The sequence below is a fragment of the Periplaneta americana genome, chromosome 10, assembly GCF_040183065.1.
Source record: "Periplaneta americana isolate PAMFEO1 chromosome 10, P.americana_PAMFEO1_priV1, whole genome shotgun sequence".
Classification (NCBI taxonomy): domain Eukaryota; kingdom Metazoa; phylum Arthropoda; class Insecta; order Blattodea; family Blattidae; genus Periplaneta; species Periplaneta americana.
The window spans coordinates 51,271,116-51,404,004 of record NC_091126.1 but is presented as its reverse complement, the minus strand read 5'-3'; the positions used below and the strand labels follow the sequence as shown (position 1 = coordinate 51,404,004).

Sequence of the window (132,889 nt, the reverse complement as noted above, 5' to 3'; positions counted from 1 at the left end):
TTGTGTCTTATTCCACTCTACGGACATTATGGGGAGATAAAAGTGGATTAACAGGTATAACTATAGTCACTGGCAGAGTTATCTTCGCATCAGCAGAATAACTTGTTGATCTTATTATTTTCATTTATTGTATTCTGTAGATCTTTATATCAACATTTAGGGCCGTATTCATAGACATTTTTAGCGCGGGCTTTCGGTGGATTATCAGCGTTTTTCGTATTCATAAACCAGTGTTAGCGATAGGATATGATTTGAATTCTCTACTAGTAACCAGTAGATAGCCGGGGCTAGCTTAGTACGCTCGTAGCGCTTGCTGCGAAATGTCTATGAATACGGCCCTAAAGCTTTAAGAAGTGTAACAAGTAAAGAGTTATACAATTGTTTGGCAAGATGAGGTGAGACCGAGGATTCGCCACAGATTACCTGACATTGCCTTACATTTGGGAAAAATTTCTAAAGAAACCCGACCAGATAATCAGCCCAAGCGCGAATCCAACCGAAGCCCTAATGCAGCTCCGGATCAGCAGCCAAGTGAGTCTGCCGACTGAGATACGCTGGTAACTCTACAAAAATATACGATGTAACATAATAGCAAGCAGATTAATTCGATTTACAAGTATGTACAATTCATCAGTTGAAAACATACAATACACAGCAAGCAGATTAATTCAATTTTAAAGCAGAAACAGTTAATCATTTGAGCTATACAAAAATATACAATACATAACAAGCATATTAATTTAATTTACAAGCATAAAAAATTCATCATTTTAGCTACACAAACATAAAGAGTACACAACACGCAGATTAATTATTCAATTTCCAAGCATAAGCAATTCGTCAGTTAATCTATACGAAAAAAAAGGGTACGGCTGATACTGCATGTATAGTGCGACCAAGCGTTCAGCCCGGGGAAATACTGAACTAAACGTCTTACGTCATTCTTACGTCATATAGCGTATGTAACATCAGAGCTGCCAACCTACGCCAGATGAAATGCGGAAGATGGGAATTTAGTAGGAGATAGCCTTTTTAATAATAATAACAATAACAACAATGACTTGAAAACGTGATATTAGGCACGAAAATTATGCTATCACTTTTAAATCCCACATCCCACAGATTATCATGTCAATGAGGGAGAACGAAAGTCGTGAGCTAATTGTGGGTGACTCGCGCATTATGCATGCAAATTGGCAGATTTGTAATTTAGCTACAAACCAGGGTGCGAATTAACGGGGGATGGGGGGATTTCCCCCTATTGAAAAGTGATCCCCCCTCTCATAAATTCATATTAACATCCCTGTCAGGAATAACTTCTATTCCCCCTCACAAAATATAATTGCTTTAATACGAGTATACTTTATAAAGTATAAAGTAAGCAAAGAAAATAATATTTATGTATTATCATCACCGGCAAGCTGACTACAATCCTAGATCTAGGCTACAATCAATAACTTAGGAATTACACATCGTATCTTAAGCCTGCTCATGGATATAATTATTATTATGATCAAAATGCGAGACAAGCAACTCAGTGCGACCAAGCGTTGAGCCGTATCGAATGAGGATAATTAGGATTCTATCCCTCCCTCATCAGAATTCTCAATTCGCACCGTACCGCAAACTAATAACAACAAACCTACAGCACCGATCTGCTTCCGATAGAGCTCTTCCTTTGGCAACACTAGCCCTCTTTATAATCCGAATAAGATGATTGTAGACGAATACATGGAAAAATCAAGATAAATATCTTATTAATGAAACTGCAGTTGCGCAAAACGTTCTAGCCATATTTTCATTATATTTATTACAGCACTGTAATGTATCATTTAGGAATATTTTACGGTGCGAGACATAACTTTTTAGAAGCATAGCATGGTTTTTTCTATACTCGCTGTAACACACAAAGTAAAAAAAAAATACAGGATCCTACAGAATGATCTTCCCGGTTTGAATTGACCACCATACAGGTTTCTTGATAGTTGCGCTTGAGTGGCATATATCTTTGAGCAGCACAAGCCATGTCACTTCCACTGAGATCATTGGGAGAGAGATTAGTCATGGGATTTGGTCACAGTCTAGTTATACAGTTGCGAAGGTCAATACGTAGTAAATATGCAAACATTAGATAGTTGCTCACCACTAGGATCGCTACTATCGCCTCATTACAGGCAATGCAAAATAGAACCACAGTCTTATACATACAGTCGCGCAACTTCAACACTTTTTTTGCCAACATTCGCGACACTAGCGCCCAAGCGGCAGGCAAGGCACTGGTCATAGGGTTGATACAGCCAGCACGTGCTTTAAAGGGATGCGAGATGTTATAATAACGTTTTAATCATGCGTCGGAATAAAGGCAATGTGTGCAATGACGAAAATCGCAGTAACAACAAGTTTAAATCTCCGAATTTGTCGTTCTTCAGATTCCCTAAAGACCAAGAGAAAATCATAACTCAGTCATAACCAATAATCCACGTTGTAGATAGCCTACGTATTGTGTTCTATAAAACATTTATTAGTTATCGGTTACCTATTTGTATGTCAGGAAGAACAGTTTAAATAAAAACAAAGTAAATACCTGTTACAGTATATTATTTTTTTGCAGAGATCATATGTGTAAATGTGTAACCAGTCCGATTTTGGATAATATATCTACAGTTTTTAATGCAAGTAATTCCATAATTTTTGTATTCGTGTTTTTTTCTTTATATTTTTAAAAAGTTGAATCTTGTATAGCATTCAAGTAGGTATCATGGTATTAATTTTACAAGAATTCATGGAGTATAGTAATCCTTTTGCAAAATATTCACTTCTTGAATAAATCCAGACTGTGTCGATAAATTTCTGATGTGTTAGTGCAGATTCATGTGGCAGACGTATTAAGTTCTCAAGAAATAAAAGAGCCTTTTTAAATTTAATATAAAAAGCAATCTTTTCTGTAATAATTTGCATGACTGTTATTGGTGTTGATTTTACATTCCCAGTGATTATTTGAGCCGTTCAGTGCAGAAGTGGTGTAAGTCAAAAGCAGGTAATGAGGTTTAAAGTAAGAATTCTGTAAAATACAGCGCAAAGTAGCAATTAATATATCCTTCGTTCTATTCACCGACTATTAATAGTTTAAATACATTCAATATTAACTGCCACTTTGCGCTGTATTTTACAGTATGTTTACTTTAACCCCTAATTACCCATTTTTGACTTACATCACTTCTGCTCTGAAAATAAAATTAGGCCTACATTTTCTGAGTTAATTGAAGTTACAATTTTTTTTAACAAAATTGTGTGTTCATTTATTTGTTCTCACCTACGTCATATTAACAGTAAGTGCATGTAAATTACGTATTATATAGGTAGGATAAGTTAAACTTAGGCATTATGTGTGAAAACTGGAAATGTAATGTAAAATGCGGTAAACTTGCCATAAAAATTTAAACCATAACATCAGCGCTATTTGTGACTCAAAATAATAAAGGAAATACAGGTTCTTAAGAAATGGAAAAATAATGAACTTCATATTAATGTTTAAATCCTCCCCTTTTCTTTATTTTCAAGTTTACCCCAATTTGCGGTATGCAAAATCGTTAATTTCTCAGGAAATAGGGAGAGGAGTTCACCACGCGATGTACCCTACGAGATATGCCCTACAATTCTGAAGCTACTAATTTTTACTCTTCTCACAGGAAATACAAAGTTCCAATGATTCATAAATATATTTAGGAATGAATGAATTAACCGACCACGCACGAACAATTATATTATTTCAAACCATGATACGTGATCAGAGCCATGATTCAGTTGTAAGGAGCAGAAAGAATTACTTTTATTCCCAGCTTCTGAAACTTGTAGATTAGCTGCGTGTGAAATTCTTTCAGGATTCTAAAGTAGAATTAATAAGAACCATATACACTTATTGTATAGCATAAAAATATAAAATAAACTACGCAAAACCTGTTTTCTGATGTGTTATCATAAGTCGTGTGCACACTTTTAACTTGCCTGCCGCTAGAGGGCTACTGTCGCGCCAGCTGTCAAATGTTGGCATATTTTATACGTATGAGTTGCGTGACTGTATCTATTAGACTGTGATAGAACCGTCAGAGTCTATTTTTTCTAGCACCCTCAAAACTCAAGCTTCGTGACTGTATATAGTAGACTGTGATTTGGTTCAGACGGTACGTGTTTCCGTGATGGATTCCAAGGTGGCTGCGCTGATGGCTAGCCTGCGTGCTCACTTGCTGAAACTAATGCGCTCCGGTGGCTCCTTTGATGGCTAGCTGGCTGGATTTCGAGGGTAAGTTCCTTGCAATTTTTCTTGATGGCTTGGAGGCTGGAACCAAAGATGATTATATATTATCACCACTGAAAACATGTCGTCCATGTTCGTTGTTTTCCAACTAAACCTGTTTTTTCTATATTCTCTAGTTTCTAAGAAACAGCAATTAAATATCGGACTTTGGCTGTTTTTTCCTTATGGCTTAATTACCTTATTACGACATTCACTATTGTTAATGTAGGACTTTAGTTGTTTTCTACTCACGGTTTAGTTTCTTTCTGATCATGAGTGTTGGCAACAGATGAAACAGCAGATAATTTTCCAATTTGAACTGTGAAAAGCGCCAGCTCCGTGAGAACAACATCCATCACAGTAGCCAACACGGAAGCCAGCATCGTAGCCACCACGGCACCCAGCTTGCTAGCCAGCAACGAAACACGCAAGAAAACAAGCACCATCTGAACCGGGCTTCATACAGGAGTTTGTAAGACTCGTGTTGGCGACACTGGAGCGACAAGGCACATTGTTGCCAATTCAGCGGTTTTCCCCCTAGATCTGGCGTTTCACTGCTTCCTACAGGGGTTTGTAAGACTCGTGTTGGCAACGCTGGAGTGACAAGACAACATTGTGTAAATTGTGTTTGTTAAATTATTTTTGTGGTTGTTAGCTGTCTAGCTATATGATCATTGTAATTGTGAAGTAAATATACATAAGAATATATAAATATGCCACTAGAGAATCTAGAAGAGGAAGGACTTGAGAAAAATCCAAATCTTGAACTTGCACTATGGAAATTTTTGTTGAGTTTACCTGATCATATTGGAGACAAAAAGTTTCAATCAAAATTAATGGAGGCAATTGTTACAGATAGTAAGTACTTGGAAAGAAAGGGTTATACACTTATATTAATAGTGTAGAATTGAAATGAACGTAGATCACATAAATATTTGTTAAAATATAGGCCTACACAATTATAACATCAATGTTTCCGTCTTTTTCTTGCTTTCCCTTCATTAAGCATGTAACATCTAAGCCACGTCTCAAAGCTACATTTGCAGCTGAAGTGAACTAGATTGTTGACTAAATAGCCGTATGTGGCGTCAAAAGTTAAGATCCAAAGCTACATAGTGCATAGCAATCAAGTCCGTAGTAGCTAGTAAACGAAAATGCTTGCTTGATTGCTGACTTGTTCACTAGACAAACATGGATACCTCATCAGAAATTGGGGTTATGAAATTCGAAAATGCTTTGGAAGTGAAATAATATAAGGCTGTGTCTCAAAGCTCAAGTCCATACTACACACTAGTGACTAGCAACTAAGTGACTTGTAAACTACACACTAGGGAGCTTTGGAAATGTATGCTTGAAACATGGCCTTCTTCATTGACTATTTTTCTAAAAACCATGACATCACAGTGCAGCACTAAATTAAGAAGGCAGTGTCCTAATGCAGTTTCATTACGAGTTATATGGAAAAGATAAGGGCTTAATATAATATTACAGTAATGTTTAAAACATTGTACAGAAGGTACTAACAATGCCAGTGTTCAAAGTTAACGTGTTATTCTATATTATATTTACATTATTTCACTTCCAACGCATTTTCAGATATCATAACCCCAATTGCTGATGAGGTATCCATGTTTATTTAGTGAACAAGTCATCAATCAAGCAAGCATTTTCGTTGACTAGCTACTACGGACTTGATTGCTATGCACTATGTAGCTTTGGATCATAACTTTCTGACGTCACATCCGGCTATTTAGTCAACAATCTAGTTCACTTCAGCTGAAAATGTAGCTTTGAGACACGGCCTAAATATCTAGAATAACACGTTAACTTTGAACACTGACAATGTTAGTACCGTCTGTACAATGTTTTAAACATTATTGTATTATAATAAGCCCTTATCTTTTCCACATAACTCGTAATGGAACTGCATTAGGACACTGCCTTCTTACACAAGTCACCTAGTTGCTGGTCACCAGTGTGTAGTATAGACTTGAAGTTTGAGACACGGCCTAAGTATAATGGTTATGCGCTTTGGTAAAGCAATAAGCAATATTTGGTCTTTTCTGTAGCACGCGACATTGATACTTCCAACATGCATTTTTGTAGGATAAACTCCAGAACATGGATTGCACCCTTTCCCTCTTACTTCAAAATTTCAACCTTGTGCACGGAAAAGTGCCTTTTCGTAAATATAATGATGCGCATTCAACAAACGCAGACAAATCTGCTCTTTTTAGTATTTTAAGACATAATTTGGTAGGTGCAATCCGTGTTCTAAAATTTTCCCGCCATAATCCTTGATTAATGATCCTAGCTTCAAAAATTTCCTGAATTAAATTTAACATCTCGTCAGCTGTATGTGCCATGGCAGAGTCTTGTTGGAAATACCCTGATTGACATTCAGTGTCAGTTAACTGTTCAAAGATTGGTGAATGTCATCCTTTATCTCTGTGCATTAACCCTTAGAAGCCAGAAGACTTATACCACTATTGCACCGAAATGTCTGAGTCTTAAACGGGGGTTTGTATACCTGCATAATCGGGTAAATTCGTGTTGGGTTTGTTAGCCGTACAAGTTATGTCCGGCCAGCATATTGTGCCTAAGATCACAGGTTCGCATCTGGCCATTGCAGTCAATTGAGCCTGTGGTAAAGGATGGGGGAGGGCCCATGTAAAACACTAGGTACGCATGGAAGCTGATGGGGTTTCAGTTGACTGCAGTTGAAATGATTTTGCTTCTTTTTTAAAAAAAAAAAAAGAAAACATTACAAAAGATTTTATTGTTTTAATCAAGTGCAATGTCCTTAATGTTATATAAAATTAAAGAATATCAACTTATTTTACATATAACATACAATTTATAACATATCACGTCATGACTATAATACTAGCTGGCCACTATAATGGATGCATGGCTCCTAAGGGTTAATGGTAGTTTAAAAACAAAAATAGGCACTGTAACCCTATATGCATTTACTGTGTACCAAGCCCAGATATTATCATCGTGTAAGAGAGTTTCGTTTATAAAATTGGATTTATCTGCGCTACAGTACCTGTCAATCTGAATGGACACATGCCCATGTAAATGGAACCGTATTTCGTCAGAAAAGAAAATTAAGCATGGGTCAATTATTCCATCATGAACGTTTTGCATAATTCAGTTACAAAAACCTGAACCTTTTTTCATGATCACGTGGCAACAATTCATGAACAACAGTGAGCTTGTATGGTTTCAATTTTAAGAGTTTGGTAGCTCGCCATGCTGAGGTCATCGAAATTTCAGTTTCTTGTGCAAGCCATCAGAGGGATTTCTGTGGAGTATGTTCTAATCTTTCTCCCACTTCGTCTAGTTTCTCCTCAGTAAGCACACGTTTATTTACCATTCGCTTCTTATCAAGAATAGATCTCGTTTTTCTAAATTTAGAGAAGAGTTTTCGCACAGTATCTCTATGTGGGGCAGGCACACCAGGATATTCAGTTAAAAATCGTCTCACAACTTCCCTGCAAGGATTTGTTAACACATACGAATCATACATAAAAATTCTTTGTTCTAATGTGTAAGTATGTCGAGGCGTTATGTAAACTATAGCACAGCACTAATACAGAAATCACATTTAATACCAAGCACAATAACACTTATAGCACTAATACAGAAATAACATTTCATACGAAGCACTTCAAAGCATGATCATGCTGAAACAAAACTGCTGTGAGACTGACTGAATGACTACCGCGCTCCTATGAAGGTGATTCAAGTTGGCCGCAGTGCCGGGAGCTCAGTTATCAACAGTTGCTATCATGGGCTGCTGTGCAACAGGCGACTTGACAGTGAAAGGCACTGTACATTGGAATTGGAAATGTAGTATATGCTAATAATGTTTAAGAAACTGTACTGAAAGAAAATTGAAGACAATCATAACGATATTTTCAAAATGAAGCTTCACTTGCTGGTTATATATAATAAACAAAGACGGAATTGATACGTAAGCAGCAGTTACTAGTTATTTTCATTTATATCTTGTTTAAATAATTGCATTCTTTTTTCAAGGCATGGCTCCATTTTATGAGGAAGTATGTAGGGATTTGAATTGGACTGTTGATCAGAACCTTCTTGCAAAAATGAAAGCTAGTAACGAAGAAAAATTGAAAGAACTGGAGGAAACTATCGAAGATGCTGAGAAGAATCTAGGAGAAATGGAAGTTAGGGAAGCTAACCTAAAGAAGTCTGAATATTTGTGCCGCATTGGAGACAAGGTACTTTTGTATGGTTAATATATTGAACACTATGAAAGTATGGTTTAGTTATTTTATTGCAATTGTTTATTATTATTATTATTATTATTATTATTATTATTATTATTATTAATGTGTGGTAAGTGTTGTGTCAGCATTCATAATTATTATAAAATTCCATAGGTTAATTTTCGAAACAAATTAGAAAACACATTTAGGCCTAGTGCTCTAATAAAATAATGTTTACTAAAACAAGATTTCAAGTCTAGCTTTGTCCTTTTATTAATTGGCTTCTATGAATGTTGATTCACTCTTGATGCATGAGCATATGGATTGAATAGTTGTAGGTTTAGACATTGCAACAATTTATCCTTTTTTGTTCACTGCTAGAAGATCTAACTCTGGTTTAGTTTCTTCAGGTATAATCTCTCACAAATGAAACCAAGGTAATATTAATGGCAGTTGAAAAATTAGTTTTAGGTCAGGATTTTATAGAATAACGTTGCCCTTCTATGTGAGTAGTTTTTCTGTACTGTCATTATTATCAATCAGTCTTTTAGCAAAAAATATACCATCAACAATAATAATACTACTGTCATTCTCATCTCTGCTGCCACTGACATTACTACTCCTGCTACTGCTGCTACTACTACTGCTACTACTACTACTACTGCTACTACTACTACTACTACTACTACTACTACTACTACAACTACTACTACTACTACTACTACTACTCCTGCTCCTACTACTACTACTACTACTACTACTACTACTACTACTACTACCACCACCACCACCACCACCACGACTACTACTACTACTACTACTACTACTACTACTACTACTACTACTACTACTAAATAAAGATTTGTACTACCTTCCATCATCAGTTACATAATATCAGAGGCGAGTGGGGAAATTGCGCACTTGATCGTGCAAACACAAGAGATTTTTTTCATCCAGCCCTGTTAGCTGAGGTGTAGAAGTGCATTGAAGTTGGCACGTGTTTTCGCCTATAAATCACCATTATGCCTGATTATTGTAAGCAGCACTATGAGATTAAATTCTGTGTTTACCTCAGAAACAATACTTTGACAACTTATGGAAAACAGAGGAGAGTTTTTGGTGAGTCTCTCATGTTGTGTTGAGCCTGTTTACGATGGCACAAGTCATTTCAAGATGGCCAGGAATGCTGTGGAATGCAGGAGGAGCACCTGCTACTGCCTTAATGGAGACATCAGTCAACATTGGGATTGTTGTTATTCGTATTGACTCATGTCTCGCTGCTTGTATTTGTAAAGAAGGGCGTACAACTGACCGACCAAGTATCGTGACCTGAAATCAATTGTGCTAAATCTTATAATGTCTCACTGTTAGATAGAATATACTTTCAGTGTACCATTTGCATGTATCTAGTTTAGGCATCCAATGAATACTGCTTTGCTTACCTCTGTGCAAAAACAGAATTGTGTTGACATGTGCTGCTATTGGAAACTGTATGTTGAGAACGAGGATGATGATTGGCAGCAAAACATCTCCGCAGTAGAAAAGTGGGTGTACTGTTATGAATGAGAGATGAAATGCTTAGCATAGAGTGAGTAAGAGAGTGGAAAGTGGCCAACCAGTCCCCAAGCATATGTGCAGAAGTCCGTAAATAAGGCCATGGTCTTCACCTTCTTTGACTACAACAGGATACATAATCATCATCACCATCATCATCCATTTTGGTCTCACATTGGAGGTTGAGAAGTCTGTTCAGTGATCTTCCAGGGTTTCTTGTACCCACTAGGGTGTAATTTTTTAGTAATCTAGGATATCTGTTGTGGGCCATCCTATTGACATGTAATTTAAAATTTGTTCAGAGGTTGATGTCATTTTCAATTCTTCCAGAATTTCTATATTTGTTTTGTAATCGTTTCATTTATAACCTGCTGTTCTGAAATATTTCATTTCCATGCAGTTATTCATGATTTATCTTTTGCCTTGATTGTCCAATTTTCACAACCGTATAGTAAAGTTGGAAGAGCCAATACTTTATACAAACTTATCCTGGTTTTAGTTCGTATTGATTTAAACACATTGTTAATGACAGCAGTAACCTTTATGAAATTGTTTAATTTACGTTTAATATCAAATTCTGTTTCATATGAAACAATATTAGCTAAACATTTAAACTGAATTACTTGTTCGATAATTTGGTTATTTATGACAATTTTGCTTGTTATCGGTGACTGACCTTTAAATGCCATTGACTTTGTTTTCTGTATAGATATTGTTAAATTGTATTCTTGTATTATTTTGGAAGTGTATATGTTGCTTTTTCTTATCTTCTGAATTGGATATTACAACCTGGTCATCTGCAATTAAAATTGTGAGTTGTTTATTGTGTGAATTGGAATTCCAGTTATATTTTCCTTCTGCCATTTTGCAGTTATATCATTTAGATATATATTGAATAACACCGGTGATAATGAACATCCTTGGGGTACCTACTCCTTTATCTATAGTGATTTTGTCAGATAATTCTGAATTATAATTTATGCATATTTGATTATAAGTAATGTATGATCGCATTTAGTAAAAAAAAATTGGAATATCTTTGGATTTCATAATATTAAATAGAAGTTCTCTGTTCACATAATATCAAAAGCTTTTTCGTAATCTGTAAATAAAAGGTGGGTTTCAAAAGTGAATCCTCTACATTTCTCCAATTAATAATTTTAAACAAAATGTTGGATCTGTGCATGAAATACATGTTTCTCAATTAAGAACTGCTCTGATTATGTTTGTAGTTTGAAATTAAATATTTTTGAATAGATTTTATAGCAGCTCTGAAAAATACTCATTCCTCGGTAATTTATTAGATTTCGTCTGTCACATTTTTTTGTAAAGGGGCATGACAGTTTCATTTCCCCAGTCATTAGGAATCTGGTGGTCTGTGTACATTTTGTTAAAAAATGTCAATAATTTAATTTTGAACTCTTCTGCACAAATTTTATCTTCACCTGCTCTTTTGCCATTTTTTTATGAGTTTGAAAGCTGTGTTTATTTCTTCCATTGTTATGGTATCTTCTGTGTTATTATCTGAATGCTCACAGTATTTGAGTGTGCTTTGATTATTTTAAGGGTATTACATTATTCTTTATAATAATTAATCTAAGAATATATTTTCATCAATGTCGCTATTTCATTTTGCAGCTTCCTTTCTAACTTGGATATAAATTTCAATATTTTGTATACATTAGGTTTTATCTATAAATGTCATGTCAGAATACCATAACCTCAAATAGTTCCAAAAGGTACTACAGTCACTGTAGTATACTACAAAAAGGTCCTGGGCCACTTAATGAACGATTACATTTCAATGAAAAGGAATAGCTGGACAGTGGAATCTCCATCACAATAATGCAAGGCCACACATCTCTCCTGCTGTAACTGAATTTTTGATCTAGAATAGTAAATGTGTGGTACCCCGTTCGCCTTATAGCCCCCAACCTCGTGCACTGCAAGTTTTTTTTTTAATTACCTGGCTACCGAAAAAGACCTTAAGGAATGTCGTTTTGAATATGAAATCCAGGCATTATAAGCTTCAGGAGCTATTTTTGAAGTGTTAATCAAAACATGTCTTCCAGGATGTCTTCCAAGAATAATGAAGGGCAAACAAGTGCATTGGGTGGCAAGTAAACTCAAGGGGAAAAAAGTGTGATTTTGTAATCTTTGTCAATGAATTATTCACATTAGTGCCAGTCTTTATTGAACACCCTTCATACTACTGCCAACATTATCACCATCAACACAACTACTCTTTCTTCACCACATTCTCTTCACAGTCAGTACCACGCTGAATAATCTATGCAGTTTAGAATGGTTATTAAATGTGATTGATCCTTCTCACTGTTTTCAGAAGGACTCTAGGAACTGTAAAAGACATGTTAGGTTAGGGAAGTAGAAGAAATTATATTAAGAGTTCAAGAGAGCAAAGGAGCATAAGTATATACACTTTGAGCATGCTACCTTTACTTTTAAGCCCTCAATTTAATTGCGAGTTTTTTTTATAGAGAGTCTTGATATGAATACTGCCTGTGTATCAAGATTTCATGATATAGATTTAATTATATATCGCTTTTAATTTTGTAGCAAGTTTATAATGTTTTGCCACATTCAAACTGAATAGTAATTTCTTCTGCTTTCCTTATTGTTACGGTTATTGATTTAGCTGCAGGGTTTTTCACCGTGAAAATGAGAAGATTATGAATTGGCGAGTATGTAAAGAAATGGTAACAGTCCTGATCTTTGTTTCTATATAGAAAAGTGTTTTAAGAATGAAAGAAAGACAGAAAACCTTAAAGTAGTAATCAGGATCTAATTTCACAGCTCCTGAAAATTTATTTCAGCATGTTTTTTTAGTTGGTTATTTAACGATACTGTATCAACTACTAGGTTATTTAGCATTGATGGGATTGGTGATATCGAGATGGTATTTGGCGTGATGAGGCTGAGGATTCGTCATAGATTAACCTGACATTCACTTTATGTTTGGGGAAAATCTCGGAAAAAACCGAACCAGGTAATCAGCCCAAGAGGGAATTGAACCCTTGTGTGAGCGCAACTCTGGATCGGCAGGCAAGTTACATTTAATTGGATTCAATTTCCAACATCTGTCCAGGATGCAAAAAGGAAGTGGAAGTACTCATTTCCTGACGCCATTGAAGCTGTGTACCAATATTTTTTATATAAAAAAATGAACTTGGTGATGAGTATATTAAAAAAAAAAGAAGTGTTGCCAGCCTTAATGTACGAGCTACCTGCAATGCCAAGGAAGAATTCACAAGCGTGAATAATTATTTCTTGGCCTGGATCTGTAGGCTACATGACTTCCATAGGCCTATATGGAGAAATTCAGATATTTGTAGAATCATGAATGGTGACAGTGTCAATGCACTTCTACGTGATATGGGCTATGAAATTCTGTGGTTCCAAAGCAAAAGGTGATATTTAAATTTTTGGTAAAAATTAGATTTTGCGATATGTTGTGCATTTTGCTGGGGTCTTTATTGTGGCAGAAGATGATATGCATATCTCTATTATTTTTTTCTCTAATCCATTATTATGAAACATGATTCCTACGATTTTATAAGTTTGTTCAAACTATATCTACATGCTCGCTCCTGAAAACTGCAAGAAATGACATACCACATTTTGCCTTGGAGCCACAGAATTTCTCTCTAGCTTATGTCTTCTTACCAGTATCCCATCACTCCACAACATAGTGCCTACAATAAATGTATACCGGTAACGAAAGAACGTGTGAGTATAGAGAGATGTTTCGGTCAAGTGAAGCAACGATTTCCAATTCTCTGAAGCAAAATAAGAGGTGCAATGGACAGTACCTTCAATCATATTATGCTGAGTTATACTGCACAATGTAGCTGTACACCTACTTACTTGAAGATACAAAGTTCCATTACTGCAGGACGATGAGGAGGAAGATGGATTAGAATTAGCGAACAGGTTGTATCACTCAGACAAGTCATCAGAAAAGAGATATTAATAAAATATAGCATGCACATATAAGGAAGTTTATCTACATATTATATTATTACACATTCATAAGATTAGATTTGTGCTTCGGTGAAGACCTTGTTGCAAATTCCTTTGGATTTGTCTTCAATAACAGAAAAAGACTTTCTCCTTCTCACTTCCTGCAACTGTTTTAGTGAATAATGTGTGTTATTGTTTCAAAATGTCCCGTGCCGTGGCGTCGCAGTCTAAGGCATCCCGGCTAGGACTCGCGTTACAGAATGCGCGCTGGTTCGAGTCCTCATGGGGGAAGAAATTTTCTCATGAAATTTCGGCCAGTGTATGGGACCGATGCCCACCCAGCATCGTGATGCACTTGGGGAGCTACAATAGGTAGCGAAATCCGGTTGCGAATACCAGCTATAACGGCTGGGGGGATCATCGTGCTAACTACACGATACCTCCATTATGGCTGGATGATCGTCCACCTCTGCTTCGGCATGTGAGCATGAGGCCAGCAGCCGACTGGTCAGTCTAGGCTCTTCACGGGCTGTAGCGCCACGGATTATTTTTATTATTATTGTTTCATAATACTAACAAATGAAGTTTGAAACTTCACACTTACAAACTGGAACAATGTTGCGAAGACTTCCCTTTGAAAGAAACACTAGACTGAACAATGATAACTTACACAGCTGATGTCTAGGCAATAAAATGTGATCAACACTTAGAGTCACGAGTGAGTTATGTCCAGAAGGGGAAATATTTATTAATATGGAATGCGGACTGATCACTCACTCGACACTTTACCACTCACTCTACTGACCAATGCAACTCATTCATTATCAAGTAGTTTTATTAATACCTCCCATGGTCATTCTTACTCCCAAACCAATGGTGACATAAAGCAGTGTGGTTATATTTTAATACATAAACAAGCCAAACAAGAAATAAAAGAACCTTCGTGCTGTACAAACGAAGACTGAAAAGAAATGCACTTAAGAAAAATGTTTACACTCTCACAAAATAATTGAAAATGTATTTAAAAATGATCATTCTCACAGTGGTTTATGAGAGGTTAATGCATAATTTCAGATTAAATTAATTTGTAAACACAGAATATGAAAAATACTGTGTATACCCATTAACACAGAGGAAAGAATTTTACTGAGAAGGATATAAAAATTGTACCAAAAATAAGGGTTTCTGGAACAGTGTAGTTGTATCTCCATCATTATCAGAAAATGAACCTTTAGCATTGCAATACTGCATTTTCTCTAATGAAAAAGAAGCATGTTATGTTCTCGTACATAATGCATGTACATCTGAAGATTTTCTTGGGTATAGTGAAGAGATGTCTTTCCTATATTTTTCACAAACAATAAGAAAACCCTCACATACAGTTTGAAGTTTGGAATATTGTAACTATATTATTTTATTTATAGAATCTTTAAAAAATTCTCTTTTCAGGAAGGTGCACTGTCGGCATTCAGAAAAACGTATGATAAGACTGTATCTTTGGGTCACAGATTAGACATAGTATTTCATCTAATTCGTATCGGACTTTTCTATTTGGACCATGATCTTATAACAAGGAATATTGAAAAGGCGAAGAGGTAAGATTTTTAGCAGCATGTTTTACCTGACAAGGTAACTGTTACTTGAGGTCATATTAAAAGCTCCCCTAAAGTTAAGCATATTTTTAAATCTCCACATCAGGTAGACAAATACAGAAAGTTGGCTGCTTATACTGACACCAGTTTTAAGCTTGAATTAAAAATTTTCGATAAATTTAGTAGTCACTGGCCACGAATATTGTTCACTCAACTGATTAAGTGTTTTGAGTTCACGAGCTTATTATGTCACGTGACCACATGTGTTTTCATGAAAATGGCAGCTACACTACTTTTTCTAGATATGTACCATTGATTCTGAATGTACCATTTAAAGTACATTGTCTTACAGTTGATATGGGGAAACAATTTTTGTATACCTGTACTTGTCTTCTACTTTGGAGATTGTGAGATCAGGGATTTCAGCATGAGCTTATTGATAATTCCATTGTGAGTTTATTTTCATAACAAAGAATCCTTTTATTCTCTCTGTAAAGTGCTTAATATAGATCAAATATACTATACTGTTCTTAATGCGTCTTTTGCTAATTAAATTGGGTAAGGGACAAGAGAGATTTACAGAAAAAAAAATGCTTCACATGATAATGAAGCATTGGATTTTAAGAAAAAAAAATATATATTTTCCTGAGTTCTCAAGCTGCACTAAATACAGTCAGCAAACTGAAAGGTAAAAGGTTTTTCCCAATTCTGCAACAGGCAATGATCTCAGAACTTGTGTTGTCTCTTTAGTGAGAAATATAAACAGACTGTTTCTTCTTTCCAATTCCTCATTCCAAACTGTAAGTAACTCATAAATCTTGGACTGTTCGTTCTCTGTTTTAGAATAGTAACTTTATGAGCAGTGACAAAAATGAAAATGTTTAAAGTATTGTTGATTGTTATGAGAATATTTTCTGCAGTAGGAAAATTGTATTCTGCCAAGCTTACAATAAAATGATGTGTAGAAGTAACTTATCTATAGGAATGCAAATAATAATAGTTTCCACTTCTATCATTAGTTCATTTGAGAAAGGCTACTGTTTTAATGTTAGGTTTTGTTCTATATACCTATTATTGTTTTATATTAATTTAATTTAATTTCAGAATGTATGAAAGAATAAAGTGTTTTATAATTTCAAAATTTTCCTAACACAGTTTCAGTTGTATGGAATGTCATTTACTCCAAATAATTATTTTATGCACCTAAAGTTTTATTTTGTATGATATAAAAGGCCGTTGTCCAATTATAACCAAATGTCATATATTATGTGAAAGTATTGGGTAAGATAAAATGAGAAATACTCCTTTGCTTATAGAAGTTAGAAACTTTTCATATGAATCATTTAGGGGTGACATCTATTAAACGAAACAGAACATGAATACTTATATTCAGAATTATTGTCTGTGCTTTTGTATATTGCGTGTTATGTTTTACGAAACACATTCGCCAATTGTAATGTTTCAGTCTAATAGAAGAAGGAGGTGACTGGGATCGAAGAAACAGATTGAAAGTGTATCAAGGAACATATTGCATTGTTGTCCGAGACTTCAAAGCAGCTGCAAATTTCTTCCTAGATACTATCTCTACATTCACATCATACGAACTAATGGACTATGAGACCTTTGTTCGATACACAGTATATATAAGTATGATCTCCCTGCCTCGAAATGAACTTAGGGACAAGGTAATTTGTTATATATTTCCCCTATAATTTTGTGTAAATTATTGGGTAGTTTACAATAATTGTGTTCATGATATGTTGTAAATTTGAAGTTGGTTTTTTTTTTTAATTTTCATCTTGTACATATTAGTTTCAAGCTTCCGCTTGTAGATTTTGTGCTTTTTAGATTGTGTTATTTGATTACACAGTGTTCAGTAGAACTTGATTTTCTACCAATCAGCTAAAATGAGTAGACTTTACGTCATTGTGATAATTATCCGAATTCCTGATCTCTGAGTATTTGGAGGAAGCATTTTCTACAAAATGAGCCTCTTCCCCATTGTGTATTATAATTAGTAGAGACAGACAAAATATGAAATTTCATATTCTAGACTCTAGAGCAGGCCTGCACAAGGTTTGCGCTCTCCGAGCTGGCTCACAGCTCCTGAGCGGAATGCAGATATTAGCTGCACTCTGTATAAGGGTGGACTGGAAGAAGGGGTGATCTTGTACAAAATATATACGAAAGGAAGTATTATTACGAGTGTTTATGAAGTGAATTCCCATTCAATGTTTACAAAACTATCTTGGACTATTATTAATTAATAAAGGAATATTTGTTTTACAGAAATAATAGAAATTCTATATCTACTTAAATGTACAATATCATTGTTATATTTTTATTTATCAGTATATCAAAACGAGGTTTTATGCTCTTGGCAGCTGAAAGGAACAGTAGCCTACTGATCGTAATGAAACATCAGTTACAGATGTTCGATGTCTGCCTTTATTAAAGTTGATTATAGAAAACAGTTGCTCACAAATATAAATGTTGAGCCAAACATAGCAATCATTTTCACAGCCAGCCTGTGTAGTCGTGGATATTATTGCTAATGTTTAGTCTTATAAAACTCAACCAGGCTAGTAGTATTATTCAAACGATCTTTAGCCCTTAGGTCACATTGAAGATCAATAAGTTCGAGCTGTAAATTGTTAAATGTTATGTTCCGTCTTTTAGATTCCTCCATACTGTACTGTAGCAGTAGGTAAGCAACGTGAAACAGTTACTGAGAATAGGCCTACACACTGCACTCCACTAGATAACTGAGTGGTCGTTTCCCTCTCCTCTACCTATAGCAAGTCTATGTCATTCTGACGTATCGTCCTCTCCATTTCGGCAAGCGGTAAACATGGCTCTCCCGCTCTGAAAGAGCGCGCGCGCTCGTTGAGCACTGTTTGTGCAAGTATCCTCTAGAGCATGGATGGGCATTTACTGGTTTGCGAAACACAAGTGCTTCAAAACTTATCTCCAATGCCGAGGGATGATGTGATTTACATTGACGGTCTCTTTGTATTGCTTTTTTTGTGCCATACAGATTCAGAAACAAAATTTGGGCGACCTGAATTTTGCAAGTTCCAGTTATAACATACTGTGCATGTTCAGTACTGAACTGGAACTTTGAAAATTCAGGTGGCCCAAATTTTGTTTCTAGGTCTATACAAATCAAAATAATTGAGGGAGTCAGGAGCAGAGGGGTTTAAGTGCACTTTAGTTACTTTTGAGAAAATGTGTTTGGAAATGTTTAAGCCTTCGTAAATTCCGTGAAGTTTTAATGTTAATTTAAAAGAAAAAAGTATTATTTTGCACTGATATTAAATTCAGTTGAAAACAAATCACTTTCCAAGTTTTTGAAATAGACTCGATCTGAAAGACTGAAGTGTCTTACAATACTATGCCTGGATTCGGATATCCTACTACTCTATATCAATGGCATTTCCAATTTGTAAAAGTGAAAATGAATTTAATCACTAGAAACAAAAGCAATATATCTGCCATTGTTCTAAGAGAATATTTTGCAATTATGAAGCTCATGAAACAAAACGATTATGCAAGAAAGGAAATATTTAAAACCCTGAAATTTTAGTATTATGAAGCCAGCTAAAATTACGAAAGTCTGGGATGACATTACAAAACAATTTGTCTTCTAGTCTTTCACAAGATAATCTTCTACTATGCTTTACATTTTGAAAATTGTTAAATAGGTGTGTACATCTGGATTTTCAGTGACACTAAGTGTGCTAAACTCTCTCTGTCTCTAGGTTTTCAAATATTCCATAAGTAGAGATGAATGACTACCATGTCCAATAGGGAACACTGCTTCAATCTTTTCAATATTAGGGTGCGCTTCAAGAAGAAAAAATTTAATTTTATACCTATCAGTCTGTAGTAACATAACGTTAGCCTGTACATTGATATCAATATGCTGATAGTAATGTTAAGAAAATTGGAACGTGAGTGAAGCAGTAATTGTAGGAAGAACTTCACAGTTGATTATCTAAACTGAGCTAAAAAATTGACCTGTTTACAATTAATTCTTCATAGATACAAATAAAATATTTATGTAACAAAGATAAGTCCGATATAGCATATTTTAAAGGAGATGATTTTGTAATTGTGACTCATAACTAATTGGGTACAGCAGGCTTTGAATTATGTGATATAAAGTTACATTATATATTTCGATAGTTTTTCTTACATATAACCTGCAATATGTGCATGAAAAGGGAAGAATAAATGTAATTAATTTATATCTATATTTCTTTATTTTCAGATAATCAGGGGATCTGAAATATTGGAAGTACTCCATACAAATCAAGATGTGAAAAACTATTTGTTTTCTCTGTATAACTGCCAGTATGCAGATTTTTTTAAGAATCTAGGTATGGCTGGTTATGTTTAGGTATAAGACTTATTTTTATTCTATTTTTTTTTTTAATTATTTGTCGCATTTATAACCACTAGCATGTTACGAAAATGAAAAAAATAATTTACACTATCAAAGCTGGGACTATTATCACAGATATAACATCAACAATTCTAGACAATACAGCAGAGTATATTGATTTTGATCTCGAAAATACTCTGGTAGAGTCAGCTTGATAAAAGAAAAGCAATTTATTTAGCTACAATTCAATTTCATTTATTGTATTTCATAGATCTTATATTAGCATTGAAGCTTTAAGATGTGGACCAAGTCAAGGGTTGTACAATTTTTTGGCGAGATGAAGTGATGCCAAGGATTCGCTATAGATTACGTAATGTTTGCTTTATAGTTGGGGAAAATCTCGGAAAAAAACCCCCAACCAGGTAATCAGCTCAAACAGGAATCTAATTCAAGCCAAAGCACAGCTCTGGATCAGCAAGCAAGTCTGTCAACTGAGCTACATTGGTGGTTCTGCAAAAAATATAGCTCCCTACTGTTATATCTCCTTAGTTATTGATCTAATGAAGTATTTTGCTATAGGAATTCGTAGAGAAGATCTTCTGTTCTCATGGAGACATATATCTATGTTCCACTGTTCATTGAAATTATATTACACTCTATTCTGCCAAATGGCAGGTCTTTCACTGCAAACCCAGCATTCTAAATCTTTCCTATAATCTGCATTCCTCTTAGTCTTCACATATGATCCATATATCTTAATGTCGTCTATCATCTGATATATTCTTCTGTCCCGAAATCTTCTCCCATTCACCATTCCTTCTAGTGAATCCTTCAGTATGCAGTGTCTTCTCAGCCAGTGACCCAACCAATTCCTTTTTCTCTTGTTCAATTTCAGCATCATTCTTTCTTCATCCACTCTTTCCAACACTGCTTCATTTCTTATTCTGTCTGTCCATTTCACACGCTCTATCCTTCTCCATATCCTCATTTCAAATGTTTCTAGTTGCTTCTGTTCACTTCGTCGTAATGTCTATGTTTCTGCTTCATACAGTGCCACACTTCACTAGTGTCTTAGTTCTTTTTCCAGAGGTCCACAGAAGATGCTCCTTTTTCTATTAAGAGCTTCCTTTTCCATTGCTATTCTCCTTTTGACTTCCTGGCGGCAGCACTCCAATTATTTGAAGCTGTTCACTTGCTCTACTGCCTCATTTAGTATTCGCACGTTTGCCTTCTTTATTTTTCTTCTGACAACCATGGTCTTCGTCTTGTTTGTATTTATCTTCATCCCATATTGCTCACAGCTGTCATTTAGCTCCACTAGCATATTTCTTAGTATCATCTCTTCTGCTAATAATGCCATATCATCAGAAAATCTTATGCACTTTATTCTTATTCCTCCTACTATCACCCCTACCATTTTCTGAAAACATTTCTTGACTAAATCCTTCAAGTAGATGTTGAAGAGGGTAGTTGATAAAGGGCAGCCCTGTTGTACTCCTCTCCCTATTTCACTTACTTCAGACATTCCTTCTCCTATTCTGACTTCATATAAAGATTATTGAACAGCTTTTTCTCTTTCCAATCCATACCTATTTTCTTCAAGGTATCCATCAGTTTATTCCAATCCACTCTGTCAAACGCCTTTTCTAGGTCCATAAATAGGCTACTATATACACTTCTGTATTCTTCTCGAAGTATCTTTCGTCAATTGTTCGTAGTAGTGCATTTTCATCCCTTGTACTTTTTTCCTTCCTGAAGCCAAACTGCTCTTCTTTCAACTGTCCTTGCATCTTAGAATATATGTAAACGTTGATTCAGTATTTACAGGAGAATCTTTGTCAATTGCGATATCAAGCTCATAGTCCTGATCTCGTTACAGTTCTTGACATTTGTCTTCGGTATTGGAAGCAACACTGTCTCCATAAAATCTTCAGGCTATTTGCCTTTCTCTTATATTTCGTTGCATAATGATAGAATTCCCTACTTGTCTTCACCCAAACATTTCACTAATTCAGTTCTCCTGTTGCTTTATTATTCTTCATTTCCTTAATGCTATTTCAACTTTTTCCCTTAAAATATAAGATCCTTTTTCGCCTTCTTATTCGACTGCTTCATCTTCTATAGCTAACTCATCTGGATGATTCCCTATCTCATATAACTTCTACATATTTCGTCCATGTGTTCACTATTTCTGGTTTGTCTGTTATTTCATTTCAAATTTCATCTTCTATCAACCACACGAATTTCCTATTCTTATTTCTGAAGTCCAAAGATTTTACTTTGCGTTACATAAAATCATATCTTCCTTTTATCTCTAGATTCTCTATTTATTTACATTTCTCTTTCATCCAGTTTTCCTTCACCTTGTCAGTTTTTCTCCTTAGTTCATTGTTTAGTTTCCTGTAGTTTCTTCTACCCTCTGATGTTTTTCCATTTTCTCCTTCCCTCCATCATCTGCACCAATTTTCCCTGTGATCCAAGGTTTGTTCGTTCTCACGCCTTCTTTGTATCCTATTGTTTCTTCTGCTGTTTTCTGTATACAGCTTTTTAGTTGAGTCCAGTACTCATTAATATTCTCAGGTGTGAAAATTTACTTAATTTTTTCTTCTTTCTTCTTCAGTTTTTCCATGTTCAATTTCTTCGTTATCTGTCTTCCTCTTATCTTCTTCAGACAAATATCTACAGCGTCTATCAGCAGGACATGATCTGAGTTAATATCTGCTCCTGGTAAAGTCTTTGCACTTTTTAAGTTTTAAGCAATTCTGGAATCTTTCTTGTACCAGATTTGATATCTGCTTTCGTCCCTTGGGCATGTCCATATGTATCTTCTTCGTTTTTGTTGTTGGAAGAATGTATTTCCAAAAGTCATTGCATTTATTTTACAGAAATTCACCAAGGACTCTCCTTTGTCATTTCTTTTTCCCAGTCCATGTTTTCCAACCGTTCTTCCATCTTGTCCTCCTACTACTGTGTTCTAGTCATCCATTAGGATTACACATGCTCCCTTCTTCTCCATTTCAACTATTTCTTCTATCTTGTCATAGCTTTCTTCCACTTCCTCGTCTGCTAATCCACCATGTAGCATGTGAATTTGCACAAGCACTAAGTCTCTTTTCTTCCCTAGTAGTCTCACCATTATCATCCTGTCTACATAACGCACTGATATCACTTTATCTTATATACACATGTATTTAAAAAAAATTTCGTAGCTATATGCTGGGTGCGAATTAAGATTTCTGATGGGGGGGGGGGTTGAATCCTAGATAGAGAATACAATGTGGTACATATTATTATTATTATTATTATTATTATTATTATTATCATCATCATCATCATCATCGCTGTTGTTGTTGACATTACGGTGATGTAGTGTAAACATTGAAAGTAAGAATAATAAAGTAATGAATAAACTCACCTCTGTATTTGATATGGCTCAACGCTTGGTCGCACTGAGTTGCTCGTCTTGCATCCTAATCATAATAATCCATGAACAGGCTTAAGATAAGATGTGTAATTCCTAAGTTATTGATTGTTGTCAGCTGCCAGTGATGATAATACATAAATATTATTTTCTTTGCTTATTTTATACTTTATAAAGTATACTCGTATTAAAACAATTATATTTTGTGAGGAAGATAAAAGTTATCCCTGGCAGGGATGTTAATATGAATTTATGAGAGGGAGATAACTTTCCAACAGGGGAAATCCCCACGTCCTCCCCCCCTCGTTAATTCGCACCCAGGCTATATGTGTAATTATGATAATTGTAAATATGTGAACACGCATCTGAGTTGTATACCTCATAAAGAATTAATTACTTATTTTAGCACATGTGGAAGGACTGTTGAGGCGTGATTACTTCATCTATCCACACTACCGGTATTATGTACGGGAAATGAGAATTATGGCTTACACACAACTTCTTGAATCATATCGAAGTCTTACTTTGGAGTATATGGCTGATGCATTTGGAGTTACTGTGGAGTACATCGACCAGTAAGTCTTATTCTTTGTAAATATTACATTTTTACATGTGGGATAGAATAGTAATAAACACTAAATTAAGTTCTAGATCCTTTTGAAAAAATATACTGAAATTCAGAGAAATGGAACACTTGAAAAAAATTAACAATTCTGTTGTTAAATGTGAAATTGTGAAGTCTGCCATTAAAATTGGTTATATGACTCTACTAAGGGTGTTTCATTTTAAATCCACGATGCACATGAACATGCTGCTCAGAAAAAGTCCAAAGACTATGTAAGAATGAACACCAGTCTGACAGGTGTGCCATTGCCACCCTTAATAGTAGTTCCGTATATGAATGTATACCTGGAATTGAAAGTAGGATTTTAAAATTGTTGCATATAACTACTTTTCACTGTATTATATTCAGCTTGGTGCTCCTGATTTACTGGTGACAAACCACCTGTTAGCTTTAATATCAGTTACCGAATTTCATCAGAGTTGACTGCAGTCATGAGTTACAAAACTTTCCTTCTGTGATAGTGTTAACAATTTAAATATTCAGATGTACTCTTTTGAGGGAGGAAAGGGTTACTTGAAATCTTTACACAGTTGATATTTGAAGGATTGAGCCTGAGATAGTCCAGAGCCACACTTTTAACAAAAATGATTTTTTGTGCGAGTTCATTTCTTGCACATGAGGAAGCTACTAGTAAAATGTTATAAAAATTACTCAACAAATGACATAAGTATACAAAGAAGAAATTACGATAGTCCACCTAACAGCATTGGACTCTAAACCTTTAATACACTCTCCTGTAAAATTTTGTCTGTGTGGCTTAGGACTATATCATTCTTACCCCTTCATTTTATAACATATTTGGTTCAGTTCTTCAACTTCCATACATCTAGTTGAAAATTTCGCACTGAAAAGTTGTTAGTCTTAACTAAACGTTTTTCATGAAATTATATTTTTTCATGAACTTTCGTGTAGTTTTCATTTTCGGCTTTTACTCTGGAGATCTAGGTTTCGATATTTGAGGCCAGTTATCGTGATTTGTCAAATCCTTCCAGGCAAATGCTGAGATAGTGTCATTTGAAAGGGCCACAACTCACCTACTTCCCAATCCTAATTGACCCATCACTTATAGATCATAATCATCTATTGAGATAGGCCTGCGACCTGTACATGGAACTATTGCTACCAGCAAAATGTACCTACCCTCTTTGAGCATGATGGAGAAGCACGAAATTGTAGAGAAATCTGGAAACAAAGAAATTGCCTATTCTTCTGTGTACAATAAGGGACATAATAGTTGAGCAATTCGAGTTTTTTCCTAAGTCAAAGAATGCCACACTGCACATGCTCTGAGCCGAAAGTTTTTGGTCATATGTTGACAAGATATTCGCTTCATTTTTCTGTGTAAATATTACATATCTATACTGAGAAGGAATTAAATCTATAGCCTCTTATGAACTGTGCTACAGATCTTGAAACATTTTCGCCCGCTCAACAATCATGTCTCTCACAGTATACTGGGTGTTCAGTTCAAAGTGTGTCATGGCTCACTGTATGCCATCATGTGGCTAGTCGTTGAGCCTAGAGAATTCAATCTTCCTACACTTCCACAGAGGCATATTACTTATGTGCCAGAGAAGTTGTCTAGCAAGTACGGCATTGATTCTGAAGAGTATTACCGATACGTACTGTAACACCTGTAGTGGCAGGAATGTGAACTGTTTGGAAACACGTACTGAGGTGAGTTTTTTCTTACTGTCGGGATATGTGGAGAGGGTTAAGACATTACTTACGTATTTGTTGACATTAACTTCGACGGTCAACATGGACATGGAGCATTTGATTTGTATTGTGGAATGTTGCCATACGCAACCAATGATAGCAAATACCCTGCATACGACTTGCCCGTGCAAAACGCAGTTCGAAAGAGGTTACGGTAGCACACAGACTTTACAGACCGCCATCTGTTGCTACGACGTTCAAGTTATACCGTACATGTTCTCAAGTTCAGATTGAACACCTTGATTAATAGGCAACTTCTCTGACATAAAAGCTGAAACTCGCTTCAAATCGCTGACTCTCAACAGTGATGTCATGACACACTTTGAAATGAACACCCAGTATAAGTGTATACTTATTTTCTGTTCATGACTGCAGAGTTTCACATTAGGCCTACATTTGTAAGAAAGTGAAGTTTATGTTGTAATATATTTTTTTTTCTCCTCTTTTTAGGGAGCTGTCTAGATATATAGCAGCAGGCCGATTGCACTGTAAGGTTGATAAAGTTGGGGGCATTGTTGAAACAAATCGTCCAGATTCAAAGAACTGGCAGTATCAAGCTACCATCAAGCAAGGAGACATTCTTCTAAATCGTGTACAAAAGCTCTCGAGAGTAATCAATATTTAAACAGAATTCACATGTCTTGAATATTGATATTAAATAAATGGATTATGCAGCCTAATTCTGTAATAGAATTTCAGAAGAGCACTTTTTAAATAATCTAAAACATTCTTTATTTTTTCTAATACATAAAATATCATGTTAATTTTTTGTAATAGACAATTCTTCCTGGTTATAATGCCAGTATGTGACGTAGAGATGTGACAACCAGAACATAACTGACAGGTACGATTTATTCTCTTAATTCTGACTTTTTTTTTAGTTGGTTATTCAGCGACACTTTATCAACTAGTAGGTTATTTAGCGTCGAGATTGGTGATAGCAAGATAGTATTTGGCGAGATGAAGCCGAGGATTCACCATAGATTACCTGGCATTCACCTTGTGGTTGGGGGAAATCTCGGAAATAACCCAACCAGGTAATCAGCTCAAGCGGGGATCAAACCCGCGTCCAAGCGCAACTTCAGACCGACAGGCAAGCGCCTTAACTGACTGAGCCACGCTGGTGTTGCACTGACATTTTGACCAACTAAAAACTTTCCTACTTTTAAGCAATTTGACATGATGAACTTTAGCTTTGAATTCAGTATTTCCTTAAAATTCGAAAGGTTAACCTATGTAAAATATTGTGAATAACTAATAAGAAGCTTTATGTAACATTAATTTATTGTTTAACGCAAATATTTACGTTCAAAGCAACCACAAACACTTTTGGTTTACAGGGAAAGTGATTGATGAAAGAAAACTTAACATATGTACAAACATAATTTCCATGAATTATATTTTCACGTAAAACAATAAATAATGCGTACCTACATTAGTTCATTTTTAATCTCGTCTGTAAAAGGTCAGGTTTTTTTTTATTATTTATTTGTTGAATGACCATGTATTTAATGAAACTGCATAATTGTTAGCCTTTAATGGAGGAGGGGCCTGAAGGCTTGCACCACAGCCCGAGACTTACTGTGCTTATCCTTCTTCAAAGGATGATTGTCAGCATTCCTATAAGTATAGTGATTCATTGTTCGGTATAATCTTTCGATTCATTTCTGTCCCCCTGAGAGTTCTGCATCCTTCACAGAATGATGCCATCTTTATGGAAGTCAATGGTACTACTTCCTGTGCATCCTGTATTGACCTGTAACTATTGAATGATGATGAATTTGAAATTAATGATGGCCTAGGTGCAATACCAAAAGTTACTAAGCAATTCTGCTTCAATTGGATGAGGGAAAACTTAGCCAAAAACTTCAAATATGATTTGAACCTGTGAACAATAACCATTACTCCACAGTGGTGGACTTCAATCTTTACTTGCTCAACATCCTGCTATGCCTCCAATCATCCAATTTACAGTCACTTAGCCTTACAGTGATTCCTGATCAGCCAGAACATTGGATGGTATTATTAAAAGTGAGTCGTGCCTGAAAAATTACTATTTCTGTGTTGCGTGTTGCTTTTGTATCAATAAAATCGCTTGTCTCAAGTTTGATGCAACCGGCATCTCAACCCCTCCCATGCTGAGACGTGACTCCTCTTTCAGAAATGATAAAATAGAGCAATGACAATACTTATGGAACATGGACTGTTTCTTAAGCCACCTCACTTAAATGTCACAGCACAAGAGAGTCAGGTTATGTATTAGTCACCAGCATCTATAACACTGATCAATGGTCATTTTGCGCCAGACATAAAAATAACAAATTCCTACTAATCTCGACCTCCTGAATTCAAAAATAACAATCAAAGTGTTCCATCAATTCGGGTTTTCGAGATGCACAATATTATTCGTTTTCTATGCATTTTATTTAAAAAATCACCGAATTTCGTGTATAACTGTTTTTTTTTTTACAAATGTGATGACCCATTATATGAAAACAACATTAGTATAAGTAGGCCAACATGCTAGAAACACTTGTAGAAACGGAAATTATTTTATTGCCCTTTTACAAGTCTACTTGGAGGGAATGAAACAGGTTCGCAGTATGAATTCGCTTGAGTTTACCTGACTTTACTTGAGATGTGTATTTCTTTCACTGCAAGCTTTAATGACATTACTGTAGTTTATATTTTGCAATAGACTGCACTGTCAAAACCACTTCTAGAAGCAGAAATTGTTTTATTGCCCTTTTCGGTTTCATTTGAAGTGGGAGAAACAGGTTCGCCATATGAAATCGCTTCAGTTTATCAGGAGATTTCCATGGTGTTAGTATTCTGTGTAAGACGTGTATTTCTTTGAAGTGTATTTTAATGATACTATTCAAAGTATGAATGGTTTACATGTGCAGATTTGAAGGTTGTATCATTCCTTCTTAATTGGCCTGATTTGGTCCAACATTCTGGAATATGGAGAAATTCTGGTATCTGTAGTTATGACTAACAACAATACATACGCATTATTTCTTAGGGATGTGGGATATAAGGGTGTACCCTGTAATGTTTTCCACTACTTCACTGCCTAATTCACTTCAGTGAATGATTGCTCTGGGCAGCGGCGGTTCCTCTATATGAGCACAGGAGCACGTGAACACCTTAAAAACCAACAATAATTATACGTATTACTGTATTAATATCATTACATCTATTACTTTTCAATATGCAATGACGTTCTTACATTTTTCGTCTCGAGAGAATGCCCCATTCGTGTGTCGTGTGTCGTGTGTCTTTAAATCTCCATTGGATAGGTTGACAGCTGCTCACACAATTTTTCTCTAGCAAGGTGAAATAGCCTGAGGCGAGAATATTTTCTGGTTTGTTACAATGGTTACAATAGCTCTGGCTCGCACAGGTCTTAACACTCTATGGACAGAGAAAGAGAGATGCTCCAGCAAAGTAAGGAAAATACAAGCTGCATTGGTGCATATTGAAAGCTGAAACAGTAACACTTGAAGTTTGGAGATGGACGTGTGTGAAATTGTGAGTTAAATTATTGTGGTTTCATACGAAACTGTTTATAGACTATAGTATAAGTGCGTTAAGCAGAATATAGATTTAATTTAATTTCGTAGAAGTTGTATAATAGTATATAATACTGTGTTAGGCTGTGATTAATTATTTTTAGTGATCACTGATTGGGAACTGTACATTCTGTACAGTTTTGCTTTAACAATGTCGCTATTAAGCAAAGACTCGCTCTTTTATGATGATAAATTAGCAGCTAAAAGATTATGTCCTGATCGGCCAGAATTAACAATAGTGAAAGTAATAAAATGTAAAAAGTGGCAATATCGTAGAAAATTCAATATATCTACATATAATAACTATAAGTGGTTGTGCGGATGCTCTAGACTACTAGAAACGCTTTGTTTTGTTTTGTTTTCCCTGCCTGATATTCAGCAAGGAATCAAATGCATGGACAATAACAGGTTTTAGGGACATTAGTCATATAAGTTCTATGACAAAAAAAAAAAAAACATGAAAGTACACACGCACATAAAATGCATGCATTGAATTATCATTGTTAGGACGTTCGAATATCCAAGATCAATTCGATAGTGCTTACAGGCTATCAGTTAGAAAGCACAATGAACAGGTAGAGAAAAACAGATTAATCGATTGTATTAAGTTTTGTGGAGTGTTTGAGCTGGCTCTGAGAGGTCACAATGAAAGAGAAAGTTCAGATAATCCGGGGGTGTTCAGGGGACTTGTCAATTTTGTTAGTTTGATTGATGCAGCAATAAAGGAACATCTTGACAGTGCAACACTGTTTAAAGGAACTTCCGAAACTGTTCAAAATGAGATTCTAGACTGCATGTTAGAAGTCTGTAGGGATTGTATTTCTGAGGAAATAAAAAAAGCCAATTATTTGGCAGTAATGTTCGAGAAACGACTGACGTCACAACACTTCAGCAAATTGTAATAATTTATGGTTATGAAGTTGGTGGGCATCCAGTAGAACGATTCTGGTTTTTTTAATCCCAATGGCCAAAATGCCGAGGCTTTGTCAGAAGTTTTCATCAGAGAGCTGACAAAACATATAGGTAACCAACCACACAAGCTGATAGCGCAGTGTTATGATGGTGCAGCGGTGATGAATGGTGTAGGTAACAGCGTACAAGCCAGGGTAAAACTTATCTATCCCCAGGCATATTATATCCATTGTTACGCACATTAGCTTAATCTAGTCTTGCAGTTAGCTTCATCCATTAACAGTTCTGTCAGGATTTTCTTTTCAAATCTTTCTGGCTTTCCAGCATTTTCTTCTAGTTCTCTCTGAAAATGAAAGTGCTTGATATTGTTTAGCAGCGACTTCCCAGGCTTGCTCAAATGCGCTGGATGTTCAATATTAGAACAGTAAATGCAGTATATGAAAACAAGGAGGCTCTAATAGAATGCTTGGATGAAATTTCACCATACAAAATACTGATCACACTACATGGCGAGAACCGACCGGTCATTTGACACTTTTAGAAGATGTAATTTTTTTATTCTGGCTAGAATTTTTTCACCGCATCATGCCTCATGCGAATATTTTGTTTAAAATGTTGCAACAACGAAACATCGATGCCATTAAGGCCAAACATTGTTTAACATCATTCCAAACGATGGTGGAAACTATTAGAAATGCTAGTGTTGATTCCATGGAAGAAAGAATTAAAGAAACATTCCATATTCCACTGCGAAAAAGAAGACTAGAGGAGCATCGAATTTCGGAGGCAAAGGAGGTTTGCATCTCTCACATAAATGACCACTTTGTCTTCACTAACCACTTGGTTTCATCTAGGTTAGTGGATGTAAACTTGTTTCCATCATTTTTTAAATCATTTCCTGATAAAGAACTGGAAGATGCCTTCGGAACTTACCCGCCTCTAGTAAAGTCTCAACTAAGGACTGAGCTGGAAGTCCTTTATAGGAGAAGTGACTTTCACAATGCTGATGGAGCAGTAGCCATGCTACAGATTTTAATAGAAATTAATTCACATGAATATACTTTCCATCAGCCGAGTGAATTGCTTAGGATAATTGTCACAACACCGATGACCTCATCTGAACCAGAGAGGTGTTTTTCGACCCTGAAGAGGATTAAAACATTTCTCTGTAACACCATGACAGAAGACCGATTAAGTGCATTGGTTATGTTGGCAGTGGGGGAAAAAAAAAAAAGAAAAAAAAACTTGTTAACAACATTAGAGACTTCAATAATAAAGTTATTGATAAGTTTGCATCTTTCAAAACTAGGTGCATGGAGTTTCTCTACAAATAAATCCAGATCTTCAACACTATCTACAACAGCAGTGAAGGTGTGTCCTATGAATTAATTTTACTCTTCTCTTGTTTAATGGTTTTAATTTTGGTTTTATATGCGTAGATTTGGTGCATGCACATTAGAACTCAGTTATCTCTGACGTGTGACTCAGCTATTCGGGAATATATCAGTGTGTTCATTACTCATATTTTTTTTTGTGAACACATCCATCCAAGAAAAGCACGAGCCGCCACTGGCTCTGGAAGAAGGTGCTGGTTGAACGAAGCTAGCAATCGCTTGCAAGGAGGGGATCATTTCTATCTGAATTCTACTCTACCTTCTACCACGAGCATCTTACCCCTTAGCGGTCTCGAGCTGATGCTACCCGCAATACACTCTGGCACAGACTGCGCCCTCATATACGTGAAGTTACTCTACAGATTCCTGGGATGGACCATTGTTGTAATTTGAGAAAAGGCTTGGTCTAAGTGCAGCCTATGAAGAAAGTAAATCTCAAGAAGGTAAGTGGTTGTGTTATTTATTTGGGTTGGCATTTCTAAAATGTGAAGACATTGGTGATTGCTTTGCTTTCGACTTATTTGAGTGTCAGCCATCTAATTCAAAATTAACAGAACTGTCCGATTACCTTCTTTAAGATTATATAGAGAACTATTCAAATTTCCCCCCAGAAGTATGGGCTCAAGCCAGAGCTTCACTTGGAAAACACCACGAATGCATGTGAATCATTCCACTCAGCTTTTAATGTTCAGTTTAATAAGTCTCCACAACTTATTCGATTTCATTGACATTTTAATAGTTTCAGACTCAAACATACGTGAAAATGCAAAGCATCGCCGAGATAAAAAAAAAAAAAACAAGTACTGCTGTCCGCAAACGTCAACAAACACTGGCACTAAGGCTGGAACAATCTGAACATGGAACACTAAATAGATTTCAGTTAGTTCTAGTCAAATATGCCAGTAATATGTATCGCCCCTAGAGAAGTGGACAATATTTTTTAAGTGACAGCCTAGGGACAAAGTTAAAAATTGTACTGCAAGAAACAGAAACAACATTTTTAACTACTATACATCAATATGCCAGTCCAAAGTCTGGAAAAGTGGGAAGGAATTTGTTTCGTGTAAAATGTTGCATGATCTTTAAATAATTATTGCATTTTTCCTCAAATTACAATGACACTTTGAAGTGTTTTTCCCCAAATTACAAACCGGATCAGCGGACTTTAATAAATATTCCTCAAATTACATGCGCCTCTACTGACACGAGCCTGTAGCATTTAAGCACACTTAAATGTCATCGACCTGAGTCAGGATCGAACCCGCAACCTCGAGCACAGAAGGCCAGCGCTATACTGACTACGCTACCCATGCCAACGCGACTTAATAATAATAATAATGTTTAAATATATTGTAGCCTATATACCGGATGTAAAAGATAATTGAAGACTTCTGGTGTAACCAACAAATCTATAATACACATTCAGGGGGAAGGAAAATACAGTAATTTCAAGGACATATTTTGTTAGGCCTATATTTACTAACAGAACCTTTTGACTAATGAAGGACAAAGTTTATTGAGCTATTGTCCACCACTGTGACGTAACGGTTAGTCTGCCTGAACGTGAAACGAGCGGGCCCAGGTTCAAATCCTGGTTGAGGCAGGTTACCTGATTGAAGTTTTCTCGGGGTTTTTCCCAAACCCATTAAGAGTAAATGCTGGGTAACTTTCGACGCTGGACGTCGGACTCATTTTATTCAGACGATAAATAATCATAGCAGTTGCTGAAGTGTCGTAAAATAACCAATTAAAAATTATTCAGCTATTGGATGCAATTATTTATTGCTATAAATTAAAGCTTCAAAATTACTTTTTCCATCTAAGTCACATGTTTAATTAATCTGATGTCGCATCTTTTTCCAGGGGGGGGTCTTCAATTAAGGAATTTATATTTCGAACATTTTAATTAATATTTATCATCACATTTTTATAATTTATAATACTGTCATATTATTTAATGTGACAATTTAGTATAAAATCGGAAAAAAAAAATTATAAAATAAATAACATTTAGATTAGCATGTGTAGGGTATCAAAATACAAACTTAAAGTAATAGGAGAGTATTCTCTTAAATTTGCATACCCCTGAAGTCTGAACACAGTGCTTGGAGGGTTTCGCGTCGTGCGCGAATTTCAAGGATTGAGTAATATCTTAAAATAGCGGAACATTCTGCATCCCGCCACGGGTATGAGCTGGACACGGGAAAATTTCCCGAAAATCGGCAATGTCCTGCTATATCGGGACATCTGGCAACCCTAGGTAAATCACGTGACATTTAAAGCGGCCCTTTTCTTTAAATTTTATTGAAAAGTTGTTTAATAGGTTTGTTCCAGCATGGTTCAGAATCGATTCATGTGCTCGATGCGCTTTCCAACACGACTTGAAGTGTTCCAGAACCGGTTCTGAACTCCCAGCTTCCTGTTCCAACATGCTTTGAAACTCATTCGGAACGAGTAAAATTGATTCTCGATTAAAGCAGTAAGTGGGAATTCTGAACTGCTGACGCACGCATAGATGGTTTAATCTGAAGTAAAGGTTAAAACGAGACTGAGAAGGTTAAGAAATAAAAATAGCAGATCATGAGTGATTTGGAAGGTGATAGTGCGATCACAGTCTACTAGACTGTGGTGATATATTTGTTGATGGATTGAGGCCGTGTCTCAAAGCTACATTTTCAGCTGAAGTGAACTAGATTGTTGACTAAATAGCCGGATGTGACATCAGAAGTTACGATCCAAAGCTACGTAGTGTATAGCAATCAAGTACGTAGAAGCCAGTAGTAAACGAAAATGGTTGCTTGATTGTTGACTTGTAGCCTACTCTAAGGCCTTGTCTCAAAGCTCAAGTCCTTACTACACACTAATGACTAGCAACTAGGTGACTTATAAACTACACACTAGGGAGCTTGGGAAATGTATGCTTGAAACATGGCCTTCTTCATAGACTATTTCTCTAAAAACCATGACATCACGGTGCAGCACTGAATTAAGAACGCAGTGTCCTAATGCAGTTTCATTACTAATTATGTGGAAAAGATGAGGCCTTAATATATTACAATAATGTTTAAAACATTGTACAGAAGGTACTAACAATGTCAGTGTTCAAAGTTAACGTGTTATTCTACATTATATTTACATTATTTTACTTCCAAAGCATTTTCAGATTTCATAACCCCAATTGCTGATGAGGTATCCATGTTTGTTTAGTGAACAAGTCAACAATCGAGCAAGCATTTTCGTTTACTAGCTACTACGGACTTGATTGCTATGCACTATGTAGCTTTGGATCATAACTTCTGACGTCACATTCGGCTATTTAGTCAACAATCTAGTTCACTTCAGCTGAAATTGTAGCTTTGAGACACGGTCTAAATAAACATGGATATCATATTACTAGACCGAGGGGAGTGGAGCCGCGGGCATAATGTGAACTATCGCGATGACGCAATACGAACGTAGGAGCAGTACAAGTGGCGCTCCGAAGTGCAGGACTCCACTGGCCTCGGTTGAATAACATTATACCTCATTAGCAATTGGCGGTTACGAAATCTGAAGATGCTTAGGAAATAAAATATGAGTTCAATGCAGAATAACACGTTAACTTGGAACATTAACACTGTTAGTTGGTATCTGCGTTACATAAAAAAATACGGTATTGTAATATTTCAGGCCCATATCTTTTCCAAATATATTTCGATTGTTGAAATCAAAACGTAATTTTCATAGATATCTTTTGAACATCTTTTATATTTCTACATCTTTCTACGTTTCTTTTCTAGAGTCTGAAGAAACTACCATTCAATTCCTAAACCTAAAAAGTTTCATGAACTGTTTACTGGGAAACTGTTTATAAGCACAGAATTAAAATTTCCAAAAAAATAACAGCTGTTAACTCGTAATTAAACTGTATCAAGACACTGCATTCTTAATTTAGTGGTAGGCCTATACCGTAATTTCATGGCTTTCAGAAAAATAGTTATGAAGAAGGCCATGAGTCCAGCAAACATGTTCAAAGCTCTCTAGTGTGTGTGTAGTCAGCTAGTTGCTAATGATTAGCATGTATAAACTTGAGCTTTGAGACCACGGCTATAATACATATCTACGAGATTGGGATGAAATTCGCCTATCATGGAAGTTGAAGTTATTAAACAGAAAAATAATCACTACGGTAAACATTGCGGGATAACCACGAAACTTCGGTAATTTCGATCAATAAATACTGTATTATTGATTATCTTAGTAACAGAATAGAAAATAAAATAAAATAGTTTTTGGCAAAACAAGAAAAGACTAATTTCGAACATTCTGAAATCACGAAGAAAGATCTGTGACACTATCTGAGCGCTCCGATGATATTAAAGCGGTGGACATATGTATCACTAAACTCTCAATAAAAACATTCCTTAAAGCGCGCACGCTTAGAGTTTCTTTCGGATGAGGAGTTGGATTATTTCCAAGAGAAATGCAGATATTGTAAGTTATTCTTAGAGTTTCTTGCTTTATTCTTATTTTATTTTAAGTATGTGAGTGATAGTTATAAATGTATAATTGTGTCCTCTTTAAAATTCTAACAACTGATGTTTCTGAAAATGTAATAGATTGGAAGAAGTGCTATGGTATGCCTGTGCAGATTATTTCATCCCTCTGTTTCGTATCCCTTTTCTCTCGTACAAAAACTGTTTGGGAAAGCACAGATAAAGTATTAAAGCTCTAACTTGTTACCTCACTCTAAGCCTTTTCGGAAATAGACTATTGCAATGTCTTAGAATGTTCTGCTTAAGTAACTCAGCATGCCGGAGCGAATGTATTCACAGGATTTCGTACTGTACGTCAGGACCAATAAATACGGTACTTGAAGTGCATCCATTCCGTAAAAAATAATGTGAAACTTCCTTTAAAGTATATCAATCCGATGTTATCCTTAGACCATTTTTGAGTTAAAGAATGGGATTTTTCCTGAACCAAAAATAATACAGTACGGTACAATAAATCTATGGATAAAAGGCAAGAATTTTCCTAAAAGTCGTGTATTTTCCTTGAACCAAAAAAAAATACAATGAAAGTGAAGCGAAATTAATAAAAAAATGCAATTTTTTCCTCGATACAATTAAAGGCATGGACACTTCCGAAGACTACTTCAGAGTAAAAATGGCATATACGTTAATTGGCTTCTTTTGCGACTATGAAGACGAAAGTGTACCGGTAACGTAACAACGTAGAAATGCTTCTTTACTTTGTGGACATTATTAGTGACTTAAAAAGGCGACAGGATTGCAGTAATATTGCAGGAAACATCAAGACATGTGAGTAAAAAATAGTACTTTTATTAAAACCGAGGCTAGAACTGTACATATTTCATGTGAAGTTTTAGTATATTTTATTGTGTTTCAACAATAATTGGGTAGTAACATTTTGATGCTACGGAAAGAGTAACACGAATGACTTTTTAGTTGTATTTTAAATTCTTGTTAAGTAGCCTATTAGTGTAGTAAAGTTTATAGCCCGGATAACATGTCTTTCGTTGTATTCACTTGCAATTGCGCGTACGCGCTCCCTCTGCATAGGATTCAATAGGTAAGAAGAAGGGGGAGTGTTTAATGTCCTTAAATGTAACCTGCGAGTTGGCAAAATAGATAATTATGTAGTAAGAATTGGCTAGACAGTTTTTCCGTAAAAGAGGTCCAGGGCACATAGCTCACATTACCAAAATATATTAATTAAATTTTGGCTAAATTAGCGCAGAGTTAGTTCCCTTCGTACTCCGCTTATACACCAGTGTTTAAAGCTATCTTCTGAGTCATACCAGCGCTGGCCTTCTATGCCCGAGGTTGCGGTTTCGATCCCGGGCCAGGTCGATGGCATTTAAGTGTGCTTAAATGCGACAGGCTCATGTCAGTAGACTTATTGGCATGTAAAAGAACTCCTTTCGGGACAAAATTCCGGCACACTGGCGACGCTGATATAACCTCGGCAGTTGCGAGCGTCGTTAAATAAAACATAACTTTTTTTTCTGAGTCATACCAATATAACTTTGGTGACATTACGAAAGTTTTACGCTAGTAGACCTATATACACACTATGCCTTGCATATACGAATCTGTAACAGGTTACGTTAGTTTAATCTTTTGTTATGTCTTGCATGTACTAATTTGTGTCAGGTTAGGTTAATTTAGGCTTTGGTTATGCCTTGCATGCACCAATCTGTGCAGGGTTTTCAAGTACTTGGCAAAGGTTGGTGATTTTTTTGTGATGATGTCCGTACTGGTCTGTAATAAGGTAGTGTAATGACAGATTTTCATTTTCGAAATCACCAGAACTGTGCGCTAGTTTCACGATAAGATAGAACGAAAAAAACGGCCGGTTTTAGACCTCTGCTTTTTCAGGCTAAGCTCAGTTTTGTTCCGTTGCGAATATCCTTGTTGTATTTAGGAGCGTATCATATACTTACTTATGGCTTTTAAGGAACCCGGAGGTTCATTGCCGCCCTCACATAAGCTCGCCATTAGTCCCTATCCTGAGCAAGATTAATCCAACCTCTACAATCATATCCCACCTTCCTCAAATCCATTTTAATATTATCCTCCCATCTACCTCTCGGCCTACCCAAAGGTCTTTTTCCCTCTGGCCTCCCAACTAACACTCTATATGTATTTCTGGATTCGTCCACATGTGCTACATGCCCTATCCATCTCAAACGTCTGGATTTAATGTTTATAATTATGTCAGGTGAAGAATACAATGCTTGCAGTTCTGCATTGTATAACTTTCCCCATTCTCCTGTAACTTCATCCCTCTTAGCTCCAAATGTGTTAAGGAGCGTATAAGAGTATTTAATCTTGATGAAGAATTTGAGTGATGCATAATGATGCTTATTATAAAAATGGCGATAGTTTTGTACACAGCACCTCTTTTGGCAGCATTACAATAACTGTTGTAATGACTCAGTGCCAACTGTGCATTCCTTGTTGTAATGTCTGAACCATTTGGATTTTGTATGGATGGAATTTCAAGTCTTTATGCAACATTGGGAAGACACTAGAACGCGATATCCCAGAAACGGAATGTCACCGAGCAGAATGCTTAGGGATTTGCTCGAATGCAGTTCTTACAGGAGTGATGTTCTCTGGTGTTTGCACACATCTCATTCTCCCAGTAGCCTTCTTCGTTAGTACAGAACCCGTCTCTTCGAAATTTTTGTCCTATGTTTTGATAGCATGCACAGATGGCATTGCATCATTATGACGGGTATTATAATGCTGCCAAAACAAGCGTTGTGGAGTCACGAATCTGTCACCATTTTGTAATAAGAATTGATGGCGTATGGATGTTGTGCACCTCTCCAATTTTCCATCCTGACTCATAAACACAACGAGAATGTTCATAGCCAAACCCAGGAAAAGCCAGATCTTAACCAGAAAAAGCCAATGTTTAAAATCGCCCATTTTTCTGGTCCACATTGTATTATATTAAATTTAGTTTTCTCAAGCTAGTTTTAGTTACCAGTACCAACTTTTCATTACCGGCTCATTTTATCTCTGTTCCAAACACACCACAGTCTGAAGGTTTATTGTGGTTGGTGAAAGAAGTTCGTGTTCAGCGAGTTAGTTCCAATGTTTCGTCATGGAATTATTTGACATTTATCTTAGAGTCGAGGAAATCTGAGAAAAACCAATCAATTCGAACCCAGCGCATGCTTCATCTCGAGTCCAACTCGCTACTGTCTGAGCCAAACCAGTGGCTTAGTTTGCTCTTAGTTCAAGTTATTTTTGATTTGCTTAATTTAGGCTTGTTTTTTTAAGCTAGGTTCAATTTATTTACATGAATTTTGGTTTCTTCTGGTCAAGTTTGGTGTCTAAGGCTAGTTTAGTTTCCTTTGTTTTGTTTTTATTTCCTTAGGTTAAATTCAGTTTAATAAATTAGATTCTATTTACATAAGTTAGCTGTAGCTGCTAGATGTGAGTTTCAGGTTTATTTTGCAGATGTACCAGTACCAACGTCTTGTTTCATTTGTTCTCGACTTTTCGCCTTTTGTTAATAACCAATTACAGCTCCATATTTTGTATGGTACCGGTACCTCTTTCCACATTAATACTTTATTATAATTTGAGGGCGAAACTTTATTCACATTCCTTCAACTGACTAGCTTTGCCAGTTTCAGTAGATTTACAACCGCATATGTTTGATTTGGGTTGTGCTTTAGTGCCTAGTGAGATTCTAGTAGTTTTAAAATATTCTGGTATAAATTTGGTGGTAACATCTATTATCAGGCAATACCAGTACATCTCACTTGACATGTATCCGAGGAAGAACAATTATTGTTGCATACATCTTTTAGTGAAATATGTTAATAGTCAGTAATGATTACAATGGAGGGAAAAATAAACTGGCCATTCTATCACACTATCTCCTGGCTTAGTTGCCTCATAAGTGATGCCTTATTGGCGTCACTTATGAGAGTCAAATCTGTATTCGGACAGTCGACTAAACAACACCAACAACAAATTTGGTGGTGTCAAGAGGTTATTCATTCTTTATTTTTTACTAGCCTTTTTGAATATCAAGTATTGCTTGAACAGATCTTCAATTTTGAACCTGATAATGAGAAATATATATAAACAAAGAAGCTTCCCTCCCCTTATCGACAATTAAGAACTTGTATATAATAAACAAGCCATTTTATCTCGAATCTCTATCATATTTTTATGTAAACAGAAGTCAGAAGCAAGAGGGGGAGTGAGAGAGAAAGAGCCTGAGAGAATGTGAATTTCTGAAGTATATTTAGTGATCATGAACATGTGTGTGATCAAGAAACTTCCAAATTAAAACAAAGTTAATATGTGTAGCCTACATTTGAAAACTGAAGAGGTGATTATTTTAAGAAGAAGTATGGTTTAAGGAAAGTAGCTTGTCACTTATCAGCTGTCATTAGTCTTACTATTATAATTATTTTGCAGTATACAGATATGTTGTTCAGTCATATGTACAGTGTCTTTCATTCTTTAGCGTTATTTCTTGTTGTATTATTTTAATAATTTGTTGTGTACTTGTAGTAATCTTGACTAGTGTTAACTTAATGTTATTAAATACAGTAAATAAAATGATAATGAATTTTGCGACGTGTGTTTTATGGATGCACTATAGCAACTCTGCTTGGCCAGGTGATTCTACTTGATCTAATAATAACCAAATTGCTCGCAATCTTTAGTTTGCAATTATATCAGGATGCTTCCAAACTTAATGGGTATTCATCTTGTTACATAAACGTTGCACTTGCACTGATCTATGGGAATGAAGTCATCATTCTCACCCAGACTTTGTTGTTGAATGTCATATTTACTGGTTTGGTAGTCACTTTATTTATTATTAACATGCCATCAGTTACGCGGTTCCATAGGAAACCAAAAAACCATCGGTCGGACACCGTCATTTCGATAAGGTGTGCAATGAAATCATTATACTCTGATCTTATTAACTTTGTGAATATATTTTGATATTTATGTTTCATTAGCTCTTCTACATCCTTTTTCTGATAGATACATATAAACATACAATGACAGTATAATTTGATAATAATAGAGGTTTGCAATATTGTGATATTTTAAAATTATTCTTATTCTTCTTCCCTATTATACCACTATCGTGGCGTTAGGGGACTGCCTCGAACCCAGTTTTTGAATTCCATTCTGTCTCCTGTTAATCTGTAAAATTGGCTTATTGTCTTTCCTCTGTTCGCTGTAACTAATTTAATTCCTTCTTCCTATGTAGTCCTCGGTCTTCCAACTGGTCTCTTCTGCCCTAATGGTTTCGCTTCCATAAACTGACGTAATTTACTATCTACATCCAGCCGCATAATAGTCCAAACCAGGAAAGTTGTCTATCTTCAATCCTTTTACTCACAGATGGCAATAATAGTTCCCCTCGAATTCTCTCATTCCTAACCCTATCTCTACTTGTCTTTCTTACTATTCTTCTTAAACATTTCATTTATACTGCATTAACCATATTTGTCTCATTCTTGGTAAATGTACAATTTTCACTTCCATATATGAAAATTGGTTCTAAAACTCCCTGATATATTATAGTCTTGGTCCTCTTATCCACGTCTTTTTTGGAGATACGTCTACTTAAAGCATAATATGCATTCGTGGTTTTCTGTATTCGTTTTCGTACTTCTCCTTGTAATATAGGTACCTATTTGATGTATAGTTGTTCCCAAATACTTATAGCTTTCCACCTGTGTTAATTTGTGTCCATCAAATTCTATCTTAATCTCTTTCATCTGATCATATGTCCTAGCCACCATCATGATTTGACACTTTTTGTAATTCATTGTTATCTCTCTTTCCTTTAGTGTTCTTATCCATTCTGTCACCATCTGTTGTAGTTTCTGTTCTGAATCTGCAATTAATATTACACCATCAGCATAAACTAGAGCTTGGCAATATACTGGTCTTAGGTTTCGCATTCCAACCACAGATCTCTTTGATTTAGCTTTACAGGTCTTCATTACTTCATCCATAAATATTGTAAATAACAAAGGGCTTAAACTATCTCCTTGTTTAACTCCTTTTCCCATGATATTTTATACACTTTAGTAAATTACGAGAAAAAAAGAAAGAAAAAATACAGCAACACTTTTATTGAAACTAGACATGTTATTTGGAAGTAGTGTAGATTATTTAAGTTTGTAAAAAAATTATACATAAGCTACATTAGTTGACAGAACACAGATTTTCAAAACTCACTTAGTTTTCAACACTTTGAGCCTGGGATGGTCTCCTTCCACAGGTGATGCTGTGACTTTTTGAGGCACCTTCTCCCCTCTATCTGCTAAAATACTCTTGATTTTCATTTTCCGATCTCAATCATAGTTTTGTCTGACGAAGTTATTGCAACGACTCCAGGCCAGATCCTTGAGGAATGTTCTCCACTTCATCTCATTATGCTTACTTGATTTTAAAACACTATAAAGCTGCTGCTTTCCACTATGTTTAGTATCTAGTGAAAAGAAAATTGTCAAAAGCCAGCACTTGTTTATCCTGGACACCGAGTATGTATTTTTCAAATCATCTACTTTGTCCATGTCTCCTTTTGTGAGATTTTAAAAGGTTTAATTTGTTCTCCTGAGCTTGGATCAATCACATAACTTTTGTGTGAAGAAAGCCTTGTCTTTTCTAGGTATGTAGGACTCGATGGCGTAGTTTGGCTGGTATTCAAACATGTTGCTTGTTACAGATCGATTCCTAGATTCCACGAAAATTTGCGGTAATTCCTTTATATTTTTCCTCATTGTACTGACAACTGTCAAATGGTGATTATCTCGTAGACGATCAGCTAATGGAATTGGCACCATCCCTTTGTCCATTGTTATATTTCTGTTTATTTGAGACAGATTAGATTAGGCTTGAGCGTTAATAACTCAATTGAAGTACGGGTACTGCAAACTACCCCATAACTCCCCACTCCACATTTCCCAGCAGAGACAGATATGTATCGGACCGATACAAGTAGACCTGAAGGCAAAGCATTGCTGAGTGACGGATTGTATAAGGCATGCATCATAGCTTTTGGCTCTCGCTGGTTGCCTAATTATCCACCACTAATGCACAATGCTTTACTGTGTGTTTGTTTTTAAAGTGGTGAAGCAGAAAGGACATGGGCCGGGGTATCTCCTTTTCTTTTACCCTTTATGCCCAGGGTTGGGTTAGATCATCCCCTCCATGTCTGACAATGAATTACTTTGTATGGCCCTGGAGGTAGTAGCCCAGCATATACTTCCAATTTTTACCATGTAATATATTCTTGGCATTCTTGTACAACTTAATGCAAATATTTTTATGCCATATTTCGCCGGTTTGCTGGGCAAGTATTGATGAAACGGATACCATCCACGATAACCACCTAACAGTTTGTCTATTCATACAAATTCACTTGTTGAAAAAATGCACTTTCACAAGTGTAACAAAAGAGTCTAGAACTTGACTAATTTTTGCAAGTTTGTCTTGAAGCCAAAATGCTCTTCACGATCGTCTATATCAGCGGTCGTTAGAGCAAGAGCACTCTGGGGCTAGCGTCTCTTAACCGCGGAAAAGACAGTGCACCATCTAGCGGGTATGCTCTCTATCTTTTCCTGCTGCACGATGGGGCACACGGGACAGCACTGCTTACCCTTTGCACATTTCAGCGAGTGCTGACGACCACTGGTCTATATTATCGAACCGTAAGGCTCCCACAAAAAAAAAAAAAAAAAAAAAACTGAATCCCTGTTGATTCATAATGATATGCCAGTTTCGTCTTCAGACCGTAAATCTGGAATATCTTGATGTGAAAATTTCAACATGCTAGCATATAAAGTAGCTCAAGTAAAACTTTCAACCCAGCTACGTTAGTAGACATTGCATCACGTTTTCTGTTGAATATTTTCCTTTTTCAGTCCATTTGTTTATGAATTCAACAATATTTTGTTTATCATTATTTGAAAAAAAAAAACGCTCCATGCTTTTAAAGAAGAAGTAACATAATGGCTTCTCCCTTAGGTTCTGAAAGATGTCACAACATTATGCGCCTGTGTATGGCCTCAATATGGATCGTTATTGTGAATAAACCATTGCCTTGCACTATCCCTACCTTAATAAAAACCAGTAATTGCTGAAGAAGCATTGTGTTTGTCAGCAGACTTACCAGCTTTTTCAGTGTCATTATTGTGATTATTTACCTCAGGGTGGTCATCTTCATACTCTTAATCACTTACCTGATTTTCTTCTGCACAATTGAATAAATTCCAGCGCACACACTTTCGTTCTCGTCGCAGTGCTTCACTTCCTTCCTTTTTCTCTTTCTAAACTCTGTCAAAAATCTCAATAAACTCTGTCAAAAATCTCAAGTGAGTCCATCGTGAAACTCACTGTTGTAAAATGTTGTATGGCGTTCGTGAAACTCACTGAAACAAGTCTTTTGGTGGATAATTTCTTACTGTGTGACTTAAATTTGTGGTGTAATAAATAAGACTCAGTGATGAACATGGATCATCTTTACAAATGCCCAAATCTGAGGTGATCCCATCTGGACTCAACACCAAAATATTATACTGGGAAGCAAGAATGCAAATGGAGGCCATCCAAGAGCCTCCGCAATAGTGACTACTACTACTGCTACTATCTCCGAAGTGAAATAATCATGGAGGTGTTAGTGCAATGAAAAGGTCAATCCAAAAACTAACAATCATGTAACTTTATTGCTTAAATTAAATGTCAATTTGTTAATAATGAGTTTTCATTTTACAGAACATGCTATATTTAGCACTAAATAAAGTGATATCACACTTGTTATAAAACTCTCTGAGTTCAGCTCACATCATGAATTAACGTCCCACCAGTCCAGTTTGTATGTAGCCATAATTCCAGTTAAAACTTAAATATATATAAAGTAATGGATTGTAATGTAATTTTTATAATAGGCATTGGACTAATAGAACAAAGGATCTCAAAGAGTTATAACTTGTATGTATTTTATAAATAATACATCATGTATAAAAATTTGCTTCACTTATTCTTGAAACTTGCCTTTTAACTAAATTACATCACTGGATAATGGAATGAATCATGTTACACTAGAAAGCCATTCTGTTTCTCTATCACAACATGCATCATTTTGTTCTTGTACTAAAGAATTCAGACTTCTTCATAGTAGCGTTGATAACTTGTTTATTGTTTGAAATTGACTTTTGTTCTATGCAAATTAATTACAACCATTCTTTTTGATATGGGAACAGCACCATTTCAATTACACGAAATCATTCTCCTTTATTTGAAAGACTTGTCATGGGCCAACTCGTTTTTTCTGTTTATCTATTTTTTCAATGTATGCATTTATTTATTTATATATATATTTTTTTGCACATTGACTCTTTATAATAGCGTATATTTGCTTTATGCAAGCTAGTTCTCTTTTTAGCATAAAATGAGTTTATACTTAACATGTTACTGAGTAGATTATGAACATAATTATACACAGCCATAAACTGTACAGCAATGAAATGATAAGATGAAAACGATTCAAGTTGAGAAATTATTACAGGTTTACGGAACAGTTTTACAAAGAATTTAAAAATCAGTCAAAATACCGTTCTAAATCTTTAATAACTTCCTTTTCTCGACGAAGTAGAGTACTTTGGAATCCATTTATGAGATTTTGGAACACTACATATATGCCAACTATGATTTCATGCATTTGCATGAACTAACAATGCGTGAAATGCATGATAACAGAAATGCCATGTAGAAGAACAGAACGAAATACTACAAGAAATTATGAGAAAATACGCTTTCTCATGCATTCTGGCAACCACTGCTATTAATTACACATGTACAATACATAGCTTCAACAGTTATCTCGCTTATTAGCCCATGTGCAGGTACAGCCACTATCTTTCTCCCACTACAATATTCTACATTATTCAGTTGATTACATTGAGTACACTAATAAGGCTTGTTTCCGGAATCTTCCATCACAACTAAGTTCATGATGGTCAACACTGAAGAAAAAATAGTTTAACATTCCAAGAATATGACTTAAAAATCTGTCTTAACAAACATAACATTCCTGTCTTTTGTACACACCTTCAAAAAATTGAATTAACATTAAATATGTCCAATATATTTTAAAATTTGAAATTGAGTTGGTCATTGTAAAGATATTTTGATTAAAATTTTAATGTAAACACACGAGATGATCTTGTTTTTGAAATATCCGAAGCTTCTTCCAACTCGATATACCAGGACTCAAACCTTGCATATATTAAATGAGCCAAATATCAAATTTACACATCTGTCTAGAATTGAGCTTCGTGTTGCATGTGGATGGATTGGCAGAAGGCATTATGTGTTGTGATAACAATTAGAGACAGTGGGTATGAGATTCATGTTGTTTAGGGCTGTCTGCCATTTCTTTCCCTCTAAAGTGATGAGTGTTGAATTCCTATTAAGAGGCATGAATGTTGAATTGGAAGCTTTGGAAACAAACATCTCATTTGATTAAGATTCAACACACATTTTCTAATAGTTACACTGACAGCATAATTACATAAATACTTTAATCAAAATAGTACTTAACTGTTCTTCATTGAGTAATTGTATCTACATGTGTACATTAACCTGCAATGCCTCCTTCACTGACACTGTCTGAATACTGAAAAATTAAATTGGAGGACGAAAATGTTTTAATTTATTGAATGGAATCTGAGGATTGCTCTTCCCTGGATTTCAGACTGACAAAGTTTCTTGACAACTTCACAGGCCTCTTCTGCTGGGAATTCAGAATGTGGAGGTGGCTCAATCTGGAAAAAAATTCAGCATTGTCTTGTTAGTGAAATAGTTTTTGAGTTATTCAGTGGAAGAAAGGGATTTGGAATACTAAATAGGGTCTGGTACAGGTAGTTAGTGTACAGAAGCCATAGTATGCAGGAATGTCTTATGATGATTAGAAACAGAACACTATTTAAATAATTATTAAATGAGTAATTCAGCACATGAGAGCTAGAGTTACTAAGTGCTTTTTCTTCTTCTTCCGAAAATCAGATTGTCAGATTCGATATGTTCTTAATGTGATTGAATAAGGTCCATAATGCAGCAAGTCCAAAATAGTTGTTCATTTTGAAATAAACAAGTTTGTAATTACAGTATGCAAGTCCACTCTCACTTCAACTCATATTTAACAAGTCTATTTATTACTGTTTGGCTGTGATAGTAGAAGGGAGAAAATGCACGTTCAGTAGTTTCTCTACTTTGGCTCTTGGCTCGTCTATTTGGTTGGTTGAAACACAAGAAATGAAATAAAAAGGACAATTTTTCAACTTGTAAAATTGTGATTATCTTAGGTACAAAATCGTTAAAATTTCATAAATACTGTAAATGGTCTTGTGCTTAGTATTATACAGAAAAATATTCAGGAAATTTCCGCGCAATTTGTTATAATGCATTTCAGTGGGAAATGCCTACTATGAAGAACTGCTATGGTATCACATTGAAACAGAGGCAGTTTAAATATTTTCACTGATTTTGTAAGAAAGAAAAGAAATTTAATTTAGCCTACCCAATTCACTACGTATCTAAATGAATTTACTCAGCCTTCAGTGACGCATTGTTGCGTGTAATATACAGTAAAATACTGGGTAAATAAATACTATGTGTAGCGGTATGTGTGTAAGAAAATATCACGAATATCACGAAGCCAACAGTTAAAAAAAAGAAAAGTATCATATGAAAAGAGCTAATTTAGTAGCATATTGTGACATTTTTTCTAGGAAAATTGATTCAGTTGAACTTCTTTAAGTTAGTCTTTAATAAGAAATATAGTGTCTTAACAATCTGAGCGTATATAACACATTACAGTTCCTTGCAGTTGTAATATTTTCGTAATACGGTACCTCTCCTTTCGCCACAAGGTCAACCAATTCCCGAAGTTGCTCAATGGAACCCATGTCAACTGGTTTGATGCACTGTTGACGTTCCTCTGCTCTTCGACTGAATTTTGGTAGTAACTTCTCAGCAACTTCAGAGCTGATGAATACAACGCCACCCTGAAGTAGTAATAAGATAGTTGTTATTATGATCATGATATTGAACTGATTTACGACTTAGGTGCGAAGTCGTTCTACATACCTTACTCAAACATTGAAGAGACCGATGTAGGCTTCTTGATGTGGTTCCAAAATCAATGACTATGTCAACTGTTCCCTGACATGCATCTTTTGTGCGTTCAATTAGTTGTTTTTCATAGAGGTCTTCATTCCATTGCACAACATTAACCCTTAAACAAATATAAATACATAAGTAGAGCATTTAATATTAATACAACAATAATAGTAGGCTCTAATAATAAACAAAACCAAAATTAGGGAAAGGCTATTTCACTGAATTTAGGTAAAACTCTTCTACTGAATGATGTGATTGAAGCCAGAAATATGTGAACCACTTATGTTGATTCTGCGTTATGTTCGCCATTAGATTGTTAAATTTGTGTTAAAATTATGGAACCTCGCAGCTTGTGAATAGGGACATAAATGAGCTAGTTATTTCATTACTTACGGTACTGATATTTGATCTGCATCTAGTGAGATAAGGGATCTTACAAGCAAATGTTCTGATGGGGGCAGATAAAAAAGTTAATTTTTTTTCTTCCACCATGTTAATAATGTCAAAAGAAGTGCTTACACAAATTTTGGCCACTCGACCGCAATTACGAGGGCCGTAAAAAAATTAATTCGCCAGGGGCCGTTAACAGAAAGAAAAAACACAATTTCATTGGACAAATTTATTAGAATGGACACAGCTTATTGAGCTATTTTTCAACATATTTTCCATCGGAATTGACACATTTCTCATATCATAGGATCGACAGAGAGAGGTGCAGATGCAGTCAAACGCTGGTTCCGGACTGAGGCTGCTGACTTCTACGACACAAAAATTGATCCCATGGTATGAAAAAGTCTCAATTCCAGTGGAGGATATGTTGAAAAATAGCGCAACAATTGCTGTATATGTTTCAATAAATATTTCCATGAAATTGTGTTTTTTTCTACAAACGAACCCAAGGAAAATCACGTTCTGGACGGCCTCGTAATTGCGGTCGAGTGGCAAAAATTTGTATGAGCACTTCTTTTGACATTATTAACGTGGTGGAAGAAAAAAATTTAACTCTTTTATCTGCCCCCATCAGAACGTTTGCTTGTTAGATGAAAATTGGAAATATGAGTTAGAATACAGAAGTAAGTTATAATGATAAATTAATTCAAAGTAGTTCGTGAAATAACAGTAATTATTAAAAACACAGTTAAATTGTATGTCCTAGAAAAAAAAAGTAATTTGTAGAAATTAAAAAAAAAAGTTCTAATATTTATTGAAAAACTGGTGCTAAAATAAAAATGATACCAGTCACAAGCTTCTGTTTCTCTCATAATTTGAGATGCTTTGAAAATTAAAACTGGTGCTAAAAGATGTATACCAGTTTACTACATTTTTACGAACCTTCACAATTTTATAATAGACCCTACATACTTCACAGAATTTATTTTCAGAAATTTATAAAATTCATATTAAGTGGGGCAACATGTTGTATGGATTACCAGTAGAGGATGGAATAAGCCCATGCACACTTTTGGTGTTCTGGTTCTCGTGAATTTTAGGAACCTTTCCATAGATATAGTCGTTAGACATTATGCAAAATAACTATATGACAATATTTGTTACTTGCATAGCTTAAATTTATTTTGAAAAAAAAAATTATCGAAGTTCATTTTATTCAATTGATTTTTTCGATGGAAAGAAGTGTCTGCCATTCGTGGTTTCTGCCTGTGTGAATTTGATAAAATCATTACAATTTCCGTAGATGTATCCGACATTTTGATGTTATGTGATGTGTATTTAAATATTTCGATCTTAATTATTATAAATATAACATGACAATACTCGGCATCATCTCACTAGTCATTAATTCCATCGTTGTCATCAACACCACAATGTCCACGAAAATAAGAGCTTTCTGGTTCACGAAAATGTACATTTCGAGTCCTGCGTTTACCTCGTTTATTATTAGTATTACCACAGTTGGAATGTTGGAAATTATGCCTTTTTGACGTTAACTTGAAGCTGTGAGGTTTAGGCCTTGTCCCAAAGCTATATTTACAGCTGAAGTGAACTAGACAGTTGACTAAATAACTGGATGTGACGTCAGAAGTCATGATCCAAGGTTACATACAGCGTATTCCGAATCTCACTGGACCGGTGGACAACAATTTCGTCACACTGCAGCGAAATAGGAACAAAACTGCTGGAAGGATCGATGGCTGTCATGGCGACTGTATAAGTTGTTGTCTGTGCTATGCTAGCAAAATTTTGCGAAATTTCCGTACTGCCATCTCGTTCAAAGAAAAGAGAGCATAAACAATTTATTTCTCGAACCGGTAGTAATAACTGGTCCGTTGACATGTTCGCTCATAAGCCATTAACATATTGTTTTTACGTTGTGCTCATTACAAACAATACAGCAGAACTAAAGCGGAACACACCGCCATGACACAACAGTGCACGATGTCATTCGTCTGCTAATTCCCGCCCTATACAAGAACCGATCAGATTCACTGATGGCGGCTGATGGAGACTGCCACCACCTCTGCAAGCTAATGGCACCGGTGCGACACCGGTGAAGCATCAATGACGTCATCGGTGGAATTCGGAACACCGTGATGCCATAAGATTGCTCTGCGCTGAGATTCAGAATACGCTCATAGTGCATAGCAGTCAAGTCCGTAGTAGCTAGTAAATGAAAATTCTTGGTTCATTGATGACTTGTTCACTAAATAAACATGGATGCCTCATCATCAGCAGTTGGAACTATGAAATCTGGAGATGCTTTCGAAGTATAATGAAAGTATAATGTAGAATAACACATTAACTTTCAACTTTGTCATTGTTAGCATCCATTTTTAAGTATTGTAATATTTTAGGCCCTTATCTTTTACACATAAACATACTCTTCATCATTCACCATTTCAATTTCTCGTCATTGGAACTCTCTACTTCATACCTTAAGGAGACACTTACTAATTTCAAAACCCAGTTGTCAATAGACTGCTTAGACTGTAAGCTTTTCTAATATATGATTTTTAGTTTTAATATATAAATTTTCTCTATTATCTTAACAATTACTTTGATTCACATTGCTGTTATTGTTTGATTTTTGAATTACATGTAACTAAACTCGTCTTCATTTTGCTCTGCTTCTTCTTCTTATTTTTATTATTAATTGTATATTGTTCCTGTATTTCTCTTATATTTATATTTACTATTGTTCTTATACTGATTTAGTGAAAGAGAGGGCTTTATGGCATTAACTCTGCGAGTAGAAATAAATCTATTAAATTAATAAATAATGAAACTGCATTAGGACATTGTCTTCTTAATTCAGTGTTACAACTTGATGTTGCGGTTTTTTTAGAAAATAGCCTATGAAGAAGGCCATGATTCAAGCATACATGTCTAAAGCTCCCTAGTGTGTAATTTACAAGTCACCTAGTTGCTAGTCAGTAGTGTGTAGTATGGACTTGAGCTTTGAGACATGGCCTTAATGTATAGGCTATTACATAGACCTGTTACCAGTTCAGCGTATGTGAGCAGAGGGCGAGTTGGTGGAGGGGAGAATAACATATAATTGTTTCCTTGCCCAACTTATTGTGCAGCGGGACATCCCACACCATATAGAGATCTGACTGCACCGAATACCATTTCACAACTAACCCAGTACCCTTCAAAGCGAACATATTCTGGCAATGCACTTGTCAAGACCACTGCACATCAACCTGAGCCAGATTACGTTTAAATACAAGCACTGTAACTTGGAGGATTATTTGACTTAATGGTTGTAATCTGTGCTAACTTACTTTTTGTACTCCTTTGCGAGAAGGAACCCTTCATCTTTGAGTGAGGCAACTGTGATGGAAACCTGATCCTTCATACTTTGGTAATGATGGCCTGCAATGCGCATAGCCCAAAGTGCCAGGCCACCAGTGCCAACTATTAAGATCTTACACATACCTGAAAGAGACGAATAAGTGGTTACTTGTGTTGGGAATAGAACTATTTGACACATTTATTCAGTAACATATAATGATATACAGAGCATTCCTATGCAGACTGGTCCCAAGGTAGTTGTGTTCTGTCAGGTAATATGATGGTAGTGTAAGGCGTCCATCCCACGGAAATTTAAGCAGTAGAAGGTGGAGTGCGATCAGTCTGCATGGGGAAGTGTGGACAGCCATGTCCATATTCTGGCATGTGACTACTTGCCACCTGCCAATAGATTTTGTTAGGTAGAGGTCAGAGTGAGACTGATCTGCATAAATGCTCTGTGTTTTTATAGCCAGAATATCTAGCTTTCTTTGATAGCAATTTCTTTAAATGCTTACAAGCAAACATTCTGATGGGGGCAGATAAAAAAGTTAAATTTTTTTCTTCCACCATGTTAATAATGTCAAAACAAGTGCTTATACAAATTTTGGCCACTCGACCGCAATTACGAGTTCGTCCAGAAAGTGATTTTCCCTGGGACCGTTTACAGGAAAAAAGCACAACTGCATGGAAAGATTTATTGAAACAGATACAGCAGCAATTGTTGTGCTATTTGTCAACATATTCCCCACTGGAATTGAGACATTTGTCATACCATAGGATCAATTTTTGTATCCTTGTGTCGTAGAAGTCAGCATTTGATCGGAACCAGCATTTGACATCTGTCTGCACCTCTTTGTCGATTCCATGATATGACAAATGTCTGAGTTCCGGTGGGGAATACGTTGAAAAATAGCTGAACAATTGTTGTGCCTATTTCAATAAATTTTTCCAGTGAAATTGTGTTTTCTTTCTGTTAACAGCCCCTGGCGAACTTATTTTTAACAGTCCTCGTAATTGCGGTCGAATGGCCAAATTTGTATAAGCACTTGTTTTGACATTATTAACATGGTGAAAGGAAAAACTTTAACTTTTTTATCTGCTCCCATCAGAATGTTTGCTTGTTAGCATATAAATCGATTTAAGAACTGTAAACTGTAACTTCAGTTTCGAAAACAAAGTAACTTCCAAAATTTTAATATAAATATATTTGTCTGTATTATGTAGTGTAAGGAACCTTCCATTAATTTGCAAGTTAAGCTTATAAAACTGCTTAGATTTACTTAAACTAACCATTCTCTCCTCGCTCCTTTAAAATACTTTCAACATATGAGTGTGCCATAAATACTGTGTTCATAGCGAGAAGGGCTCCAGTTGGCAGCATAGCAGCAACACTCAGTGATATTGAATCTGGAATTTTCACCAGATATTGCAGTTCAGGAACAATGATGAACTCTGCATATCTGTAAAGAGAGTGATAATCGTTTAACAAATGTTGCTAGTAATTAATAATTAAGAATTAAAGAGCTGTGGAGGACTTCTCCAACATGGTACACTGAAATAGATTACGTTGCACATTTCATTTCATTGGAGTCATTTATTACACGTAAGTCCTAAATACTTGAATGTTTTTATTAGTATAGATATTAGATATACTGTGTATGTATATATATATATATATATATATATATATATATATATATATATATATATCCACATTGTATAAAGCAGTTGGTATTATTATACTCCTGCAAGGATTGTAGCTGTACCTCACAACTAAGTGACCATACTGAGATGAAATTAAGTCAGATTCAAACACTTCAGAATTTTGTTGGTATAAAATTAATATTGTTGTGTCTTATTAATTGGTTAGATCAGGAATGTCAAGCACAGGCATATTGTACCCTCTGACAAGGAGTCTAGACACCTTTTGCTTACAGAATCGCATGCAGACATATGCTTAAAAGAGATTCTACTGATACATCTCGTTTAAAGGCTAGAAATATCTGCGTTTGACATGGCTGGTTAGATCATACCACAGCAATATTACTCAGTGGGTTTTCTTTCTCCTTTGCACACATAAAATCTGAGCAAGATCTTTTTAATGCATAGTGACCATATTGAGATGAAATTTTTAAGTCAGATTCACACACTTCAAAATTGTGTTAGTTTAAAATTAATTTTGTGTTTTGTTAATTGGTTAGATCATCATCATCATCATCATCATCATCATCATCATCATCATCATCATCATCATCATCATCTGTGGTCATACAGCCCTTTTAGTTTAGCCTTGACCTCCTTAAGAATTGCCGCCCAATCTTCCCTCTCTAGGGCTCTCTGTCTCCATCTCTTAATTCCTGCTTTAACTAGATCATCCTGAACAACATCCGACCATCGTAGTTTAGGTCTTCCTGCTCTTCTTTTACCACTTAGCGTGGTATCTAGTAATCTTTTAGGAATATTATTGTTGTTGGTTAGATCATACCATAGCAATATTCATATGCCTTCTATTACTTAGTGAATTGTTTCCTTTCTCCTTTCCAGACATAAAGTCTCCACAGAACTTGTTTAATGTATTAGAATGATTTATTAATTTCTGAAATATCTTCATCTCTCTGACACATAAACTTATTTACGTTCTATCAGACTTCAAGTTCTCGAATTTGGAAATTTGTATTTCAGTTTTATTTATGTATTGTAATTTTTCTTAGTAATTATATTTAATTAAAAGTTTAGGAATGGTAATGCCTTCAGTTTATTCTTTTAAGTACTAGTACCTACATTTCATATTCATTTTCTATTTTTTTTTTTTGTGAAGCTAAACAATGCAAGAGAGTGAGTAATTTTATATTGACTCATTAGTAATACATTATTTTTCTTTACAGTACACTTACAAACGCAGAAAGAAAGATAAAACAACTGTAGACAGTCATGTATGTTTTATAGCGTTGTTAAAACATAACAAATTCGAGTGGTTGTTAAATTAATTACATGATCTAATTTATATTAACATTATGTTATGTTTTCCAAGCTTCGCTTTCTCTTCCTACTTCTTGTCTGTTGGTATGTATGTTATTGGCTGACACTAGTTCATCATCTTCAATTGTGAACTCAATTCATACTTAACCCTACAACCTCAAGTTGTTGAGTTAATTGTGCTTACAGAATAAATGTTTTTGACCTTCAGATCGGATCATGTAATATGATTTGTTTGTTCTCTGTAACTACACTCACAATATCAGATTGACGTGGAATTTATTCCGTGGGTCCTTTATTCTGGGAATGCATATTTCATATGAATATCCGAGTATCTTTAAAGAACAAAACTATCCAGCACTTATAGGCCTACTTTTTTCTTGCTAATTCTCTAGTGTTCATACATAATTGACTATTTGTTCTTCTCCTAACTTGTGCAGCTAGTAACAGACTGTAAATTAGATACGGTACTCTGCATATAATGTGTTCCCAGTATTGAATTCCATTCCTTTATAAGTGAGTCACTAGCTGTATCATAATTAGGAAGCTTGATATATTTACTAATAATCGCATATACAGTACCTATTTTTACTCTATTTGCTTGGTTGCATTTTTCTAGAGCATAGAAACCATTTCCGCAATTTTAATGTTACTGGTAATTTGCGTCTATGCAAGGATGTCATTTCATTTTTTGCTTGGGGTAGCAAGAAATTTTTTAGGGAAGACATTATAGCATATATCGCGTGACATACTATTTCTGTATTTCCTCTGAAATGGATTATTTTCCATACCGTACATTTTGGTAAACTTGGCCAACAATTTTAAACCATAACAGATGCATAGAACATATTTTTAAAGTTCATTATTTTTTCTCCATTCCTTACAACGAGATGCATATCTCAAGGATAAACATCGCGGTAGTTTCATAATGAAATGGTTTTTACTTAGTTGTTTTCACAGAAATTCAAATTTCTTACAAGTGAAGTGTAGCCTACAAGTAATTTATGGGATATGGAAGGTAATTATTATGTTAAACCATGAAAGATATAAATCCGAATGATGTGACTTATGTAACAGGAAAACAAGATGTAAAATTGCTTGATAATAATACAAACATCACGTTACTTTACAAAAAGCGAAGTATATTCCACACGAAATAATTTTATATTTTCAGTTATAGTACAAACATTCTAGAAAAGAAATGTCAGTTATTAGGTGATGAAAGAATATAAATAAGTTTACTGTACTTATGTGATATTTATTCCTTTAATAGACTTATCCCCGCCACATAATCATTGTGCATTGCTTCTGTTTTACGGGTTTATGAAAATCCTTAAAGTAGTAGTTACCGGTACTAGGTAGTCTCTATAATGTAAAATACCAGACAAAAAATTGCCCGGCTAGAATATTTCTACAGTAAGTTGAAGAATTAATTACCGCGCATGCTCTGCATCAGAAATGCCTGCTCACAACACATATTTACCAGGATTCTGCAAGCGAAAATTAAACTATAGTCAGCTGACGTAAAATTTGTCGTAGCTCACGTGAACCGCTCGTCAGGACTAATAATTTCAACTTCAGCAATCTTTTTGTCCACAATGGTACATGGATCTATTTTCATTGAACTCGTCATGCATTCATTGCCCATGATTCAAGAGCTTTGGTTAGGTTCTTGAAGGCAAACTTTTTAGCGAGGAAAAACTGTTAAAAGTACGAATTTATCTTTATTTTAATATTATAAAATGGCAGGGAGAAAATGGCTTGGTAAATATTTATATTCCTTAACCCAAAGTTCTTAAGCATTGTGTAGAAGCTGTGCCAGTTACGTTTCTAAACTGAGATCTCTCTTTTATTGTTAGTGCAACTTCAGACCGACGTTACTATCTCCTATGGAAATACAGAGTGCCGCAAAAAGATCTGAACTATACTTGTATTAATAGATATATTATGTATATGACTATATAATATATTCTTATCCACATATGAATAGTTTATGACTGGCATATCAAAGTACAATGTGGAGGAATGTGTTTGGTGTGTGGAGCATTCCGAAGTTACGGTACAGGATGGGGAGATGGTCCATCCTTGGAAAGCATAAGCCAGGGGTTTGAAGAACATTTTCAAAGAGAGGGACCTCCAAACAAAACTATACTGAGTTGGGCTGAGATATTTAGAACCATACGATTTGTAAAGAACCAGGGAAGGACAATCAAGAAAGTCATGAAACACCAGAACCAATGTCAATAGGTCGTGGTTGGACAAAGTGTTGCAGTCACGCGAGAAATGCATTAGGCGTATGTTTAAAGTGCACATTGAAGAAACTAGTGTGGGTCGTATGGTAAAGGAAATTGGTGCGCGCTCATACCGCATACAGATCTTCCATGAACTGAGACCCCCAGATTACATTCATAGTATGCCTTATTGCGGCCGTTACTTTGGAATGGAATGGAATTCTCGAGAGGGAGTACTATGATCCACCACTGCGACCTTTTCCGATCCACTGCGCTAACCCTCAAGCTAGGCGCATAATCAAACCCACACCGGCTGAATACACTAAGGTTCGTTGCGTACTCAGGTTTCGAGCAAGCCACTCCACTCGTTCCTAGGCCAGCCGACGTTCGAGGAAAGCTATGGAATGATGAAATGGACAAATGGTGACGGAATTATGTAGATGCCTAATATGGAGAAACGGGAGAACTCCGAAAAAACCCCAATTGCGACCTTATCCACCACAAGTGTCACTATTGATTTTTTTAAAGAAAACTCCCAGGCTTGACCGGAATTCGAACCCGAACTGCCTGCACGACAGGCTGAAGGTCTGACCACTTAGCCACTGCAGAGGTAACACGTTACCTTACTCTCTTCGATAGCGCATGGAATAGGTTCATCATGGAGTGAGGCATAAACAAACCACCTCTCCATGGTCAGTCGCCCACGATTGTTGGTTGACATACTTAGGGTATTTACAAAAGTTGCATTTCTTCTTACGTTTTTCTCGTAAGCTTTACGTCTTTTCTTTGCATTTTACGGATTACGTTTTTTCCCATAAGACGATTTCTTACATTTTTCTCACATATTCAATGCATTAATTTTTTAATTCGCAGGAAATTTTAGTGACACATATTTCACATATATTCTGGTGCCTTTTAAAGAGTGTTTTCAACTTATTTCTGTGGAGAACAGCCTGATATTACTACTAAAGATCTACAAAAAAAAAAGTGAATTGAGTGTGTTTAAATCCTATAACTGCATGACACCCTTAAAGAACAAAACTGAGCAAAGAATCAATTATAACTATTTCGGAAATGCTACTAAACAACTTTTGAAATCTCCACTCAACCAAAACAGAATAAAATTACAGGTGAACTTTGTAATTTTTATACTAGTGTTCTGTGTTATCTTGAAAACTCTACAAGTTCACAGAAAATAATCTGTATTCAAAGTTAATTAGCTTTCCTTTGAGTAGAGAACTAGAATATTCTACCTTTGAAAAGGCTGTTGATATGTTGAACCTTGATGAACTGTACGAGGAATTTTATGGTAGTAGAAGTGTTTTATTGAATGTATTGATCATCAAGTTAGTGATATTGAAAAATGGCGATTATATTTTATTTTGCCAAAGTTTCAAAGAAAAGTGTTTCTAACATAAAGTAATAGGATTTTTACTAAGCATTCCAGGCTCAAATCCGTATGAAGAAAGAGTTTTTTTTTCTTTATGAAGATTAAATGGAGAGATGTTAGGAATAAATGCCAACCAGAACTGATAAAAGCAGAACTTCAAGTTTCAATCTTTTTTTAACATGTAAGGAGTTCTACCAATTTGTCAAACAGGATGTTAAATTCTTGAGAGCTGCCAAATCACAAGAGAAATATGAGAAATAGTAAATGCCTTGTAAGTAGGCCTACTAGTAATTTAAAAATATCAATGTTCTATTCATTTTTACCTAATAATAAAGTGTTGTGAATTGTTAGAATACTGTATAATACTGATTACTCTTACTCTACTTTTCATGTGTATACAATGTGCATTTGGCAACAAGTGACACAATTAATCAGTGACAGATCATAATTTTTTTTCTTAGAATATATCCTGAAAAATTTTTTTTTTTCTGACAAAAAACTGGCAATCTAACTATTCAATATTAACAAAACGTGGTGCAAAATATTTTCCATGCATATACAATCTTTCACAATGTGATAATGAGACTGAATAAATTGTTACGAAATGTGTGGAAGGGCGCCTTATATTTTATGCAAACAGCAGTGGTGAAAATTTAGAAATACAAGCTTTTGTAAGCTCTGATTCAGTGTGACATATAGAAATATTTAGTTATAAATATTTTTGAGATCCAAATCTATTACGGTAATGGTATAAATACGAAGATTCACGCTTGGAATGAAAACCTAAATCTCTAAATTCTACCTAGAATGAATTGACTTACCCGTGTGGCACGCCTTCGTATGGGTAGAGCGCCACTCGATCCCCAACACTGTATTCGTCGTTTGGGTCAACTTCTGTACCCATTGATTCAATAATCCCAGCTACTTCATAACCGGGGAACAATGCACCGTCACGTAGTCCGTGATGAGCAGGGCTCTGAGGTGGAAGTCCACATGGCAATTCCTGAGATACCTCACTGGATGTGCTAGACACACTGGATATGCTTGATATGGAGGGTGATCTCCGAAGGCGATAACATGCTCCAGCACAAACAACCTGCAGATAAAAAAAAAAAAAACTTTGATTTCACTACACATTTAAACTGTTGGAATTTAGAAATAAATTGGCATACTCAGAAAATGAACAGAATTACAGACACGTCCAGTTTAGGACGTTCTGTTTCGAGGATGAATTATCACCTCATTATAAAGAATGACAATGATTTGGAAAGAGCGCAACTTTTGTAATAATGTTGTTGGTCTTGACATTTTGTTCGTAGTTTTTTTATCAAAACGCACAAGTAATAGGTACGTCTAAAATAGAAAGGGAACACAAGTTTATTTTTACATGTGTATTGCTTCCATTGAAATAACTCTTTTATTACAAATTTCTTTAACCAATAGAACAAGAAAACAACAGTAACATATACTGTTTTGTCCACACCTGTGGAGTAACGGTCAGCGCGTCTGGCCGCGAAACCAGGTGGCCCGGGTTCGATTCCCGGTCGGGGCAAGTTACCTGGTTGAGATTTTTTCCGGGGCTTTCCCTCAACCCAATACGAGCAAATGCTGGGTAACTTTCGGTGCTGGACCCCGGACTCATTTCACAGGCATTATCACCTTCATTTCATTCAGACGCTAAATAACCTAGATGTTGATACAGCGTCGTAAAATAACCGAATAAATAACATATACTGTTTTGTTTCCACTTGAGATTTTAATGTTCTATTGATAAAAGGGAAACAGATACAGTACCTAACTAGGAGTAGCACTGTGAGGGAAAATTTCATACCTTATCTTCTAAGCAAAATTAGACAATTCTGGTTCCTATGGAAATCACCTCGATGATTCCAAGGTTCGACATGAAAATATATTAGACTTATAGTTCACATAAAAGTTCCGATACTGTATGTAACAAAATTCTATGTTATTTTCTGGTACGTTATGGATTATGGGAGTGCATCAATGCGCAATTTGGTCATCGATAGGGGCCCGTTGTGCTACCCCCAAATTTCGACTTGAGGTAGAAATAACAAAAATGTTGTCCTCTATTACGAACATGGAATTTTTACGTACTTTGAATCTACAATACGGGCCTCTCAACTTTACTTCTCTCGCAGAGGGAGAAGCTACACTAAGAATTTTATCACCCTTTCAAATCCATCGCCCGTGACCGGATTTCAATGCACGAACATTGGATCCAATGGCTGGCAGGGTGACCATTAGATCGAGAACGACACACAATAGTATGAACGTATCTATTATACTAATTATAATCATATTGGTTAAATACAATGTTTATATTTTTGAGTAGCATACAGTATTCACCGAGTTATTACGAAATGTCCCACTTATTCGTAAATGGATGTGGGTTCAACATGAGTTGCCCCAGCCCACATTTGAGCTAATGCTCACGAATATCTCATCAGACATATGATTTTTATCAGGCCAGCGTGGTCCCCAGATCTAATCCGACTTGATTTTTCCCTTGTGGGATTATGTAAGGAGTCGTGTCCAAGGAACACTTGTAGATAATGAAGAGTAGTTCCTGTCAGAAGTCCTAAATGCCTTTGATATCGTGCAAGTGACTCCAGGAATGCATGGGATGATGCGATAGGATTTACTGCGTTGAGCATAATTATACTCTAATTTTTGCGATCGTCTCGTACTGTAAGTGTATCGTAAATTGGGGCAGTACCGATCAATTTTTAGTGTTTTAATAATAGCTTCTTAAACAAATTTTTTCGATAAACAAATGCATTATAAATTGTATTCAATTATTGTATTTTTTTGGTCCTAATATAGTGTTAAAAATAAATTTATTGATCGGTGTTACCTCATATGCTGGGGTGATACCGATCACATCTGTAGTTTGTATTGTTTAAAAATAAATTTAAATGGCATTCAAAAAATAAAATGTATAATTAAATGATTCCATTTATAATAATACTTACTTTTTGTTGCCCACCAAACGCACAGCCTAGAAGTTGTTTGTTACAGAAACAGAAAAAATATTTTCTTCTGCTTTTGTTGGAATTAATTAACTGTGAGATTCTGTTGAGTGCAGCTATTCCAGTATGATGTATTGTTGGTTACTTATCTCTGAATCTAATTTTATTTAGCTTACGTTGTTTGAAATAATAATGTATATTTTCTAGCAGTTTCATTGTAAATGATTGGTTTTATCTCACCGTATCGGTATTAGCTCATTTTACGGCATATGCTAGCTTAGCTTGATGTAATGAAATTTAATACTACGAAACAGATAATTATTAATATTATTAGCCACTTCAGCGGCTCTGAATAGCATTCAATCTACGTATAGCAGAATGTAAAGAAAGGAAACTAACATAAGGCTAATTTGATGTGGTTTGGGGCCATAAAAAGAACTATTCGTACACGCTGCAATAATGGCTTATTTTGGTTGTGTACCACAGAGTGCGAAGTGATGCGAAGAAAGACCGAGTCACCATGACCTCGTCCGGACGCCACTTCCCGGTGCTCACGTGAACACACCGTGCAAGCGTGCTGCAAGGATTGTCCATAAAAACGTACGGGCCAAATCAGACATTTTCAACGGATTTATTTTCCCATTATCTTAACAAGCAAAATATTAAGCGCAATTTTCATATTTTAATAAGATATAGTATTAATTTGTAGTTTAGAGTTGCACAATATTGTCACCTTAATTTTCAAAATAAAGATTAAAGGCCCATTCACAATGAAAATTAAACATAACCGTAACATAAACACAGAAGTTTGCGCCCAGGTTACCAAATGGGATCATTCACAGTGATTCACATAAGCATTGACATAAACATTACCGTAAGACGTTAACATGAAAGTTTGCAAACTCCAAACTTTCATGATTATGCTTACGTGATTTGCAAACAACACAATCGTGGAGCGCTGAAGTATACGACAGAATATGAGAAAATGGCGTCGTTGTTATGTTTCTATGGTTACCAAGTATGTTTGCTGTTATGTTTATGTTCCCATCGTGAATGATCTTGATTTTACCGTAACGTTTATATTCTTAAGTTAACGCTTACGTTATGTTTAATTTTCATTGTGAATGAGCCTTAACGCTTGATTGAGTGTGCTGTTCATTGCATGTTTCGTACAAATAAAGAATATACGAAACATTTCAGCACTCTACAAACACGGAGTATAGTGTGATCACTGCTCCAAACCAATTAAGCATATACAGATACTTTATATACTACTAGATCTAATAACAGTAATAATCTTCAAAATAATAATAATCAACACCTTTAGGATTAGTCAATAGTCTAGGGATTTTATTGACGAGTATATACCATACAGTGGCGTACGCAGAATTTTGCCAGGGGGGGGGGGTATTATTAAAATTGTTTTCAATTTATATTGCCGGTATTTTAAATTCTGTACATTATTATTATTGTTATTATTATTATTATTATTATTACTATTATGTTAAATAGTATGTTTTATTTAACGACGCTCGCAACTGCAGAGGTTATATCAGCATCGCCGGATGTGCCGGAATTTTGTCCCGCGGGAGTTCTTTTACATGCCAGTAAATCTACTGACATGAGCCTGTCGCATTTAAGCACACTTAAATGCCATCGATCTGGCCCGGGATCGAACCCGCAACCTCGGGCATAGAAGGCCAGAGCTATACCAGCTCGCCAACCAGGTCGACAATATTATGTTACGGTATATTTATTATTCTATATTATGTCTTAATAGAACATATTCATGAATATCCTTATAAAATCTTCGAAACGTAATTTTTTCACAGCCCTCCAGTTTTAAACAAATTTTAACTTGTATTTAATTTTGTACAATAAATAATGCTTTTGTCATTATTACACTTACACAATAATCACATACACAAATAATTGTCTACTATATATATATATATATATATATATATATATATATATATATATATATATATAGTAGACAATTATTTGTATATTATAGGTAAAACATTTTACGTAACATGTATTGAAATATTCGTATATGTAATTCAACACAATAATGAAACATGAAACTCTCCGCATGATGAATGTATTGAAGGAGGGGTAGGAGGACTGTGCCTTATGTCGATGGAGATTTTGTTACTCTGGCAGTGAAGAATTAGAGAAGGGAAAACGATTATGGATATAAAAATACTCAAATCTAAATATGTAATTGTTTTAAGTTCAAAAGGGGGGGGGGAATTCAAACCCGGTAATCCCCCTTGCGTATGCCCCTGATACCGTATGTCCATTGCAAATCTACACTCTCAATATCTCAATAACTTCTAGCTGTCTTTACCTCATTGAAAAATGTAATATTTTTTAAGGAGTCTACGACAGATGTTGAAAATATTGTAATTCCATTTCTGCTTCTGTTAGCAAGTTTTGTTCTTTTTAATTTCATTTACACAAGTTTCACTGTCATGTAGGAAGCTGGGTTGCCGTCACTGAGACTTTCATCAGAGTTTTTCTAATACTTACGCCTCTCACTTTGCTTTCTGTGGTGCCACACGTGTGCTTAAGTGCCATACATGTCTCCAATGTAGCCTATCTAAACTTACGATCATACGTATTTTGCACAAGTCCCAGCTAGAAAAATTGTGAAACTTCGGCAGTGATTATATCTTGGATTAACTTTTTTGTTCTTACAGTTATTTTTTCTCTGGACGTCTTTGTCTTTGCCTTTGGTGTTAAAAGTTTCAGGTTTCTACTGAGTAATTCGTCGCTTCGGAGAATTCATGGATAGGAATTTTAACTTTTAGTTCTTATTTATACAGTACGTTCCGGTCGTCAAATGAAAGTGTGTTAATGATAAAGATGTGTCTGAGAATTGAAGGCTCCCTGCAAAAAGGAAGTAGCTCCACTTTTACAAAATTGTGGAAAACAACAAAAATATTCCAAAAAAATTTCAAATTTTAATAGAGCTTCTTTTTCCTTTTCACAGTATGTTCTAGGTACATAGGAGTTTCATTTATTACAGTTAGAAATTTAGGGGGATAAAATATATCCAAATAATTGAGCTACTCCCTTTTTGCAATAAAATTGCATAATTAGCCACGTTTTGCACTGAACACATATATTGTGCGAATATCATAAACTACAACACAAGACATAGTATGTGTGTGTGTGTGTGTATATATATATATATATATATATATATATATAAAATATGTAGTTGTTTAGTCTACTGTCCGAAGACAGATTTGAACCTCACAAGTGATACAAACAAGGCACCACTTGTGAAACAACAAGGCCAGGAGATAATGGGGTAAGGTGGCCAGTCCCTTTCCTCCCCATTGCATACATTAGCTACATGTTACACTAATCAGACTTCAGATGCATACAAACAATTATTGTTCTTCCTCTGACACATATCGTCAACTGATATGTACTGCCTGATAATAGATCTACATACCAGCCAGAACCTCAATCAGAGGCTAAATAATATATATAGAGTGAACAGTAAGTGTCATTAATTGCAGGGAGTTACTCTTTGAGATATTTCAAACAAAAAGGTTTAATACAATTTTGCTCGGTTTTGATTCCCTTTCGAAACAAAAATTGATTTATATTAAAAATTTCATAGCGTGTTTTGGGAGAGTCATTAATTTAATTCTCAATATGCTTAATGAATTTAAGAGAGCAGTGTATTATAATAATATATGGTTGAAAGTATTTTAGTTTTGTCCTTTAAATGTGACGAAATTTCATGCGGACGAATGTAACATTGTAAAATTAATTTGCAGATCGAAAAGTTACATTTGTTCGGCGAAGTAAAACTGTCGCTTCAATGTGTTCAGACTTCTGTTTATCAAGGAAGGTGCAAGAATTATATCAGCCAGAAGAGTAGGCCTATACTCATGGACTGCGGTCAAATAGCCTACCAAAGGGATGTCTCCATTGCTCACTCACTCTCTTTTACACCAACGCTCATTATACACTCGCTCTCAAATTGAATCTACTTACACTCAAGCTCTTCTTTCGCATTCCTCAAATGACTTACAGTTAGAGCTAAGAGGCACATTCAATCTCCGCAGTATCCTATCGACTTCCGTCATACGACCCACAAAGTAGTCGAAATTAATCTTCTGGATAGTTACTCATCATTACCATTAATTGTTACTTTATTAAAAGTAAAAATAGTTTTATTTAGAAACGTTTTACACGAACTATTCTATCGTTTCGGGATTCTTCGGTGAAAAAATATCGCGTTCTTATACGCTTTTTGTCTTGAAACACTTAGTCTCTCTCAATTTCCTAACAGGTTTGTGCAGTGCAGGATGACTAGGAATTTTCACACCTGAGAAATTATCTGAAAACCTTACTTGTACTAACCGGGAGAGATGGGGCGTATATGACGAACATAAACACTCGCTGTTGTGTAGCAAGCCGAAAAATATCCATTTAAATCATACGAGTACCATAATAAAATTCTCGATCCCAGCAAGAAGTTTAACTCCCTTACATAGCGACTGGATGAGTCCAATAATCTTATGTTTGTCCTAAGTCTTATTACCATCTTAGACGTTGGTCTTATCCCACGTACACAGGATTAGATGTGTAAGGGAAACTCATTAATAGATATGCGGTAGTATTGCTGCTTAGTGATAAGGAAATAAAATGAAGTGCATATACAAATATGAATCTGATCTAAGGCGAACGATGAAAATTTACCTTTGAAATCAGTAAGTCTAGTGAGTTTTTCCGAGGGTGGAGGTAAACACTCGTGATATAGTTAGCTAACATTAGTATTTTTAATTGGTTATTTTACGACGATTTATCAACTGCTAAGATTACCTAGCGTCTGAATGAGATGAAGGTGATAATGCCAGCGAAATGAGTCCAGGGTCCCAGCGCCGAAAATTACCCAACATTTACTCTTAATGGGTTGAGGGAAAACCCCGGAATAACCTCAACCAGGTAACTTGTTCCAAACAGGATTTGAACCCCATTCGTATCTTGTGTTTGTTAATAATACGTGAAAGGATAGTGATGTGTATGTGGGTAATCTCTATGATTTTGTGTTGAATATTCTATATCTTTTTCGCTCAGTTAACGGATTTTTTAAAAAATAATGTAGTCTGCATTCTGCATAGAATATTCATAAGAGTAATATAATAAATTTTACATTCTTACTGTTTAAGGCATTGAAACAATTCTCATTCATTAGTGTTTTAAGATTTTTTTTTTTTTTTTTTTTTTTTTTTTTTTTTTTTTTTTTACAAATTTAAAACGCACTGGGGAGAGGAGTTTCACGTGCTACTTATACAATTAAACAAATTTCTGTATTTTGAGTAGACTTTGAAGAGTCCGAAAAAAAATGTATACATTTAAAATTACTATGGAGTTTAATAATTCCTTATATTATTGTTCACTTCACTTTACACTTACACTAGCAGAGAGTACTTTAATTTGGTTATAATTTAATTCAATGTTGGATATAGGACTACACGTCTATATAAACTCATACATTGGTCAAGATCTAATCTCAATACTAATCATGTTCACCTTCTGTATGATTGAAAAATACGCAGATAATTACATCTATGTGTTTTAAAAGCCTGAACCAGAGCATTTTAATATTAGTTACTGAGCTTGTAACACGAGAAATATTGATTCTGGCTTCTATTCTTAGAACTCTCGCTATGGGTCATCGACCCAAATATTCTGATACGCATCATTTTGTTTTGTAAAAACGTCAGCTTTACCAAAGCTCCCTATTTACAACGCAGTACTGAAAAATAGTCGCTAGTTTTATATTCGAAAATTCCGTAATCCAGTTACCATCCTGATAGTTGAGATGTTGCTATACGTGTCATCTCAAAAATACCGGTGCAATACCTTAAACAGGCCACGACCACGTCGTTTCCTTACATTTAATAATTTTTATATTTAGATTATAATATAATGCATAAGAATAACCAAATTACAATTTTGTGTTTGATTTGAATACATTAAATCCACGTGCGGGAACAATAATTTGCTGTGTTACAGTATATACTGTATATGCACATCCGCTGTGTAAGTAGACGTAGCATTAGCCTATAGAAATTATTGACATTAAATTTGTTTGTATTTATCTCGAAACAGAATATTTCTGTAACTTTCTTCGTGTAATGAGTGCGTTGAGCTCTTAATAAATTTCGTGACAGAAAAATGTGTTCTCCTGGACTTATTGTTATTTCCAGTGGCGGCTCGTGAACTTGTGGATTGGGAGAGCTGCAGTAGATTTCGGTACATACAAATTTCATTTCTTGGTACCATTACTAATAAGTATAGGACAAAAATAAATGCACTACATATCGAAAAACCAAAACTTCCTGACTTAGTTGGGAGATGTCTATGGCACCATTTGCTAATAGCTAAAAAAAAAAAACTAATACCATCGATTTCAGTCTGAATTTCAGATCGGCAGACACTCAACTTACGATCTATCAGTTCATTCTGAATAGTCTTAGAATAACCTTAAACAGTGGCATGTTCCAAATGATTTTTGAGAGGCTCGTTTAGATTACTCACGAACTGTAGCAACCCACGAAACACATCAGGGTTCTTCGAATCGTTTTTTCATCATGTCCCGTAAGAGGAAGTTCATATTGGCCACAAAATGTGATACAATCAATATTTTTTAAAAATAATTTCACGATTTTTTCTCACATCTTGATTATGTTTCAGAATGTTTGTTCTGTTCGTTTCACTTAATTGCACAGCAGTATGAGTTGCGTAATATAGCCAATGAAACAACATTTTTCAGGTGAGACTGCGAAGATTCGTACATTTTGCTTTTTAGGGGCAAATGTCCTAAATCTGTCACACCACTCCTAGTCCATGCAGCATCACCACCGAAGGGGAGGCAAGGAAAACAAAATACAGATTTTTTTTTGTTCACATCCACGTAACCACAAAAGCTTAGCGTAAATTTCATTGTTTTACTTCCTTACATATATGCACTATTTCGGCTGATGAAGCTTAAGTAAGATTTAAGTCGGGTAACGGACGACCCTTTAATTTCACTTCATTACATCAATATTCTCCGCAAGGGAAGGTTGAGAAAAATGAAATTAATATTCTGTAATTCATACACACTCATGCTTGCACATTTGCACTGGTTAAGTTACGGTATTAAGACGTCACACCAAAGCAACACTCAGATATACTGATGGTCTACAAATTTCTGAAACTGGAAAAGAAGTCTCTTTCGTATTTTACGTGCTATATCAAAAGGATTCTACTCCTGCAATTATTTTGAGTTAAGGCAAATATTAGGTTCTGCTGGAGTCCGGACATATACGTAATAATAAGGCAAAAGAGAATATTAATTTCGTTATATTAACACGATAAGTTTCTACAACAATAAGTATGTGAAAAGAAAATAAAAATTTTGTCATTAAGTTTCAAGGGAATAGAGAATCCATTTGACGCAGCATTACAATAGCGGTTTGGGAGGAGAGGAAAGATCCCTTGTGGCCTGGCTCTGCAAGCCACTGCAGCGAGATATGGGTTTTAAACAGCGGCAGTTTCCCTCTGCTTCCCTTCACCTTTCTACCCCCTGACCATGCAAGACACCAGTAGCGGCTGGTGGTCAAAATAATGAGTGTGCTACAATTTTTATATCGGCCTACTGTATACACTTATATGCATTTATCTTAATTTGAGACTCGCTTAGTGATGAAATATGGAGTTCCTTCCTACTGCAGAACTTGTCAATTACCCCGGTGTTAAACGTTAAATCCCTCCATCCTGGACATTATACTCTTTTCTAATGACAGTATTGCAAGAGCAGTGAGGCGATCCTGGGACATAGTGTTCCTTAAAAACGTTTTTATGCGTTTCAAGCAAGAAAAACTTCTTTCTGGCTCAGCAGTGGTCATTGGTGTTGTAACCAAAATATTTAACAACTTCGTTACTTCACAGAATGGATCCCGTGAATTGTTGGAGACTATGTTTTGTAACAATTTAACAGCCATCTATATTTCGGAAGTCGGATCTTCCGTATAGAACTCCAAGTTGTGTCTTTAACATTCTTTTGTTCAGTACAGTATAGCTGTTGACAGCAACTTCAAGTTCGCGTTCAGGAAAATTATGCAAAAAATTGTCAAAAAATTCGCTGTTTAACAATTTTGTTGCGTCTAGGTAGCTTAAAGATTGGAAACGATGAGTAGTTTCCTGAATTATACGGTTACATACCACCTTGGCATCAATTTTCTGGGATTCAATTTTCCGTCGCTTGCTGATTGATTCAGGAGGAACCTAAAAAAACTCGTAGATGGCAGCAGCAGTCGAACATTTGAATTACCAGATACATTGTACATAGTTCTGAGTTCCTCCACAAATAAGCATTCTTTCCTTACGCTTTACTTTTGCAATCTCCAAGCCGTATTGTGCTGAAGCTGACTACAGCACTTCCCCGCGTAAAAATAGCCAATCAGAGCAGTTATTTCAGCTTCGCACATGCGCATTAACTGTCTACATTCTCATGTAAGTTTTGAGTAGCACAACGAACCCCCTGAGGCACCAAAGAGCGAAGAGCGAAGACTAAACACTCTATAACACGTCGTGAACATAACCACGGGAAAATGTCAAATGGCAGATCAAATACTATGGTATTGCAAACACTTTATTTGAGCAAAAATTATCATTGTGCTGTAGCACTGTAGCACATAAGGACGGGCCGCCCCTGCAAGACACACTCTCTATGAGCTGACCACCCTGCAGATCCCAGGACGACTTTGAATGCAGTGTCAATTCCAATACAGTCGACGTGCAAAAAGATTATGCATAAGATAATAGTACATATTCCCGGTCAGATGAAATATAAAGCAATTTATCAATAAATCTGTGACAATTCTTCTACAAATTAAAATAAATATTATTTTTATTTTCCTGTCAAAGCAGGGAGTGCTGCAGCTCCGCAGCTCTTATGAACGAGCCGTCCCTGGTTATTTCGAAGTAATAACCGCCAGAATACAATGAATATTATTTTTTGTTTCTCTGTAAGGTCACAATTATATCTTCCTTTTCTTGGTCTTACATAATAACGGAAGTCACAAAGTGTTGCCACCTCAAAGTTGCCAAATAAGATGTCAAATGTCGCTAAAAAGTCCCTAAGTTCAATTTATAATAAAAGAGAGCATCTAAAGAAACGGGTAAGATGAACAATAGCAAAAATGTAATGTAACTTGTATAGATACAAATCATTCGTAATCTCCTCTTCTACTATAGATGCTGACGTGGAAGAGAAGGATTCATACAGGCCGGAAGAGGAACGTATATCCGCATCAGTATTTCCAGTCTTCCGCAGAACACTTTCAGGAAATCAGGTATTTATAACTTATTTTTCTCGAAATCCTCAAGGTGTTTCTTGCGCGAGTTGTAGCTCTAATTGCTTTGATATGAATTCTGTTGCGTAATTTTGGTATCACTAAGTTATAGTGGCTGATCAGGCGTTCTACCTCATCATCCGAATAGGAAAGAGGGAGTACGATCACAGCAAACATAGCTATAGCCCCGTTGTAGTGGTACACTTCAACCCAAAAATTTACTTGATGAAATACTGTACCATTGGATTAAATTAATGGATTTGAGAGAGGTGGGATATGATGGTAGAGACGGGATTAATCTTGCTCAGGATAGGGACCGATGGAGGGCTTATGTGAGAGCGGCAATGAATCTCTGGGCTCTCTAAAAGTCATACGTAAGTAAATACTGCACCATTGAACAACATCAAGAATTCGCCGGAAGCAAGATAATCCAGGGGATTACTAAAGACGTCATGATACGTCGTGCAGGGTTGTTCTTATAAAGTTTTGAGATTGTACCAAGGAAGATACCCTATTTTCTCTATCACAATATTAAAAATGTCAAAATACAAAATTAATGTTTCCAAATACATCTTATTATAAACAGTTAAAATGACAAAACGTAAAAATAGCTAACTTTGCGCCATATGATTAATAAAAACTCCAGGAAAGTCGTTGGTCCCTATTACGTAATTTTTGTCGTAGGCACCTCCTCAAAATCGCTAGATCTAGCGACTTGTCGCTGAAGTTGGCAACACTGAAGTCACACCCACATAGGCTACTCTGATGTTGACACCAACTTCAGGAATTCCATTCTTATTTTTTTGGTATAACGTTCAATGTAATTGTTACTTCTGAGTAAGATGGCTGTTTCTCGCGTTGTGATGATGATTGCAAACTATAAAATAAAAAAAAATAAGTAAAATGCAGACATGGAGAATGTAATTACTCTAAGAAAACCTGTTACATTATTTTCTTTAACCAACAATTTGAGAGGCCACAACGGAATTTCAACTATGATGATTACATTAAACATTATATATAGGGTCACAATTTATCAATCGTCTGGTGAACTGGTACACATTTGTTGCAGGGAAAATACAGAATCGGGAATTAATAAAAAAATATATTTGTTAAGAATATAGTAAATATAAAACGCTAAAATATTATTTACTCACTAAAAGTAATGGTATGCTAAGACTATCTTCGCTTTAAAATGTTTAGTATCTTCTTCTTTTTTTAAATTATTCACACTGCTGAAATTCTTTCTGAGGTATAGAGGAGTGTGGAAAGAATGGAATGTTATTAATATTTAATTGAGTTTGAATATTAGGCCCTGTTTAATGTACAAATGGTAAATCAACTAAATGCATTATAAAATCAATTCATAATTAAGATTATTAAAATGAACGCCATTAAACCATTAAACTAAATTAAGGTAATTTAACTAAATTTAATTTTCAGTTCCTCCAGATTATGTCGATTTCTTTGGTAAATTCCATCTTGTAAAGTTTCCCAGATACGAAAGTAGAGCCTACTTGGGGATTATATCGGAATCGAATGATCATATATTGTTATTTGAATGCCTAATCATTTGATTATACGGGGACGCTAGATGTAAGTGCCCGTCAGAACCCTCTTTACACCCCCTCTTACTTAACTGGCCAGAGACGTGCAAAATCATCGTCACGTACCTACCGGCATTAACTGTTTCTTAAACAATGGACATACTATCCTCTGTCCGCTAATGGCGCACAATACTCTTACTTTCTCGTCTTGAAGGGGACTTATGAAGGCCACGGGTCTTGGAGCTATTAACATTTGTAATTCTATATGGTTTTAACATCAATAACTTTGTATCATTTCACATATACACACGTGCCTTTTTCCTGCGAAAGTCAGCGAAATTATATTACCAGATAATTTTGCAGCTGATAACTTACATAATATACTGAAATTTTTCGCTTTGAATATAGTACACTGTTGTCTACGCTTATCTCTGACGTTTCCCGTCTTCCGAAATTTATTGAAGACGTCATAAATACATTTGCGACTTGAAAAGTCAACACGAAGAAATGAATCTTTTCTAAAATAGTCTTTGAACTCTGCCGAACGACTCTGTCATCACATATGGACGTACATAAACAGTCTTTATGTAAGAGAATACCTAAATCTTGCCATTTTACGGTTGGATATTAAACACGTATACTTGAACGCAAGAAACGCGCAACATTTGGCGTAGCCTAGGATGTAATAGCAAATGCCTTTACAAACGTGCCAGCCGATAGAAATGATGCCGCATGGCGGTATGGCGAAGTATTGTTCACCCAATTAGTTTTCCTTTGTGACTCATGATGTGGTTTTTACAGCTAACATTACATAAGGCTTGAATTCGGATCCCAGCTGGAAAGAGATCTGTTTATCTCGCGCAGTAACTAGGTGTGTGTCCGTTATATTAACCAGTGTCGTCTAGAGCGGAGGTCCTGCTCTATGCTGACTAAATTCCAACACAGTCTCATACTTGTAAATATTTAATATTGGTTAATAGAACGGACCAATATGGCCCTATTTCTGGGGCTAGATAATAATGGCGATAAATTTGCCGGTAATGCTGGCAAATAAACTACATTTTTACCAAAAGATATCTAGCTACGCTCTTTCCGTTCCAAATTATCTCTGTCGTTTGGGAAGATAATCTGTTATTTCTTATTGTATCTGGACGCTCGTGCTCTGGTATAGTCCGAAACAGCTTACTTAATATCCTAAGGGTGAAACAACCATTCCCGCCCCCCATTACTATATATGCTAGTGGAATGTGGTGATTTTCTAGTTTGCAGGTTGAATGTTCTTTTGCCAACTTCGTTTCCAATTTCGGTACTGGCAAATACTATATTACAACTGGTAGTGATTTTCTAAATGTTATATTGGCAGCAGTGAAAGCAGTTGTCTGTAATGAAAATTTTGCACTATACTGAAAACAGTACTCTATATAATTTGGTGCAGTTAACTATATACGAAATAAATTCTTGTATGTTTGCACAATAATGAAACAAAACAAAATATACATTTTTATACAGATTAACACACTACGAAATAAAACTGTTCACTGTTTGTCTTCCTCTGATTGCTATACAATTCAATTAACAAAATAAGACAAGAGTACAAACGTTGTTATTCAAATTCTCTAATAATAATACTTTTTCTTATACATCAGAGATCCGCGGTGGTTTTTGCACTTTTCTGTTAGTAAGCAGCTTTTTAATTCGCGGAGCTATTGTTTTAGTACCACCCAATCGCAAACATGCTTTCAAGTGTTCATCACTTAGTTGGCTTCTGTGGCGTCACTTTGTAAACTTTATTAAAGAAAACAGTGTTTCGCATACGTAGGTTGTCCCGAACATGTAGCCTACAACGTTCTTGCAGCGAGATTGTGCAGTTTAGGAAACCTTTCTCGTGGAAACAAGTATAGAAATGGTTAATACTTTCTTTGTTTTGATACTTATTCTTTAACTCAATATCGTTTTGTAAATCAAGTATTTCTAATTTTAGTTCAGCAGGAATATCCACGACACTTATTGAAAAAGGTGTTGTAAATATCTTAAATTGTTGTTCAAGTTTTCTAATGTCCTGAAATCTACGTTCGAAGTCTTCGCAAATTGTTGCATTATTCTGATATATTCTTCCATGTCCAAGGCTTCTACATTTTGCATTACTGCGGTTAAGTTAGGGAAATGTACTGTCTCGTTGTTGATAAACTGGTGTTCCCAAAGACCTGACTTCTGTTTAAATGCTTCTATACTACCAAACAACTCAGTAATAATGCCCTCTCTACTGTCCTTCAATTCAGACAAAGCTCTTTGCACTAACTGCAAGTACATAAGTACACGTGGCTGTTCGGACAGGCGGGTAGGAGGTGATATAGCCCGAGATGGTTTTGTAGCCTACAATACCAACAGAGAAACTGACTTGATCGCCTTAATCTGGCTTCGCAGACCCCAAGTTCCCTATCTCAAAGTGTTGAGCAGAGCAGCCTGCATTTCCTGTTAAATTCACACTCTTTTACTGAACCATTCTCTGTGAAAGGCGATACATATGTTTACAGATTCGCTTCGAGGTCATGCACAATGAGATAATCCAGACATGTCCAAACATTTGTCTTCATGGTTTATTTTACGTGAGCCATAACTATAAATATATGATGAGAGAGAGATGGAACGGAGAAAAATTCTCTCCGGCGCCGGGATTTGAACCCGGGTTTTCAGCTCTCCGTGCTGATGCTTTAACCACTAAGCCACGCCGGATACAATCCCGACACCGTTGAGAATCGTCTCAGATTAAGCTCCATCTCTTGGGTTCCCTCTAATCTGAGACGATTCTCAACGGTGTCGGGATTGTATCCGGCGTGGCTTAGTGGTTAAAGCATCAGCACGGAGAGCTGAAAACCCGGGTTCAAATCCCGGCGCCGGAGAGAATTTTTCTCCGTTCCATCTCTCTCTCATCATCTGAGAAAGCAGAATATCTGCATGGAAATATCATATGTACTTCGGTACATCAAAATAAATATAAATATATGGTTATAGTATAAAAACTATAATCATGCTAGTAATAAAATGACGCATGTTTGGTTGCCTTTGTGCACATTCGAGGCGCAGTTATGTAACGTGATCTATCGCTTGCAGAATACTACATGAAGTAATTGTCTTTAAAATATGAGGAGAAACGCAATACAAATATTGTATAACTTATTATTGCAAAATATATGGATATACAAAGTTTTTGGGCCGTATTCATAGACATTCTTAGCCTGGGCTTCCGGTGGATGATCAGCGAACTAATGTTTTTCGTATTCATAAACCAGTATTAGCGATATGACATGATATGAATCCTATACAAATAACCAGTCGATAGCCTCGGATAGTTTAGCACGCTCGTAGCGCGGGGTAGCGAAATGTCTATGAATAGCACCCTTTATGTTGAACGCCGAATTTAGTTACACATACTATATTTTCAAGTAGTTTTCCATACTAGGGTCGTACTCAGTGGTCTATAGTTTACCAAGAAGTTCCGCGATTAGAGAATTCAAACCTGGCCGATGACGATGAATTTAAAGAGCGATACAAACCTTAGCATGGCTTCCTGTGAGATAGGTGAAATTTTGAACCACATGTCGTAGATTTACGGCATACCATAGTTTAATTTTAATGTCCAGAGAAAGTAGAAAGATCGTTAGTTATTTACCTGCCTTATCCAAAAACTGCTTTAGCCAAGAAGAGAGGGAAGTATCCAAAGAAAATGAAGTAGTACGCGACAATGGAATTGGGATCGGTAATTGTTGTAGACAACATATGCCAGTTATCACTTCTATAAAATATTAAGAATTGTTTTACAACTTATTGTAATATTTATTTAACAATTCTTTCAACTGAAGAGGTTATTCAGCATCGAAATTCAACGTGAATGAGAAATGGCCGACAAACTTTTAATAAGCCTCCGATTTCCATGCCATTAACATTCCACGAACGCTGCTTGGCTATGTGCTGAAGGGCTGGTCTAGGAATGAGAGGGATTGCTTGCTTAGAAATCTAGGTACTCATCAAATCTTGATGTAGTCAGCTGGTGTGTGTTAGGAATGCTTCTAGGTGGAGAACAGCGTAATACAGCCGTGGCGAAAATGTGATCGTGCACCGAGCCACTGTGTAACCTGCAACGTGCATAGCACCTATGGAGGGAGGCGGACACCCGAAGGAGAAGTGAAGCAACTGTCTGACTTATTAACGGATTTCATTATTCTTATGCCAAGCACATAAATATAATTTTATACAGTATAAGGTTACAAACTAATGTTTAGTACGTGTAACGAAGAAAGAAATGAATAAGAAAACATGTGACACATTATCACACCTATTAATTGTCTTCAGGATGTCTTTGCGACAGAGTTTCAAATCAGGAATTATGTCACTTACTGCCAGTCGTAGTTGATCACGAAGGTATTTGTCTGCCAGTCGTGATCTAAATTTGGTTTTTACTATTTTCATTGTTGGAAATAATTTTTCACAAACGTAAGTTGTAGCGAACATGGCTTCAACAGAGCAAGCGAAAGAACAAAGCTTCGGATATTTATTTTTTGACAAAGATTTGAAAAGTTCAACATCTGTCAAGTCCTTACATCTAGCTTCCATTTAACATCACATTGTAAATCTATGAGTTTAAATTGAAGATCTAACCAGATTATTCGTACATCTGCTGAAAAAGGATCGACGTACAGAGATAATAATAATAATAATAATAATAATAATAATAATAATAATAATAATAATAATAATAATAATAATTCACCTTTTAATGTTTCATGAGTGATATGTAGTATAATGCTGTTTTATGTTATACAACCGTTTTCCTCGTAATACTTGTGAACAAATCATACATTTAATATTCTCATCATATTGGCAGCAAAAAATGCGTCCTCCCATCCTACTTGAAACTTTCGTTTCTGTAGAAATACATGGTTTCGAGACAGATATTGCTCGATACGCCACTCGCAGGTCAGAGACAAATACAAATGGAACGGAGTTTGACTCCAGTGAATGAGAGGGTGGGATTGGGGAAGGTAGGAAGCAAGAGAAACGCACAGCTATCATTGCGAGCCACAATGTGCTCGTGAGTCACATTTTCGCCACGGCTGGCGTAATATATACAGTAGTTCTGTCAGATAGACTTAGCTCTAGGATTCACTCTCCGCTTCAGAATAATAACCTGCCTACGTTTCTGGCGACTTCTCATTGATTTACAATTTACAAGAATATTCTGATTGTGTTATTTCATGACTAAGCAGATATTCAAAGAAATAAGGTTAACTCTCGGAAGTCTATTTTACGCCATTCCATTCACGAATGGGAGACAGCTGAGGCTGCGAAAGTTCCGTGATATTCAAGGACTTACTGCGAATGGTGAGGAGTTATTATTACATGTCCAGTTCTGAAAGCAGCGCATTCAGACGTGAGCCACACTCTGCTGCTGTATATATGAGATTCCGTGCTACAGTGATATTTCCTCCGCTTCGTTGAGTCTTTTTAAGCGAAATTATCATGTTTGAACCCTCTAAAGAAGCGCAAGAGTGAAGCATTCAAGCTAAACTCGACACTCGAAAGAGGCGATAGGATCATTCTTCAACCACTTCAACCCCAGGAAAAATATTTGCTGTACTCTATTGACAGGAGACAAAATGGGTCACTAGATTCTTTGTAGAAGTTTACATTAGAAAAATCGCTTCATACGCAGGAAAGCATGAGTACTGTTCTCTACCGCCTATGTGTGGGTGCTGAGGCAGTCCTTTCAAGTTTGGAGAGTTGTCTGCTTAGATTATGCGTTCCTGATGTTTTTGTTGCGGTTTTCGTCACTAGAAGCATAATATAAAGGACGATGTTTTTGTACTTCAATAATCAACTTCTCCGCGTCAATCTCCATTCCAAGACACGCAACTCGCTAACTCCTTCTCCAGACAAAGATAACCAACCACCTACTAAACTGCCTGCTCAAGCACAGTCTACTATATACAGTCACGAAGCTTGAGTTTTGAGGGTGCTAGAAACAATAGACTTTGCCGGCAATATTTTGCATTGCCTGTAATGAGGCGATATTAGCGATCCTAGTGGTGAGCAACTATCTAATGTATGCATATTTACTACGTATTGAGCTTCGTGACTGTATATACTAGACTGTGGCTCAAGGTTATGGAAATGTATATGTTCCATTATTTGTGCCTACAGTCGCGAATCGGTCAGTAAATGGAACGTTCTCCATCTTTTTTGTCAACTCAACAATTTTGTAAGTCATGTGCTCGCAGTCATTACAAAATATTTCCATTGCGGCCGACGGTATAGTAGGCGACCGCCTGTCTGTCGTGTGCGCGTTACCTAATCGTTTTCTGGAAACGTGCAGGGCCAGATAGGAACAGAGCTGCAGTGTAAATTTACATGCGTTTCCTTAAAGTCTACTTCAGATGTGGTCGCTCTGAAATCACTGCGATGCTTCGCACCGCAAAAGCATTAACTTCTTTGTTACATACACGTGTTCGGACTACGACTGAGATTCGAGTTCTGAATCTGAAAGAGATATCAGTGCTGTGCTCTTCCTCTCTTCACAACAAGTTTCGCCATAGAGCGTGAATGCGGGAGCGTAATGGGCCCACCACTTGTTTGCAAGCCAATTCAAGGCCTTGCTGCCGTCGAGTGCTATTCGTTCCAGCAAGTCGTGATTTTACTGCACGTTATCCGGCAAGGCGCCCATATTTGTCCCCCTTCCATTTGCATACATTTTGTTCTTATTTTCTTTTGAACTTCAATGTTTGTTGTTTATGTTTTCGTCTCACACAGCTGTATCAACCACGTTTTTTTATGCAGCGTGCTGGAAGTGCGAAAATAGACTTTTGATTTCCAGCAATGGATGCATAGCTCAGCTCAGCCCAGCCTGATGAGATATTAATACGAGTATCCCACCTGATTATCCTCGGAGCTAAGAGATATCATCTGATCATTCATTAAGGAATTTAAAGATAGTTACGATTGAAATCATAAATTTTTATACATTCTACTGCATGAAATTTAAAATTGATTCAATATTTTTATTAAGGAAGATATAATGATAAAGTTGAAGAATGTACAGAGAAATGAGAGAGAAATAGAGCATATTTTCCAATTACAAATTTGTGTACATTCATTACTAATATTTTAAAATTAATTTAAATAATTATTATATAATCCTATAAAGCATGGATCGTCAGCACAGAGCACGCTGGGGCTAGCGTCTCTTACCCGCGGAAAACGCAGTGCACCATGCTGCACTCGTAGCTGCTAGCGGGTATGCTCTCTATCTCTTCCTGCTGCACGACGGTGCACACGGGACGGCACCGCTTATCCTTTGCACATTTCAGCGAGTGCTGACGACCACTGCTCTAAAGGCTGGTCCACAATAAACCGGGAACGAGAGCCAGAACGAGAACGGGAAGCGAAGAACGTGAACGTGAAGATTTTTATTCACAATAAACCGAGAACGGAAACGGCTATACATATCTATATGTATATCAATAACGATATTGTAAAGTCGATATTACCCCAGATCACATTTTTATAACACATTGCTCAGCCTTATAGACTTTGACGGCAACAACTTTTATCAATTTCACTATGCTGTCATCTACACTAGTGTCTGTGAAAATTGCAATACCATGAAGGAATCATGAGAACTGAATAAAATTTATTTTACATATTACTAATATTGATGTACAGTGTACACAAATGATTAACGTTTCAGACGAATACACATGAATACACATGGGGACATCAGTATTTTGTGAAACCTCAACGAGCTGCAATCAGAGATGCTATACGTCGTGATAATGAATCAAAGAGGCCTTGGATCTCTTCGTAGGGAATGTTGTGCAGGGCTGCTTGTTTACGTACCCACAGTTCATTGCAGCTGGCTGCTGGAGGTTGTTGACGGACTACTTGTCGACCAACCATATCCCATACATGTTCAATAGGCGACATGTCTGGCGAACGGGCAGGTGCTGAAGAAGCTGAATGTGCTGCGCATTGAAGAGAGCTTGAACAATCCAGGCAACGTGTGTCGGACATTATCTTGCTGGAATATAGCGTCAGAAGTGCGCTGAAGGAAGAGTATGACTTCTACCTCCACAACGTCCTCGATTTACTGGTTGCTATTGGGTCTACCCTTAATAAATAGCAGCCGAGATCGTGAATGATACCATTGGCGCTACACACCATCACGCCTGGAGTTCGGCTAGTATGACGCTGGACAATGCAGTCTGGATGATACCGCTGGCCACGATATCGTCTAATTCGTATACGAACATTATTGTAGTCCAAGTTAAAACGGGATTCGTCCGAAAACACCACGTGTTGCCAATCTGCACGCCACTCTATGTGTTCACGAGCCCATTGTAGCCTGAGTATTTCAGCAGAATTAGAACTTACACATTTCAGTGAATTGGAGGTGTGGAAAGAATGGAAAATCATATCTAATTATGAAGATGTAATGAATCAAAATAAGGTAAGAAGAGATTTTTTAGCTAGATCGAGGAAGAAATGATTGGAAGTTCTCGAAGACATTGAGGATTGGACTAAGGTATGGAGAAGAGACATGTGATAGGATTGGGCTTCAATTGCTCGGCAGGTCCTAGCCCTTCAAGGACCATAGTGCAGCAGGAAGTAGTAGTGAAGGCGTAATCATTTTGTCACTTGCTATTAGTTAATGTTACATATTGTCTTCGGCGAAGTACTTACCAAGCTCGTCATTAGATTCAAGATTCGTGGGATGAAACCCAGCCATTGGCAGTGAATTATTTTATGATTTAGCATGACTTCCCCCAAAGCGGGAGTCCTTTCTCGTAGAATTACGGTTTCTAAAATAATCGTATTCCTGAAGGAAAGGAATCCAGATAATATACATATCGGTCGTTTCACGTCACACTCAAAATTATTGTTCGCTGATCCTCATTCTAACACTAAGGTAATGAACTCTGTCATTCAAGTAAATCCATATCAGAAATGACATCAATAATGTCAGATTAGCAGAGTCTAGGAAGTTCTAAGTGACAACTTTTAGAGACATGTGGATTATTAACTAGGAAATGAACAAACAAACCATGCTCAAGTTGAAAAAAAATAATGGGGTTTTAATTCCTAATAGCTACTAACACATAATTGAAAAACACACTAAGCGTTTGTACTTACCCTTATTCTTGCGCCTTTAGGAGGAACATCGGGAACTGGAACATCGAAACTGAACACACAGTCCTTAATGGTGGGTCCTGGACTCTCGATACTGACTTGGCGACAGAGTTTATTCATATTTGCACTCCGTGACTGAAAAAGAGAAGAAAAAGTGTTTCAAGTATAACAGCAGATTTTAAGCTCTCGTAGATGTCAGTTCAAATAATCTGTTCGACTGTTGACGTTACGAGAGTTTTAGCTACAAATTGTAGCCATTCAAATACCATAAATATTTTCAATAATATATTTTCCACCAACTCAAGAAAATATTGATTTTCAAACCACTTTAAACATCAACGAACAGGAAGTTACGTCACATAATTGACGGCATAAAACCATAATCCATAGCAGAAGACTTTATTAGCACAGTTTGGGTAAAATCACAGCAAACATGGCATTATTGCCTTTCATATTTACAACTCTCAATATTATGTCACTGTTAACATTTTAATGAACTCGCTGCTGATTTTTGAGAGAGCTGTATAATGCTAATGGTGACTTGCTTGCAGACTCTCCATCAATCCTAAACAGATGGAAAAACTATTTTACGCAACTACTAAATGTACATAGGCCAAATAGAAATGATCGGGACGAAATTGAAATACAAACTGCTGAGACATTTATACCCGAACCCACGCTTTCAGAAGTCGAAATTGCGATAGAAAGTCTGAAAAAGTACAAGTCTCCAGGTATCGATCAAATTCCAGCAGAATTAATACAAGAGGGTAGAAGTGCATTATATAGCGAAATTTATGAACTTGTACTTGCTATTTGGGAAAAGAAAATTGTACCAGAACAATGGAAGGAGTCCATAATTGTACCTATTTTAAAAAGGGGGACAAAACCAACTGTGGTAACTTTCGAGGAATATCACTTTTGTTGACGTCGTACAAAATTTTGTCCAATATTCTTTTGAGAAGATTAACTCCGTACGCAGATGAAATTATTGGGGATCATCAGTGCGGTTTTCGGCGTAATAGATCGACTATTGATCAGATTTTGTATTCGACAGATAATGGAGAAAAAATGGGAGTGTAAGGGTACAGTGCATCAGTTATTCATAGATTTCAAAAAGGCATATGACTCGGTTAAGAGGGAAGTATTATATGATATTCTTATTGAATTTGGTATTCCCAAGAAACTAGTTCGATTAATTAAAATGTGTCTCAGTGAAACATACACCAGAGTTCGTATAGGTCAGTTTCTATCTGATGCTTTTCCAATTCACTGCGGTCTAAAGCAGGGAGATGCACTATCACCTTTACTTTTTAACTTCGCTTTAGTATATGCCATTTGGAAAGTTCAGGATAACAGGCAGGGTTTGGAATTGAACGGGTTACATCAGCTTCTTGTCTATGCGGATGACGTGAATGTGTTAGGAGAAAATACACAAACGATTAGGGAAAACACGGAAATTTTACTTGAAGTAAGTAAAGCGATCGATTTGGAAGTAAATCCCGAAAAGACAAAGTTTATGATTATGTCTCGTGACCAGAATATTGTACGAAATGGAAATATAAAAATTGGAGATTTATCCTTCGAAGAGGTGGAAAAATTCAAATATCTTGGAGCAACAGTAACAAATATAAATTACACTCGGGAGGAAATTAAACGCAGAATAAATATGGGAAATGCGTGTTATTATTCGGTTGAGAAGCTCTTATCATCCAGTCTGCTGTCCAAAAACCTGAAAGTTAGAATTTATAAAACAGTTATATTACCGGTTCTTCTGTATGATTGTGAAACTTGGACTCTCACTTTGAGAGAGGAACATAGGTTAAGGGTGTTTGAGAATAAGGTGCTTAGGAAAATATTTGGGGCTAAGCGGGATGAAATTACAGGAGAATGGAGAAAGTTACACAACGCAGAACTGCACGCATTGTATTCTTCACCTGACATAATTAGGAACATTAAATCCAGACGTTTGAGATGGGCAGGGCATGTAGCACGTATGGGCGAATCCAGAAATGCATATAGAGTGTTAGTTGGGAGACCGGAGGGAAAAAGACCTTTAGGGAGGCCGAGACGTAGATGGGAGGATAATATTAAAATGGATTTGAGGGAGGTGGGATATGATGATAGAGATTGGATTAATCTTGCACAGGATAGGGACCGATGGCGGGCTTATGTGAGGGCGGCAATGAACCTTCGGGTTCCCTAAAAGCCATTTGTATCTATCTATCTAGCTGTATAATACTTTTTTGTGCAAATATGTGCACAAACTGATAGTGCCGCTATAGTTATTAAATTTATTTGTTAAAAGTAACATTTTAATTTTTCCTATTATATTATTTTCATTTTGTATAGTGCCAATTTTCTAATATAGTATCATTTTTGTTCTTTTCAATTTTTCTTAAATTTCACTGCTTGTGAATTTTGTGACAACTCCGACAGTAAAAATAAGTTATAAATAATTAAATTAATTACAATTTTGAAACTATCATAGCTATACCGTATCTCAGAATTATCTTCCCTCCAAAGTAGTAGGTTAACTTGTTGTCTTCATCTGCAGTGAAATACAGACTATGTTATGCATTTCACAATAGTGCTTTAGTCATTAGTGAGACATTCATATTGACTCTTCTCAATGTTGTCATTATACAAATGTAATTTTAGCAACGCTTCATTTGACGAATTTATTAAGAATTGTTTCACCCCACATAAAGCGAAAACATTCTTGAATGTTGCACTTCTGAGTGACGTATTTTCTTGACATGCACGAAATCAGCAAATAGAGCCTTCAGTTACACGTTTTATTAAATACGTAAATTATATGGACATGAACTTTGAAATTGTACTGTTCTGTAAATCCGCAGTAGTATAACATATAGCCATCTGATGCATTGATTATGTCTGTGTATCTAAAGTCTACCCACTTCACTTGCATGATTCGGGTTCCGCATACTGCGGATAGGTGGCAGGACTATGACCTATTTTAAAATTGCACACCACTTCGGCGGACCAACGAAATGAAATTCATGAGAAAAACGGCGCGATACACATTTTGGGATAGAAAACGAAATACAGAAATTTTGGAAGAATTGAACGTCCAACCTATATTAAATTTTCCTCAAATCTACAGAGTTAATTGGAAACAGCATGTCGAGAGAATGCCAACAGAAAGATGGCCAAAGGCAGTGCTAAATTACCGCTCTTCTGGACAAAGATCTGTTGGAAGACCATTAAAAAGATGGCATGAGACCATTGAGACCGCAACAGACCACTAGGTCTAGCGCTTGAATTGTATGATTTTTTTATTAATGCTTTGAATCGGTTTACGAACACAGTCATGATTTTATTGTTAGTTGTGCGATAGCTGTTTCAAGGTCATAAAATGATTTTAGGATAGTGTCGCTTCTCTGCTGGATTTTCCCGGCTTACACACTAGGCAGAATCAAGGCGGGACTCCCTAAGGCCCGTAACACACTTGAAGAGTTTTCGTCAACGAGAAATGTGTTGCGAGAAAATTAAAAAATTGATAACATGGATTCAAATGGACGTCCACACACTGGAAGAGATTCTCGCTCGAGGCAAAAACCTCGCGCGAGTTTCTCGCTGGAATCGGTAGCTCAGCGAATTTTCTTGACATTTATCAAAGATGTTTGACATTTATACTCTTTATGACGATTGAATGTAGAAAAAGATATCACAGGTGGCGATGAATTGTATTGTTTTTATTAGGAAATGAGGAAAGATGGCTGATAATTGCAGTCAGAAACTTATCGAACTTCTACGATGTCACCCGTAGGCCTACTTATATGATACACGGGATGAAAACTATAAAAACACGAAACTTAAAGAAGAAATCTGGAGACAAATATCAGATTATCTGAAAATAAATAGGGCTATATTTTATTTTGATGAGATTTAATAGTATTAATTAAACATTTGAAATAATGCATCTATATGTCTTAACAGTTTACATAATTTTAATCAGAACATAGCAAAGAATCCTCTATCATATCATGAATGGCAAAAAACTGTGGTCCATTGAACCTGAAATAACGTCTAAACGTATCATCATTCAAATCGAAACCAGTGTCCAAATCTCGCCCTTATTTTCGTAAGATACAAGGTGATTTTCAGATATTTCTGGCTTTAATTTTAGTCCTACTTCTTCTTTTCATGAACAAAATATGTTCATGTAACTGCATTTCCTCATCATCTGAATACTCAGATTCAACAAAGCGTTCGTACGTAATTTGTAAAGTACGACAATATAGCCTACTTACAGGTTATATATTTAAGTATGACAATATACGTAAATACATAACCTATAATATTTCCCCCAACGATTCATTACTATAATCAGATAAATGCTTTCTGCATGAAGGCAGTGCATAGATGATCATAGCGAGGTGTGATCTGTGATAGTGAGAACTCGCCAAGTGTGTGGAGGAAGGCACTTCGCCTCTTTCTCGCAACACATTTCTCGCTGGCGAAAACTCTGCAAGTGTGTTACGGGCCTAACGTGGAACTAGCACAACTCGCGTTCACCACGTAAGAAATCAAAGGTCATAATATCAATAACGTTCAAATACTCACGTTCTAACCAATCTAACCCACTACCGAAGTCTTCACACGTCAGAGTTGCGTCTCACTCGTTTCATAATTCATGCCCGGCATCGTTGCATCTTGCACGTAGCCTATATTTGTTTACAAAATTCAAACAGTTGATCTCGTATCTACATTCAAACTAAAAAAAAAACAATTTATCTTTGAACCTCGTATCTGTGTTTATTAGCACAGTGGCGAAAACTCTGCAAGTGTGTTACGGGCCTAACGTGGAACTAGCACAACTCGCGTTCACCACGTAAGAAATCAAAGGTCATAATATCAATAACGTTCAAATACTCACGTTCTAACCAATCTAACCCACTACCGTAGTCTTCACACGTCAGAGTTGCGTCTCACTCGTTTCATAATTCATGCCCGGCATCGTTGCATCTTGCACGTAGCCTATATTTGTTTACAAAATTCAAACAGTTGATCTCGTATCTACATTCATACTAAAAAAAAACAATTTATCTTTGAACCTCGTATCTGTGTTTATTAGCACAGTGAGTAGTACTCAGCATCATAATATATATCTTATCGAAATTATTACTGGATATCTTACATATATATCCATAGTAATATCACAAGATTATTTATTTTATTTATTATACTCCAATTTTACAAAGAACCCTATTTTACCTGAGATAGGTATGTTAGGGTTATTATTCGCACGTGGATTTATTTGGGAAATCTCAAACCTCGAGTGATATTTATTAGGAATATTTCGTGAATAAAATAAAAATGTAAATAATATATTCCTAAAATTCGCTCACAAAATGTTAATAATTGTACATTTATGAATATTTAACCTATTCAGACGTTGTGAATCGTAATAGATGAATAACGATTACTGCAATAAAGAAATTGAATGTTATTTAGTAATGCCAATTGAGAAAAGCGAAATACAGGTTTAAAAATGTTAATTACATGTATTGCGCTTTTCTCTTGTTATTATAACAAAAATACGTTTTCATTATCTGCTGAAATCATAATTTAATTTAAACATTTTGTAGTATAATTAAAAATAACCTGATTAATACATTAATTAATGAACAATTGTTATGAAGGAGTGTCATTTTCTTTAGGTACAATGGACATGGAATAATTTAGAAGGTGAAGATGAAGATGTAGATGTGGAAGTAGGATTTCGCACTTTATTTAATACAAATGATGCGATAAGTTGATAGTGATAAATCGAGCTGCAGAAATTATCGCGATTTAGCCTATGGCTGTGATTGGTTTGAATTTCATTACACTTCATTGGCCGAAAATGGAATGATGTCATATAAACGAAATGGAATAATATATCTTTGGACCTTGTATCTATATTTGTTAACAAAACAAGAAATAGCTGAAATTCGTACTTTAATTCTTATCAAAGAATTGGACTGCTGGATATATTTTCCAAATATTTAAGAAAGCAATGAACTGTTGGCTTTTATACGTGTATTAACAGGGAAAGGAAGAACCACAATTCGAACTATATTCTAATCAAAGTAGTGGACTGCTGGTTATATTAATTTAGTACAATGAATAGCAAACGCTGTACCACTTAGCCACTCATAGCGACGTAGATAAACTGTTGGACATCATATCTAGTATATTACCAAGGCAAGGGAGAGCTAAAATTCATACTGTATTCTAAAGCACCAGACTTCTGAATATATTGCATATACATTAAAACCTTGGATTACGAGCATAATTCGTTTCGAAAACGTGCTCTTAATCCAAAACACTCATATATCAAAGCGACTTTATCCATTAAAAAACAATGCAAACTCAGATTAATTCGTTTCACAATATTTTATTCATATAAAATACAGTATAATTTAGGTAAAATTCAATGCAATAGTGCAACACAAATTACTTTACTGTATTTTGTTTTTGAGTATATTTCACCTTTTTACTGCTTAGTAAACTTCTTGAATATTTAAAGGAAATATTTTCACTATAACTAACTTTTGACTGCTTGACTGACTGGAATCTTTTGCTTTGACTAAGAAACTATCCTATGACACCTGCTTTTGCCTCGTTTTGCGGAAATGTGACATTGCGTTGTTGTTAAACAGATTTATTGCACGCATTGCTACAACCTTATCAGGGTGGTGAATTTGAACAAAATTTTGTAATGCTTTCCACTTTTTACACACCTCTTTCATCTCACTTGAAGTGAGGAATTCGTCCGCTCTTTTCTTCTCTTCCTCCTCAGACGAGATCCCCTCCATTGCCTCTTGCTGTTGCTCGCAAGCGAAGCAAGTTACGTACAAATCGTGCTGATTGTATTGCAAGATATTGTTCGTTTATCGAACAAAAATGTTTCCTCATTGTTCACTCGTTTTGCAAAACACTCGCAAACCAAGTCACTCGTAATGCAAGGTTTTACTGTAGAAATGTAATATATTTTCTAGTTATACTGTACATTCTGCAAAGTCATTTATTTTCAACCAAACTCTAGCTCATCCTTGTCTTTTTGCAAATTCTTCCTCATTCTTTTAGTTATAAATTAATAAACATTTGTTGCACTTCTAAGAACTGGGCTTTAAAACGAATTGAGTACTTACGAGGTAGTTACTCCGTACTATTTAACGACACTTTGGGATTTCATTTGTTATTCGTTTCTGTTGAATTACTATAAGAAATATGGTAAATTTAACCTTTTTTAAAATTAAATTAAACCAGTGTAATAATGTCAAGGGCAATATTGTAGTTTTATTGAAAGCTAAATCCCGAAAGAAAAATGTTTATACAGTATGTGATTTGGTTTTATTTTCTGAACCAATAATTGTTGCTATAACATTGGTTTAAATCAGAGCTGGGCACCGGGAGCGATTCCAAACTCTGAACGGGGACGCTTAATATTCATCCATCACGGCATCAACGCTGCGCGGCGTTCGGCGGGGAAGAAAGGGGTTGAAGAGAAGTCATATAGCTTCCTGTGAGAGAGTGGAATCCGCTCTTGGTGTCCAGCCCTTGTTTAAATGATTCGATTATCGTCGTTCCTGTAACTTCCAGTTTTATCGAAAAACTACGATAATAATCGGCGCTCTACTCTTGAGTTTATTCTCGAATTTATCATTTTATGTCAGACTTAAAAACCACAGATAACGAGAAATCATGACATTAGTTACTTTGGCACTTGTATAAATAGCTACATTAAACGAATTATAATACCACAGCGAGAGGTGGCTGTACTTTATCAGGCGTGATTTGTCAACTTTATCTCAATTAGAACTTATCGTAAGCTGAGTCCAGCGTCTGACTTGCGACTTCTCAAATCTCAGGAACAGATTTATTGCTTAAGTCTCGTTAAGGGTACTAGGACGTGAAAATCGGCCAAAAATGTCATTTTTTGTTTTCATTGTTTTCGAATTCTTGAATAAATTCTCTATCCAAAAATATATATATTGTAGGGGTTTCTGGGTTTAAATGCCCTAAAATAGGGAATTTAAAAATGGCATCGTAGTTGCACGCCCCTTTTTTAAATGCCCAATTCAACGTATTAAATATGTTATAATTTCTGGGTTATTTATTGGAATATTTTGACCGGGTAAATTTCTTTGCTGTTGTTGGTGCTTCTGGATACTCTGAAACTGCAAAGAGCATAACACAGCCCAGTGGAAAGCACTCCTGTTTTGTTTTGAATAACCTCGTGTAAATTTTGTTGCAAAAAGAATCTTTGTGGTGTTATTTGCATCAGTTTTATTCAGCATTATTAGTGTGTGTGTGTGTGTGTGTGTGTGTGTGTGTGTGTGTGTGTGTGTGTGTGTGTGTGTGTGTGTGTAGTAAAAATGAGCAGATTAAAGAAGTTTGACAAAAGAAAACCAGTGTTTAATGGTAATGTAAGTAAAAGCAAACATAATATAACTGAACATAACCTGTCAGAGCCTAGCTGCAGTAGAGAAGTGCATTCAGCTTCTGCAAGAAAATTGTCTCACATAAAACCAGAGTGTGATGACAACTTTTATTTTAGTGATAAGGGATATTCAAAGGGTTTTATCATTGTGGACATTCAATTATTATCTAATTTGGTGAAGAAAACTGTACAGTGTAAGTATTGTAGTGGCGTCGACTGTATTGAACTTACAGAAAATAAAAATAGTAGGCGAGGGCTTGCAACTAAACTGTCTGTTGTTTGTAATAAGTGTAAAGAGTCTGCTTCAAGTATGACATCCAATAAGGTAGGGAAAACAAAATGTTATGAAGTAAATTTAAGATTTGTATATGGAATGAGAAGTATTGGCAGAGGCAGGAAGCCAGCACAAACTCTGTGTGGTATAATGGATCTCCCACCACCAACTGCCAAGTTTAATTTCTGCACTTCCCAACTGTTGAAATGTCTGGAAGAAGTAGCAAAAAAATCTATGACAAATGCTATAGAAGAAGCAGTGGCTCTAAATGAAAACAGTAGGGACATAACTGCTGCTTTCGATGGGTCCTGGCAGAAGCGAGGCCACACTTCCCTCAATGGTGTCATCACTGCAACTTCACTAGACAATGGGAAAGTAATTGATGTCGAATGTTTGACAAAATTCTGCCATAATTGTAAATCAGACCAGCCTGAACATGTTTGCATGAAAAATTATGATGGCTTCAGTGGTGGGATGGAGAGCGATGGAGTAGTAAAAATTTTTCAGAGGTCTGAGAATTTATATCAGGTCAGGTATGTGAATTACTTAGGAGATGGGGACTCAAAAGGGATATAAGAAAGTTGAAGAATTAAATGTTTATGGGAATGTGGAAGTAAGTAAGCTGGAGTGCTGTGGACGTGTGCAAAAGAGAATGGGAACAAGACTAAGAAAATTATGTAAAGACATGAAAGGTAAAAAATGTTCTGATGGTAAACCGCTAACAGGGAGAGGGCGGCTAACAGATAGTGCAATAGATCAGTTGCAAACCTATTATGGACTGGCCATAAGGAGGAATGCTGGAAAAGATGTAGAAAAAATGAGAAGAGCAGTGTGGGCAATATACTTCCACAAGTATAGCACAGATGAGGAGCCATATCACACGTTATGTCCTCCAGGTACAGATGAAGACTGCTGGTGTGGGTACAATAAAGCTTCAGTCACTGGAAATAAGTATTCCCATCAGCATTCACTGCCTCCAGCTGTGATGGATGAAATAAAACCCATCTTTAGGGACCTCAGCAACCAGGAGCTATTGAAAAAATGCTTACATGGGAATACACAAAACCCTAATGAAAGCTTTAATCATTGTATATGGGAGCGCATCCCAAAAACAGTTTTTGTGGGTTTAAAAACCTTAAAACTGGGTGTATTAGATGCAGTCATCTGTTTTAATGATGGTTGTGTAAGTAGACTAAATGTGTTGGAGAGTTTGGGCATTGAAGTGGGCTCAAATACAAAAACTGCACTTTACACCATTGACAAGAAGCGCTTCGAAGACGGTGAAAAGTTTGCTTTGCAAATGACTAAAGAGGCCAGAACAAGAAAGAGGAATGCCAAAAGGAGGAGAGAGGACCAAGAAACACAGGAGCAGGATGAGTATGGGGCTGGGATGTTCTAGATTGGTGAGTGAAGTACAAAATACACGTTTTCAGTTTTTTGCATTTTCCCGTAACCTTGATTTTTCAAAACTTAGGTACACTTATCTCATAAACTAATGAAGATAGAGTCATGAAATTTTTGTGGCAGGTACATATTAATTAACTCTTTAAAATGAATGGAGTGGTTTTCTTTTAAACGTCATCATTGAATTTTTAAAAATTCAAATCTAAGGAAAATTTTGGAAAAAAATTATGTTAATAATTTTTTTTTTAATTTTTTACACATGTGATGTTTAGTCAAGAAAGTAGTGCATTCATTTTGTCATTTGATATGTTCTTATTGTACCACAAAAAATTAGAGAGGTCTGACTAAAATTCTATGAGATATGTGTACCTAACTGATGAACCATGCATAAGAATTTATTTTCTAATTACCTTATTTGGGGACATCCTATAAATATTCTATTGGAGATAAGTGATTTAATTTTTCATGAAAAGATAATATAAACATTGTTTAATGCATGGTATAAATTTCATAAACCTGTGACATAGGAATGCTTCAGTAGACCCTATATGTTATTTGCTAGTTCAAGAGCTAAAATAGGCACTCGTCACGTCCCAGTACCCTTAAAAGTGTCACGACTTACCGAACTGACAGAGCGGAACTGGTTTTCCCAGCAGTTGTTCACGTGCCGTGTTGCTGATTTGTTAAGGAAAGTATTTCCAGGTTCGCTATAAAAAAATTCTCCCGCTTGGGGAAACTGGCAAGAATTGCTTTGTGGGAGCGGTGTATTTGTTTTCCGCAATTTACCCTTCAATTTAAAAAAAGTAGTTTTCCCTGTGCCATTTAATTTTTTATACGAAACTCAGAAAATGTTTTGTGAAATGCAAAATAATTTTAAAACTTTTGATCGAATTGACGCATAGCTGGAAGCATTGAACGGCGATATACTGTACGTACTCGAAATTGACTCCACCTAAAGCAACACGAAATATTACTTGATAATAAAGAGCGATTGTTTGGATGCAGTTTCTCTATTCCTCCTTGCTTATTTGTTGCTTTTTCGGGTATTTCAGTCATATGCTCTAGGCATATATTTGTTGGGATTCTCGTGACGTGGGTTCATAGCGACGCCGGAAATCCACTAAAAGGACAACACAAAACATCACAGTGGCGAAGAATAACCGTAAATTCACGATTGAGGATTTCAAACAGTGTTAAATCTACGCACTTGGCAGTTGTAATTGACGACTAGTCTTCTAATTTTATTTGTAATTTATTTATTTACGTTTTTACGTACAATTTATTTATTCATTTATCGTGTTTCACCTCCTTTCATGCAGACTTACAATTCGATGCGATGTATGAGAGATATATTTTTGGATCAGCACTGGACAGACACATATTGTATTTCTACTAAACCTAGGTCAGGGGAAGTTATCTGTGATAAGGTTTTTAGTGAACCATCTCAAATTGAGATAATTGTACTAATCATTCTGATAATGGTAACACTTGGCAATTAATTATATGCATGAGCGTGAAATGTGGTTCTTTAACTGATTATGATACAGTAAACAACTCAAAATGTGTGTCGTCGGTGTTGTAGAGTACGTTCGGAAATTAGAAAATACTATTGGATAAGCAGGGTGTTTCAAAAGTGATGGTCAATAATTTACAGATGAAAGTACAAACTAACGTAAGCAAAAAAGCTCCAATACACAAATGCAAATGGTCCGCAAATGAACCGTTGTCGAGATAATGCACATTTTCTGTTGAGATGCTCGCTAAGAGAAGACGTGCAGACATCACTAACTGAATTCTATGTACGTAGAGCAAATGTTCAAAATGCTGTCCATGCATCTGAACGGAACGTTGTGCTAATCTCTGTAGTGAACTGCGAATCCTCTCGGGTAGTCCTGGATCGTTCTTTAATTGCTGAAAGGCACGTTCAATCCGAAACCGCAACTTCTGAGGTGTGTTAACCTCAGAATTGTGAATTGTGACCCCAAACACAGAAATCTATCGGATTTAAATCCGGTGATATAGGAGGACACGGTATAGGGCTCCTCTGCCAATGGGAATGTCACATGAACCTTTAATTTGCGGACCAATGTTTATTGGAGCTGTTTTGCTTACTTCAGTTTGTACTTTTCGTCTATTAATTATTGACCATCAATTTTGAAACATTCTGTGTGTCGTGTATTACAGGCACTATATTCAGTAAGTTTGTCGAGTATGGCGAAGTTCGATGTTCGCCGATGTTCGCTCTAAAGGAGGAGGCTTGTCGTGTTTGTTCCTCCTTGTTATAAAATATACGCTTCCTCCACTCCCACCCCTTCATGTGTTACCCGCTTAAGAATTTTCGCATAGATTTTGCGGTTAGTCTCTCATATGAAATAATCCTTAGGGTGCAGTGTAAGCCTTCTGATATCTTTATGATGTCTTGGTTGCCTCTCTAATGTTCGAACATTGCAGGACACTAGTATATAGGCGTCTTTTTAGCGAACATGTTCCCGCTTTGTAATACGTATAACTAAAATAAGTTATTTACGTATTTTATAACGTACATAAAATAACAGGTGTAAAACTATTCAATTTATTCTTTTAACTTATTTGAAATAGAACATAACTAATATATAACTATATTTATAAGCATATTAAGCTTTTATATTTGAAGCAATGCTTAGTTACATAAATTTACTTCTGTTATTTTATACATGTTAGAAAACACGTAAATAACTTATTTTAGTTATGTTACAAAGAGAGGGATTTCCGCTAAGAAGACGCTCATATACCAGAAGTATATTCTGTATTTCGAACGCTCTATAGCGGATATCATGCTTGCCGTCGGATCCGAGGTTTGCGGGTTCAAACCCGTCCGAGACAGATGGATTTTAAACGGCGATAAAACACTTAGCATAATTTCTTCCATGAAGTAAAGTTCGGAGGTCAGTGTCGTAGATTTACGGCATATAAAAGAACCCTATACCTCATAGAAGCTCAATAATCTCTGCAGTTGTGAGCGTAGTTAAGTAAAATATTACTCTACTCAACTCAAAATTCTATTCTTCTTCTTCTTCTTCTTCTTGTTCTTCTTCTTCTTCTTCTTCTTCTTCTTCAAGGGATTGTTATATGGGAATTGTATAAATAGGTTGTTTCCTTTCGGTTGAGGTATCGACTCCAACCAGCAAAATGGTCATTTTTCTTTGCATCACAATTACTAGAGGTGTTTGACATTTGTTTTGGTTATTTAACAGCGCTGTATATTTTATGCCTTGTTCAGCGTCGGTGAATTTAATGACATCAATGAGACATTTTGGCAAGATGAGACCGAGGATTCGCCGTGGCATTATAATGCAACCAAGCGTTCAGTCGTATCGGAAAAATACAGGCCTAAACGTTTTACGTCATTCTCGACAATCGCAGAGCGCATGTAACACCAGAGCAGCCAATTACGAGAAATGAAATGCGTGAGACCGGTTTTTTCAGAAATGGGTATCGTTTATAATAATAATAATAATAATAATAATAATAATAATAATAATAATTCTATCATTATGCAACGAAATATATGAGGAAGGCGAATGGCCTGAAGATTTCACGCAGACAGTGTTGTTGCCAATACCGAAGAAAAATAATGCCAAGAAATTTAATGAGTTCAGAACTCTCACCCTGATATCGCACTCGGCGAAGGTTCTCCTGTGATGTTTATATCCTAAGATGGAAGGACAGTTCGAAGAAGGGTAATTTGACTTCAGAAAGAAAAAATACGAGATGCAATTAGACTGCTGCAAACAATCGGAGAAAGATACGTAGAGAAATAATTTTATCGCCCTTAAATATAATTAATTGCCCCCTGTAGGGTTTGACGCCGCGAACTAGTGTACAGAGACAAGTTTGATAACCATTAGAAGAACGAGGAAGAATCATAGTTGGTAAAACCAAAGGATATACCTAAGCAGGTTCTGAGTAGAAGTCAGATTCGAACTCACATCCTAGCGCAGCTTCAGAGCTTGGACGCTTTTATGTTGCCCCGCGTTTGTCATTTGTTACCTTAGCGTGGGCTTGCGCCATGCTGATTACTTGAGCAGGGAGTTCTGTTACTTGTGCATGTACAGTACAGTATTGATTCATATTTATTTGTCAAGTGGGGACGGGACGGGACTGACGGGACTGGACGGAGCAAGAGGCTCATTCCTTGAAGAGAAAGGACAATAACTGTGAAGAAGAAATGGTCGGTTAAGTTTGTCATAAATTATATATTTTCAGTTGATGGAGTCAGTCATTGCACATTAACGATCGGTAGTCTCTTCGACATTACGCTGAGACGTGAGGTCGATGACTTGTTACTATTTTATATTTTTTCTTTTACTTTTATATTCTGCAATTTGTGTTCTCTCATTCTTACAATTTTTATGTTATCCCAATTTCTCCCCTCATCCTGGTTCGATAGAGCTATTAAATAAACAAAACAAGGAAGTGGTTGCGTGATAAGTTCTTGTGGCCATCAGATCCTAATCACTGGCTTAAAAAGCAAATAAAATTGTTTCTCGAACCTGTATTACTGACCATGTTCTTGCTTGTTTATTATCTAAGAGGAAATTGCTCCTCCTGCATTTGATGGAAGATCTCTGAGTGAACTATGATGATAATATGATGTGTGTATTGTATTTATTGTGGGTGATATTTATAGAAGGGATAGTTAAGTTATGCGTCCGGAAACGAGAATAATTCGAAAAAATCTTGTTCCAAAAATTGATATAATTCCTCATTATTTATTTTGGGTTCTTAACGATATGAATTATAGTTATCTGCTATGAGACTTAATATAACATACATTTGGTCAACTATTTCCTCACATAATATTACATAACATTATTAGTACTTAATGCTTGTCTAGGCAATAAGTTTGTACTGAAAGCTACATTTAAGCATAACGGGAACAATATTTAAATCAGTTTTCTAGCGAATTGCCTCTCTTTAACTTCAGGCCAATAAGATCGACGCTTTATAAAATACAAGTCAATGAAGAACGTTACCTAGCTGAAAAATAAAAGAACATACTGAAATCTGACGCGGTGGCACGTCGATCGATTTCACTGCCTCCTAAAGCAGCCCTCGCAGAACAGTTACTTCTACTGTAACTGAAATACCGATGTGTTACAATTATATTGACGTAGTACAAGTATAAACACGACGTGGTCTCTTCTTACACGAATTGTTTAATTCTCAGATTTATTCATTTGTAAAATCTTTCCAATTTTCTCTCTGAATGTTTTTGAATCCTAAAAAAAGACCAACAATGGAACATTAAAGTAGTAGAGTTGAAGTTTGTACGAAGGATCTCGGGATACACTTAAAGACTTGGTTTTTCTGAACCGACGCATTCGATGTGCGAGGCGCGAGGTCGAGGCCCGCCTCGCACAAATCCGGACTACACGAGAGATAGTGAGTGGTTTCTGTAGATGCGAGGTGTGCAGACCTTGCATCTCGCAGTTACAGAACCATTCACTATCTCTCGTGTAGTCCGGATTTGTGCGAGGTGGCCCTCGCACCTCGCACGTCGCATGCGTCGGTTCAGAAAAACCAAGGCTTTACTGTACAGGAAAAGCAATATAGACAGTTGACGCAAACATAAAATCTTCAATATAAACGAAAAAAATGGTCGAATATATGGTATCGACGTTTATATTGGATGAATGAAATACAATATCTAAATTTGTAAAGACATAGCGGGTGATTCAAAAGGTTATGTTCAAATTGAAGGAGCTTATAGAGCAGTCGAAGTATATCATTTTCCGAATAAGAGCCCGTGGTCTCCAAATAGATTAATAGGTTGTGTGCACTAAAATATTGAGTTGAAGGTAGGCTTATCTGATGGCTTTGTGCCTCGTAGTCTCTTGCTGTTCGTTAAATGGAATAAATAATACAAGTTTTCAGCACTCCGATTGAACGGCCAGCCCGCTCCCCTGAGTTGACACCTTTTCATTACTTATTTTGTGAGGACACATTAAAAATCATCATTTGCGATACACTGATGTAAGACCCAGAAACATTTTAGTCAGGATACTTGTAGCGTCTGATGTGGTTCGTACGGGAGGTAACCTGGGATATTCCGAAGAGTGCGTCAGAGTTTTCCTTCGACGATGCAATGTCGGCACTTAATGTTGTGGTCGCTAGTTCGAAAAACTTTTGGTGCAATATACTATTAATTGTTACGTTCATGTAACCTTTGTCTGCTTTAATTTTTGCACAAATTACTATTTCATTGTTGTGTTATCCGTCATGTAGTTTCTGACATTCAAGGTTTACCCTGAATTAACATTACTTTCTAGGCCGTGAATTCCTATAGTAAAATTGTTACAGGATGACAACAGACTAAGCACTTGCAGAACAATTTATTCCACGAGTCCAGACCAAGTCTTGTAGCTGATGATTTACTTTATTGTTATTACTATATCATTATTATCATCATTATTGTTATCACAAATTATAATGATCCATATGTACAGTATTTCGAAATATATAAACATTTAATTAATTCCTTTTGTTATTGAAGAGTGTTTTGATTATCATGTAAAACTGTATATATTCCAGAAACCATCAAGTAATTAAATAGATACTTAAAAAAATAAATAAAATTAAATAAACATTTTACCACACTTCAGGATAACTTAGTCTAGATACAAGAAAAGTTGGATATACATTAGCACTGTTCTGTAGGAAGCGCCACTGTGAATACAGACACGTTTCCTACTGTTCTGATGTGGGCAAGGTATAGAGAGCTCTTGAATTAGGAAACACAGTCCTATGAGGCAGCTTGACCCAGATAGCGTCGCCACTGTCTCCTCCCTTTTTGCGTTCTGGTGTATGAAATGATTTTTTTCATGTTGCCGCGCATGATAATTATGTTTTGAATTCGTTAGTCTTGCTTCTATTCCTTATCGATATACTGACCTTGCACAATTCAAGGGAAATACTGGAATTGAATTTTTGCCGTGCGTTCATTTTGCAACGTCGGTAGATGATAAAAGAGTAACAAAATAAATGTTGGCTTGGCTTCGGCTTTACGAGGGATTGACCCGGGAGCGATCCGTACATTAGGCACGTTTGGCGCATCATGCGCCTTTTATATGCGATGATTATCCAAGTCCGACAAGTAGTCTGGGTGGCATTCGTGAATCCGATGCTGACAGGTGGGCCATTCTGCCTCAGTCCCTGGTGTAGTCAGGTCCCGTTTCGCTGACTAGTAGCCTGATAAGCCCTAGGGGTAGTGGCGGCTCCAGCATATTTCTTAAGAGGAGGAAAGAAGTTAACTGCACAAAATGACACCTTCTTGAATGAAACATGCTGAAAATTAGCCTACATGTAAGACCAGATAGTGTTGGATTTCCTTTTGTATAGTAATAATCTGTTCTTGTAAACTGAATTTCCTAAATAATTGTCCAAAATATAATATGTTTTCACTTCCATTCATTGTTGAATAATTGCACAAATTAACAATTACAAGGAAATTCACAACCTCGCAGCATTTTCGCGTACACTACAGCATCACACGTGTTGGAAGAGACGAGCTACTAACACGTAACCTGAATCGTTTTACGGAAGTGGGAATAGAAAATAATGTTACGAAATCGAGAACACTGCACCCACCCACGTAGTCTGTGTTGCCACACGTACATCTTACATGTTCAGTATCACATGCTTTTGAAGAATGTCAGTTCTTGTAAAGTCATACAACATTATTTTTCAAAGCTGCCATTGGCCGATTAATTTTTTTATGTTAAAAATAATGTAGTTTGGAGTACTTTCAATTTCAAATATATTTATACAAAACTGACAACTTGGATGTTGTCCTGTCTAGTAGACTATGAATGGAAGTGAATTTCAGTGGCCAAAATGATCTACGATACTAACGTAGAACTACTTCCTTTTTGTTTTATATAAACCCGAATTTAACTTTCAAATATCCTCGAAATTTCCAAATCATGAATAGTACCCTATACATATAAAGTGCAATAAATAATATATTTTCATTTATAATTAAAAAAAGTTTATATGGTGTCTTACAACTTTGCGTTAAAACTGTTTTATTGTGCCTCCTCTAAGATGTGTTAGCCTGGTTGAATGCAACATCGTTAGATGGCAGCGGTAGCGAGCTTGCTGCACGACCAGTCGGTTTCTATTTCCCGCCCATGCGCTGATTCAGAGGAGGATCTCCTCCCTCTCCGTTCATTTACTTGCTTTAAAACTCTGCTTCTTTCTCTGGCCACTAGTGCGCTGTTGTCTATGTGTGTTAACTGCAGTAAAGGAGGAAAGGATTGGCTTTCCTCCACACAAACAATCTCGCATCCTTCTCACAGTCTTCTACAGCACATGAGCGCGCGTTGTTTAAAACTCGATCAACCAAGGTTTACTTATAGCTGTGAACTTAAAAATTTTCGAGTCTTCCTCGAATTTCAAGGCACATACTTTATTTGGTATTTACTTTCAGAAGAAGAAAAATGTGAGGAGGACGTTCCTCCCTTCCCTCCCTGAGGAACCGCCACTGCCTAGGCGTCAAGAGATTCAAGCCCTTCCTGTCATCGTCGGCTTACAGGTGGGCCATCCTGTACCATTGCAGATGACAGATGAGATGAGGGAGCGTTGGGGAGTGTTGATGGAATGATAGATGGGAACGGAAGTACCCTGAGAAAATCTGTCTACCACGTCCTCTTGTCCTCCACAAATCCATCACGACCTGGCCAGGGATCGAACATAGGCCGCTTGGATGGAAGACCAGAACGATAAAACTTGAGCCACAGACGCGGCAAAATAAATGTTAAAATACTTATACTTATTACCATCATCATAAAAGAGAAGTTAAGATGAATGTGCATCAACATTACATACCACACACAGTTAATGGGATCCATTGATTATGTGCTAGTTGCTGCAAATTTTCACCGCTCAGATACTTAAACTCACTGTGTGTGAGAGATGAATCTTCAGTTTATTTACTACGAATCAAAACCGGTTCACTTGAATGAAAGTCGCAATACTACAGTATTACCACAGTCTAGAATAGTATATACAGTCGCGAAGCTTGAGTTGTGAGGGTGCTAGGAACAATAGACTGTGCCGGTACTATTTCGCATTGTCTGTAATGAGGCGACAGTAGCGATCCTAGTGGTTAGCAACTATCAATGGATGCATATTTACTACGTATTTAGCTTCGTGACTGTATATACGTACTAGACTGTTGTATTACTCAGCAGCGGAAAGGGTTTTTAATCAGGTCTAGAGACAGGTTAGATCAGTACACTGAACACTTCAGCGTCAATGGGATTGTAACTTAAACTCGTAAAAGTTTTAAGAATCTTCTCATAGATGTTAAGAATTGTATTTGTTTACATTTTAATGATTCGAGAATTAGAGATCGAAACAGATATGTGCACTTCAAGCAAAAATTGCGGAGAAGGAAATGGCTGGTAGTTTTGCCTGAAAACATTGATTCAGAGGTAGGGTACCTTTAACGTATAACAGTAATATTTTATTCAACGACACTTTGAATAGCTAAGGATATTCAGCTTAGAAATTCAAAGTGGGTGAGAATGGTAAACATATTTTTCTGGAGCCTTCTATCAGGGACAGATTATATCACTTGTCGCAAAACTACGACACGGATTTATTATTACTCTCAAGGAGAGATGTACTAAGAATACTACCACCCATCGCTGTCGACCTGGTTTGAACCTGCGAACCTCGAATGCATTGTTATCAGAAAATCGCAAAGGAAAATTGTAATAAGGCTTTAGAACTCTTAAGAGATTCAATAGTCTATTACCACGATTTTAAAATGGGCCAGAAATTAAAAGTTCGTTGGTAGTCTGATTAACACTTATGGTCAAATGAGAACTTCCTGGACTGATATTTCGAATAAAGTGCAAAATTCCATTTCTGAGATAAGAACGTTAGTAGGGTAAAATTTATTTTCCTCATGGCAGGGTGACAAACAGCGATGATGAATAACTGCATTGAGTTTTCATATTTCCTGACAGTGGCTTATAGTTCTTGCCTTGAAATCTTTCATTCACACCTTCATAATGTATGAAATAAGCTTTCCAGTTATACTTCCCCTGCGACGGAAGCTGTGTTGAAAATACTATTATAGCCCGGAAATTAATGACCTAAAATATTAATCCTTAAGTGTGAATGAAATTATGAACAAGCATCTGATCATAAATAAAGAAAGCTTGGTTTGCTGTAAAGTAAACCTCCATCCAATCTTCAAGACTTGGAAACAAAATTAATTCGTTGTTTAAAATTAGCAGAGTTGCAGTTCATGACCAAAACTTAACTGAAGTTTCAGTGGCGGCTCGTGATAAAATATTATGTGTGTTCACAATTTTGTGTTCCAAAATCGAAGAGAATTTGAAATCGTACGTTTTTAGCCTAATATGAAATGTCATGATTCCAATGTTTCACTGTCGAAAAAACCGTATATAAATTCAAAACAACATATAATAATAATGATAATAATAATAATAACAATAATAATAACAATATAATAATAATAATAATAATACCTAATCTTTTTATTTCCAATTTTTCCTGGAAAGCCAGTTTACCCAGTTCTTTACTCTTCAAAATTACTTGAACGGAGTTCACTGTTTACGTCTGTTAAAAATTAATACATAAAACAATTTACAAAAGCGTGTGTTCAGTAATATACTGTATTTTGATTCACAACACACTGATACACTATAGCCTATACCAGTTCTGTAATCCCATTCGCATAGATTGATTACTATAAATACATGCCAGTAAATATTATTCTTAAATAATATACACCACCATACAGATATTTAAATTCATACCACCATCACATTCAGCCAGCACGTCTTTGAAAGCCAAACTATGCTATATGCCGACACTGAAGTATAGTAATTCACAAACTACACTCTCGTAGCAGCACATCCACATAAAGTAAACGTTCCGACAGTGAGATGCTGACACCTGCAGGCTAAAATACAGACTTATTAAATTTTCTCGAGATATAGCACGTAAACTATACGCATCGATGCACCTGACATCTGTAGGATAGATTCACTGTTCACTTAATGCTTTGTGCTCTTGACGAGTCATAAGCGGCCAGCGAAAGACAATTTTCTCCCGCGCATGCGTGAAATTTCTGTAACCTTCTTGAAAAGAGCACGGCTTGTACGTGAACGGATGTTGCCAAGTTTACATAAGAAGTTAATGCAAGATGCGGGAAGTTTAAAATACTCGATCCTGATATTATACATCCCCACTACGCCAATACGGTATTAAATAATAAAACTAGTCGTGCATTAATGGAAACAAGGTGTTCACGTGCTCTTGTGCTCTTATTGACGCACCGCCACTGTGACGTTTCCATTTCAGCAACTGAGAATATTGCCTGTCAGATATATCTTTTATTTTTCGTGAAAACTTATTTCCAGTTGACACTGAATAGTTCGGTATATCTAATTGTTGATATAGTTTCACAGACAGAGATGAGACTTTTAATAGGATCGAGGATTTGTCATACATCTCATACCAACAGATACGAGAAATTTGAGATCGTAGGAAGAAAGGTAAAGAAGGTAAATTTGCGAATTTTAAATGACGTACATAGTAGAGCAAGTGGACAGCTTCAACTACTTGGAGTGTACTATAAGCAGTAACATGGGCTGCTGCCAAGAAGTCAAAAGGAGAGTAGCACTGGCAAATAAAGCTTTTAATAGAAAAAGGAGCATCTTCTGCGGATCCCTGGAGAAAGAACTAAGGAAGAGGCAAGTGAAGTGCTTTGTGTGGAGTGTAGTATTGTATGGGGCAAAAACATAGAACTTACCACGAAGTGAATAGAAGCGACTAGAAGCATTTGAAATGTGAATATGGAGAAGGATGGAGCGTGTGAAATGGTCAGACAGAATAAGAAATGAAGCTGTGTTGGAAAGAGTGGGTGAAGAAAGAATGATGCTGAAATTGATCAGGAAGAGGAAAAGGAAATGCCTGGGTCACTGGTTGAGAAGAAACTACCTTCTGAAAGATGCACTGGAAGAAATGGTGAACGGGAGAAGACTTTGGGGCAGAAGAAGATATCAAATGATATATGGATCATATGGGGAGACTAAGAGGAAGGCTGGAGATTGGAGAAAGCTGGGTTTGCAGGGAAAGACCCGCCCTTTGACAAAACACTATAAATGAATATATATTACTATGGAGAATACTAACACTTCAACCAATGGAAAACAATTGCAAATCTCAGACTCAATCTTAAATGTGGTGTTCGAGTGCTGTTTCGTTATCAACACCTGGAATTAGTATTCCATTTTCCCTTCGCTGTTTACTTGTTTGTGCTCACGTGATGGTAAAATGATTAATGTCGATAACGTAAAATAAAAATATATACTTATTTCCATATCATACAGAAATTGATGTGTTGAAATGATAAGGCATTTCTAAGAAATACGAAGATATGCAGTTACATGCAACGTTAGGACCGTGTTTAATAAATATGGACATTTATATTTTTTGTATTTATAAACATATAATTATTGTAACCTGCAAGATATATCTAAATTCATAAATTCCGATGTAATTGTGCTAGATATTTTGCAAGAAATGTCCCATCTTATGAAGTACTAAGTACGACGCAGGCACTCGTGCTAAAGTGACAGACTCTTTTAACCAGTTTTTATCATATTACTATCTGCAGAGATTTTCGGCGACGGTACCTTCGGTTGTCACTTGATGCTGATACTGTATATTCTACAATGGAATGAAAAATATCGACGGGTACAACGATGGTGACGATGACGACGATTAGGTGTTGGGGGGGGGACGAAATAAAGGTAAGTGAAATTTGGATTACACAAGATCTGCTCCAACACCACAAACTTCATTTCGTTACGATTCGAGACAGATCTGACGTAACGGCATTGTTTGATTAGTTACGATAATTAATTAAAGAAAGGCTTACAATTTCACAATTTAATTTAAAGTATTCTTAAATTTGTTGAATAATAACAATAATTATTATTATTATTAGCCACCGGCTTAGCTCAGTCGTCTGAGGCGTTTGCCTGCAGGTCCGGAGCTCAATTCCCGCTTGGGCTGATTACTTAGTGTGTTTTTTCCGAGGTTTTGTCAAATCGAAAGGCGAATGTCAGGTAATCTATGGCGAATTCTCGGCCTCATCGCCAAATACCACCTCGCTATCACCAGTCCAATCGACACTGTATAACATAGTAGTTCATACAGCGTTGTTAAATAACCAAGTAAAAATAATAATTATTGACATTTAAAATAATTTGTAAATGTCGGGTGTCAGTGCACTATCTTCACTAAAGTGGGGATAAATTGAACCAAATACTATAAACCCTTCAAATAAGGATGAGATATTGGTGGCAGACTTACACAGTGTTATGTCTAAATAGATGCCAGCTGCCCGAGCTTGCAGGAGTCTCATAACGTCTTCTGCGCAACATTTCCTCGTACGTTAGCAGACTATTAATTGCCGGAATAACAAAGGGGCGTGGGGGATACATGACGCCACTCTCCAATGTAAGTTGAACAAATTAAACCTTATTAAATGAAACCAGGAAGACAATCGGTTGAAGTGGATTGAATATGTAGCCTTCTTAACACTGTGGCAACATCACAACGTGCATTTATTTCATATAATAACTTATTAACATCTGACAGTTATTTTATTGAAAATGGTACTGAAGGTTTGGTTTGCACATGCATTGAAATTATCTGCATATTTTTTCTTTGTTAACGTCATGTATCTTCATAATTTGGGGGCTTTAATTTTTAGTTAATTTGACAACACAAAAATAGATTTTAGATCTCGACAGCTCCAGTGAGATTTATGGAAGGAAACGAATTCATTTCTCTGTCAATTTAATTAAAAAATTGCACCATTAGAAGTAATTAATCGATGATTAATAGCTCCAATATTTTGAAAATGACATTAAGTGAAAAGTAATTACACTGTTACATTTTCACATGTCTAAGAAAAAAAAAGTCATTTGGCCGTGGAAGCAATAACTAATCTGTATGGATTGTAATATATGCATTAGCAAGGAATATATCAAGGTGTTTGAATTACAATTAGTGTGGTCACCATATTTAAGATTCCTTACATCTGATATACCACGAGATATTATATTGACAAAAGAGAAGCATCCATACCCATAGCGGGATTCCAACACGTGACCGTAGTTTAAAGTTAAAGCCGACAGTTTTAGCCGTTACATATATCAACGGAAAATACAGTTCTCTATTCGCGTTTAATGTACAAAATTTTAATCTTTGAGTTCGTTAAATTGACATTGTCTACTAGTTTCATATAAATTGGAAATTCTGTAAATACAGTACTTTAAGTGCGCGTTTCGATTCTTATCGGGTGCAAGGGATTTTTATCTTCATGTTTCTTCTACAGTAATTTTGCTATGGGAATCACCACTGTGGAGTAACGGTTAATATGTCTGACCGTGAAATGAGTGGGCCCTGGTTCAAATCCTGGTTGAGGTTTTTCCGAGGTTTTCCCTCAGCCCATTAAGAGAAAATGCTGGGTAACTTTTGGCGCTGGACTCTGGACTCATTTCGCTGGTTTATCGCCTTCATTTGTTGATAAAGCGTCGTAAAATCAATTAAAATTTAATGTGGAATCCTGTCAACTTGCTTCAGTCACTAGCAATATTATTCTCAGCGGACAGAAAGAAAAACCAAGGACACAGCTCGTGTCGAATTTAGAATACATAGAAATCCTGAATTTCACTTTGCACGATCTTCCAATTTGTTAAAAAGGAACTTTACATGGCATATTCCATACAAAATCACGTGTATATATGTTATGTAATTATTATTATTGTTATTATTATTATTATTATTATTATTATTATTATTATTATTATGCTATAGGCTATATTTAATTTACAACTAATGGAACGGTGAAAGTATGTCATTAGTGCTACGGTAACGATCTGATTACTTCAAACTTCTACTTCGGACTGTCCAATATTTGAACACGGCCTGCGTGATAGGGCAGTTTAGTCGTCTATTCGGCTAACGGTGCTCTAAGAGTCGCAGTCTAAAATTAACTCACAAAAATAAATATTATGAAAAGGCTTTAACTTGAAATAAATTGTTATGTTAAGATGATTGGATATACAGTGATTCACTTTAGCTGAGTTTGAGGACAACATCCTAATGCAAGATAAGTTTCAGATAACGCCGGGCACAGACTTGGAGGCGGTACGAGGTCACTGCCATTCATGACGGCTGTCTGGAAGTCGTATCTGGGTCCACAAATAGTGAACCAACTTCCACTAGACCTTTGTCGTGTAAGAGTGCTCTTCCTATCTCAGTACAATCTTCTTCACGTACAACGTGTAGTTTGTAGGTTATACCAACCCAAGTCACATTATACTAGAGTCATTTCAGATTTTAGGCAATCCTAAATCTCATAACGTGACTAAAAGCTCAACAAATATGAATAAAAAGTATTCAATTTAATGGAGTAATAATAGACACCAAAAATAATCGATGGAACTATATCATTTTCCAAGTAGAAATGTTTCTCATTCTCTTTTTCAAACTTTCTGTATTAACAACTTAAAATTTCTGAGCAACAAAAATTACGACAAAACGCAACGAACTGAATTCGGGCACGGTTTTTTTTTATATTACTTGCAAATGTTATGTTTTTGCGTGCAACATGTTGCAAATTTGTAAAAAAAAAAAAAAAAGGGGGAGTTCAGCTAGTAGAGTTTTTTTCTTCCGTAGGCCGTGACTGAAGTCTTGGTGCGACTCTTAAACTTGCATCATGCAATGAAACTTTATTTAAATTCCTTACAGTAATTTGGCTGCTCGTGTGACTGGCTTTTGCGCTTGATTCCCAAGCCAGACATTCTAATTAGGGTCTTTTTAGTTTGTCCTTCAAAATATTTTAAAGTACTGTAGCTTATCTCTTTCCTTTTATATACTTCCATTTGTAAACATAAACTTTTATACAGCCTGTTAAGAAATTATAGTAATTTCCATTTGTGAAGTTTGCTGTTGCCATTTTAACATTTATATGACACGGTGCTTCCACTCCCCTAAAATATGTTAATTATGATTTTTTTCTTTTAACGTCCGAATTCAGGACTGCCAGATCCGTTCCCGATGCATATTTATAAAAATCGTGTGGTTGAGTTACGAATAAATCATGCTAAGTATACTTGTCATTCTTAAAATTCATCTCTGTATCCACGAATGTTGGATCTAATAGCAAACATGATATCCGATGAAGTTTCCCTCTGCGTGAAAGGAGTAGGCCACATTTCCTAGATATAGAGAAGGCTTGGGCTAGTCCCATAATAATAAATTAAAAGAAAAAATATGAGGTAGGCTAGAAACTCCGTAATGGAATACTGACTTATTTTTATTATACATTTACCGTGACTATGAGAGAACAATGACCGAAAAACGTATTCACATAAAAAAACGTATTTTTTTAGAAGTTAGATAAAGAATCCGAAATAGTACTACAATAGAGATTAATTACGGAGCTGGAAAGAGTATTTTATATATAATAGAAGAAAAAGGATTAAGGTAGTTTGAGCATATAAAACGAATTTCAAATCGGAGGTTATCAAGGAATATTTTATAGTTAGAGGCCGAGAGAAGGAGGCGAAGGAGGAGCAGCAACAGCAGAAGAAGAAGAAGAAGAAGAAGAAGAAGAAGAAGAAGAAGAAGAAAAGAGAGTCCGAAAAAAGTGTATTTAGGAAAAAGGAAGAGCATTGTGCGTATGCGCACAAGGAATTTTCCACCCTTGCTAACTGTTCCAAGAAAACGTAGAATTCCGTTCTGAACAGATGATGACCACGTGCACTTTTAAAGTGTTTCCTATTTAATCTTGGATGAGATTTTAATGTAGTTAGGAAAATTAGCACAGTGAATTAATTTGATTTATAATATGTTGTAGTTAAGAGACAAAGTAGAATTTCTACAGATTCGATGTATTTTCTATGGGTATTACTTCTCCCTCCGAAGTCATGGACTGTATAGACAGAGTGGCTGCAGTGTACAAGCAGAATACTTCAGCTGCCAAAGAATCACTAATATATATAGTTTGTTTTAGATTTTCATTAAATAAATTAATTAAATATCCAACATATAATAATAACAACGATATCAGTTGAAGCAAAGGAGTGTGAAATTTCTAAAAAAAAAAAAATATATATATATTTAAGTGCATCCAGGGTAAACTAAAAAATTTAAAATTTTAGTGGTAAAGGGATTATATATTTTTAACCACATAACATATTGATATTCAAAATTAAATCTTAATGGAATTTACGAAAGCTTAGTAACTTTTAATCACATTTTCTCGAAACTAACTAAAGTGCACTTACACCTCTTTGCTTTTGACCGCCTCAATTACAGTTTATGTTATTATTCTGATAACGGAGATGGTGAAGTTGATTATAACACAATTTTGTCTATCACCTTAATATTAGTATATAAATAATATAGGCCTATAAATATAATACAGAATATAACGTGTACTGTCGTCATAGTCATACCCATCATGATTTGACTTGAATAGTTGGCCCTCAGGCTCATTTCGACGCCATATTTCTGATAATTACGAACTCATTAGACATGCACAAGTAGTGTCTCCTTGGAAATGTGGTGAACATGACGCACTTCTCTCAACACATTAAAATCCAAAACAAAATACACCTGTGTCTGCGGGAAGTAAAAAAATCTTCACGTCCCTTCCCGTCAAGCAAACACGGAGTAGTTAGGAAGACTATCGCTTGAGCCACAGTGTAATTAGTTTCTAGTTATTGAAACTCTCAAATTATTGCATGCAGTACGTTGAATTAATGTAGGCAACAACTATAAGAATTAGAAATCGAACGCAATGTCCAAGAATGTGAAAACTTCCTACCTCCTCTGAGATAAAGTCCTCGAATTGTTACTGATCCGGCAATAAGCTCTCTTCTCAGCGCTCACAGCGGTATGACTGACGGTTCTTGAAAATGTTTATTTGTTCAGTGTTTGAGAACATGGCATTGGAGGTTGGAAAGTCCACTTGTGGCTAAAGATAAACTATCTAACAGCATGTCAACTTGTCGTCCTGTGGGCCTCAAGCACTAAAATCTAGGGACTGCTTGAGATAAGCCTGTTGTTCATACAGGCCATTTCGCATGTTCACTGATTCGACTGTTCACTAGAGTGGAGTAATTTCGCGATAAACTGTCATGGTTTTAAAAATTGTTTTGAATAATGAAAAATCTTATCTTCCTCCATTCACACTGAGCGTGCATCTTTTGTCTTGTGCTTGTGTTGTCCTAATCTAAACAGTCACCCTGCGGTTTGCTGACCGCATGATCAGATTTCCGCAATACATGCGAATGTAAAATGCTTGTTCTTAATCTTCACAGTATTGAGGATGGAATAGGCCAACAGAATGAGTCCCTGAAGAAGTATAATGATATTGATAACAACGAATTGAATACTGTACCTTGGGCAACTCAGTAGAGGTGACCGTTAATTGCACGATTTTCTCTCTATATGGAAAATATGTTGTTATTTCTAATTTTAATATGGGGCGCTCAGAACACAAGGGAATCAAGCCACAAAAATAAATTTTTCAGAAAATTAGACTTAGTCTTTTATGTATAGTTGATTACCCATTATAGTCCGTTTGGCCAGTTGATAGATTCTGCCCGCGTCAAATTTTAAACCGTAGTCACTTGACGTAGTAGTAATAGAAGAAGAACCACATGATGCTTCAAAACTATGACAACCAAAAGAACTTCTGCAAACGGATTAGGCTATAGAATTTCTTTTACAGAAATTAGACGTCATTGCAAAGGTGCAGCGGAGTCCATAAACTCGCCAAATATAGTATAAAGGTGAGTGTGATTTAAACATCTCCAACTTTGCAAAGATTGTGAGGACACAATTCTTTTATGCTCTGAAAGTAGCCTCATCTAAGGTATGTACAGACGAATTATCTCCCAATTGACCAAAAGTGGACTTTTGTGCTCTGAACGCCCCATATAAGTTGTCATTCAGAAACAGTATTTCACAAAGTGTAAGCTGTAACTCTGCGCATTAATATATCTTACGGAAGAGATGAAATTCTTTAACGTTATTTTAAAGACATTTTGGAGTTTATATTCTTATTAACTGTTTCTTTATCAAATAAAATAAAATTAGGGTGTGAAATACTTCTCTGTTGGCATTAGGAAGCAATCCTCTAACATGCATTTTCGACATATGCATGGGGTTTTTATTTCTAAGTCATCCCCATGATTTTGATTCATTCTTAGATTCGCCTATTCCAATCTCATCGTGTTGGATGCGCACTGCTCACCTACATTTGTGCAAAATGGGCTACATGTAACTGGGAAATAAATTAAGCTGAGAAGAGATTTCTGTTTTCGGTAGATGGATTCACTCTCTTAAGCAATCAAAGGAATGCTCTTGTACGGGAATATTAATGACAGATTGGAAGAACAAAATTATTTTTACAAGAAATGGACGAAGAAAAGAGAAAACCAGGCAGCCTTAACAAAGAAAAGAAAATTAATTGTCAGTTAAACGAAGTAAACTGTAAGGAAGATAATATGATATGGTGATGTAATATGTTTTTCCATATTTGTAAGTAATAAAAGACGAAAAAACAGAAATGCAACATTAAATTTCAGAGGATGTAAATGCAATGTATTTTGGATTGTCTGGATGGTTCATCTCATTGATAGAAAATGGAGCCTTTAAATTTTCCTGGAAAGAAAAACAACAGTGGCGCTGACTTTTCCATGCATATCGATGTTTGCTATCAATCTCATATTACGTTATGATGTCATCTTAACTATAATATTTCTTGTACACACAAATCCTTTTCAGTAACTAACTTCTTCCATGTGGACTAATTACATTATTTATGAACATACTTAGTTAAAAACTTATTGGGCCACCGGCATAGTTCAGTCGGCCGAGGCGCTTGCCTGCTGATGCGACGCTCTGGCGTGGGTTCGATTCGCGTTTGGGCTGATTAATTGATTGAGGTTTTTTCTGAGATTTTATCCATAATGATGATGATGATGATGATAATAATAATAATAATAATAATGCTTTATTTTTCTGACAGAATTAAGGCCGTGAGGCCTTTTCTTCCACTAAACCAGAGGATAAAAAGGAAATACATGATAATATAATGCTAGTGCAACAGAAAGTTAAAAGTACTGTATATCTAAGACAAGATTGAAACAGAAAAAAATATGCATAAGCGACAGGATTGTCGAACTTAAATACTTACTTAAACTAGACGACAAATTAAATTCTATGATTATTTTATGAACTAGTTACAATAAAATTGTGATTTTTAATACATATACTGGGACACCGTGCGCTCTAAAATAAGAAGTTTCATTTTTGACTTGGAAACGTTTAAGGAACGTTGTATTCGAACTACTAAATGTAGGAGGCCGAAATATTTTCTTTCTCTGTTATAAAGGCTATTATTGAAAGTGCTGTTGTTTGGTTTTTGTCAATTTAATTTAAAATTTAAGTAGTGAACATTAAGAAATATTTATACATGTTTTCTAGGTTATGATACTTAATTGAAAACCAGTCTCTCAGCCATAGAAGAAAAAATTGTTTGCGAAGTTCTATAAATAAAGCTACGTTATCGTAAATCTTGTCTTAATTAAAAAACTCAACATTCTTCAATGCTCTTGAAATATGGGCAGAAGTGACTTTTTACAGTGAGGGTGGGTTTGCTGCTTTTGCGTGAATGCCTTTCTACGGTTAACCCCAAAACTAGGCGGATTCTCACCCACAATGGCCGACTGCGCTAAGGACCGCCCTGTATTCAGGGTCCCATGCAGAGGCACCCAAATGGCACAGGATCAGCCGTCTCCGCACTTCGCCTGCTGGTGATCGGAGCGCCGGCCGGTGATCGGAAATTTACTGACGAAGTAATGATGGAATAGAGAAATGTTGACGTAATGATGTCGGTGTTTACATTCGGGAAATGGGAGAACCAAAAAGAACAACCCCCAACTGCAACCTTGTGCGTCAAAAGTGTCAGCTTAACCGAGACTCGAACTCGGATCGCCTGCGTGACAGACTGTTGGTCTAGGTCACGTAGCCACCGCAGAGGCGTACACTCCTGATTAAATTGTATAGGTCTACAATTTTAAAATAATAATAATAATAATAATAATAATAATATTAGTAGTAATAATACTAATAAAATAATAATAAATATTAATAGTAATATTAATAATAAATATTAGTAGTAATAATAATACTAATAAAATCATAAATAATAATAATAATAATAATAATAATAATAATAATAATAATAATAATAGTAATAATACTAATAAAATAATAACAAATATTAATAGTAATATTAATAATAAATATTAGTAGTAATAATAATACTAATAAAATAATAAATAATATTATTATTATTAATATTAGAGATATATAATTTTTATTATATCTTGTATAGCCTACTTCAGTAAAATGACATCGTAAGCAACGTCTGGAGTTTTCGAATCTATAAAAAGCAGAATTTCATTGGAAAAATTATCTGTTTTTGTGAAAGCCATGTATAAATGTCATTTAAAAACTCTGAAGAATATTTCCTGTAATTTATAAATCTCAATCTGATGGAAAGTGTGTGTTTGTCATAAAACGAGTGTTGGTAGTTCTGCCCTTTTATCCAGTAGCGATCCGTTCGAAGAAATTTGAATAGAAACGTGTGTGCGTCTCTAAGTCAGTTCTAGTTTGTCGAAGTAGGTCACTCAGCATCCCACTTACGTAATTCCATTGCGTTTGGTTTGTGAAATGAAAAGTGTTTTGTGCAGTCAGTTTAATACACTGCATTGAGAGACAAATAGCGCCGTCACCGAACCGTTTAACCATGGAGTTTACGGCACTGGAATATTGTGACGATATGGGGCGTATTTAAAGAAGCGAAACGCGTAGTAACAGGTCCGTGATCACGACTGGATGGTGTGATACAGATATGAATGACAGTTGGAAATTCACACCTGTCTATTTCCAGTCGACCTTATTGAACAGTACCTATCTATCGTAAACAATCATTTTCTCTGTTTTCTCTTTCATCTGTGACGTAGTACTGCTGAATAACTACGAGCTTTGAACCTGTGATCAACAACATACAACTTCGAAGGTTGTCCACTTTCATGAGGTCACGTCAAATGTTTTCTTCTGAGAAGTGTTTGTATTGCGAAGCTCGAGTGTTGCGCACATTTTCTGTAGTCGTTATAATGCAATTACACGAATCGCTACGGAAATACCAACACGTGTCCGTAGACATGCGAATATATTGTTTTGGAGCTATACAAAGGTGCAGAGCACAAATGATGATATTAACATTTGAATTGTTGTTTCATTTACATTACCGATTAAAACAGCTTAATTAGTTTTACGATCTTATTATTTAAAAAATAGATTTTGTTGCTTATTTAACGACACTGCATCATCTGCAAGGATGAGACAATTCGCCATGAGATTCCTCAACATTCGCCTTACATTTGGGGATAACCTCGAAAAAAATCCAAACAGGCTATCAGATCAAGCGGGATTCGAACCTACGTCCGAGCGCAGTCAATAAGTTACTGAAACAACAGGCAACCAAATGGTGAACAAAGAAAGGCTAACTCTACTTTCCCTCTGGCAGTGAGAAAAATGTTTCATTATAAGTTTTCGTTTTGCATTTCATATAAAATTACACATCAGTGAAAATAAATATAATTATGCGTAGCCATTTCAACACATGCTTATACTCCATTCAGTTTTCAGCGTAGCTTTGCACTGCTTTGTTACCTGCTCATCATGGGCAGGAAGTTAGGAATCTCTGGAGAGATAAGTGGAAGCAAATTCAACATGTCGTTCCTTTTTTTAAGAAATAACTGCGCTGTGATTGTAATGATGGTGATTTTCGTGATTGTCACACTCAACACATCTTTCACTCTTTGATTCCATTTCACACGCTCCACTCTTCTCCATTTCTACATTTCAAATGCTTCAAGTTTCTTCTCTTCACTTCGCCGTAATGTCCATGATTCTGCCCTATACAATGCCACTCTCCACACAAAGCACTTCACTAGTCTCGTCTTAGTTCGTTTTCCAGAATCTCGCAGAAGATGCTTCTTTTTTATTAAAATCTTCCTTTGCCATTGCTATCCTCCTTTTGAATTCCTGGCAGCAGCTCATGTTACTGCTTACAGTACACTCCAAGTATTTTGAAGTTGTGCACTTGCTCTATTGTTCATTTAGAATGCACACCTTTACCTCCTTTATTTTTCTTCCGACGGCCATGGTCTTCGTCTTGTTTGCACTTATCTTCATTTCATACTGCTCACAGCTGTCAGCTCCAGTAGCACATCCCTTAGTATCGTCTTCTCTTCTGCTAACAATCTTCACGAATTAATAGGTGCTAGTAGCGCTCTGTGTATACGTATATCATGTGTAATTAGAGGAACATACAATTATATTGTTTAACACCGTATAATTAGAGGCACACATAATTATATTTTAATTTTTAACAAAGAAAGAAACCCGGCTACCCTTTTATCTGCCGGCGTTAACGTTAGAAAACTTGAATAATACTGCAAATCTTATTTATAACGTTTTCAGTTGCGCTCTGTACAACTAATAAAATTTATATACAAAATGTGGAGTTTATGCCCACAAAACTAATTTACTAAATATAAATTTTCCTAATTGGCTAGAAAATTCATAACGAAACTCCTGAATTTCAGGATCTACAGTAAAGACTCGAACTTGAAAGCGTGTTTTAGAGACTATAAGTTTTCTTTAATGTCACTTAAGATTTTATTGTTACAGCCGAGCTGTTATATCTAATAAATATAATAAAATGTTTGTTTAAAATATGCCAGTCTGCGGTGTCAAGGTTTTCATCTTTCCACTCGGTCTTCATACTTGAATGGACACATGACGGGTCCCCGTGATATAAGGTCAATGTGAAATCAACACATCAGCGAGACAGTTCAAAAAGTGACAATAAGAGACAAAAATTTATGCTTTAGACGGAATTCAAAGCCACGACGACATTGGTTTCAACGTAACATTATGTGTGCGCGCACCTTACCCATTGCTTACATAGTGGTGTAAATAACATTAATAACACGAAATTATAGGTGTCATCTTTGAATTCATGTTTTCCAGGCCATATTAATTTATCATATTTTGCTCCCCAAGCGTGGAACGCAAATACAAATGTAAGTCTCAAATATAAGCAAGGAAATAATAGAATAGTTTCGAAACTAGTCCCTGGGGTTCTTTCATTACTCTTGAATGTGTTGCCACTTTAAACGTCCAATAGCTACTTAATTCCTAGTGCATCTAAAACAAATATTCTTCAAGGAATATAAATAAAATGATGTCACATCGACCTTATTTTGAGAATCAACAATATTACGAAATGTCACGCACTGTTAGCTGTTGAGTTTTTATACCGTCACAATTTCAGAGTACGTTATATCCAAAAGAAAACGATAAAATCCAAAGAACAAGTATTTTAACGTTAATGTTCTACTTAACTGATCTGTCATGTTGTCTGTCTAGTACTCTCCGATAAAGCTTTCACATCCACGTTACACTCAGATATAAGATACATAAGGGTAGTCCAAAATGTTGCCTTGCGGAAAGTGCTAGGAAGAAGTACCGGTATAAAGCCTAAAATATGTACATATAACCTTAACATAATTCTCTTCATATAGAATAGCCTATTCATTTAATAACTTTAATATATCAACAATAAATTCCGTTATCCGCTGTTGCTCAAGTGGTATAAATTCAGAATGCGCGGGTACAATTCGATGCGAGAAAGAGTGGAATTATCATAATTATAAACTGACTGGGTGTTGACCATTCTCTTATATTGCTCTTGTGTTGACATTGGTGGTGGTCGTTGGCCATAAATACCACAAGACACGGATCCAGTGTTGAATCATTATGTTCGCAGGAGTCCGGAACGGACCAAAGAATCCAGTCCTTGAAGTTGTTGTTTCATTGTTAATTTCCTTGTTGCTATGATAATAAATATATTCAAATAGGTATAAAAGGCCACTGGCATAGCTCAGGGGTGATCACGCTAGATTCGTGTTCCGAGCCTGCGCTCGGGCTTAGGTTCGATTCCCGCTTGAGCTGATTTTGTTCCGAGGTTTTCCCGTTGGTTTTCTTCCGCGATTTTCCCCAACTGTAAGGCGATTGTCAAGTGATCTAATGGCATTGTCTCTGATTCATCTCGCTAAAGTACAGTTTCTATATCACCGATCCCACCGATAATAAATAATGGCGCAGTTGATAAAGCGTCGTTAAATAACAGATTAAAATAGCATTCAAATAAAGCCTTCATGCTAAATCTGTCGAAAGCCAAGTAACTGCCCGAAACTTAACATAGCACCTAAAAATGTTTCAGGATATTATATAAAACAATTCTGTGTTTGAAGTGGAAAGCGTGGTAAGTCAACATTTCTTGTGCATCTTTTGCATTAAACAATAAGGACACTAAAGTCAACAATGAATGTACTGCAATTTGTATGGAGTTATTAGTAATAATACTGAGTGCACATTACTTTTTTCATAACTTTCTTTATTATTTAATTTACAACAGTTCGTCAAACTTTTAAAAATCATTTTTTAATTACATTTTTCGACTTACCGCACTTTACGCCAGAACACACAATTATGAACATAATTAAATGTTTAAAGTTTGCGATTATATTTTATATATACAGATGGTTCCCTTACTATCCTGGTTTTTAATATTTTCAAAGCAAAGTACATGGGAATATACTTTCATTAAAGATGAACAACAAAGATAATGTGAGGGAACTACAGAAAGATACATAGTGGCAAGAAGTAATTATTTGTTTCATACAATTATTAATGAGAAATGAAATGGACTCAGGTAGCATGGTTATGAAGGAGAAGATAATTATAAGTAGCAAGTCGGGAAATTACGTATTACATCATTCAGGAGTCAAAGACAAAGATAGTAGGTTGAAGAGAAGACGTGATACGGACTTCTTTCCGCGGCGGGGTTATTTGAATTTCTATTACAAGCCTGAAGGTTAAGTTCTAACATACTTTTTGTTGCCAGGCTATAAAAGTTATGTGAGAAATGTCCATTCATTTCTTAGAACTAAGTCTGACTTATTGTACTCATAAATATGTTAAAGGAATTTTAAGAAATGATTCATGCATCAAACCAACCAAACAATTATTGTGAAATAGGCATGAGGGAGCTCTTTGTGTCTTGTGACCTATTTGGCTTTTATAAGTTTAATTCGCAATCTATTCATTTGTGAGCAAATCGATATTTAGTTTGGGCTGAGATGTATGGCCAGAATCACATTTGTGCACATGGAATTTATGTAAGTATGAACAAAATTTAGCATTAATAATACTTTGTCATACGCGTACATTAGTTGTATTATTATTGAAATGAAATGATTTCATTTTCCTTTCTGTGTTCATAAAATATGACATCTTATTTTGCTTTCAAAATAGATAATGTTACCGAATACAGTACTCATACTGAAAAGAAATAAATACTCATTGTCACGACTGTGATTATAATATTTTAACAATTTTCATCGTATTATGTTAGTAAACGAAGTTAAAAATGTTGTTAATAATTAGTACTGTTGTTCCGGGTTGAGAGTCAATTTAATCAATATATCAAAACCTATAAAGGAACTATATTGTTACGTGAATATTTAACAATTGACACATTTCTTTTCCTAGGATATTCTAGTTGAGTGATGAAAATTGATGTTCAATACGCTTTTAGGAAATGGCAGAAGCAGATCAACAATCCCCTCCCTCGCAGTGCATTGAAAATTAGAGTTAACTATAAAGTACAATTGAACACTGATTGCGTAACTGTTACTACAATTATTATTACTAATTTTACAGGTAATATTCAAGCATTTATACCCGTACTTCACATTGCAAATTCGAGTCAATAATGTAAGTCGAGGTTTTAGTAATGATACGTTCATGTTACGCATCGGTCCGTACTTAAATGTGTGAAACACTTGTCCCTTATTTGTTATTGACAACAAGAATTACAGTAGAAGGTAGATGTATAAACGCTCCCTTCCTTTGTTATTCGTTTTTATTCAGCTGAAACGGATGTCATTTTTTGACAATTATTAATTATTTGGACTATGGAATATTGATTTTTATGAAATGTTCTCGAGTCCTTAACGAAACGTCAAGAGTCCATTCATTTCAATAGAAATTCTACTTATATTACATCGAATGTAACATGATTTTGATATCTACTCACCTCCTGACACACTGGTGTTAGATGACAGCTAATTGAAGGCTCGAGCAAATTGTCAAACGCACTCTCTCTCTTCTATATGGTAGCCGACAAACACATCCCTACACGCAATGACTCAATCAGGGTCGTTCGCTCTCATCTCCATAGATGTTAGCACTGTTCAGTGCAGAATTCACACGCTCTCTAACGAAGAGAATACCAGAATTTACACATGGAATACGCTTATACATTTACTATATGCTCAGAGATGAAAGTATAGTCCATGTGTGACATATTTTTCACACTTGCATGCCATCTCTTGGTAGTATTATAAACGCGCTGGACCGCTGAGTCTAAAGGCCCATGGCAGGACACTTATATTACAGAGAGTTTAGATGACCAACGAGTATAGATTATTAGGACCTGTTATTTCTTAAAGCGATCACTAGGTATCGTTGGGGTCGTTATATCCTGCCAGACTTGGGACATATGGAATGTTAATCCTGGTTGATTATACTAAAATTCATTGCTTACTTTAATCATACTCTTTTGAATCTACAAATTAATTCACAAGGGGCTTTGTAAATTACGCTGCTTTTAATACAAGAAAGACGATAAAACTGTGTTTTTCTGTCCTGTAATAAAAAAGTAATCTGTAAATTTTATTGATAATAATAATAATAATAATAATAATAATAATAATAATAATAATAATAATAATCCGTGGCGCTACAGCCCATGGAGGGTCTAGACCGACCAGCCGGTTCCTGGCCTCACGCGCACATGTCGAAGAAGAGATGGACGATCATCCAACCAGAATGGAGGTATCGTGTGGTTAGTACTATGATCCCCCCCAGCCGTTATAGCTGGCATTCGCAACCGGATTTCGCTACCTATCGTAGCTCCCCAAATGCATCACGATGCTGGGTGGGCACCAGTCCCATACACTGTCCGAAATTTCATGAGAAAATTTTTTCCCCCATGAGGACTCAAACCAGCGCGCATTCCGTAACGCGAGTCCTAGGCAGGGTGCCTTAGACCACGACGCCACGGCACGGGACAACTTTTATTGATATGAAGGTAAAAATTGAATTATTAAATTAAACAGTGATTTTTTGGTGCAGCCCATCAGAATTAATTGCCCCAACGGCAATGTTTACTTCAGAACTTGAAATGGACATTTTTAAGCATCGAAATTCTACGTTACTTTCGTGGACACGGTATTCTTGATGACAACGATGGAATTAATGACCAGTGAGATGATGACCAGGGGCCTATTTAATAAAATTTAACAATTGTAAATATGTCATTTTGACAAATAACAAATGGCGACTCTACAAATTGTCAGATTTCTATTTTATAAACCATTCTGCCTGTCAGGAAAAATCGTGACAAATTGCCAGGTTTCTGTTTCATAACAATTATACCATGACAGGCAAAATTTCACAATTTGTCAACACTTTTGTGACATATTTAATTTTATGAAACAGAAAAGTGTTAATTAATTTGTTGACAATTGTACATATTTGTAGAATTGTCATGAAATTTTGACACCTCATTTTTCGTACCGGTATGTCATAAGAAGTTGACAATTTATTGTTGCAGTAGTTGGGCCATATTGTAATTGAGGCTATTGAATATTGGCGTGGATTTTAGGAGAAATACTTTATTTTAAGTAAGTCATGCTCAAAACTAGCAAGAGTAGCAGCAGCATTAGAGAAAGTGATGATTATAGGGTAACTACGTAGGACAAAGGTTTTTAAAGAAAGGATAAATCTAAATTATATTTTCAGCGAGTTCTGTATTCATGAAAAAATTTCGTATTGGCAAACAATCTGCAAAAAATATGAGCAAAATAAGAGATTTTCTGCACTAAACGAAAAGAGATAAATAACTTTATCAAAAATAAAAATTATTATGTGCTATTGTGCTAGATGGGAAATGGAGCTCAGTCATATTTTTGAAACTGAGTGAATTACACTCTCCTGAATTTTAAACATAAACGTGGAAATTGTGAGAGCTTAAGCATTTAAATTATTTACGAGAATGGTACCGAGTGTATTATAAATTCATTAAAGAACATTCGCATTATTGCTCACCTGAAAAATCTGTATTAAACCCGGTTTTCAAAGACCTCACCTTCTGCAGCAATACATGAAATCGCCCGAGTGTCAACTGCGCACGCCTTATTCCCTAACTTTCATTGTTCGGATGCTATACCCAGGTCGTTTTAACCATGCAATAATTGACATTTGTTATTTGGGCTGGCAACTCTTCCTATGGAAACATTGAAGAACGTTGTGCAGTAGCCTTCTAAACCAATGAGAACGTAGCATTTTCTATCAGCTGCTCATGCTGCCACGTGTAGCGCTGCTATGTTGTCGGTTTGCTTATGTTGCGTAATGTTACTATCACGTGCGTAATTTGTATGTTATTGTTGTTATAAAGTTATAAATAATTTGTAGCGCTGCTGTGAAATGCCGCAAAAAAGACGTCGTTAAAAATGGTAACTCACAGAATGAGAATATTTGCGTAAGTAATCAGGCATCAGAATTGATGCAAATGACTCGTCAATTATATGTGTAAGAGAAGGAATTTGTCTGTATATATGGGCATCCCTCCATTCCTGTAGGTAACGTAATACAGTGGACATCAAAAGCTTTAGTCACTCTGAGAAGATAGCAATAAAAAACGGAGTTACACATTAATAATTAGCATTTGAATTATCGGAACAGAGAAAAAGTTAATTCAGCTGTTGTGTAGTAAGTAGTCATTGTGGCAACGTCGCATCTCTCGCTACCAACATTACGCTCAGCTGTCAGGTGCAAAGTTACAACGGAATGAGTGTAGGTAGATACGTTGTAGAGCCCGATCGCAAACTCGTGGCACCAACATGCGCGAGCTTCTTCCTCAGCTTCGGAGTATGTGTGTGTTCGGACGACTGCTTATTCATAGAGCGTAATGTTGAAACAACCCCCAGCAAGACTATTGGGCGAGTCCATGTAAGTAGATGCCAATTCGTCTTTCGCGCAGGTGCCACGAGTTTGCGATCGGGCTCTACCGATGTTGCGTTATCTCTAACCCTAAACCTGATGTAACGAGACTTTGTATTGGTGCTATCAGATGTACTGTAACACACAGCAGCAGACGTTCAGAGAGAAAGAAGTTGACAAGGATGCGTGTTACGAAAAAAAAAAAACCGTGATTTTATCCAAAACTCTTCAAAGTCGAACACATGTATATATTAACTTTGTTCTTCACAATGATTCAGTAATCAGATTCTAGAGTATAGCACAATCTTCGTGAATCAACCAGTATACATACATACATACATACATACATACATACGACTTGGGTGGTGCAATCGGTAGAGTGCTGGTCTTATGTGCTCGAGGTTGCGGGTTCGGTCCCGGCCCAGGTCGATGGCATTTAAGTGTGCTTAAATAAGACAGGCTCATGTCAGTAGATTTACTGGTATATGAAAGAATTCCTACGGGATAAAATTCCGGCACACCGGCGTCGCTGATATAACCTCGGCAGTTGCGAGCGTCGTTAAATAAAACATAATTTAAAATTTACATACATACATATATACATAAAATTAATTTAACATTGAAATATGTATACACATATCAATTAATATTAAAAATTGGACAAATCTTAGGAAATTCTCATCTCTCTGTCATATTTACGCAGACGGAAAATCACAAAAGGTAATCATTTCATTTAACCGAAGAAACTATATTGAACAAAATGCACAAATCTTTAATAATGTGCTTCGAAGCGTATGTTAATACCAGGGAGAGAAAGATTTGCAGCCCTACTCTTATCATTGGAAACTTTGATTCTCAAAGTGTTTGAAATGGATGCTCAGATCGTGGCTTAAATAGTAGTAAGAAATTCGACTCGCTGCCTATGACATGTGATCTTTAGCCATATATGGAGTGATAATAATGTTGATGAGTTTCAGTCCTAGGCACCGGCGTAGCTCAGTTGGCGGAGGCGCTTGCCTACTGATCTATAGTTGGGCTTGAGTGTGGATTCGATTCTCACTTGGACTGATTACCTGGTAGGATTTTTTCGAGGTTTTCCCAAACCGTAAGGCGAATGTCAGGTAATCTATGGCGAATCTTTGCCCTCATCCCGCCAAATACCATTCCGCTATCACCAATTCCAACGACTCTAAATAAGCGAGTAGTTGATACAGCATCGTTATATAGCCCACTGAAAAATTCCGTCCTTTTAATTTCATAATGCTGAGCTGTTGTTCAGAACATCAACGAAACTCAATGCAGAATCAAGCATATCTAAGAGCATGCCGCAAGAGTATTTATAAAGTAAATTAGCGAGAGCTTATACGAATTCTGAAATACAATAAAGTAATAGGCCTACCAATCGTGCCGTTGTCAGTATTTTTTACAATTTTATTTTATGCACACTTAATTGAGTACCGTACGGTATATTGAAATATGATATCTAATTAATACCAAATTAAAACGAACCGAAACGGGCCATTGCTATTTCTTACGAAACGTATCGGAAAGATTTCTGAAATTCACGAACCAGAACGCCGTTCCGTTGTTTCGATTTTCGAGTCCTGATATACTTGATTATTAAGTAACATATTGCAGATAATGCTTTTTGGTATACATGTCTGAGCTCTTGCAACTAGCGATTCTAGTAAACTGTGGTACAGTGCAACTCAACGAGCTAGAAATAGGAATATTTTTATTCTAGCTCATAAGAATATTACATCTAGCTCGTTGGTACAGCTGTAACAGCGTCGTTTTGCAAATTGCAACAGCGTCCTTTGTTTTCACCGGTAAAGCAGCGCTCCACGTGTAACGGGATATAACTACATGGTATAAAGCTGCAAGTACCGCCAGCTGTTGCTAGTGTTGGAACTACTACAAGGAAGCTTTTGCCAATTACTGTAGCTCTTCGGATTTTCTTTGATTCCTGACATATGATAACCCTTTCTATAATGAGTTCCGAGTTTAGAAAATACCATTGAGGCGTCTTCATTTCCCTATTGAAAATCTAACTCAAATGAGTCTAAAATAAGTTATTTACGTAATTTCTAACGTACATAAAATAAAAGAATTAAATCTATTCCATTCATTCTGTTATTAGAAATACAATTGTAAACTAATATTTTAAGTATTCTTAATACAGAAAAAAAAATATTTTTTAGTAAAACTTTTCAGGCAAATTAAAAAATGATAATATAAAGTACTACTGAGACTGCAAATAATTTAATAATACTAATTCACGTAGTTGCCACAACTTTCTGGAATAGACCGGACAATACAGATTAACAGTATGTTTTAAAATTGTGGGAACTAGGAGGGAAACGATGATAGGTTGTAAAAAAATTGCCACAATTTCGAGAAATTTAATATACAGCAATATTTTTATCCTAGCAGTGCTTCTTCTGAATGAAAATGTGAATGATAACCTAGTAAAGTTTCAACTTAATTCAGTAACGGAGACTTGAGAAATGAAAAGAAAATAATTTACGTAGCTTTCATAAATAATGAAGCTGGATGTTCCTCATCAATTAATAAACGAATGAATAAATGAATACATAAATAAATAAATAAACAAACAAACAAACATGTATGCAAATAAGTAAGGAAGTATGTGAATAAGTAAATAATAAAAACTTAAATAAGTAAATGAATGAATAAATAAATAAGTAGATAAGTAAATAAATATGATCAAATGAGTAAATAATTACTCAGATACATAATCAGAAACATAAATAAATAGATAAATAAATAAGTATATATCTAAGCAAAACAAAAAGTAAATAAGTAATTAATAGATAAACAACAAACAAGTAAATAAATACGTAAATTAATGAAGACATAAATAAATGAATATTTAAGTGAAGGAATACATGAATGAATAAATAAGTACATAAGTGAACGAATAAATAAGTATACAGGGTGTTTAAAAAATACGGGGCATAATTACAGGTATGTATTTCCCCCATGTAGATAATCAAAATAGTTCATTACAACATGTGTCCGGAAATGCTTCATTTCCGAGTTATGGCCTTCACAACATTGAAATTCACCGGAACGTTTTTCTTTCCGCAGGTCGTTGTCATTACAGAAGATGTTCAAAATGTCCACCTCCTGCTTGAATACAGACCTCACATCGATGTCTCATTGACCTGCGAACATGATCCCAAACTCCAGGAGTATTGCGTATATCCTCAGAACATGCCACAATTCGATTCCGAAGGGATTCCAAATCAGGCACCGGAGACAAATAAACCAATGATTTTAAATGGCCCCACAAGTAGAAATCGAGAGGGTTCAGATCAGGTGAGCGTGGAGGCCAAACAATTGGGCCACCTCTACCTATCCATCGATCAGGAAACTTTCGATCCAAGTACCGGCGAGCCGTACGACTGAAGTGTGCAGGAGCGCCATCATGCAAGAAGTGAATGTGTTGACGATTGATCAGTGGAGTGTCTTCTAAAACATTAGGTATGGTGTTTTCCAGGAAGTTTGTGTACGCCTGCCCCGTAAGTCTGTTTACAAGTACATGGGGTCCAACTAATCGATCACCAATGATACCGGCCCACATGTTGAGGGAGAACCGCACCTGGTGATGAGATGGAACAGTTGCACGTGGGTTTTCATATGCCCATACATGCTGATTGTGAAAATTTGTTATGCCAGCTTGTGTGAACTGTGCTTCATCTGTAAATAATACTAGAGGCAGGAAAGTTCGGATTTACACCGCACTGCTGCAAGAACCATTGACAGAACCTAACTCGTGCAGGGTTATCTGCTGGTGACAGGGCCTGTACACGTTGCAAATGATAAGGATACAATTGATACTCTTTCAACAGTCTCCAGACAGTCGTATGAGGAACATTGACTTGCAACGCTACCCTTCGTGTGCTAATAGAAGGAGTCATGTTCACAGCCTCCAGAATCTCCTCCTATACTTCTGGAGTTGTAGATCTTGGTCGTCCCCTTCCCAAACCAGGAGAGTTAAATTTTCCACACTCGCACAGACGGTAATGGAGACGTACAAATGTCTTCCGATCTGGACATTGTCGCTGTCGGTACCTCTCCTGGTACAAACGACGAGCCAGCGCAGCATTGCCGTCCACCTTACCGTACATGAAGTGTATCTGTGCCAGCTCTTGATTTGAATATATGTCGCACAGTCTAACGCCTACACAACACTGAATGTAACCTTCGCCTCGGAATGAACCGTCAGAGTGCCCTCTTAATGTCTCCTTTGACGGCAACTACCTGCGGAAAGAAAAACGTTCCGGTTTATTTCAATGTTGTGAAGGCCGTAACTCGGAAATAAAGCATTTCCGGACACATGTTGTAATGAACTATTTTGATTGTCTACATGTGGGAAATACATACCTGAAATTATGCCCCGTATTTTTTAAACACTCTGTACATATGAATGGACAAATATACATACGTACTGTACATACATACATACATGAATAAATTAATCAATATATAAATTAAATAATAGGTAAATGAGAAGGTAAATAATGAAGTGCGTAATAAATGAGTAAATAAATTTTTAATTAAGGAAGTAAATATATAAGAGAACAAACAAATAAATGTTTAATAAACATGTAAATTTATATTTAAGTAAGTGCAGTAATAAGTAAGTAAACAAGTAAGTTAATTAGAAAGCAGAACATTTGGGTTGATGCTTTTGAAAATTAAAATATTTTCAATTATTGACTATGAACAGGAGCGAAATTTCACTGCGCACAAGTTTTCCACGATACAGCAATAGGCCCTGAAGAAACCCAGCATTACACTAACAGTTGATTATGCGAGGTAAATTAATAACAAAGAAGCAACAAGGAAGTGCAACGTGTAAGCCGTAACATTTTATGGCCCCATTGGCGCTTGATTTATACGCATTTATCTCTGTTTCTAATGTTATTACATTGAGTAAACAAAGTGAACAAACGCAAATGTCTCTAATTTACATGGAAAGGGATAATTAGATGGGTACAAAATGTACAATTTATTTGTGTTAGTGGAACTCATGTGTGAAGCGAAAATATCGGCTGCAGAAACAACGCGGAAGTTCTGTTACACGCCAACTAGCACACTTTTCAGAATGTAAATGAGAAAAATAATCTAAATTTATCATCACTATTGGAAAATAACATACAATGAAACTCATTATGTTTAATAGGGTTGTACCGTTATTGTAAAGAAAGGCGTTTTGAACTGTTTTATCCTCAACAAAAAATAACTTAGTTATTTAGTGGAAATACTCAGTTATGTAATTTCTCTGTAGTTCTTTATACATTTTTTAATCTTCAGAATCAGGATGGTAGGCTATAGTTCATCTTAGTAGGAAAAATTGATCTACGCTTTCCAAGATCTGCGCTCGACTTTGAACCCGGCGATACCAAAAGGAAATTGGTGGGTAGAAATGTCTTCAGATATTTCCGTCTTCCCCTTCACATTTTCAACATACTCTTCCATAAATACTGGGGTCACATTGTTTTCTGATATCAAAATCACCTGTGGTCCTGTTTGTTCAACGAGAAAAATGTCTTGAGATTCCACATTTTGGGGTCAACGCTTCAAATAGACATAAACGTAACAGCACAGTAAATGTAAACATAACAAACAACCTATAATACTTACACTTAGTTCAGAATGGCGAACAACATTTTGCAAAATCACACATAAAGGATATTTAGTAAAGGATGGTTACGGAAGAAATAGAATCCTGGTTGAAATGTAGCATTGAAATGAATTCAGGGGAAGTTGTCTGCAACACCTTGTATTTGTTCAATTAGTTGAACTTTTGACTTTGTCTACTCTGTGAGAATTTTGAATCAATATATGATATTCTTAAGCAGTAGAATGTAGTTCAGTTGTCGAAAACGTCATGTTTTGAACTAGCGCTACGGAAGAAACGCTGTTTCGAGTCTTAGAGGGAGATATTTTCTCATGAAATTTCTGCTAGTTTATGAGAGTGGTTCCTACCCAGCATCGTGATGAACTTGGGGAGCTACAGTGAGGTGCGTAATCCGGTTTCACAAGCCAGCTATAACGGCTGGAGGATCATCGTACTAATGCCCACTTGCATCAACGTCGGTTAGTGTAACCACCTGTTAAAATTGCCACCTAACCTCTGGCTAAGCATTTTTACTGTGCATCGACCTCGGTTATGACTTAAATAGGAAGTTAACCACGGTAATCTCCAACCGGCCATATTCGAGCGGTTAAAGGAGATAATCGGTGATTTGTAGGGCAAGTAAAAGAAAATGGCGGCCAGATCCACAGGTGATTATTTCGAAGACGATTATTAATGTACAGTACTTGAATTACTTGGATAGAGGTGATGGTTAGCGTGAAGTTTCTATAGTAAAAAGAAAGAATTCTTACGAGGAATTAGGCGACAAAAAATTTCAGGAGGGATTTCGTTAATAAAAAATTACAGTTTCATTTCTGCTCCAACAAATGAATCACCTTAAATAAAACAAAAACAGTCATATTTGTCCTATGGATCGGCTGCTTAAATTATGATTCTACGCAACTGTTATTTTCTGTATTTTAAGAGGGAACTCTCGAATATCTCTTTCTCTATGTCACTGGCTGCACGAAGAGAGGTTATGGATCGATCTTAGGATAATGCACAGTTCCCTGGTGTAAATGGTGTCTTGAATCTTACTCATATTCCTACTAATCTCCTGCATCTTTTCCTTAATGAATATTCCATATTTTTATATGATATATTTGAATTTAGTAATTAAGTCTATCAATACTTCAACCTCACATTGGGATCTAATTATCATTGCATTCAATTTTTAATTTTGTACGATTTTAACCCAACAGCACTGAAAAACAAAGAAATGCAACTCGCAAATATAATAGCGCCCAAAGGCAAACAAATGCTACGCGAAAATATAGGACACGTTTGTTTCGAAGTAGAAAGGAGTAAGCGCAGTCGTTTTTAGACGTTGACTATTATCTTTGCGCTTTCCTGTAGTCATTTTTTAGAATCAGTGTACCGTCATAGATTTTACTCAGGTTAAATGAGGTGTCAGCTAACCAAGTTTAAGTAATCAGTGATTATGAATGGTGCACAGAAATTATCTTTTAACCATGGTTACGGTTAAACCGTTGTTTCGTAACCTATGATTACTACGTTTTTAACCGAGATTGATGCACTTCGCTATATTATTGCGTGGATGATCACTCATCTTTGCTGAGCGGTGTGAACGTGAGATCAACAGTCGGCTGGTAGGCCTTGGCCCTCCATGGACTGTCGCGCAACGGATTCATATTTATTGAGCAGTGGAAGTTCTTAGTGAGCCACCGGCGAAGTTCAGTCGGCTAAGACGCTTGCTTATCGATCCGGAGTTGCGCTCGGGCGCGGGTTGGATTCCCGCTTGGGCTGATTATCTGGTTGGATTTTAATCGAGGTTTTCCCCAACCGTGAGGCAAAAGTCAGGTAATCTAGGGCGAATCCTCGACCTCATTCTTGCCAAATATCATCTCGCTATCATCAATCCCATCGACGCTAAATAACCTCGTAGTTTATACAGCGTCGTTAAATAACAAGTAAAAGGAAGTTCCTAGTCATATGGTCAGCAGGACTCAAGTCCGCCGCTTAAAGTAACTGACAAAACACACACAAAGTATATGTAATGTGTGTATGCGCGCATGGATGCACGTATGTATGTAGGGATGGATGTATGTAATGTAATCTTCGTAACGTATATATTTAATGTAATATTAAGTATGTAACGTATGTGTGTGTTGTGTGCAGGTCTAATATATGTAATGTAATACATGTAGGCCTATTTATATTATATTTTTCTATAATGTAATTAATAATAATAATAATAATAATAATAATAATAATAATAATAATAAGACTTAAAAATGGCTTTCAAGGAACCCGCAGGTTCATTGACGCTCTCACATTAGCTTGCCATCGGTCCCTAACCTTTCTCTATCATCATATCCCACCTCCCTCAAATCTATTTTAATATTATCCTCCCATCTACGTCTCGGCCTTCCCAAAGGTCTTTTTCCCCTCCGGCCTTCCAACTAACACTCTATATGCATTTCTGGATTCGCGCATAAGTGCTACATGCCCTGCCCATCTCAAGCGTCTGGATTTAATGTTCCTAATTATGTTAGATGAAGAATACAATGCGTGCAGCAGTAATAATAATAATAATAATAATAATAATAATAATAATAATAATAATAATAATAATAATAATAATAATAATAATTTATTCATTCTGGCTGAATTAAGACTGTAACGCCTTCTATTCACTTAACCAGAAGATGAAAAAAATACATAATATAATTTTACAACAAAATTATATATATCTAGTCGGCGATGTACGCAATGGAGGGGGGAAAGGAACTGGCCACTCTACTCTTTATCTTCTGGCTTAGTTGTCCCATAAGTAGTGCCTTGTTTGTATCACTTGTGAGGTTAAGACATGTCTTCGGACAGTTGATTAAGCAACAGCCTAAGATAATATCAAAGCAGGAATATATACATATGCTAGAATAAAGTCGAACTGAAATCTTAAATTTGGTGATGAATTAAATTATATGATTACTAGATTAAGTTATAATTATGAGTTATAAATTTATGATGCAATATGTAATGTAATTTAAAGTAATGTGTGTATTTGTGTGTGCGTATGTGTATATTGTATTGTATTGTATTGTATTGTATTGTATTGTATTGTATTGTATTTTATTGTGTACGTATATAAACAGTGTGCTCTTGGTTTCCTGGAATTTTATTTTTAGTTGTTGAGGATAATGGCTCGCAACGTTTTGGGACTTGATTTGCTCTTCTCAAATTACTTTCTATATCTCATAAAATAGCTCTAAAAGTTTGTAATCTGGTCCCTGAAACGCTCTGCAGTTGTATATACTAATCAGCTTCAAATAAAACCCGGGCAGCTGTATTTGTATCTGAATACGTTGGAAATTAACCAGAAAGCTGAAGTCGATATGTCGCTTAAGTAAGGCATGTTTTTGGAGGTGTAGTGTTCAAAATGGTATAGAAGTTTTGGTTCATTAAGTATTGAATAATTTTAGTACTTCGTTTAAAGTGTGCTGTCGGCAGTTAGCGAGTCAAAGTAAATGAGTAGGCATTTTAATTGTCCTAGTCGCTGGTCATTGTGACTTTCAGACCACATCCAATTAAACTTGCAGGATCGAAAGTCGAAATTTCAACTCTTTGAGCTTCATACTAAATTTCTGTTAAAATTATTCTCGTGTACATCAGTACAGTACAAAATACTTTAGGATTCCTTATCGGAAGAGAATGTGTAGTGTAGCGCATTCACACGTCAACAGCACGTCTGGTTTCGATACGTTCTTAGTCGTTAAACTTTGTTAATTATGTGTGTAACGGGCAGTACAAAGGAAGTGTTGGGCAGTGATGATTTCGGACTATTTTCTTCGAGGAACAAGCAAATGAAGCAACCGGAGGGATTGGCTGATCTAGGAGGGATATGAACTTGAAATATATTACACCTTGCTTTCATGGTGCACTCATGCATGCGTAACAAATGTGTTTTATAGTCGAGGTCCTCTTCACCAAACATAGCGACCATCTGGTTTAGAATGGGGTTTTTGGGACTTCGGTAAAATTTTCTACGAAGACGAGAAACAGTTCAGCATATAGGATAATGGTTAATATCTCAGAAACAGATTACTTTTGGGACTTAATGAATAGCTCATGACATTTATTTTACCTTATAGAAGAAATAAGACGAAACAGCCGCTTGAGCCTAAATCCAGTTAATCGCCATTTTATGTTTGGACATAAATTGATTCATAGATATTGAAAAGGAACAAAATCCTCCCAATTGTTCAGGAGAAATCGCTGTACCCAGATGGATGGATACACAGCTCGAATGTATGCCCAAAACACTTTTTCGGTGTTGTGGATACTGATGTTATAGAAACCACTGCATAATGACTAAATTTTAATAATTGGTGTCTACCACTGTGGAGTAACTGTGTGTTAATATTACAATTACTGTATATTACTCCTTTGTACATATACGGAAATAAAATTTCGAGCTACTCTTGATGATGCTTACAGAGCGTAAATCTACGACACGGGACTCCCACATCTACCTTCCTCTCGGAGGAAGCCATGTTAAGAATTTGTTCGCCCTTTATTATCCTTTGCCCTTGCTTGGGTTTGAATACGCGAACCACTGACTCAAAAACCAGCAATTTATCCGCTAGACCTAGGACGATTTGTAAGAAGTAACAACAATGCAAAATTCTTTAAGAGTTGAAAATGGAAACGGTGCAAGCAGAGCTCCATAAATCCAAATTAAACCTACTACCGACGTAAATTACTCACGTATAATAAAGTTTATTTTGGTCTCAATTAGAACGCGACTAAAAATTCACTCTCCTCGTATCTCCGATAACTCGCCCGTGACATGTGGGCGAGAAGACTTCTGGATCCCTGATTACGAGTGTGTTCAACACAGAAATATATAGTCCCCTACACGTCGTTTGGACGTACGATACTTCATAATTACCGTGTCGCGAGAGGCAGTTTATCCTGTA

General features: G+C 36.0%; 2 protein-coding genes and 2 non-coding genes across 7 annotated transcripts; 2 read left to right on the top strand and 2 right to left on the bottom strand.

The window, feature by feature from the left end:
* Positions 1–4,873: 4,873 nt before the first annotated feature.
* On the top strand, positions 4,874–27,249 carry Rpn7 (regulatory particle non-ATPase 7). 2 transcript variants are annotated; one of them, XM_069837458.1, is made up of 7 exons: positions 4,874–5,152; positions 8,342–8,547; positions 15,520–15,665; positions 17,128–17,347; positions 19,936–20,044; positions 23,877–24,045; positions 26,265–27,249. In XM_069837458.1, exons 1-7 carry the CDS (start codon positions 5,008–5,010, stop codon positions 26,437–26,439), a joined length of 1,170 nt encoding a protein of 389 aa, XP_069693559.1. In that variant the 5' UTR covers positions 4,874–5,007; the 3' UTR covers positions 26,440–27,249. The 2 variants fall into 2 exon arrangements, with proteins under 2 accessions (XP_069693559.1, XP_069693560.1); XM_069837459.1 differs by lacking the exon at positions 4,874–5,152 and adding an exon at positions 5,921–6,328.
* A 17,656-nt stretch (positions 27,250–44,905) lies between these two features.
* Drat (Death resistor Adh domain containing target) lies at positions 44,906–119,544 on the bottom strand. 3 transcript variants are annotated; one of them, XM_069837462.1, is made up of 8 exons: positions 119,313–119,544; positions 81,831–81,962; positions 59,558–59,832; positions 53,430–53,599; positions 52,130–52,283; positions 48,354–48,501; positions 48,119–48,271; positions 44,906–47,029 (listed from the first exon to the last, which is right to left on the bottom strand). In XM_069837462.1, exons 2-8 carry the CDS (start codon positions 81,945–81,947, stop codon positions 46,913–46,915), a joined length of 1,134 nt encoding a protein of 377 aa, XP_069693563.1. In that variant the 5' UTR covers positions 81,948–81,962; positions 119,313–119,544; the 3' UTR covers positions 44,906–46,912. The 3 variants fall into 3 exon arrangements, with proteins under 3 accessions (XP_069693563.1, XP_069693564.1, XP_069693561.1); XM_069837463.1 differs by lacking the exon at positions 119,313–119,544 and adding an exon at positions 109,890–110,028; XM_069837460.1 differs by lacking the exon at positions 119,313–119,544 and adding an exon at positions 102,793–102,813.
* Positions 75,309–75,380, bottom strand: TRNAS-GGA (transfer RNA serine (anticodon GGA)). The gene has a single exon. It is a non-coding gene; the product is annotated as a tRNA-Ser (tRNA).
* On the top strand, positions 75,476–75,547 carry TRNAS-GGA (transfer RNA serine (anticodon GGA)). The gene has a single exon. It is a non-coding gene; the product is annotated as a tRNA-Ser (tRNA).
* Positions 119,545–132,889: the final 13,345 nt, after the last annotated feature.

Coding starts and splice junctions, on each gene's coding strand:
- Rpn7 (XM_069837458.1), top strand. CDS start 5,008: ATGCCACTAGAGAATCTAGAAGAGGAAGGACTTGAGAAAAATCCAAAT. Junction 8,548..15,519: donor TGTGCCGCATTGGAGACAAG/GTACTTTTGTAT, acceptor TTCTCTTTTCAG/GAAGGTGCACTGTCGGCATT. Junction 20,045..23,876: donor AGATTTTTTTAAGAATCTAG/GTATGGCTGGTT, acceptor TACTTATTTTAG/CACATGTGGAAGGACTGTTG.
- Drat (XM_069837460.1), bottom strand. Junction 53,600..59,557: donor TACGAAGGCGTGCCACACGG/GTAAGTCAATTC, acceptor CTCTCTTTACAG/ATATGCAGAGTTCATCATTG. Junction 48,272..48,353: donor CTCTTCAATGTTTGAGTAAG/GTATGTAGAACG, acceptor TTACTACTTCAG/GGTGGCGTTGTATTCATCAG.